At 37.8% G+C, this 114,892-nt stretch overlaps 4 protein-coding genes and 2 long non-coding RNA genes across 13 annotated transcripts in view; 5 read left to right on the plus strand and 1 right to left on the minus strand.

The window, feature by feature from the left end:
- LOC113076815 (kelch-like protein 13) overlaps positions 1-25,927 on the plus strand; it is a 41,946-nt gene extending 16,019 nt beyond the window's left edge. For 2 of the 3 annotated variants that reach the window (XM_026249485.1, XM_026249486.1), the window contains exons 3-8: positions 13,042-13,186; positions 15,013-15,145; positions 17,930-18,126; positions 18,210-19,005; positions 22,007-22,120; positions 24,599-25,092. In XM_026249485.1, the coding sequence (XP_026105270.1) occupies positions 13,042-13,186; positions 15,013-15,145; positions 17,930-18,126; positions 18,210-19,005; positions 22,007-22,120; positions 24,599-25,092 (1,879 nt within the window). Of the gene's footprint in view, positions 1-1,171; positions 1,270-13,041; positions 13,187-15,012; positions 15,146-17,929; positions 18,127-18,209; positions 19,006-22,006; positions 22,121-24,598 lie in introns of those variants that run through there. The other variant, XM_026249484.1, reaches the window with a different exon arrangement.
- Positions 25,928-54,491: 28,564 nt separating this feature from the next.
- On the plus strand, positions 54,492-59,476 carry LOC113077160 (leucine-rich repeat neuronal protein 4-like). 2 transcript variants are annotated; one of them, XM_026249619.1, is made up of 2 exons: positions 54,492-54,652; positions 55,830-59,476. In XM_026249619.1, exon 2 carries the CDS (start codon positions 55,838-55,840, stop codon positions 56,555-56,557), a length of 720 nt encoding a protein of 239 aa, XP_026105404.1. In that variant the 5' UTR covers positions 54,492-54,652; positions 55,830-55,837; the 3' UTR covers positions 56,558-59,476. The 2 variants fall into 2 exon arrangements, with proteins under 2 accessions (XP_026105404.1, XP_026105411.1); XM_026249626.1 differs by having other exon boundaries at positions 54,497-54,652; positions 55,833-59,476.
- A 3,913-nt stretch (positions 59,477-63,389) lies between these two features.
- On the plus strand, positions 63,390-69,157 carry LOC113076960 (zinc finger protein 572-like). Its single transcript, XM_026249553.1, has 2 exons — positions 63,390-64,852; positions 65,984-69,157. Exons 1-2 carry the CDS (start codon positions 64,147-64,149, stop codon positions 66,973-66,975), a joined length of 1,698 nt encoding a protein of 565 aa, XP_026105338.1. The 5' UTR covers positions 63,390-64,146; the 3' UTR covers positions 66,976-69,157.
- A 4,270-nt stretch (positions 69,158-73,427) lies between these two features.
- Positions 73,428-114,438, plus strand: LOC113076907 (latent-transforming growth factor beta-binding protein 3-like). 5 transcript variants are annotated; one of them, XM_026249519.1, is made up of 30 exons: positions 73,429-74,086; positions 86,364-86,512; positions 86,752-86,866; positions 87,361-87,527; positions 87,694-87,799; positions 89,471-89,557; positions 90,348-90,467; positions 90,541-90,720; positions 91,211-91,324; positions 91,427-91,440; positions 91,597-91,666; positions 92,269-92,355; positions 92,508-92,633; positions 95,216-95,341; positions 95,443-95,571; positions 95,737-95,856; positions 96,746-96,868; positions 97,045-97,167; positions 98,208-98,327; positions 98,411-98,539; positions 98,657-98,824; positions 98,904-98,984; positions 99,085-99,213; positions 100,145-100,282; positions 110,289-110,426; positions 110,711-110,869; positions 111,132-111,293; positions 112,917-113,006; positions 113,090-113,221; positions 113,368-114,438. In XM_026249519.1, exons 1-30 carry the CDS (start codon positions 73,846-73,848, stop codon positions 113,517-113,519), a joined length of 3,795 nt encoding a protein of 1,264 aa, XP_026105304.1. In that variant the 5' UTR covers positions 73,429-73,845; the 3' UTR covers positions 113,520-114,438. The 5 variants fall into 5 exon arrangements, with proteins under 5 accessions (XP_026105325.1, XP_026105304.1, XP_026105316.1 ...); XM_026249531.1 differs by having other exon boundaries at positions 110,741-110,869; XM_026249523.1 differs by having other exon boundaries at positions 90,559-90,720.
- Positions 105,675-107,714, minus strand: LOC113077211 (uncharacterized). Its single transcript, XR_003281277.1, has 2 exons — positions 107,552-107,714; positions 105,675-106,625 (listed from the first exon to the last, which is right to left on the minus strand). It is a non-coding gene; the product is annotated as an uncharacterized LOC113077211 (long non-coding RNA).
- On the plus strand, positions 106,757-109,325 carry LOC113077204 (uncharacterized). The gene is made up of 2 exons (XR_003281276.1): positions 106,757-107,302; positions 108,416-109,325. It is a non-coding gene; the product is annotated as an uncharacterized LOC113077204 (long non-coding RNA).
- Positions 114,439-114,892: the final 454 nt, after the last annotated feature.

Below are 114,892 nucleotides of genomic sequence, written 5' to 3' on the forward strand. Positions count from 1 at the left end.
ATTTTAATGATGACATTTTGAATGAAAAGAGATACCGTGACGAGATCCTGAGGCCCATTGTTGTGCCATCACCTGATGTTGCAGCATGACATTGCATGGCCCCATGTTGCAAGGATCTGTACACAATTCCTGGAAGCAGAAAACATCCCAGTTTTTGCATGGCCCGCATACTCACCGGACATGTCACCCCTTGAGCATGTATTGGATGCTCTGGATCGGCGTATACAACAGCGTTTTCCAGTTCCTGCCAGCAACTTTGCACAGCCGTTGAAGAGGAGTGGACCAACATTCCACAGACCACAATCGACAACCTGATCAACTCTATGTGAAGGAGATGTGTTGTTCTGCGTGAGGCAAATGGTGGTCACACCAGATACTGACCAGTTTTCGGACCCCCCAATACAGTGAAATGCACATTTTAGAGTGGCCTTTTATTGTGGCCAGCCTAAGGCACACCTGTGTAATAATCACAGACTTATCAGCATCTAGAAATGCTACATCTGTGAGATCGATGAATTATCTCGGCAAAAACAAAAATGTTGCATTTATAATTTTGTTCAGTGTATATACTAATTAGAAGTAGTTGGCGCAGAACCCCATATGTAACAAATATGTACTACAGGTTTACTGAATAGATATTACAGGGCTTTATTGGGTTTTTGTAGTTATTAAAAATAAGTACTATTAACCTACAATAGATAGTAGTTAAGTGATGAATGATACAGCGGCTTGCCATAGTCAGCCTGCATTCAAACAAGGTGGCACTATAGCTGAACATCCAGTGCTCCAACTGCGCATGCCTCTACCTTGCACTGACCGGACGCGACGGTGCCTATTTTTTTTTCTCCCTTCCATCATCATCATCATCCCTCTCTCTTTCTCAGGAGATGATGCACGGCTCAGGCACACCTGCTTTTCACCTCTCGGCTCAGGCTTAAGTGTCGTTCCTCCAGGTTTTCCGTCAACCTTTCCTGCGGTATTCAGACAGCTGCCTTAATCAGAGAAGCACTGCCTCCTGATCCTCCTCTTTATTTTCCTCTTCCTCCTCCCTGCTCTCGGTGAGGGCTGCCGGGGATGGAAGCCCGCGCTGGTCGCCTCTTCATGGACTCGCTCTCGACGGCTCTTCTCATCCTCGCTGTGTCTCAGAGGTGCTGACTGGAGAAAAAAAAACATGCCGTTGAAATGGAAAAGCGGTTCCCCCGTCAGCTGGAAATTTCCCGTGCCCGTGCTTAAAGCGTCCAGGTCCTCCCCACTCTCGCCAGCGTACATGTAAGTAGCTGTTTTAAAATGTCAGAATCACTAACTGAGGGCGCGTGAAGTGTGTTTATCTTCCGTCTTTAGTCGTTCATTAAGGATGCTGCTGCTGTGATTGTTTCGGGGTCTGTGTCGCCTGCCTTCGTTTCTCTGTAACCTAATTGTGAACGTTTAGAGAGGTCTTGAGACACATTTTATAACGTTTAGCGTGCATCCGCGCGCCGCCTATTTTTCTGAATCCACAGAGAATTTTCATGTGCTTTCTCTACTCTCTCCGAGTCTTTGTCACGGCTCTGTTTATATGAGCCCTAGTACTCACCGGGCCGAGATAACAGCCAGCGAAACGGGCTTTCGTCTTCGCGTGCTGTGCGCCCTGGATTCTTGCGCTTGTGGGGTGGGGGGCCGGTTGGCTGCTGGAGGTGCTGGATGATACACGGTACATGACCGCTGGCGCTGGGGCTTCCGCTCGGCGCGATTAGCACACCAGACCAGTGCACGACTAACTTCAAATGTGTGCTAGAGAAGCAGCAGTGTCTTTAACATGATCTTCTATGGATCAGCGCGCACTAGATGCTGTACATCAGTGCCCAGATGAAACAAACCCTTTAAGATAATCTTTTATTTCTTGAAAAGATAATTGCCAAAGCCCTTTTATTATTGTAGATAATACCATACCAGTGCATCACCAAGCCACTGAATTTAATGAGACATATTAATATAATTATTTTTAACCTTTTCTCAACAGCCATGTAGATAAAAGATTTAATGTATTATATGCTTTTTTTATATCGTGTTCAAGATTTTCATGTGTTCTATCATCTATTAATTTAATATAAAAAAATTCAGTTAAATTCACATTTACTTGTAAAGTGCTTTTCACATTACATATAATTTCAAATCAGAATCAGAAAATGAATGTTTTAGATGTTACAATCACAATGCCCGAGGTGACTGACTCATGTGAAGTGATTTTGAACTCATGAAGTCATGAAGGGGAGAAAGCTACCATCCATCCTCTGGCAACAAAGTAGAAGTTCATTTGGCAATAATATACAACTTTAAAATATTGCACATTATGTGGTTAAAGTCATGAAATAATGCTGTCCTTCTACACATTAAGACAATGATTATGCTTGTGATTTGTAATGTAATAATCTGGCAATTTTGAAAGTCTATCCTAATAGTGTGATCTATACACTGACTGTACTGCTATTTATCTTTTTTTTTTATTATTTGTTTTAGATCTTACTTTTCCTCCGGCACAACAAAGTTGAAACCATGACCAGCTGTTTGCATGAGTGATTTGATAGTTCACTGTGAAGCGAGAGTTTAAGGCAATGATCTGTCTTGATAATCATGGGTTATATCCATCTTCATTTGAAAGTGGTTTTGCTAGTTCAGTTCAATTCAAGTTAAAGGCTGGATCTGAGAAAATGCCTTTGTTGTCTCTTTTGTTTATTTAATACTTTGTCTGTCTTAGTTTCTCCAGCCATAACTGCATTGTGCATATACAGCCCTCATACATTTCCCCTTGAGAATCAATAAACTATGTTTACGTATACGTCTCTTCTCAGATTTAAGGTTTGGAGTTGTGGATTATAGTGTTGAGTTCCTGACCCTGCTGTCGCCCCTCCCAGTCCAATTTTGCCCAGTAAAAACAAAGTCTATTTTTACTGCTTTGGCTGTGTGTTGTGTGTGTGATTACAGGGTGAGCTGTGGTCTCTGTATTTCTTAATGGGAGGAGAGAGATGCCTCTTGGACACATGAATCATTCTCTTATTTGTGTGTGTTTTGAGACAGAAAATATTGAACAACAGGATGTTTTTGCCGGTTGCTAAAAAATAGAACTAGGGAGAGTTTGCACATTCACACCAAATATGAACTATAAAGTTTCAATAATCATTTAATTCTGTAAGAATAGAGAAGGCACACCACAACTATAACTAGTCCTCTAGTGAGGATTTGCATCCCCACAAAACACAAGCACAGAGTCCTTCTGACCCATTCAAGAATTCTTCTAGTTGTGACTCGAAGGATTCTTGGAATTCAGCTTAAAGGAGTGATGAGGAGTGACAGCCGGAGAGCTTCTGCCGCAGGGGGGAAGAGAATGACGCATGCATGGGTGTGAGTTTGTGTTGGCAGGTGAAGACTGTAGACAGTCATAACAGATCTAATGTCCTGCTCATCTGCTGCTAAAAAGACCTTGGCCTTGACCTTGGTTTACATTATGATGATGAAAGTTTAACCTGACAATTTCGGTAGCAGGGTCATCTAGGAAATTCAGGGTGTGTTTGTTTTGCTGCCAGCACTCGTTTAATGTGCTTTGGTCTCCTGTGAAGACCGTGTCAAATGCACCGAAATGTTGACAGGAACAGACAGCAGTTCATCCTTTTCACATTCACCTTTCACGATGGATTCTCTCTGTTTTGGCTTTTCTTTTCTGCCCTGTGATCTCAGATGAAAGGATGGGATGTGTCAGGCTTCCTGCTGCTGCAGATTGAGAGAAGGCTGCTTTAATAATTTTTATGGTTTTTTGATTTTTGTACAGTTAACTTTGTCAAAATTCAGTTTGGAGTCCACCAGCTGTTTTAAAAAAAAAATCTTTTCAAGATAAAAGCAAGATAGAATAAAAAAAATGACATTGAAGATCAGTTGCTTCCACACTGAACTGAAAGTAGGGACCTCGTCCTGCATGCTGAGTGTCATTGCTGTAAAATCAAATGTATTAATATTAAAAATTATTCTAGTAAATAAGATTATCATAGGATATTGCTTGTTTTATATCAAATATGTATTTGTTAAAATGTTTTTCCACACTTTGTTTGAATGTTAAAGAGCATCACAAAGTGTCAGTGTTTTTATTATTTGCTTTGCTCTGGGTGCGAGCTCACAGAAATTTAATTTTCATGTTGTAATTAAATAATTTAAGCACATGCCAAACACTTTCCCTTTTCTTTAAGTGAAAGTTTGTATTTTGATCGATGTTGAGGACTCTTGAGTATTAATGTAGTGGATTACAGACAGTTCCAGAGTATATTTATTACAGACAGACTGTGGGTGGCTGTTTAGATCATGTGACCTCACCAGCTCCCACGTGCCACACAGAATGACATGTGAGCAGGGTCCAAAATGTACAGCTCGTGAATATTTTTACAGGACATGAAACTCTATAAAGTATTATTTTAAGAAGTAGCAGTCATAACCGTGGCATTATATACACCTCCATTTAAAAGTTTGGGGTCAGTAATATTTTAATTTACTTTAATACTTCTGTTCAGCAAGGAAGCATTAATTTGATCAAAAGTGACCAGAAAGACATTTGTTACAAAGGATCCATAAGGATATAGGTTTCATATACATGCTGTTTTATTATTATTATTATTATTGATATAATTAATATAATTATATTTATATTTTTCTATTCATCAACTTTCTATTCATCAAAATTTTCTTTTGGAGAAAAAAAACAGCACAACTGTTTTAAATGTTTCTTGAGGACCAAATCTTCATATTAGAATAATTTCTGAAGGATCATGTGACACTGAAGACTGGAGTTATGATGCTGAAAATCAGCTTTGATCACAGGAATAACTTGCATTGTAAAATAATAAATGTAACCTTGGTGAGCGTAAGACATTTCTTCAAAAAATAAAATAAAATCATACTGGCTCCAGTCATGGGAAGAAAAAACATACCGTTTCATACCTTTTAGCTAATGTTTATGGCACACAATTGCAATTGCTTTTGGCCGGTGAGTTAAAATTCATTTCAGGCCGTGCGGTTCTTAATAAAGCTCTATACCAGCCAAATGTTGAGTAACTCCCAATCCCAAAGCCAATTTTAACTTTCATTTGGCACTTGGTAAGTGTTAATTTTGGACACTGCATGTGATTTGTATTAATGGGATTATATTGAATAAATCAGTTCTGCAGGAGTGTTGTTTGCTTTAAAGTGACTAGTGCTCTTGCCCGTCAGGAGACATGGTTTCTTTCCTTTTGATTTCTTCCATTAGTTGTACTCCCACTCCTTCACTGCTGCCTCTGAGCGCAATCCAAAAACAAACTGGAACCAATGTGACACGCACACAATACGTTACATTATCAAAACCATATTCATCTTCTAATGAGTCTGCACTTCCTCTGATAGGAGGCAGCCGATTTGTCACATTTTCTCTTTCTGACCTTCCATTCCTCTTTTTGTATCCATCTTTATTTATTCACTTCTGCTCAATCTTTATTCATCATAGAGGAAATGCAGGAATCCCGTGTTCACCTCAGATGGGGAGGAGGTTGGAGAAGAGTGTCAGAAGGAGAGGAAGAAATGGTATAGAAAAGGGAGATGAAGAGAATAAGACCAGAGAAGGATAGAGGAATAGGTGTTGTGAAGGTTGAGGATGTTTGGTAAGAAGAACATGTGTGAAGGTGAAGTGGCAGAAAGGAAATGGAAGAAATGCTGTGCAAAATGTGAAGGAGAAAAAGAAATGAAATGGAAAAAGAAAGCATGGTCCAATGTCTTGCTGCTTTTTAGCTTTAGTTTACTGTGATCAACTCAGATCCAGGAGCTTTTCTGCAGTTCAATTAGCATTGTATTTTTTGAGTAGTGTTTTTTATATATTATGTGTAAATGCAGTAATGCTGATATATTTGGCTGATGTGTGACCTTGGACCACAACACCAGTCTGAAGTGCCAATTGTTTGAAACTGAGATTTACACATCATCCGAAATATGCTTTCCATTGATGTATGGACAATATCTCGCCGAGATACAACAATTTGAATATCTGGAAATCTGAGGGTGCAAAAAAGTTCTTAGCAATGCATATTTCTGATCAAAAATTAAGTTTAGATATATTTACAGTAGAAAATTTACAAAATCTCTTCATGTAACCTGATCTTTACTCAATATCCTAATGATTTTTGGCATAGAAGAAAAATGTATAATTTTGACAGTTTTTTTGCAAAAAATATACACCAGCGACTTAAGACTTTAAGATTTGCTCCAGGGTCACAAATAAAACTTTGTTTATTTTGTAAGGTTATAGTATTTATAAATCCATTATTTATAACCTTGAGTCAGTCACTCCTTCACTTAAATTCACAAGAACTGAATAGATGATCATTTCTGATGCAGAACTTCTGCAGCAGATGGCTTGTGTTCATCTCCCTGCATGTGTGATTAAAAATAAGGCATAGCTCCTTTGAACCCAGTTTAAGGTCGGAACAATTCATAATTGCAGCAGCTGGACGTCCCTGAGTGGTCATGTGATGACGGATAAAAACAGCAGCACGTGTGATCTATTGAGTTACCAAAGCCATGCTGCAAATGCTGACTCGTTTCGCAATTAATAAGCATATTGTTTCACTGAAAAATGATTGAAGTGTTATAAACACAGATTTAGGTTCTGTTTAAATGTGAATCACATTGTTGAAGAAATGGTGAGCAGCCCTTGGTCAAGTACAGAGCGGATACTCTGAAGTTCGACTGTAATTGCTATCATATATTCATGTGTTTGAATCAAAGATTTCATGCTAACTTCAAAAAAAGAGGCAAAGAGATGAATGCTCAATAACTAATGGAAACAACTCAACCCATTACTTGACAACAGAAAGGTCTGTACAGCATTATGGGAGTGGAAACACAGGTACAAACAAATGCACTGGGCACACTTCAGCTCACACTTGTCCGTAAGGGGTCTTTATGCACAATGTAAAAGGGCAGCTGTGAGATCCTTGTTTATAGTTTGGGGAAATTAAGTGAAAAATGTCAAGCTGTGGGGATCTCAGTTTTTCCCACTTGGATGCATTGTTAGGTTGTTTTTGTTTATTGCATGAGGTTTGTGCTGTATGGTTCTGTTTAGTGACTGTGACTTCAGCCCTGTTTACACTGATCTGAAATCAACCTAACCGTTTGTTCACAAGTGTCAGAAATATTTCATAAGTGCTGATTTTTATTTATTAATGTACATTTTAGTTGAATTTAGTTTTCTAATGAATGCTTCAATAAATTAATACTGTAGATTGGATTTCTCCATTCAGTAAAAAAAAATTCTATATAATTAAATTCCTGCGTTTGTTTATGATGTTATATGCATTGTTAGGCCTGAATAGAATATTTGGAAAATACATCAGATATATTTGTTTAAAAACACTACAAAGAGCTTTATGAAGAAATAAATACTTTCAGTAAGGGTGCATTAAATTGATCAGAAATGGCTTTTTAATTTACCTTTATTAGATTTTTCTAACAATATAAGAACATTCATTGTATGGCAAAATTTTTCATTCAGGTTAAGTATCTATCAAATTAAATTGTGTCGTATTTTCACATTATTCTGTAATATGAATACCCTAGGGTTTTATAATGGGGGTCACTTATTTGTGGACTTTTTAAAATACTTATTCTCATTAATTTTGACATTCACCATTTTTGATGCTGATTCCAATGGAGAGCAATTTCTGAATTTGACTACAACAAAAAACACGGTCATTGGAAGTATTTTACTTTAAAAATGTGTATATTTTGCTGTTCTCTTCATGTGCATAATTTGGACTATTTTTTCCTCCCCAATAATGAAAAGAGTATTGTAGCCTGATGTGTTTGTTTGATCTTGTTGTTTGGTGTTTATCTGTCAGTATCTGAGTCTCTGTATCATCACCCTTTCAATCAACACTCCAATCTATAAAATCTGTTTGTGTGCATCACCGAGCAAATCTGAGTTGCCATGTGAGTCATGCACACCCTGGCATGAAATCGGGAGGATTCTTCTGGAATTTCAGTATGCATTAAAACAATCCAAAAAAAAAAGAAAACCTCCACATTTCTGCCCACAAATGACACACTCCTACATGCACTTTCACTCCAGTAGTGTGAAGCCACACACACTCTCCTACACTACATGATAAAATGAGTGGCAAATTAGTCATTATTCATCGACAAAATGATGTCAGAAATGTGTAATCAGATGTTCACTCACTGGAAGTACAGTACAGTGTGTAGAGTGTTGTACAGTAGTCCCACCACAGATGGACAACTTCAGCAAGGACACACTACATTGATCAAAAGTGACAGGAAATACTTTTACATTGTTACAAAAAATGAGATTCAAATAAATGCTGTTCTTTTGAACTCTCTATTCATTAAAAGAATGCAAAAAAAAAAAAAATTAATGTTTGCAAAATATTAAGCAACTATTGTTTTTAACTTTGAGCACCAAATCAACATATTAGAATGATTTCTGCAGGATCATGAAGACCGAAAGACTGGAGTAATGATTGTTAAAAATTCAGCTTTGCGGTCACCGTAATAAGTTGGATTTTAAATTGTAATAATATTACACATCATTTCTATTCTTTTTGTATTTGAACAAATAAATGCAGCCTTGTTGAGTATGAAATACTTCCTTGAAAATGTTTTTAAAAAGTCTTACTGGCCCCCCAATTTGACCAGTTGTGTAAGTGCCTCGGCAAAAATCTGAGCTTCACATTTTGGCCTTGAAACTCGTTTGCCTGCTAGGCCTCCAGTGTAAGTGCATTACTGCATTTCCTGTTCTTATAACCTGAGGGAAGAGTAGACGTGAAATCCCGATGTAATTGTCAACATGACATGGCTATATGCTGTCGAAAGAGCTTAAGCTGTTCCTGGAAAATTCCTGTAACCCTTTCCTCAAGAAATTGACACGTTGAGCTCACATTGCACCAGTTTGAACATCAAAAGTCAAAGTCTTGAATCTGCAGGTATATGTCTTCTCCCTCAAGCCTTTTGTCCTAGATTTAACATCGACCTTTACTATAATGTCTTTTTAGGAAGAACTCAGATCAATTGAAACTTCTCAATTGAATGTATACCCTCGTGATTTCTCCCTCTCTGTCAGTGCAGTACTTGGGTTTGACGATTGACACTTGTCACCTCATGCTGCGTGTGTTTGCATGTTTTATGGGAATGTGCGTGTATTTAGTGACGCGCTATCTCTCGTTGTTTTTGGCAGCCACCAGCACTCGTTTGTGGTGTGGACCACCCACTCTCTGCTTGCTGCATCTCCAGCCTATCACCTGACAGGGTAATGCACCAATCAGCTGCCTGTGCTTTGTGTCATGTGACTGTACCTGCCATTTTTGGCCTCCCCTCTTTTCATTTGACCTGCTCATAGTGACCCTGACCTACTTGACCCATCCTCTGCAGCTCAGTTGAACTGGAAATCCTCTTTGTTCCTTCTTCACAATTCTATGTTAACACTTGGGTCATGATACAGAAAGTATTATTGTTCTTGATTGGAAAAGAGTGCAACAGCGCCTGTCTAAATTTTCAGCAGTTTTGGTACAGACTTTTTACTGTATTATTCCCTTTCCTTTTTCCCATAGGTATTTTTAAAAAGTCTTTGTTAAAGATAAGCCATGAACCAAACCAAACAGCCACTTAATGAATCACAGCATTACAAATTTTATTTGAAGCAAAAAAGAAAATCTAAACAAAATAATAATTTTAATGAGGGACAGTACTACGATCCCATAAAGAACTGTGAATTACATAATTGAATTAAAAATTATGGAGAAATAGAAATCTGTTTATTTGAAGATGTTGATTATGTAGAAACAATTTATTTGATGTTTATTGCAATATATCCATGCACAGTATATGTGTGTGTGTGTGTGTGTGCGCGTGTGCGCAAATATTTAAGTCATTTGAAATCTTAGGGTTTGGGCACTTAAAGGTTTTTGGTTGTGAATTCTCTGATTGGTGGAGATTTCCTCACAGAATCATGGGTAATGTAGTTTTCCCTCAGGAATTCCAGTTAAATATGCTGTATACAAAACTGTCATTAAAAATTTAAGTTATTTAAAAAAGGTCAATGCCTTGAATTGGAAAATAAGTGCTACCAGTGTATTGATTCTGTATCGTGACATTAGTATCACAATACTGCAGTTTTAGTTTAGTTTTGTTCACCCATACCTCCAGAGTTTGTGCTAGCGCATGATTAATCCCAAAACCTCTGACCCACATTCCTTTCATCCAAGGCAGTGTATATCCAGATGAAATATATATCCAGATCTGGTTAGGTCTCATTGTTAAAACCATGAAGCTTGAAGCTGTGAGGGGAAGATCTGTGAAGTAAATATCATCGTGCTGTGTTGATCATTGAAGTCCTGTGCCGAGGCCTCGTTCATAAAACTTTTAGATTCCATGCTAGAAGTTTGAGTATGTAGACAGAATGAATAAAACCATTCACAGTACATGTGCTGTTGTCCTGCGCAGTAGTCTGAAAACACACAAGCTTTGGGAGCCATCTTTGTTTAGCCCCAGAGTAACCGTAAGTGCTTATTATGAGGCCTTTTTAATTATTCATCATTTTATATGCTTACAGGGTCCAGAATTAACACTCGCCAAGCACCAATTGCGAAAACAAATTAGCTTTAGTAAGTAAATAAAACGGAGCCAGTTGGCCAGGAACTTTATTAGAAACTGTAGCATTGGAAGGTTTCAATCAGATTGCAGAAACAATAGTATGACTGCTGACTGATGAAAGTGGCTTTGTCTTTGATTGGGTTTATGTAAGCGAAAACTTACCGTTGAACTTTATTTAGGATTTTGACATTTGCTGTTTTAACGCCATTATCTTTGCCTTGCTTTTGAGCTTGTTGTTTTCCTGAAGAATAAATCCTCCGTCACAGGTATCTTGCAGGCTCTGTCAGGTTTTCCTTCAGGATTGCTCTGTATTTTGCTGGATTCATCTTACCCTCTCAAGCCTTCTAGGTGTGCTGAGAATGTGCTCTTATGTATGATGCTGCAACCAAAGTGTGGGGTCGGTGGTTTTCTGACTTGATATGAGAGCCAAAAATCTATTTTAATCTCATCGGACAGAACCTTCTTCCAGCTGTCCTAAGTGTCTCTCGCATCCAGGAAACTGTAGCAGTCGTATGGCATTTTTGACCAGTGGCTTTCTCTTTGGTGCTCTCTGCTGAAGCACCAGGGTGACCACTGAAGCTTGTAGCTCTTTCAGACTTGTCATTGGTCTCTACTAGGTGGTCTCCCCCAACAGTCTCTTTCTTTCACTCATTTTTAACCATACTCCAGTGGATATTCACTGACCTGGAAATATTCTTGTCCATCTCTTGACTTGTGCTTTTTAGTTTACAGAGCTGCTGTTTTTGTTGTTGTAGTTGTTTTTTTCTGGCACAGTAGTAGTGACTCCCCAGAAGCTGGATTGTCCAGAAACTAGTTGGTTGCATTTATGTGTGTATTGCATTGAAGGTTGTGAATATTTATCAAGTCCATTTGTGTTTGTGTACAATACCATTCAAAGGTTTGGCCTCAGTAAAAAACAAAACAAAAGGCTTCGTTTGTTTGACCAATATACAGTAAAAACAGTACTGTGAAATATTATTATGACACTTTAACAATATAGTAACTGCTTTCTTTTTTAATTCATTTTAAAAATGTAATGTATTCCTGTGATGGCAAACCTGAGACATTAATTCAGTCTTCAGTGTCACTTGATCCTTCAGAAATCATTCTAATCTGCTGATGTTCTGAAACATTTCTTCTTATCAATATTGAAAACAGTTGCTCTGCTTAATATTTTTGTGGAAACCATGATTTTTTTTTTCAGGACGCTTTAAATATACGTTTCAGAAGAACAGCATTTATTTCAAATGGAAATCTTATCATACTGAGTGTTTTAAAATGCATGTGAAATGGTTCTCTCATGACACAAATGTGAGGAACACAATCCCAATGTGTCATTTTTGTGACCAGTGCCACTTTTCTGAGCAATTGAAACCATTGACACTGTCATGTGCTGATTTTCATAAATATATAAAATATATACTTCAGTGTGGCGAGTGGGGCGGGGCCGAGAGGCGTGGGAACGAGGAGTGAGGCCAGGTGTAGTGATTGAAGATGAGCTGCACCTGCGCCCCACCGCCGATATCGAGTCCCACGTAGGAGATGGAAGGATATAAGACTGGAGCGACGACCGTGAAGGACGAGAGGTGACCAGGCCTGGGACATTATTTTATGTTTGCTTTTTATTTTGAGCGCACCAGTCGTCCGTGAGGGGCTGGTGTGCTGTTTTGTGTTTATTTTTGAATTATTAAAATGTTTTGATTGTGCAACGGTTCCCGTCTCCTTCTTCCCGATGAGTATGGAGATAGTATCGTTACATTCAGTTATATCAGAAAGAGAAGGAAGAAATCAAAAGAGAGACATGTCTGTCTGGATTTATTCCACTGTTATTTGCAGCAGTGGTTGATCTTAAAATGTTCTGACTGTTTGCTCGTTCACAATTAGGCTTGGAAAAGACCAAGCAAGCTGACCGCAACATCTGAAAGAACATAGACCAGTTTAATTGGGTTTCTTTATGTATGTGCCCTAAAAAGTAAGGTCAACATGGTCATACAGAGAAAAAAGAAAAAAAAAGTAGTTTTTTTTTTTTTTTGTAAACTTGCAAAACAACATTTTTTATGAATATTAGTTTTAGGTTGTTTACAGTAAGAAGTCAATCGTGTCTGAGAACTTTGACCTCATGTTTGTTGTGTAACATTGTGTTAAACTTCTGCCATTCTTCATGTGTCTGTGCGACGTGTTTATCATTTGAGGAGCGTTTCTGTGCTGTACTCATGTTGAAGAATCAGGAGGCACCACATCTGTTTCACATCCTATGAATCCATATTGTGTTTACAGTCAAACATATTTGATCTTTTGACACAGTGCTGTCTGTACCACTCTCACACCCAACAGATGATAACTGCATTTGAACCTTTCTTCTCTCTTCTTTCTTTCTCTGATGGGCAGATCCCTGGTGGAAGATGATGATGCTCAGATGATGAAGGTGTCACTGGGATGCAGTGAAATGGGGCTCTCTTCCCACTTGCAGGCCTCAAAAACAGGAAACACACGCTTCTTTACCAGCAACACACACAGCTCCGTGGTTTTACAGGTAAGTGTGTGTGTGTGTGTGTGTGTGATTACATATGTCTCTTACTAAATGTTGAGGCGGGTGTGTGGGGTGTCACCATCTGCCATTCTGGCATCATGTCACACGTGTTTGTGTGTGTGTGTGTGTTCGAAAAAGACTGTGAAGGTCATCTCTGCTGTTACTGGCAGTCAGGCTTTAGTTCACACATAAAGATAATTACATTTCGGATCATCCTCATCGGCGGTGGGCTCAGTCCTGCCTCAGGTCCTTGAGAACATTCATTAGCACCCATCTGCGGGTCACCTGATAAGTGCCAGCATGTGCTTGTGTGGGAACAAAGGTGAGAATTTAATTGGAATTTGCCAGTGAGTCGTTGCAGACAGATCAATAAGTGAAGGTCACCTGATTCCCTCTGTCTGTGTGCATTGGATCAGATTTATTTGGCCACTGTTGCATGATGTGGTGATCCAGGAGGTGAATTGTGTTTATATGAACTTCATATTGCACTTTATTAGTTTGTTAAATCGAAATATCACAGATAAACAATATTTGAAAAAAGCTGAAGCTGATGACAGCCGCTCTCAGATGACATCATTTCAATTTAAATCGGTCACATGGCACATGTGTCCTAAAACACAGCAGCTCTCATCCCCCTACAGTATTACTATCTGCTGGAAAAATGATTTGATTCCAGTGATTTGATGGGAAACAGCGCTCCTTTCATTTGATTGGATGTTTATCCCCAGGCTCTGTGTGTCCTCACACACCAAACATACACAGAATAGTGTTTTAGCAGGTTTAGTGTGTCTTAGCATGTTTTGTGTTGTACATCCATTTATTTTGTTTAATAAAAAAAAAAAAAAGCTGCATACTTGTGCTGACAAAATAAACCCAAATATTTTTTTTAGACCTTTTCTTTTTTTTTCTATTCTATTTTAACATTCTCATAATAATAATAATATAAAAGTATTATTATTTTTAATATAGATTATTAATTCCATAGTGACACAATATACATAAAGCCCACAAACACCTTCAATGCAGTGTTTGTAAATGTGGTTGCCTCAACACAAAATTCTTTTACTGTCAAATTAGATGCAGCAAAAGCAAAGTGTTGTCATCTTTCACATTTTACATTTAGACATTTAGCAGATGCTTTTATCCAAAGTGTCTTATGAATGAGGCACATCACAAGCCAAGCTTTTAGTTTTAGATTTTGTTGTGTCAGACGCTCATGTTATGAGGTAGGTAAAGACAGCCAGTTGGCTTTTCCACGTTTATCCTCCAGCCCTGAGGGGTGTACTACAGTGTTTGGTGCTTAAAAAGCTGATGTGTAGTTTCAGTAAGTGTAGCACTGATTGGATTATGCCTTATTTCATGTCCTATCACATGCTTGGCATTTGCTTTTGCACATGCTGCTGGATTGAGCCTGACACAGCGACTGTGAGAGAGAGAGAGAGAGAGAGTGTGTGTGTGTGTGTGTGTGTGTGTGTGTGTGTGTGTGTGTGTGTGTGGACAATGGCTCTGTCCTTTTAATTATAGCTCGTCTCTGCCATGGGAGTCCATCTCTGCATCTGACCTCCTGTTCATTAATTAACCCCACAATCTTTTATTCAGAAATGACTCTCATGGGACGCATAGTAATGATACAGCTCCTTAATATTCACACTCTGTTTTCTTGGGTGATAACAACAGATTATATTGTGTTTTTGTTGACATTTTGTTCCTCAAGACCATTTCGTTCAGTCACTTTCCTCCTCCTCAGTGAATTCATTAAGTCCATTACAGACATGCCTGTCAGTTCTCCTACTTCCTCTGTGTTTTATTTTCTTCTCTCCGTCTCTCAGGGTTTTGATCAGTTGAGGATAGAGGGCCTGCTGTGTGATGTCACGTTGGTGGCAGGAGATGGGGATGAGGCGTTTCCTGTTCACCGAGCCATGATGGCCTCCTCCAGCGACTACTTTAAAGCCATGTTTACAGGTGAGCGAGGGAACAAGACATGGGATAACAAAGGATTAGGTGAGGTGAAGCCAAGTTTCCAGGTGAGGAAGGGATAAAGGAAGAACTAAAAAACAGAGGTGTTTTGGGACTGAAAGGTCAAAGTTTGACAGAAGAGAAAGAGAAAAGAGACTCCAGTTAATTTAATAATGTACAGACAATGCTGATGTACTGTGCAGTTCAAATTGGCTATACTGGATTGTTTTGGGTTTTGCTTAGTACTGTCCCTTTAAATCTTCTGTTGCTTTTTTTTTTTTTTTTTGTCCGTTAATCATGTAAATATCAGTGATATGTCAGTCTCATTTAGTCCCACCAGAGACTTTCTCTCAGAGCTCAGTGTTTCTGACTCTCTCTCCATTCACCCCCCCCCTCTCTCTCTCTCTCTCAGAAGCATACTCTTGTTTCTTGAGAAGAAAGAACAAAGCAATAGCGGTAAAAAAAACAAAGAGAGATAAGAAACTAGGGATTTGCTCTGGGTTATTTGGAAAAGCTTGTTAGAGATAATCAGTTCTATGGAAAGGACTTCATTTCATTGTTTGAATTGAGCGATTCCCTAAATAATTATGCCATTTATTACTGTATACTACCAAACCCTGGATTAGTTTGTAACGTAAAACTATTATGAGAGAGTCTAAAGAAGCAGTGTGTCCAGGGAATCCTCTTTCTGCAGGCTAACACCATTCCCTGACTAGAGCTGGGGTGAAATCAGTTTATGAATATATCGCAATTCTGAATCAGTCCACAAAAATTCAGAATTCAGTCAAGTTTACATTATTTAGTAAAGTGAGTTCCACTTTAATTACAAATATACAACAAACACGATTAATGTAACCATTTTAAAGAAAAAGGATGTTTTGCTATAGCTTTTGGAGCAAGGGTGCCACCATCATGCAACACCTCAGCGTGTGACGTCCCAGGATTGGTTTGCTCCGTTGGCCAATTAAGTAATATAAGCATTTCTTTACTTTTTGAACACACAAGTGCTATTTAAAAACAGAAATATTTTGGTTTTCACCATAATTTGGATGAATATTTAACATCAAACTGTCTACATCAGTAAGTTTTAATAATGCTATCCTAAACATTGTTTTCACGACGAGAGGTGCATTTTAAACAAACAATGCATAATATGTGGCACCTTTGTTCTGTCAGACATTTTAGACATATTTGCATTGCACGACATGATAGTGGTGCCCTTGCTTCAAACGCTATAACAAAACATCCTGGTTACATTAATCGTGTTTGTTTTATATATTTTTTCATTCAAGTGGCATTGGTTTACTAAATAATGTAAATTCAACCGACTGTTTCACTTCCAGTTTAATTTTTTAAGGAATTAATCCAAAGGGAGAGAAAAACATCAAGAGAAATTATAAAATGGCACAACTCCTTTTTTTTTTTTTTTTTTTTGACATTCTTTCATCTGAGCGCTCTCAAAGGACATCTGTACGCTGAATTATGGAGTTAGACCACTACACAGTTTTTCACCATTTTTATGTTCAAGATTTTTTGGGCGGGTCTAAATGACGCACTGGAGCCACTGAGCATAGCCCCTCCCTCCCCTCCCCTAACACGCATTAATAGAGCGTATTAGCCTCACTGGTTTGATCAGTCATGAGCGAGTTACTTTAATTACAGTACGTTAGTTAGTACAGTTTGCTAGCTGTGCCTCTGTCACGTTAAGGTATATTACCTGGTTGCGATAATTTACAAAACAGCTTGGTTTCCTTGTTTAAATTTCTTAAAAATTATGATATCAAGATGAGATTAATTTTGTGAAGAGCCACCTTGATGGAGAGCTGAGGATCACCTCCAACACCCGCCTCTGTAGTCAACATTTTACACCAGATAGTTTTACAGACTTTCATCAGAGACTGCTGGGATTCACTGATAATCCGATGTTACTGGTGAGTGGCGGCCCATCGCAGACAGCGGACATTTCCCGAGCCTTTGAGAACAATACTTGTTTTTTCAAGATTTTGATCACTTATTTTAAACTTATTTTATTTTCTTGCCAGTCTTTTATCATTAAAATTTGACTGGGTTAATAACACATTTTTCTGTTGTGTGACGGACTCGGAACACATGTAATATTGCTTTACACGGAGTTATTTCCATATATCTATACTTACTCTTCTGATTAACTGTGACTATGTCAGGTCGTGCACAAGCACACTAATCGTGTTCGGTTGTATATGGAATGTCTATAGCTAAGAAGTGTGCTGTATCTGTTTATAGGTCAGAGATGTTTGTAAGCCCATCAAAGTCCTGCTCACACTTGAGCATTTCAGCACAGCTCGACTTCTGTAAATGCTGTCTGTCACTTTCTTTCATTCTCCCCTTGTGTTCTACTTATCATTTTCTCTCTCTTTCCTTCTCTGTTTCTCCCTCTCTGTATAGTTGAGGAGTCACATCTGAATTAATGAAAGTGGTTTGATTGATTTCAAACGTGGCTCTTGAATAAGTGGCTAATTATCATGGCAAAGAGAATTGGTGACAGCTTGCAGTGAGACTCGCTTATCTTCTCCCTCTTTTCCTCTTTCTCTCATTCTCCTTATTGTTTTTTGTCACTCTTCCCTCTCTGCCTTTGATCTGCTCGTTTGCAACGTTTTTTGGCAATCCCTCCCCCATTCTTTTCTTCTGCGTTCTCTTCATCTGTTTTTGCCCTTTTATATCTGTTTTGCTTTTATATTTCTTTGCACTGATTCTCTCACTTTCACCCCCCTCCCATCATCTCTTCCTCTCTTTCTCTTTTTTTGTCCTCAGGTGGAATGAAAGAGCAGGATTTGATGTGTATAAAGCTGCATGGTGTAAATCGAATAGGGCTGAAGAAGATTATAGACTTCATTTACACCGCCAAACTCTCTCTCAACATGGAGAACCTACAGGACACCCTAGAGGCTGCTAGCTTCCTCCAGATCCTGCCTGTCCTTGACTTTTGCAAAGTCTTTCTCATTTCTGGGGTAGGACACTGTTCAAACTGTTTCAAATGAGCATGCTTTCATGTGTTTTGTAATGTTAAAACACAGTTCCTCCCTCCTCTTAGGTGTCGCTGGACAACTGCGTGGAGGTGGGGCGCATCGCCAACACCTACAACCTCACAGAGGTGGACAAATACGTCAACAACTTTATCCTGAAGAATTTCCCCTCGCTACTCGGCACCGGCGAGTTTGTCAAACTTCCTTTCGAGCGTCTAGCATTTGTGCTGTCCTCCAACAGTCTAAAACACTGCAGCGAGCTGGACCTGTTCAAATCTGCGTGCCGCTGGTTACGCTACGAAGAAGGCCGCATGGAATACGCCGCCAAGCTAATGCGCAATATCCGATTCCCCCTAATGAGTCCGACAGAGCTCATAAACCACGTACAAACTGTGGACTTCATGCGTACGGACAATACTTGTGTTAATCTGTTATTAGAAGCCAGCAACTACCAGATGATGCCATACATGCAGCCGGTGATGCAGTCGGACCGAACTGTGATCCGTTCAGACAATACCCATTTAGTGACTCTAGGGGGCGTGCTACGGCAACAGCTAGTTGTAAGTAAAGAGTTGCGACTTTTTGATGAAAAAGCACATGAATGGAAGGCACTGGCACCCATGGACGCCCCACGCTACCAGCATGGGATCGCAGTGATCGGGAACTTTTTGTATGTGGTCGGGGGACAGAGTAACTATGACACGAAAGGGAAAACAGCTGTAGATACCGTGTTTCGATACGACCCGAGGTATAACAAGTGGACTCAGGTGGCGTGTCTGAATGAGAAGAGGACCTTCTTTCATCTGAGCGCTCTCAAAGGACATCTGTACGCTGTGGGCGGGAGAAACGCTGCAGGAGAGCTGGGTGAGTCAGGAAGGGATTTTAGTCTCACAGCAGGGGACAGATTTCCAAGGGACACGCTGTGCTTCAATTGTTGACATGTTTTGTAAATATAACAGTAATAGGTGTCTTGTAGTGCTAATTATGTGTGGATGCAAAAAAAACAACAAAAACTGAAATGCTAAAAAGATCTTGGTATTTTTGGTAGGTCCTAATTTTAGAAAGATTTGACTTGATGCTGAAGGAGAGCTGGTTTGTCAGTAGTGCTGCCCCCTAAGGGGTGTTGCTAATCATGTCAGTGGTTCTCAACTGGTGCGCCGTGACTCAAAATGCTTTCATCACTTCTGTAGAAACTAGCATAATAAGGTAGATAGCAACAGAGAGAGGATACATGGCATCAACTCCACCTTCAGAACCATGGACAAAAATACACAAGATCAAAAATTACAACCTAGACTACATAAAATGTTGATTTACATGCAGTGAGGATAAACATGGCTTGTGCTGACACCATTGTGTTTTGTGATGCAACTTCATAAGTGTAGAGCACAGTCTTGGCTTCTATCCATCAGCTGTTCTTTGGTTTAACACTGATCTGAATGCAAGCTTGCAGTGGATCAGATCACAGAAGGCTGTCATATCACTGGAAGATTGAGCCATGACATTTAGATGAAACATTATTGCTTAAATTAAATAAATAAATGTATGCATGGATGAATTGTTCACAATAAGATCAGAAAGATACATTAAAAAAAATATATAGGCTGATTTTCCATGTTGCTGGAGGTCCATTTTTATATTGAGCCTTCATCATGATAATAACTTTACTGCATATCGTTTAGCATATGTGGTTAACTGTAATATTAATATATTTAATTTGTTTTGATTTTAAATCATTTAGGAAAATACATAAAAATGAAATCACAATTTATATTGGATCATTTCAGGCTACATACGTTTGGGTGCCCTGGAAACAACAGTGAGAAACTATCAAACTAATTGCCATTGCCAAAAAAAGCTTTCAGGTAAAAATATGAATAGTGTAGAGAATTTATGTCTGTTATATGGAGAGACGTTTCTCGCTTTTGGCACGGTTTGCTAGCAGCTGTGGTTGTATGACTGTATCAGGCAAAGGTGGAGTTAAACATGAGATGATCGTTCTCACAGGGTGAATGCCCCAGTGGAACGTGGGTAATTAAAACGCAGGGGCAGCTCCACACAGCAAAACACCAGAACATAGGACTACAAACACATCCTCACAACCAAAAATGACCTTCATCATCCACAGCAGTGCTCCTTATAACTACACACACAAACACACAGACCAGATATATACAGCTGTTCAAAATTGACAGGAAAGAGTCAAACACCTGTCACACAGAGGGAGAGACTTCCACAGGGAGAGAAAAACAAAACCTTCTTATTACGTACTATATTCAGTTTACATGGACTCTCACACACACACGGGCCCTTCTCATGTTTATCGGACAACACTCAAGCCCATTGTTTCTGTAGCGACCACCATCATGGCGTTCAAGTGGAATTTATTGCTTTGAGTTGAATTTAATCTTTTTACCCCGTACAGTTTGAGGACTTTGCCCACTGTCTAATATTACTACTGCACAGTGTGTTTGATTTGTCCCTCTCTGTACAAGATTTACAGGAACGGAAGTTAAATATCAATGACAAGTGATGGATTTTAAAAGCTACCTTACCCAGGAATTAGGAATTATTACATTGATGCAGAATGACAAATAATGCAGTTTTTTTTTTTTTTTTTTTTTTTTCATCTGTCAAGTGCAGACTGACAGATCCTGATGTGTGGGGTTGTGAAAAAAAAAAAGAAGTGATGTGACATTCAGCTAAGTATGGTGACCCACACTCAGAATCCGTGCTCTGCATTTAACCCATCCAAAGTGCACACACACACTGTGAACACACACACACACTGTGAACACACATCCGGAGCAGTGGGCGGCGCCCGGGGAGCAGTTGGGGGTTCGATGCCTTTTGTTTAAGGGCACCTCAGTCATGTTATTGCCGGCTCGAGATTCGAACCCACAACCATAGGGTTAGGAGTCAAACTCTAACCACTAGGCCACGACTTCCACGAATGAGTGAATGAAGAATGACTGAATGGACATTGTGCAGGTTATATTTATGATCGTAGTTTATGATCGTATGATCGTAGTTTATGATCGTATGATCGTAGTTTATGATCGTAGTTTACTGATTTGAAGCTCTGAGAGTTGTATTTTTGTTTTCAGTCAGAACAGACACAGACTCTCCTGGCTGTCTTTATTAAATTGTGTGCTGTATGTTACTGTAATGAACAATTTTAGCCCACACTGGCTGCTTTTTGGCAGTTCGATTGAAAAGTCAACCACATCAGTTTTAGAAAACCTTGAACTAATAGATAGAAACTATGTAGACAATGAACTTATGCTGTTGTGAAGTATGATGAACAAATGGGCAACCATCTTTACTTTAAATACCCATAATCACTGCACGAATGTGATTTTATTTATTTATTTATTTTCCACCGACACTTTGATTAAAATCCTATGGATATCAGTGTGAGTGTCATAAACCTCCACTGCTCTATTTCAGACCGCTCATTTTCCACCTGCAGTCGTTTAGGATTTTAAATGCAGTTGATTTAATAAACTGCTAGATGGAGAAGCTATATTTTATTACCCTTCTATCTTTTAGCCGGACGGCAGACTCCGCATGAAGTGCTTGTTCTGTGACTGGTTCATCTGTGAACCGATATGAATGGTCATCAGAATCTAACCTTGCATCTGTTCGGTGTGCTGTGAAAGTGCACTAGTTTGGTTGTGTATAATTGAGCACTAAATCATCCCTGTTCTCTGGGTTTGTGAGAGCATGACTAATGTACAAGAACTCATTTTCTGTCCCCTTTAGACCTCTTCCTGGATCCACTGAAGCTCGACTGTTAGTCTAGTCATCTTTATTGGCATTCAAGCTTCATCTCTAATTCTCACTGTCTCTCGTCTTTCTCCAGCTACCGTGGAGAGTTATAACCCCAGGACAAACGAATGGACGTATGTGGCCAAAATGAACGAGCCGCATTATGGACACGCAGGCACCGTTTACGGAGGATACATGTATATTTCAGGTACCTGTCACATATCTGTGTGTTTGTTAGTCTTGAGGACATTTGTTGTAATTTATTATTGTCAGTTTTCAGCAGTCATTCCTCCAGTCTTCAGTGTCACATGACCCTTCAGAAATCTTTCAACTATGATGATTTGCTGCTCAACAAACATTTGAACAATATTCAGGACATTTGTGCTGCTTAATATTTTTGTGGAAGAAATCTAACTGTTTTTACTTGTCATTTTTATTAATTTAATGTATTCTTCCTGACTAAAGGTATTCATTTCTTTCAACAAAAAAGAAATCTTACTGTAACTGAAACCAAACTTTTGATCGGTAGTATATATGTCATGTGAAAGAAAACAATCCTGATCTAAAGGAAAAATATTTTGAGCGTCAAGCTCTCGATTCGATTTGATTTATTTCAGTTTTAAAGTCAACAAGAACAGCTTAAAAACACACATTTCACCTTTTAATATGTGCACCAATTCAAGAAAAAAAGTCAAAGTTAGTCACGTACTCGTCCTCCTTCTCAAACACATTGTCACAGATCAGGTAGCTGGTAAGGTGTCGCTGACAGGAAGAGGAATATCTGGAGGGTGAGAATGAGATGTTCTCACCACACACACACAAACTGATCCTCCATAGATCAGTGTGTGTGTGTGTGTGTGTGTGTTCCCTCTGTCACACAGAAGCACTTTCAGATGGCAAGAAATGAGCTTCTCTAAACAGAGGAACACACAGACTCCCTCTCACAGGATGTTAACCTGCCCTGTGCAGGATTGTTCCCGTCGCATGCTCACTTTACACGATTGCAGGTCAAATGCTGCTTTATGGAGATGAGTCCTACTTTCACTGAGAATGATGAACGGAGAGAGAGATGGTTGGTTGGATAGGGTGGCGAGAGGAGGAGATGTAGTGATGACATGAATCAGAGAAGTGTGTTTCTGTGTGATAATGAACACTGAGGTATGTGGGAGGAGTGTGATCACACACACACACACGAAGGGAACTGTGATAACGCTGCTCAAGGCTTTCTGTCGTCTTCTCCCACACACACATTTACCTCTCCATAAGTTAGCTTTCGCTCTTACACAAGCATGAGACGGATGAGTCTCATTCAACCCTCCAGCAACTCCTAAACATGATGTGTGTGCGCTGTCACTGTAGCCAGAAATTAGTTTTTAGTATTATGAAGTATTTATTTTCTATCTTTTATATACATATACTATTATTTTTATTTTTTGTCATTTTTAAAATACGATTTATTTATCTGCCTCTAAAAAGTGTTTTCTATGGACGTACAAGGCCATGTGGACGGAGAAAATTAATGTTTACAGTATTATGTCATATTTAGAATCCAGTCGAATCCAAATGGATAAAATCCCGTCCCAATGTATCTTTTTTTCCAGGCTGAATACTCTTTCACTCAAAAATGTTGAATGCTTTCTGAATGGAGCTAATGAAAAATGTCAGCGTGACATTTCTGGAGAGTTAATAGCTGTTGTAAAAACAATCACTTTGAAACGGCACACAAAATATAAAACCTCCCTCACTCTCTCAAACTGCTCTGCCTCAAGCATTGTGTATTTATTCATGCAAGTCTTTTCTAGTGATGCACATACACACATTTACATTGATTCTCACACCTCTTTTCCTCCTTCCTCTCATCCACCTACGCTTTTTCTCTGGAGTATTTTGGGAATTGCTGATCCTTTTGTTTTTCATCTGGTGTCTGTGTCCTTACTGCACGTCCCTCTCTCTCTCTCTCTCTCTCTCTCTCTCTCTCTCTGTTATTTGGGTCATGAAGCTGTGCACTCAGATGAGCTGTAGTGTGCATGCATGAAACAGTCTGATGTTCTGTGCTGCCTCATGCTTTGTTCTGTCATCGTCTGTCCTTCTCCTTCTCCTTACCCTAATCTTACCTCATCCTCTCTCCTGTGCCTGGTTCCTCGTCATTTCACTTCAGACTTTCTTCTTTTTCTGCTTTATTTGTGTTTTGATTCATACAGATGCACTGGAGGCGGAGAGTGAGGAAAAAGTGTGTGTGTTTGTGAGTGAATCATTCTCATCTCTTAGTAAAGACAAGAATGGATTTATGGATAGATGGATAAAGAGTTAGAGGGCAAAAAAAGGAGGGATGGAGAGAGGAGGAAGAGAAGGGAGGGTCTGCTTGGCTGATGCCCAGGTGCCTGATGGGATGGTTCTCTTTATTTTCAGCCCTCCCTGTAGACATGTCCTGTTTTCTTTTTCCTCTTGTCTTTTTTCCTCCGCTTCCTTCTCTAGTTCATTTCGGTGAGTGTGTGGACCTGTTTGTGTGTGTGTTTTCAAAGATGCATTATTCAATCTTAACTCTTTCCTCCGCAGGCCTTGAGAGAGTTTCCGTGCACACATTCTGCATTATTCATGTCTTGTTGTGTATATCTAATGCTTTCAGGAGCGTGCACACACAAGGTGTGAGATGTGATGTGAATTCTCTCTGCGCTTTGTTGTGCAGGTGGAATAACCCACGACACCTTTCAGAAGGAGCTCATGTGCTTCGACCCCGACGCTGATAAGTGGTCTCAGAAGGCTCCCATGACCACGGTGCGTGGCCTGCACTGCATGTGCACGGTGGGCGACCGCCTCTACGTCATTGGAGGAAACCATTTCCGGGGGACAAGCGACTATGACGACGTGTTGAGCTGCGAGTACTACAGTCCCGCCCTGGACCTGTGGACGCCGATCGCCGCCATGCTCCGCGGGCAGAGCGATGTGGGCGTGGCTGTGTTTGAGAACAAGATCTACGTGGTGGGCGGCTACTCGTGGAACAACCGCTGCATGGTGGAGATTGTTCAGAAATACGACCCTGAGAAGGACGAATGGCACAAAGTGTTTGACTTGCCCGAGTCTCTCGGCGGCATCAGAGCCTGCACTCTGACCGTATTTCCGCCCGAGGACCTCTCGCTCTCCGGCTCACCAAACCGCGAGTCTCCTCTGTCGGCTCCTTGAGAATGGATGGAGGGAGAGGGAGAGAGACAAAGGAATAAATGGACGGATTGGTTGACAAGACATGCCAGATGGATGAGTGATTCCAACTCCCATCACTCTGCAGTCTCTCTTGTTCTCTCTCTCTCTCTCTCTCTCTCTCTTTCTCCCTCTATCTCTCTCTGTTCCCACAGGAAAAAGACAATGTTTGCACTCCCCACTGATCTACGTTTCAATGGTGTCTGTGGTGAAACCCCATCCCACCCCTCGAACGATTCCACTTCTCTTCCTCATCCATCCTTCAGTCCCCTCTTGATGATGAAGAAAAATGGAAGCTCTCCCAAGGTTGGGTGTAACTAATTGTGAACATTGCATTTGGGGGGTTTGTTTTGTCTCTTTTGGCAGGAATAACCGTAACTTGAACAACAAACGACTTTGCAATTCAACTTTTCTACCTGAGTCTCCAGAGTTTTGCTATGAAGACTGTGTTTCCCTGATCCTACCTACTCTGAGGTCGCCTACCCCCTCTCTCTCTCTCTCTCTCTCTCTCTCTCTCTCTCTCTCTCTCTCTCTCTCTCTCTCTCTCCATCATGCCTGCTCATTTTTCCCGTTTCTGTCCACTCTCACCCTTTGCCCAGTTTTTTTTACCCTCATTCTCTTGTCTCTCTCTCAGGGGGTTAGTTGACCTTTGACCACAGGATGAGGAAACGGTTTTAAACTCAGGGGTTGGCCTGCCCCCATCCCTCCCTGCCTAACTGATATTTCATTTCTCTACTCCTGCTGTTATTATGAACCATTAACAGAATTGTGTTTTCTAAATTTAATAAACAAGATTTTGAGGAAAATAAAATAAGTGTTGGTTTGATTTTCATTAAGCTTTTTCTATACAATGGCCTTCAACAACAACATATATTGTCTTTAAAATACAGAATTGGCTTGAGTGCTGTATTGCTTTTATTCAAGGTTCACTACACAACTGTATGTTTGAACATAGCCATTGTTGACCAGTCAGCATCTAGGATCAGAAGAATCCAATTTATAATCAGGAATCCACTTCAACAGTTATGTGAAGGGTCTGTTTAATATGGACTTGAATGGGCTATCATGGCCGAGACACCAAGGCGTTCTGAACAGTTGAGTACAGTCCACATCAACACATGCAAAAATAAGTGTGGACATGCAAGATAGTTTATAGACGGAATAAAGCTGTGTTGCTTTTAAAAGCAGGTTGTTATTTTCTGGTGTATTTGAATGGTTTGTGGTTTGTTTCATGGTGAAATCACCGTTTCATCTGGTTAGGGACCTGAGCATATTTTTTCACATTTTATTCTACAACATTAAAATACATGTATATTGCTTCAATTGAGAATTTTCTGGGCATGTCTTGAAAAGGTGGTTGATAACTGACTAAATAAGACTGCAAAGGTTGTCAAGAACATTAAAAGTCATTATGCTGAACAGAAATGAACTAGTTTGCTTTGACAGCATTGTTTTAACCCTTTAAACTGTTTTAACTTTCCAAATAGCAGAACACCAGAGTTGTCAGAAGTTTAATAGTTTATGACCTAACTCTAATGTATTGTTTTACCTTTGGCGATTGTTTTTACAGCTCCAAATATATAAGAATATTTCCTAAACTTGAAGTGCTCACAGAGCCTATTTTCTGCAATAATCCAAAATCACACAAAAATAAATAAAAACTACCTTCTGAGTTGAGGCAAAATAATTCTTACAAGTTTACTCAATGTCATTGATTACTTTAGTATTCAATTTGATGATAGCTCCACCTGTTGGTCAATAGCAATAGTGTTAAAAGTAATTCTGCAAATCGCTTTTAGGCTGCTTTTCCTAAAATCAACACTGGAGAAGGATTGTCCCATATAATCTACCATTCATGACATTTGTTGTGCTTGCTTCTCTCTGTCTCAGGCAGGTGTTCGGCTCAGCCCTTGTCCCGGTGGTCCCCAGGTGAACTACCATCTGTGTGAGTGTGTGTGGCCTCCAGACAAAACATATGGTCACTAATCTATTACAACTTAAATGGGGCACAGGGCTCGGCCCACACTTGCTCTAAGCCCTGTAGGGCACAATCAAGTACACATTTTACATTGGTTATTAACTCATTGTGCTCTAGTTACTCAATCATAATCAACTCCTCTGATTAGTTGTGTCAGTGTGTGTCACAGGCATTCGTTTATACATTTGATCGGCAGCTGGAGTGAGTGAGTGTATGTGTGCCTGGGGACTTTCTGGCCTCATTGGTGTTGTGGCCCTGAGCTGCATCAGTTGTTCTAAATTGCATTTAAGCCTCATGGGAAACCGTACTAAATGCACGGTCAAGGACAACCACAGATGAAAACAACAAGAGTGTGTGTGGACAGTAATGCTGTTACTATTAGAAAAAGGGCAGGTTTTAAAGCACTGCAATTCTCTGCTAAATGTAGCTCTACAGCGGACGCCTTGCACCCATAATCCCAGCTGTCCTCCATAAAAACAGGATTAGTCATCATATTATGTTTTTTGTTCCCCACCCCTGTTTAAAGGGGAACTCCACCCAAAAATAACAATTCTTTCATTATTTACTCACCTTCTTCATCCCATGTCAGATGTATATGACTTATTTTCTTGGGAAGAACACACAGAAAGATTTTTTTTTTAAATGATCCCTCTCTATGAGTATATAAAGTAAGTATATATGACCTTGAATATATGATATATGTTTAAAAACGTGATGAAAATCCATACAATGCCAGCTGATGAATCGATGTCTTCTGAGGTGAAATGATAGTTGTGTATGAAAAGTTTGTAATACTAGTATTTTTAACTATAAACCATCGATCAAGAGTCAAGAGTCAAAAGCCCCTGAGCAATGTCTTGAAACCTTTGTAAGAACTGTGCTTTAATGTGATTGTAAGAGAATGAATTCTCTGAATCAGACTGAAGTTAAAGTGCAGCTTTGCAGGATGAGCAATGTGATTGTCTCAGTCTCAGACTGCCACTCTTGACAACACATTTGTGTGTTTCTGTTTTTAATGAGTTGCTTTGTTTCCAAAAATACAATCCATGGAGGATACAAGTTTTCAAGACATATGAACCACTTTATGACCTTAGGCAGTCTCACTCTGTCTCTCCTCCTCTTTCAATCTGTCATCTTTCTAATGCAACTGTATCAGCAAGTGATTTAGAGTGATTGTCAACCGATGAATCACATTACTTTGGATGTCTCTGAAATGTGACTTGTGTTTTCTCCTTAAAAAAACCTCTATATCAACCATTGAACCAGATATGCATGTATGTGTTGCTTTGTTGTCTTCAAGGCCATTCATTTTCATTACATCTGCAAAAAAATAATATTTCTGAGATTATAAATTATTGTCTTTTATGTCTGAAGCACACCTGGACTGGAGAGATCCACAGCGAGCCTCTTGAGCTCTTAAAAAAAAAAAATATATATATATATATATCTTTTAAGGAAATGAAAACTTTTATATTTCAAGGACAAGTGAGAGAATGTTTGTTACAAAAGATTACTTTTTCAAATAAATGTTCTTTTGAACTTACATTAATGAATCCTGAAAATATGTATCATGCTTTCCACAAACGTTTTAAAGAACAGCTGTTTCAACATTGATCATATTAAGAAATGTTTTCTTGAGCAGCAAAACCGCGTATTAGACTGATTTCTGAAGGACACTGAAGACTGGAGGAATGATGCTGAATATTCAGCTTTGCATCACAGAAATACTGTAAATGACATTTTAAAGTATATTCAAATAGAAAAACAGGTCTTTTAGATTGTAGTATTAAACAATTTTACTGTTTTATTATGTATATTCAATTAGAAGCAGCTTTAGTGAGCATAAGAGACTACTACAAAAAACTACTTCATCCCAAATATTTGATTGATATTATTTCTACTTTTTGGCCTAAAGTGTCTAATCGAACCTTATGCATGCACGGTTTCTGTTCTCACACACAGTCTTGCTGCCAGGCTTCATGGGGATTGTTATATTTGTCATGTCTGAAAGCTTCACTGACAGAGACAAGACATTTGCACTGTGCTCATTTGTTATATTCATGTTTTTAATCTTTGAGCCTTCAGACACCAAAGCAAATCTTGATTAAAAACTTGTCAGCAGCAGTCATTTATAGCGTCACTCACTGACATGAAACCGTCTCAGCGACACAGTTTCTGTCTTCGCACTCCTCTGAACACTTTCTGTTCTCTCTCTCCATTTCCATCTTTGGGTGACCTGTGTGTGGAATGATTTGGAAGCCCTTGCGGAGTCAGTGAACTGCTGTGCTTGGTCCCATGGTCATGCGTCCCATAGCCTCTGGACAGAGCCAGACCGCGCTCAGGGTCATGCTCTCTGCTGATGTGATGGAGCCACTCAGGAGTGACACGGATGTCTTAAACTGCACAAAACTGCATCCTGTTTCAGATATTCTGTAGTTAATCTCATAGATACAAACAGCATAATCATGGCATTCTCATGGTCCTGTAACAAAAAAAAAGCTGATAACAGTAGGACTGCTTCCTGTTGGCATTTAAATTGAAGCTACTCGTTCAGTGTAAATAGAATATTTTGAACTTTTACACTAGTTGTACATATAATGTACCAGTAATACTATTGTGATCATTGACATATGGACGTGCTGAAACTAGGAACATTTTGATTCATATATTTGTACTATTTGTGCAAAAATTAACCAATCATCATATGACCTTATTTTTTATATAATCATCTTATTTATCAATAAAAAACAGGGTAAATGACATTAAACAAAGAAAATATGAACTACACTGACTAAAGAATAAATTTATATCTATAATAGACACAGATACATATAATACATATTATATAACTAGAAATAATATATATTAATGAAATATATATTTATAAGCTATTTCATTTATTATTAAAATAAAATCATATTTATTATGAATTTTTATGTCATTTTAAAATAATTGTAAGTCTCCTAATGCATTTTAGGAACCCTTGTATATGTCTTATTGGCTTTTTTTTTTCTTTCCAAAATGGATCCATTACTGACAGATAAAGGAAGAAATTAGTCCAGAGAAAAAAGTAGAAAAGTCCGTAGTCCAAACATATCAGGAGGACATCATTTTGATGTTATGGTTGCCTGTAATGTTATCCTTCTTGTCATCTGCTGTCACTGAAGAAGCAAAGCGAACTGAAGTGAAAATAGAAAGTCAGTCCTGGGTGTGTTGACTACACCAGCGTGATACAAACATGTTATGACATATGACATGACAGTTTATATCAGCTGACACCATGATAAAATCTGACATATAAAATGTTTTTCGAACTGAGGTTGATGTATCTGTTCTCCTGAACACCACACACCACAGGTCCTTGCATGTTGAAACTTTATTTATTCACTTTTAACAGATACACTGACAAGGCCTACAGGTGATCCTACAAATGTTTTTTTTTTCTGTAACTGTAATAAATTATGTTATTTGTATGATTTATATCCTGAAATAGGCACATTTCTGACGTGTGTGCGGTACAGAAGAGAGTAGCAGCTGCGCTCCAGATTAATGTGAGACCTGTCTGTGCAGAGGAGGCCTGAAAGAGGCGCTTCAGTCCAGCAGCATGTGACACAGAGTTCAGTGTCGGGCCAACTTCAGATGTGCTTTAGAAAGAAGCAAAAGATTTCTGCTTATTTAAAGTCATTTTAATGGCTGCAGTCATATTTTTGTTTGTTAGAAAATGTTTGATTTATGATTTAATAGATGAAAACTGGGTGACTGGAGTATGATTCAAAATATGACTGAATCAAAACTAGAAACAAAAAAAAGCCTTGTAAAATCTTTAAAAAAGAACAGAAATGCGTAAGTCGGGAAAATGAATTATTATTTACTTGAGCAGTTGGCACTTTTTGTGAAAATTAATAAAAATCAGGCTCCAACTGTTAAATTAAACGGGAGGTCTAATGCAATTTCATGCATTCTGAGTCATTTACACTGTTTAAAAGTTGTATTCTCATGCTAAAACATGGCCAAAGTTTAAAGAAAGGAGTTGGATGTATGACAGAGATTATTTCCAGCATTGCCAACTAATTTTCAGGGGAAGTTGCTAAATTCAGATCGATTTATTGCTAAAAGTTGCTAAATGACATTGTGATGTAATTGCATAACCATTACAAAAAAAACAGCTTTTTTACATAGAATACACAACGAGATTATTCAAATCTCAGCGAGAGATATTTTTTAATGTTATTTGCTCATAAAAATAATAAAGCATAAAATATTTACATTTGTAAAAGTAATGTAAGAAATATCTTTGGGATCCGATGTTTTTAAAAACATTTAATTATTGAACAGTTACACATGTATTTTCTTATTAACTAGTAAAACTGCAAATTCTTAACAATTACAGTTTTAAGCAGTACACAAACGTCTGTAAAAATACAATTCAATGTACTGTTAATATGAAGGGACAATCCATTTTTATATTTCACAGGTGTTTTACCTGTGTTTTAAATTCCGCACTGTATTTCGTGTTTTAAGGTTAAAGGGTTACAACTTAAAGGATAACATCCTGGCAGAAAATGACTAGTACCTTTTCAGTGTTTCTACATATTTTTTCTTACTGTGTACCTAACTGAACAACAATTATATATACAAGCTAATAACATGCTGTAACATAAAGGTGTGTATATTATTGACCAGTTGGAACTAGCAACTTAATGCATATTTGAGGTTTGTACTGCTCTTTCACCAGCTTTCTCCAGGTTGATGTGCTGCTGGGCTGGTTAGCTGTATGGTTTCTTTTTTGTGTAATTTAGTTGAAAATATTTGCCTTTTTATCATTTGAGTCACTTTACAAAAGTTCCTAAAAGTTGGCAATTTTTTTTAAATAGCTAAAATTATTGCTATGCTCTTGCAAAAAAAAAAAGTTGCTAGGGTAGTCTGGAAAGTTGCTCAATATAGTGCCATGTAGGCCTACACTCCTTTCATGACATCATGAAAGGTGGAATTCCTTATATGGTCACTTCTCACAGAAGACCGCGTACGTCAACCAGCGCAAGAGCATGAGCAGCCTATCAACATTACGTGCTTCATTCAGGTTATGGACGTCGTTAGCCACGCTGCACAGGACTTTCTCGAGAAGACTGTCTCCAAAGAAGTGTGTTTTTTGTTGTGAGGGAAAGATAACCCTGTTCAGCAAGAAATCCACGTTAAGGGAACAGTGGATGCAGTTTGTTTTTCTGGGAGATTAATGTTTTACAAACAAGACATTTTTACTTTTTGGTCTCTAATACTGAGAGGCTGTTTTAACTGCAGTTGTGTGATGACACTGAAGTTTCTTTTGATGGCTGAATATCCAGCTTCTTTTTCTCCTGTCCAGCCACAGTGTGGGATTTGTGGATCTGGGGCAGCTCTGCTTCTGTCTCTGATTGGCTGAGGGGGCTGTTGTCATGGTGCTGGCTGCTCAAACTGCCCTGGCCTAGCCGAGCTGGCAGCCGTCCCATCCCTGACAAAATGATTTTAAATTATTCATAGACTTACTGGGCACAGATTGAGGTAGTGTTTGTGACAAGGCCATGCCAGCCTACAGAGGAATAGATACAGACAGAGGATTGGGATTAAAATATAATCCATTGTTACTATAGGACTTATAAATAATAATTATTACTAACTTCTTACTTGTTATTTCTGATTATTAATTTGCAGACAAAAAAACACTCACACATTATATTGTTCAGCTCATGTTTCTATATCATTCATTTTTAAAATAATAAGATAAAGATGATTATGAAGTTGAAGAAGTCTGTAGTGGTGTAATGCTGCCCATTAACAAGTGGGAATCAATGAACTCTCACTGACTTTCCCGAACAATCTTTTAACAGTAAATGTCTGTGTTACTATGAATAGCATACAGAAAGAAAAGTATAAAAAAAAAAGAAGCTGCTCTGTCTCTGTTCTCTTGCAAGTGCATTTAACAAATTTGCAGTGCAGAGAGAAAGAGGCACTTTTTGTCGAAGACCTGAAAGATTAATTTGCATCTCATCTTGGCAATCCCTGAGGTTTTAGCAGGAAATTGGTAAGTAAGGACTATATTTTTTGAGAACATAAACTATAAATATAGAGTAATTGTATATTTTATACACCCATAATCTGCCAGTAAATGGAGTTTCATATTTCTGTAGTTAATTGTCTTTAGTTGGTTCCCTCCCTCTCTAATTTGAGAAATGTGTGCTGTGCTGTAATGAGAAACTTGGCCCTTACTGCATACCGTACAGTGAGTGTGCACTCTAATCAGGGTTACATCATTTGATTTTCTATATTGACTATGGCCTTATTCTGTCAGTTCATCCCATCAAAAAGATTTCCTATATATGGTTTTGCTGACTCAATTTAGATCGAATTGAATTTCACTGTTCATTTTCATTGCCATATATCAAAATGTGTTTTAGTTCCTAATATATTCATGATCTTTGAAATGTTTGTGGTCAGTAAGATTGTTTTCATTCAGCAAAGATTGCATTAAATTGATCAAAATAGGCAGTAAAGACATACATAATGTTGCCAAAAAATTATATTTCAAATAAATTATTTCCTTTTGATCTTGCTGTTCTTCAAAGAATGTAACAATATATTTCACAATGTAAAAAGTATCATTGCTTTATTTTAATCAAATCAATGCAGCTTTGATGAGCATAAGGGACTTGTTTAAAAAAAAAAAAAAAGTTATTTCTTCTACATGGGTTAAGAATATTTTGCAAATTGTTACCTTCAGTTTGTGGTGCTTTATCTAATACTTATATTTCTATATGAACCTATTAAATGATGCTTTTATTGGCAGATTACTTTTCTCCATTGGGATTTTTTTTTCCAGTAATAATTGCCTGAGGAATCTGGTGTTGGGTGTGTGAGTTTAGTTGGTCAAACTATTTTCCCAGAAGTCCTGTCTTTTCCGGGGTCTCAGACCTTGATGTGTTTGCAAGTGGGATGTTGATAATTAGCAGTGCTAATATCTAATGAAACAGAGAGCAGAATATTAAACAACCTCTTTACCTTATAACTAAATGCCATCTGGTGACCAAACATGGAACTACTTGATGGTATTCAGAAGGACAGCAGGAGGCACAAGAAGGCAACTATCCCTGGCCTTTGCATTAAAATTGGCATGTTAAAATGAATGCCCTCACAGCACAATGATATGATTTTCTTAATTTAACATTTCACTTGCTTCCATCCATGTCATTCTCATCTGTAACTTTCTCTCCATTTTTTTCTACATCCAATCTGTCACAAACACACGTTCCTCAACCTCTCTCTCCCCCTGTGTCTCTCTCCATCACATCTGGAGGTGATTTAGCTGGTGTGCTGAAAGCAGCTGGAAAGAAAAACAAGCACACTTGTCATGCATCCTGCCAGACCTAGGGTGTGTTTGTTGGGAGAATGATATATGTGTGTGTATTTCAGGGTGTAGCTTTTGTGTATATGTGCGTTTTCATCACAGTTTGTGTCTTTGAGCTGTATTATGTCTTATAAATTAGCAGTGTTGGGGGTAACGCATTACAAGTAACACAAGTTATGTAATCAGATTACTTTTTTTAAAGTAACTAGTAAAGTAACACATTATTTTTAATTTACAAGAAAATATAAAAGTTACTTTTTCGAATATGTAATGCCACTTACTTTTTTCCCATTAATGATTGAAAGCTCTCCTGTCCCCATGTTGAGTGAAATTGGGAGTAAGATGTTACTTTAGTTCTAGAATAAATGTGAGTAATTCATCTCACCCACTCAGAATATAATTAAATGTTAAATAATATAAATGGCTTTTTATGTATTTAATCCTATTTTATTTAACCAATTTGCTGTTGATAATGATCCTATTCAACCATACTAAGCAAAAATTACACAAGATAAACTAACATTTCTTCTTTTGTTTTATTGCTGACGTGTGTTGCACTTTCATATTCTGTGTTAGACGTGAATTTACATTTCCTTCAGCCCGAGGCTTTTGTTGTGAAAGAGCTTTTACATTTGCCAAAGATACAACTTTTTTTATTGTTAAATACAAACAAGCAAGCCCAGCCCAGATTTAAAAAGTAATAAAAAAATAACATTATGTGGCCGGGTTCACACCGCAAGCTGCAGCAGAGCGGAAGCAGCGCGCGCCTCTTTTGCTTTCACACAGTTTTCACTTTTGCAGTGCGCAACTGAACAGCGGATTTTGGACAGGGTACTCTATAATGGGTAAATTCGCATTGCTTTATTTCCATTTAAAATACATTTAAATACAAAGACTTGGCAAGAAGGTTTTTTAAATTAATAATTTCATTGTAACTTTTGTTGCATCTTTGTTTTGCTGTATTTGCTTTCCGTGCAGTTGATAGGCTACGTGTTGTTGATAGAAGGAAGGTCATATCGCGTTATATTTGTTACTTGTTTATTATATATGTATGTATCACCTGCTTTTGTTATTTGTGTGCTTGCTATGTGTAATTTAGAAATTGTAAATAAATGGTTCCAGCGAAAAGGACAATAATTCTAGAATTTCACACATTGGTTTTAGTAGGCTACACATGTTTTCTGCTGAACTTTCCAATGAGGAAAGTGGCAGGCTTTTGAGACTGTGGTGAACCTAGAACTGTACTTTGACAGATTTTGTAAATAAATAATAATAATAATAATAATAAAAGAAAAATATGTTAATTTAAATATAATACATTTTTAATGTCATTTCCTAAAAACAAAGTAGATATCATTAAAGCAAAATTTAAGGGAAATTACTTTTTCGTGTCAGTATATTTCGTGTATTTTGGCCATGATCATTGTCACTTTATCTTCTAGACATATTTTTTAATATAAATTTTATTTCCTAACATACTCCAGTTCTTGTTAAAGCACTTTTTGTGTGAAATCGTACTTATTTTGTCCATCAAAGGTGTACTTTCACTTTAACTGACCGTCAGGCAGTAGACCCAGCGCCGAAACGATTGCTGCCAACATCGCTGCAGCTTCTACTCTGAGTCTGCTCCTGCACCGCTCTGCCGCGGCGCGCAACCTCTGCGTGCGGTGTGAACGCTCTCATCTGTTAACATAGCACTGAAAAAAACACGCGCTGCTTCTGCTCTGCTGCCGCTTGCGCTGTGAACCCGGCGTTACTTTAAATAAAAAGTAACTAAGTAACGTAATTAGTTATTTTTTAGGAAGTAACCACTGATCTATATATGACTGGATCGCTCATAGCGATCTAAACTGCCAACCATACACAGTAAAAGAAATGGACACAGCGACCCCACTGGAACTCAACTGAGACAAGTGAAGCCCATTTTTAGCTATTTTTAGCACTTCCGTTTCTGATGCACAGACTCAAACTAAGCTTGATGATGTCAGCAACCTGTCTGACAGATGTAAATCTTCTAGTAGCTGTGCGTGCAAACTGCCATCGTTATCCTGCAGAGACGGTGAGCTTGAGCGGGGAGTTCTTTGGAGTGAGTGAGCAGGAGTAAGTATTCTGATTAATTATTTTGTATAGTATTTTAAAATGTAATGCCAGTACGCCATATTAAGTTAATTGCCTGCGAGCTTCTCCTCCTGTCTGTACCCTAAATTCTGCTACAAGATGGCGGCACGCGGCCAACTTCAATTTCCGGTTGACTTTCTTGCCGCCTGCTGCCAACAGACAGTGAAGCCACAGGAAGTGTTCGAGCCGCCATTTTACTAATCCCTACCAGCAGAGAGCACCATTGAGTCACATGCAAACCACGGACCTAAAATCACCCGATTTGAAGCAAATCAGTCAAACGGGATTCGTTTTTATGTTGTATGTAAATTAATTTTTACTTCAGGTGTTTTCGGCAATGTTTATGGTCTTCTGGGGCAGGATAAGAGATAAATTTAAACTGTTTAGGTGGTTGTGTCTGCTGCGCACTGATGAGACAGGTAACGTTAACGTTAACGATACAGCACAAAATATAGCCTATTTCTTTATGAACATAATTATTCAGGAATTATTCAACATAAACGTATTGGTATCAGAAATGGAATTGAATATATTACAATGAATAACACAATAACATCTGTTAATATTGCTATATACTGAAATGAAAAATAACTTACTTGGAAATACCTTTAAATGCCTTTAAATCCATGTATAGTAAGTTATTTCTTTGAATAAATTATGATATGTATATTTTTTATGTCCTGATTGAGCATGTATACTTCAGACTCTCCAAGATCGCGCAAATATGTTTACTTGCATTACCATTTGCATGTAAAATGTTGTAAGCTAAATTAATAATTAATAATTAATTTAGCCACCGTTTTAAATTATTATCTGCTTCCAAATGAATGCTGTTAATGAAATTGTTGATTTCCACTTAGCGCTGAATTACAAATAAAAACACTATAACAAAATTATACAAAGCATAAATCTTTGTTCAGATTTCAGAACGAGCAGTTTGTCGTTTGTTATATTAGGCTAGTGACAATGCCCCTGAATTTTCGAGATACCCCTACCGGAGGTAGAACTAAACCCAACAATGTTTTTCCTCATCTCTAAGGTCTCCCATATATGAAATGGATTCTTGGCTAAAAATATTTTACTGCTAAGATTGTTAAATTAACAGATATTGTTATACACCACAAAACCAATAAAGGACTAAAATATAGCCTGTCCGTATGGGAGTTAAGGCATATAAACTAATGCAGATCAATCACACAAGCTCTGAGAGCTTTGAAACTTGACATGTTTGTAGTCAGGAAGTTGATTTAACTACTAGAAAAGACTGGATGTGAATATCTTGATGTATGGAATAAATAGACACATGTAAACACATATCTAAAATAAGCGGACATGCACAAATTTAATATCTATGCAGAATGTTTTCATTTACTTTGTGCTTGCTTTGCCTGGCATTATCATAGAAACACATATGATGGCTTGTTGGAAAGGTGGGGTTGTGCTGAATCCAGCAATACCAAATATGTAAATATATGATGAAAGAGAAGTGTTCTGTCACTCAATGTATGATGTGTCCAAAATGAATGAAAATGGAACACTGACATAATTGAGTCCAAACCCATTCATTATCAGTGGTGAGAAGAATGTTGAGAAATTCAAATATAAGAGACATCAAAAAATATTTAATATGGCACCTTGTACTATATGGAAACAAAGATTGAAATCGAAAGATAACACCTTACCATAGCACAAACAGGAGACCAGGAGTTTTAACTTAATGAACTTTTTAATAAAACTATAACTTAACTTCACACAATACAACTTAAATTACTGTCTTAAATAAAACAAATGGCTATCTAACTAAAGAAACAAACACTCTTTGGGGAAATGAGCCCTGTCTTCTCAGGCTGTTTAGTTTATTTTCTAGCAACAACCATTTGGAACATCAACTGCTTTTGGGAACCGTTGGAGAAGGGTCTGGCTGCAGACTTGCACTTGCACTCTCAGACATTGCTTCTGCTAGCAAGGCCACTTGAAGTCTTTATTTTTTATTTTGTTCTATTTATTGATAACTTTTTGTTTGAATTTCCCAACATTTTATAACAGTTGCCATGTGGCAAAGACAAGAAAAAATAAACTAAATTACAATGTCAATTGCAATCGCTACTTGCACTCTCCGCTACCTGTGACTTCACTTGCAATCAACACAAATCGTGCATGTTGCCAATGGAGACGAGACGCTGTGGTTGTGATTAAACGATTAAAACTAATTTAGTACTATAACGTACAGGGTCCTGCAAGAAAAAGACAAGCACAGACCTTGGCCACAGAACAGCAGAATATGAACGCAATGCACAAAGTCTTTCGTTAAGCGTTTTCCTCCTGTATAAAAAAACTAACACTTAATATGGCATAATGTATTCAGACACATTAAGTTAAATTAAAAGATCAAATTCGATATATAGTTATTATTCAATGTATTGCAAGTCAAGCAGATGGCTATGAACACAATGTGCAAACTTTGTCCTCCCATACAATAACGCTTAATGTGGCCTAATAACAGACTAAGATGATAAAGACAATTTAGTAGGCCTAGGCTAGCCTATATGTCTTGTTGTTGACTCTAAGTATATACAGACCAGCAAATATGAACGGGCATTATGCATTAAGTGATTTTAAAGGATCAACTCCGTACAGGCAAGCAGACGAGTACAGAACGCAGTGCGTTAAATTGTACATTAAACATTTTCCTCCTATAGAAAATCATTATAAATAAAACACAATGTAGGTTAATGGACAAAGACAGTGATATAAACAAGTTGTAGACAGTTTATTCTATATGGAAAAATGCTTAATGTGAAACTTTGCGTGTTTCGTTTATTCTGGGCTCACATGCTTGCCTGTACATATTAGTTATGTATTTTAATAAAGTAGAGAAGCATGAGTTTGGCCTTTCTCATCTATGTCCATTATGCCACATTTTGCGGTATGTGAGGAAAATACTATATACATATTCCTTATATTAATGAACTGTACATTTAATTTGATATTTTAATAGCATCTTATTATATTAAGCCATGTTAAGTGTTTTTTTTTTCTATGCTTAGCTAGAGACTTTATGCAAATGTTCATATTCTGGTGTTCTGGCCATGGATTTGCCGATCTTGTCTTTTTCTTGCAGGACCCTGTACGTTATAGTACTACATTAGTTTTAATAATTTAATCACCACCACAGCGTCTTGTCTCCATTGGCAACATGCACGATTTGTGTTGATTGCAAGTGATGTCACAGGTAGCGGAGAGTTCAAGTAGCAATTGCAAGTGACATTGTAATTTTGTTTCTTTTTCTTGTCTTCACAACCTGGCTTTATAAAATGTTGGGAAATTCAAACGAAAAGTAATAAAAAAAAATAAAAAATAAAGACTGCAAGTGATGTCACTAGCGGAAGTGCAAATGTCTGAGTGTGCAAGTCTGAGAGTGCAAGTGAAAGCCTGCAGCCAGACCCTCTTGAAACATTTTGGGGTCAACCCCCCCATGATGTTACAACTGCAACACACCACTCATCCACATTGTCACCAGTGACAAAGTGGGTCATATTTGGACAGTCAGGGCAAGAGCAAAACCCTGTGCAGGTCAAGCCCACAGAAAGACACTGGCATTTGGTGGCATCGGTGCAGTTTCCATCTTTACAGTAGAGGTGGGTGAGGTCTCTAACTCCTTTAGGTGCTGGTGCCTTCTGGAACATCACAGATTAAATGCAGCCACCTTCTCTGAGCCTCCATCCTCTACCTACTGGGTTCCAGAGAAGAGGTTTAGCCAGGTGGCTGTGACGCCACACTGCTGTTTGGTACACGGCTCTCAGCACATGTTGCTGGAAGCCATCTTCTGTTGGGGGTAGATTTGCTGCTGACACCTCAGCTCATCCAGGTTGGTGCTAGGATGCCCATCTTGGTGCCTCTTCTTTGTCTTTCAAGATCTTTGATTGAGTGTTGGTGGTCATATCTATCAAAAACTATAACGACACAGCTGTGACCTTCCTTTCCCATTAAAATTGCGATCTTTTTCCAGACACACTCACCCAGGTCATTGAACGTTTGAAAGGCTGAATCATTGAGCATTTGAAGAAGATCCATGCCATCAATGATATATGCTGATGGTTCTTTTACACTTGGCAGCTGCTGTTGTCTTCTTTATGCTTCCATCATCAAAAAACAAAGAGGGTGGGACAAAATCATGTTTAATCTGAGATACGAGATTTTTATGACTTGGGAGCGGGGAGATACGAGGTTATGCACTCATTGATAAGAATGATACAGACACAGACGTCGCTGCTGCCAGCAGTGTTCATCAAAGTCTGCGGTCGTGTCGGGCCTTTTGACAAGAGATAAGGCTTTAAGGGGTAACTAAACCCCTGGTCAGAGCCTGACTCCACCCACTGGCAATATTTGAAAAATGCTGAAAAGTGGGCAGAGCACAGCGGAGATAGAGGGGACAAACCAAGGGCAGGGCTGAGCCGGTGGGGCGTGAACCTGAGACCCTCAGTGACAGATTAATTGACAGCTGCTGTTAGAGTCGCTAAAATGGAGAGTGACTCTAGTGACACAAGTAGTTTTGCTACAGAGCGTTCATTTGAAGTAGAGGACTTTTCTCCCCCACCTTCACCTGAAGTGGAGGATTTCGAGGTGTCTGAGGACACAGGGCCAGGGCCTGAGCCATATCAATTCAAGCCACTGGCTCAAACTGCGGTCTTAACTCCCGGATTCTGATAGGCATCCGATGATGCTAGCGAAGCAGCCGTGCAAGAGAGAATGGGCCAGTCTCCGAGTAAGGCACTGCGTCGCTTTTCAGCGTGAGCTGTGTGGAGCATTACAGCTGTGTGGAGCATTACCGAAGCATTACAGCTATGGATTTTTAACAAAACAAGCCTACTCAAATGTATCTAACCTAACGATTTTCATTCGTTATTGTAAGAAATGAAAAAGAGTTATGCAAAGATAGGCTTACTTGGCGCCAGTAGACAGACCTTTTTTCTCCCATAAATAAAACCTGTTAGCCTACTTGGGGCATTTTACATGCACAGTGCCAACTTTGAGTCAGTAAAATAATAATAAAAACAATAATTTAATGCTGGTATCCAAAACATTTAATTCAATACAAGTAGAATTAGAAATTAGATACATTTTAAAACTTCAATGCACATGTATAATAAGTCTAGTAATAATAACCCTAGTACTATCGATCATAACATACTTCTACAGAGACTGGAAAACTGGGTTGGGCTTTCTGGGATGGTACTCAAATGGTTCAGGTCATACTTAGAAGGGAGAGGCTATTATGTGAGTCTATTAGAGCATAAGTCTAAGTGGACGTCCATGACATGTGGAGTGCCACAAGGGTCAATTCTTGCACCGCTCTTGTTTAGCCTGTGTATGCTTCCACTAAGTCAAATAATGAGAAAGAACCAAATTGCCTATCACAGATATGCTGATGATACCCAGATTTACCTAGCCATATCTCCAAATTACTACAGCCCAATAGGAGGATCTTTGATGACATCTTTGTACGCATACGCGAGTGGTTGTGTGGCAACAAAACAAACAGTATGGCAGGCTGTAAAGACGCAACGAGCACTTTCAAGTGAGTTAAGGCCCGTTCACACCAAACACGATAACTATAAAGATAACTATAAAGATAACGATATTAGCGTCCACACCAGCGAACGATATTGTCTGTGTATTTGAAGCGGACGCGGCACGTCTGCTGCTTTAAATTCTCGAGCTCATTACAGCAGGATTGATTCTGATTGGTTGGCAATGTTTTATCGTTCATCAGGTGGAAAAATCGTTCTGAAAGTGATTCCAACGATATCGTTTCTTTATCGTTATAGTTATGGTGTGGACTCTGCTATTCTTTAATATTGAGAACGATTTTTAGAACTATATCTTTATCGTTATCTTTATAGTTATCGTGCTTGGTGTGAACGGGCCTTTAGCGGGCAAAATCCTCAATATATAAGCACTTTAACATCTGAAGACCGGAGGAGGTTTGGAGAGAAGCTCAAAATTTGTATTGGTGACAAAATCGAAGCTATTCCATATGAGATCTGGGATGACAAAAAACGTTGGTCCGACTCGCCCGTGTCTTGGCCACGAATCTGCTGGGGAGACATTTATTCTTATTTAATAGAAACCCCTGGACCCTTCACTCATGAAAGATTAAAGGCTTTCAAAAGTCTGAAGGCCTATGATTATTTTGTTTCTTGAAAAGTTGGGCCAGTCTTTTCTGCCAAGCAGAAAGCAGTGATCGTGCTAAAAGCAGAGGTTAGACCTGGCCAAGCAGAGTCACAGCATGATTCGCATCTCCCGTGGGTGTTCGACAAAGAGAACGGCGAAATAATCACTGCTCACTGCGACTGCAAATCCGGGTAAGTCTTCATTGATCAGTGTTCTTATTTACTTATTTATTTACTGAAAATGTAGTGACTGTTGTACCAATTCAATTGTTTTCAGTGTGAGACTTTCAATGGCGTCTGTACTAATGGTGAAAAATTGTATATCACAGCTTACACATTTCTCCTTCTTTCAAATCCAGTCTTGGAGAAACATGCAGTCGTGTAGCAGCTTTAATGTTTAAAGTAGAAGCAGCTGTCAGGATAGGACTTACAAATGCTGCATGTACTAGTGAGGCTTGCAGCAAAGCACAGCTACAGAATGATGTGAGGAACATAGTCTGGTTGCTGTGGATTGCGGTTTGGGACACCTGAATCAGAAAGCGAAAACATATGACTCGGTTGATTTGACTCAGTTTTATTTGTTTTTATTCAATCTTCTATAAATACATAGTCACTAAGACTTACCATGAACAAAATGTGCCTCACAAACTCGTTCAGAAGCTGCAGGCTTTCTTCGGAACGTCCAGGTTCAATCGCCTAATTGCACGCAACCATTTCTTTCATTTTTCGCTATCCTTTTCGGAGGGAATTCGAAAAAACTTTTTATCAGGCCCCCAACTAACCGTACAATCGACCACACAGCAAGAGTGAACCATCCTCTTCTCTAAATCCTCCTCCAAACATGCAAAACAATCAAATTACAGGTATCTAGCGGTGTTTCCTGCCACACGATTCCCATGATGCAACGCGACAAACATAAACAATGACGTCACAAAAGATCTGCCTATTGACTCCCTCTGCCAATGCATTGATAAAATTAATAGTTGGATGTGCCAGAGCTTTCTTCAGCTAAACAAGGAAAAAACTGAAGTCATTGCATTTGGAAACAAACATGAAGTGTTCAAGGTGAATGCATACCTTGACTCTAGGGGTCAAACAACTAAAAATCATGTCAGGAATCTTGGTGTGATTCTGGAGACCGGTCTGAGTTTCAGTAGTCATGTCAAAGCAGTAGCTAAATCAGCATACTATCATCTCAAAAACATTGCAAGAATTAGAGGTTTTGTTTCCAGCCAAGACATGGAGGAACTTGTTCATGCCTTTATCACCAGCAGGGTGGACTATTGTAATGGGCTCCTCACCGGCCTTCCCAAAAAGACCATTAGACAGCTGCAGCTCATCGAGAACGCTGCTGCCAGGATTCTGACTAGAACCAGAAAATCTGAGCATATCACACCAGTCCTCAGGTCCTTACACTGGCTTCCAGTTAAATATAGGATTGATTTTAAAGTACTTTTACTCGTATATAAGTCACTAAATGACCTAGGACTGAAACATATTGCAGATATGTTCACTGAATATAAACCTAACAGACCACTCTGATCATTAGGATCGAGTCAGCTGGAAATACCAAGGGTTCACACAAAACAAGGGGAGTCCTCCTTTAGTTACTATGCTGCCTGCAGTTGGAATCAGCTTCCAGAAGAGATCAGATGTGCTAAAACACTAGTCACATTTAAATCTAGACTCAAAACTCATCTGTTTAGCTGTGCATTTATTAAATGAGCACTGTGCAATGTCCGAACTGATTGCACTATATTTTCACTTTTTTTTATGTAAAATCATTTTCTAACTGTTTTTAAATTCATTTTAGTTAAGTAGTTTTTTTCATAATTTTAAAAGTTTTAAAATTGCTTGTCTTTATTTTTATTATTTTTCTTCATGATTATTTTACTTTATTTTATGTAAAGCACTTTGAATTACCATTGTGTATGAAATGTGCTATATAAATAAACTTGCCTTGCCTTACCTAGTAATAAGTAGACATTTAAAATACATCAATAACTGATATCATAGTTTAAAATAGATAAAATCTGAGTTAAGGCTTGCTTTATGTGTTGCTCGATGAGGATTTCTCAATCGTTGCGACTTTAAATCCTGAGGACACAAAATGCCGTGGAAGCTCCTGCCGTGGAGTGAAGAAGAGGTGGCGTTACGAGGATTCTCAGACAGTTGAAGTGTCCAATGGAGTTAAGAGATTTGCTCTCAATCTATTTTCAACACTTTAGATTGTTTACCACGAGGGGTTTGACCAATAGCATTGAATTGTGAAAAAATATGAAATAGACAAAATTTGGACATGCGAGGATTCTGCCTGTCAGTGACGATATTTAAATAAAGGTGTTCCATTCCAATGTTAACCTGATTCAATTGGATCTGTGGTTCATATGAATTGTATAGTATACTGTGCCTTATGAAATGTATTATTAGTAAATGTATCATAAATATAGATCAGCACTTACCTAATGTAAGTTACTTTGCAGTAACCATGAATTTGTCAACATTCTTCTCACCACTGATAATGTGATTTGGACTTGAGGCTATTTTGTCCAGTGTTCTTTCATTTTGGCCGCCTCATACATTGAGTTACAGAACACTTCTCTTTTATTATATATTTACATATTAATAATTTAATTTGTGTTGTGTGAAGTTAAGTTATAGTTTTATTAAAAAGTTCAAACTCCTGGTCTCCTGTTTGTGCTATGGTAAGGTGTTATCTTTCGATTTCCATATAGTACAAGGTGCCATATTAAATATTTTTTGATGTCTCTTATATTTGAATTTCTCAACATTCTTCTCACCACTGATAATGAATGGGTTTGGACTCAATTATGTCAGTGTTCCATTTTCATTCATTTTGGACACATCATACATTGAGTGACAGAACACTTCTCTTTTATCATATATTTACATATTTGGTATTGCTGGATTCAGCACAACCCCACCTTTCCAACAAGCCATCATATGTGTTTCTATGATAATGCCAGGCAAAGCAAGCACAAAGTAAATGAAAACATTCTGCATAGATATTAAATTTGTGCATGTCCGCTTATTTTAGATATGTGTTTACATGTGTCTATTTATTCCATACATCAAGATATTCACATCCAGTCTTTTCTAGTAGTTAAATCAACTTCCTGACTACAAACATGTCAAGTTTCAAAGCTCTCAGAGCTTGTGTGATTGATCTGCATTAGTTTATATGCCTTAACTCCCATACGGACAGGCTATATTTTAGTCCTTTATTGGTTTTGTGGTGTATAACAATATCTGTTAATTTAACAATCTTAGCAGTAAAATATTTTTAGCCAAGAATCCATTTCATATATGGGAGACCTTAGAGATGAAGAAAAACATTGTTGGGTTTAGTTCTACCTCCGGTAGGGGTATCTCGAAAACTAAAGCACTTTTTGACCATTTGTCACTAGCCTATATGTGTTGAGGTAGTGTCTGTCTGATGTTTATCATGTTCATGATGTTCACTACTGTAATAAACGTAACTTTTTAATAAGTAGGGGAAATTCCTGACATTAGAAAAATAACCGTTTACATGCCTAGGGTGTTTGCATTGTAAGAATGTACAGCGTTACTTAAGATTTTAAAACGCTGACTTGTTATGTGATGCTTTCTCATTAAAATCATACAATTTCCTATTAATTCAATGGAATGTTTACTCACACCCGGGATTACCAATATGGCGGCTCGGCCACTTCCCTATCATGACGTCATGAGCAACCCAGTTCCCTATTATAGATCAGTGGAAGTAACGCAATATTGTAATTCATTACTTTTAAAAATAACTTTCCTGAACACTGCTTATAAGTGACGCTGAGTAGAAATGGACATAACTTGGGGCAGTTTCTGAATGCCTGGATGTTTAGTTTTTAAAGGGTGTGTTTATGAAATGCCCTGTTGTTTTACACTTTATGTTTGGTTTATGAAGTGCATCCTGTCCCCATTACATAACACTTAATAGTGTTTAACTGGAACAGCGTTGTGTGTCATCAGTGGTCTGAAATACATTCTGCCCGCTACATTCTGTTCTTTAATTCTACAGCATAATTCAGTCTCACACAGAGTTCAGTAGTTATGGTACGGAAGTAAAAATGTTCTCCATAGCTCCCTAGTTCTGAAAGCTAGCAAGTCTCTGTAAACTTCACAGACTTCACAAGTGTCAGCACACATACAGTATGCGTGTCAAACAGACAGAGCACAACAGAATAGGGGCACAATAATTTTAATACACTTTGCTAAAACATTTCTTGTTGTAAGACATTAAACTTAGGTTTAGAATTCTACACGTACAGTAACACAAGTGATTGTAAGAGCAGCAACAGTAAAGAGAACTAAAGGGTGTTAATCGATGATGAAAAAAAAGGTTAAACAATATGTTCCGAAAATTTTTTCTTGTACCAGTTATATTTAATCTTTGATTTTGTTTTATTATTTTTAATTTTGTGAAGCAGTAAGCAAGCACTTTTAATATTTGTTTATTAATATTAATATTTCAGTTTTTTTTTTGCACATAATTTATAGCATGTCTCACATAATTATAATGAATATTATTTTCATACTCTTCAAATGGCACATTGTTCGGAGAATAACACTGGGCAGAATTTGGTTTAAAATGATAGAAAAATTAAAAGCATTGTAAATGGTGTAATAGTCTCCCTAGCCTCTCAAACTACTTACATATTTTTTTTATACTTCATTATTTTATTTTTTTTATGATGATGATGATGTCATTCACAATGCATCATTTTTTTGTCCCATTAAAAGCGGTTTAGTACGCAGTCTTGTCTCTTTCTCTTTTTGTTAGATTTTCCAATTCTTTTTTGCTTTAAATAGGTTGTTTGCAAATGATGTCACCGCTGTTGCGCAAAATGCAAATGGAAGTCAGGAAGTGATTTTTCTGTACAGGAATTGTGAGCAGAAACTCAAAATCCCTATGTTTTGCAATATTGATGATACTCAAATCAGTCAAACCAAGAAACCACAAGGAGCTTTTATCATGTATGAATATTTGCTGTTCATAAGGGGAAAAGGCAATAAATTGACTGAAAAATGAATAAAAACCAATGAAAAATTGGATGGGCACTGTTGTGCTCTATTACACTGACAGCATCTTGTATCTCAGTTATTGACTGTAGTGAAAATGACTTCAGTTCACAAGAGTTATTTTAACTGTACTTCTGCAGTGATCATCTTTTTGTTAGGCTGTTTTGTTTTGTACCACCATTTCACATCAGAAGCCTAATCGGGTAGATTTTGCGATAATGGCAATCCGTTAGCCGGTCATTACTTAAACTTTGAAACTTTCTTGTTTCAAGGCCACTTGGCTGGATTGTGTTTGCTCAGAAGGCTACATACTTGCTTCAACACAAATTGGAGGATGTGGCTGTGTAACATAATTGCAATAGTGTAACACAGTCAGTAAATTGAGCAATACAATTCCTGAAAGTTCACAGCATAGAAACTGTTATCTGATAAAACCGAAAGCATGTCCAGACTCTATTAAGGGGCTGGCAGACAGACTAGTTTCTGCAGGTCATGAAGAGTGTTCATGAGGTTAGTGCTATTTACTGCTCTTAGTAGACATTTCCTATGTCTAGTCATGTAAAAACCACTGGCAATTAAAGATGCACATTGATGGTGAAATACTTTAGCATTAATGCAATGCTGCTATTGTATGTACAGTACACAGTGTAATGTCACAATTTGAATGATAACAAAAATAGAAACACAATTAATTATGTAGTAATTATGTCCTCACTATCAACAGCTGTCTGTGGATGAACACCTTTAACAGCCAAATGCAGCAAGATAGGGAGTGAAAGGAAACCACTGAGGATGATACAGAATACTAGATAAGACAGTCTGAGGTTTGACTGGAACAGGTTTCACCACGCACCAAACACAAGCTGCACCAAGCAGAAATGATCTAATGTTCTTATCAATGCATTGAGTCTTAAGGGAATATGAGTCAGGAGAGGCTAATTATAAAAAATAGACAAGCGCCGTGGTTTGACTGGAGTGATAATCCAGATATTTTAGTCTGTTTAGCGAGTGCAAAGTGCAGACAAATGCTGGCACACACACAGCTCACAGACCCAGTTCAGTCAATCTCAATCATGCTTCAATGCTCTTTTAGCGCAGACAGAGTAAGAAAAAAAACTGACCCGAAGGAAAAGACTATAAAAATGGTGGATACAGGATTTAGCAATTATGTATTGCTACTTATTTCACATTTGAAACCGATTCTCTTCAGATGCTAATTTGGTGCCAGATATCGGTAAAAAATAAATAAATAAAAACCCCTTCCTAGTTTTGACTTTTAAAGGCATAGTTCACCTAAAAATTATTTTCTTGCCCTCAAGCCATCCGAGGTGTATATGAATTTCTTCTTTCAGACTAAAACAATCAGAAATATATATAAAATTTCCTTTTTCTTCTTAGCTTTATAATGGCAGTGAATGGTGGCTGAGATTTTGAAGCAAAATAAAGTTAATCCAACCTTAATAAAAGTTGCTCCACACGGCTCAAGGGGTTAATAAAGGCCTTCTGAAGAGAAACAATGAGTTTGTGTAAGTGAAATATTCAAAACTATAAAACATAATCTCTAGCTTCTGTACTCGAGAGAGTGGAGTTGCTGCAGATGACGCAGACATCGCGTAAGCTCCGGTTAGAATATGCTAGTCTCGCGAGAACCAAGTTTTGTTTACAGCAAAGGAAAACCCAATTTTCTCCCAGTTGGCTTATATTGAAATCCTCCCACATTTTTCTTTACAAATCCTTGTTTTATACTTCTTATTGACAGGTGTTTTGTTTTGCTCCTCTGTGTTTGTCGGTTGAGCTTATGCCTTCGTCATCCGCTGGATTGCCACTCTCTCTTAAACGTGCATACAACAGTTAGCGGTAACTAGAGATTACAGTTTAAGTAATTGGATATTTTTACACACGCATCGATTCACTTCAGAAGGCCTATATTAACCTCCTGGAGACAAGTGGAGTACATTTTATGATGGATGGATGAACTTTATTTCACTTTAAAATCTTGGCCACCATTCACTGCCATTTTTTAAATTGTTTAACTCCAATTGTATTTGTCTGAAAGAAGAAATTCATATATGCAGCTTGTATAGCTTGTCTTCATCCAGACTGCAGCATTTCTTAAAAACAAAAATAAAAAATGTACTCAGCCCCAGGTCTTCCGAGATGTAGATGAGTTTGTTTCTTCACTGGAACAGATTTGACATTAAATCACTTCCCGTTAGACGAATGGATTCTCTGCAGTGAGTGGGTGGTGTCAGAATGAGTGTTCAATCCACTTATAATATCATCACACTTATCCACATAACTCCAGTTCTTGTGAATTGAAAAGTAGTGTGTTTGTAAGAAACAAATCCATTAACAAGGCATTTTAACTTGAATCTTTTATTCTAGCCGAAAAATGAGTCCACAATCCATATTAACGTTTCCTCCAGCCTCTATTCTGATAGTCATTCTGATGATGTTTTATTTGAAAAATTCACAAAAATGTATCCTTTCATTGGATAATAAGAATTTAAAATGGGGGGAAATATCATTATGAAATAAATGTTTTTCTCTAATACACATTGGCCACAATTAAGGACACCCTTTTATTTAATTATTATTTAAACCTCCATTTGCCAGTTTAACAGCTCAAAACTGTCTCCTATAATGCCTGATGAGGTTAGAACACCTGACAAGAGATCAGAGACCATTCCTTCATCCAGAATCACTCCAGACCCTTCAGATTCCCAGCTTCTCCTCTTCAGTTCACTCTTCTCATTTTCTGTAGGGTTCAGGTCAGAGGACTGGAATGACCATAGCAGAAGCTTGGTTTTGTGCTCAGTGACCCATTTCAGTGTTGTTTTTGAGGTTTGTGTTTGGATTATTGTACGGTTGAATGATCCAAACATGGCCCATTATAAGATTTCTAACAGAGTCAGTCACTTTTTGATTTTTTATCTGTTGGTATTTAATAGAATACATGATGCCATGTGTCTAAACAAGATGACCAGGACCTCCAGCAGAAATATAGGCCCACCATATCAAAAATACAGCAGTATATTTCATTGTACACATGGGGTAATTGTTATCCCTGTTTTCACCAAACCCATCTTGAGTGTTTACTGCTAAAAAGTTCATTTTTAGTTTCATCTGATCATAGAAGCCAGTCCCATTTGAAGTTCCAGTCGTGTCTGGTAAATGAATATGCTGGAGTTTGTTTTTGGATGAGCTAGGAGAATTTTTCTTGAAACCCTCCCAAACAACATGTGTTGATGTAGGTTCTGTATGACTTTTTTTTTTAAAGGTTTTCTGAACCAGAAACTCAACTGTTTTCTGCAATTCTCCAGCTGTGATCCTTGGAGAGTTTTTAGCCACTCAAACTCTCCTCCTCACCGTGCATTAGGACGATATAGACACACGACCTCTTCCAGGCAGTTTTCTAACATTTTCTGTTGATTGGAAATCCTTAATTATTGTCCTGATAGTGGAAATGGGAATTGTCACTGCTCTAGCTCTTTTCTTAAAGCCACTTCACCAATTTGTGAAGCTCAATTATCTTTTGCTGCACATAAGAAATATATTCTTTGGTTTTTCTCATTGTGATGGATGATTAAGGGCATTTGGGCTTTGTTTTCCCCCCACTTTATATTTCTGTGAAACAGGAAGCAATGGCTGGATAATTTCATGTTTATAATCATGCTGGAGTGCTCAAAATTGTGAATATGAATGGGAATATACTTCAGAGATATTTTACTCATGAGAATTTCTAGGGGTGCCAATAATTGTGTCCAACAAGTATTTGAGAAAAACATTAATTTCATAATGATATTTCCCATCCGTTTTAAATTCTTATTATCCAATGAAAGGATACATTCTTGTGAATTTTTAAAATCAAAAATCAAAAGGATTAACAATGCAGATGAATTTTCACAGCCTTTTTTGATCATATTTGTCAAGGGTGCCAATATTTGTGGGCATGTTCGTCTAATTAGCATACCCATACCTTTCAGTTAAATTCTGTACATACATACATTAGAAAAAGGCATACTTAAACTAGACACTTTTTGGTGCATTATAAGCAAGCAGTCATGTAACTAATATTAAACAACATTACAGAAGCTTAAATTTATTTTAAAGAAAATAAGCAGTTAACTCAAGCAAGAATATTCCACGGTTGCCAGATAAGATGTTGCGGTAACCGACGAAGCGGTTTAATCAGGGATGTATTGATCTTATGAATTAGCTAATTTTACTATACCAATATTTTTTTAATTGGCTGTTAATGTTTATACGGGAATTTTACATGACACACTGATCCTTTAACAATGCATTGGTGCAAAAACGCACACCTTTTGGACAAATCTTGCAACATGATTTATCAATTGCCACAAATACTGCCCAAACAAAATGCTAATTTTGGATATTTTATTTACTGTAGCAATATTTTAAATTGACCTTTGAACTTAGCATAATTGCATGAAGAAAGAAAACTTGCAGAGCCCATTGATCTAATGGCTTCGAGTGTTCCAAATGCAAACTTTGCATGCAACAATCAGCCAGCAATTGACATCGCTCTGATCCAAAGGTATACAGGCATCATCAGTTTACCAGCAGTCTAGGCCAATGATGTTGGGAGAACCAGTCAGGGCTGCAATCATATTTCAGGGTGACCATGCCACTCTCTATCACAACCCTGCTAATATTTAGCGATTGTGTCAGTGTCAGTATGAGCGCTCACTGACGGCTCTTCAGATGGTGGCGCACTAGGCGACATTGTACTTTAGTGTGTAATATTTGAAAATGTTTCTCCCCCCTAAGTTGACTACCTAGATGCCAGTATGTGCATTTTTCCCACAGAAAAATATTACCAAATTCTCCCAGGAAAACACGTTCATTTTTAAAAACATGTATTTTTAGTATTTATGAAGACTATTCTGTGAATGCTATCAACAGCGATTTCATGTACAAAAACGGAATGAGACTTCGTATTTTATACTGGCATGTCAGTATATACAGTATGAGCTTCATGATCTGTGGTGTGCCCGCAGCTGAGTAGGGATCAGAATGTAATATGCTGTGGTTATGTACAGTAAATGTGATATGCTGTGGTTGTGCATGTGTGGACCTGACTGGTTTCATTCAGAAGGTATAGAGAAGAAAAGGACATGTTTGACTGCAGGAATTCCTTGATACTTGTTTAAACACTGTAGTTCTGAGAAAGCTTCAGCATTTCTTTATTTCTATAATTAAGTCAAGGAGGAATTTAGAGCTTGAGTTGAGACCTCTGTAGCCGCCCTGAATCTAGTACATCACTAGGATTCGTAACAAAAAACTGTTGCACCATCAGGTGTTTTTCAATGTACAGTACTTCATACTTGTAATCGGCTTGCATCCTGTGGTCAAGATTAGTCATAGATGACAGAAAAGATTTTTCGGTTTCCTAACTCTAGTATGAAAAGAGGAAAATCCTCCTTAAAAGGATACAAATGGATTTACCTTACCTTTAAACTCCACTGGGGATTGTGTGTGTTTGTCTCATAGGAAAATGATCCTGACAGAAGATGATCTGTTAATGCTCTGTTAAATATTAAATAGAGCACTCTTGTCATATGTGCAATTACTGTAAGTGACATAGAAATGAATGTGTGTTTTTACCTACAGGCACTAACAGTATGTTCTAGAGGTTTAATAAAACTAACAAGTTAACTATTAACTAACACGTGAAGGACACAACAGCCTTTGAAACCCCCTTCACCCTTTCCCTGACTCAGACCTTAAAGCAAATCATCATTCTATAACTTTTTATTAAAAATATATATTTTTTTCTTTTTTGTTTTTTTCAAAAGTTAGGGTAGCTACTTGTTTACAAATGTTGGTAACATGACATTTTAGATTTAGAATAACATTAACATTTTGGTGAACCTGCATCATCTGTCTGCTGAACCTTTTTCACAATTAAGACTATGACTCAACACAAAAAAGTATATCATGTCGAAATAGCTTTGACCACTGTATGACAGTGTCTTCATACACGTGTAAGTGTTAAGGCGGGTGCGCGGATGTGTGTGACTGTGCGTAAATTTCTGAATGATGATGTTAACTTTGACTCTTTCTGTCATCCAGAGTACAGAAAAACAGACTTCCCTTATGTGGTCAGAGCAGCTGCACCAAAAACAATCTCTGTCATACGCACCTGTTTCCGGGATATAGTAAATCTTTTCAGTGAAACACCAAATCCACAATTCTTTTGAATATAAACTGAGATTTTCATTTGAATGAACATCATGTGAAGCTTTTCAGGGAAGCGTGAATCATATGCTGACAAGCAGTCTCCAAATCTCTCTGTGAAATAAAGACCCTCTTGTTCGTTATCATACCTGCATGCCACAGGAAGACTATGACTGTGCCGTGTTCAATGAAAGTGGATGATTACCAGAACATGTTTTCTGCTGCTGTAAGGCCGTAAGAATGTGTTTCCAGCAGATACAAGTGCAGTTGTGTATGAAATACTATCTCTTTAGATTAATGGAAGTCAGTGAGTTGATCAACATGAACTCAGATGTGCATGTGTGTGTCGCGTCAGCATTCTGACCTGCTGTAATCGCTGTGATTCATTAGAGGCATGTGCACATTTCCCACACACTTGCTCTTGGCCAGAAAGCCTATTAAATGAGAAAAGGTGGAGCGATGAGGGAAAGAGGGAGAGAGGGGGATGGGGTTAGGAAGAAAAAGGAGGTGAGCGTTGCGGAGTTAAGAGAGTGTTGCTGCTGCAAGGGAATGAGAGCAGAGCAAAGAGCATACCAGAAAAATATTGTCTGATTTTAAGATTGTTAGAAAATCTTTCCTGGACTATCGATTAAACAGGTAAGAATTGAGAGTTTTGCATTTTTATTCATATCTTTGTTTGAGGTCTTTATTCAATACACTAACTTCACAACTAACTTCAGTTTTATCATAAAAAATAATCTAGAGACAGCAAACAGCAGATAAGCTCAATGCAAATGCCTTTTTCTGATTTATCAAAACCTTGAAAACCTGCATTCCTTTATCACATGGCTGTCTGGTGTTTTTCTCTCCAAAACTCTTACCACTGGCTGGTTTTAAATGACGTTTATCCATGCCAAAGAATGTTAATCAATATTCTAACCGAGAGCAGCTGTCACTGCGCACACACACACACACACCATCACATTTGCGTGGAAGCTTGCTAACTGGTGTGTTTAGCAATAGAGTGATTTGGATGGCTGGAATGTTGGTATTCAATCTGCTAAATGTGAATAGTTTTCTGCAGTAATCTGCTCTGAAGCTCTAGAATGTCACTTGAGAAATATGAAGCAAGTTCTGAAGCACCACTGGCTTGACATTCATTCCTTAGCCAGCTCAGGGGTGATTTTTCTTTCCGGTGTTTTGTTTTTTGTTTTTTTCAATTCAGGAAATTCTGCTTGATCCCTAACAGCCTAATATAGTCAGGTTGACATGTAGTCACTGTGTCAAAACATCAGAATGTGCAGCTATTAGGGATTCAAACTGCTGGTGTCTGTAGCAGGGTCATGTAAAGTATGATCTTTGCTGATAGAACAAAGGCCTTGACCTAAAATGCTAATATAGACACACAAAGCATTGTAACAAGTCAACATTGATAAACTAAGGAGTTATTTATGCTTGATTTAAATCTTAAAAATGAATTTTGTTGGTGCCTAATGCAATCAGTTTGATTCAGTGATCATATCTTTCACTTAAATTTGACTGTACTCCCATAAGTAAAGAATGGCTAATCAAATTTGATGAAATCTGTTAAGTATCTTAGTGAGTCTTGAACCATTTGATTTGAATCTGAAGTTACAATGTTACAAAAAAGCATTTAGCGCATTGCTAAAAACATTGAAACATTTTACTGGACATTCATGAACTGTAGATCATTAGTCAAGAACGGTTAATGAAATCAGTTAAAGATAACTGAATGACTGATCTGTTTCATCCACCTGAGGAATGAGTCGACTACTCTGATCTGAACCTCCATTCATATTCATATTTTGTTTAGCAGGAGTCATGTTAGGATGTGGATGTCCTGTCATCCTTCTCCTCCTCATCAAATTTCTGGACCTCTCCTTCGTGTCATCAGCATCATCATCATCATCATCATCATCATCATCTCAGAATGCCACTCTACTCCGTTTGTCGGCTCTCACAGATGATAACTATGAGGACTATACCACTGAGCCTCAAGGCCCATCCACCACTAACTCCGAAGGCCCAAATAACAACTGCAAATATGACCTGTGTGTGGAGCATCAGCAAACCTGCCAGGAGCTCGCAAGAGTCACAGGCTGCCGCTGCCCGGGGCTGAGCTCTGCTTTCACTCCCCCGAGCCCACCATACCTCTTGGATCTGATTCAACAGGACGGCAAAGGGGTTGTGGTGCGCTGGTGTGCTCCCACCTCCATTGTCACCCACTACATTGTCCGGGTGAAAGGGAGTGGAAAAGTGGAAAAAGTGGGGGAAAGCAAAAGGAGGGCAGTATTGGAGGATGTTGAGGCTGGTGCGTATGTATGTGTAGAAGCGGTAAATAAAAGTGGCGTCAGTGCAAAGGATGAGAAGTCATGTGCCGTATTTCAACCCCAAAATTCAGACTCTGGACTTGCGCTGAAGCTGGGTATTATTGGGGGTGTGGTGGGACTGATACTGCTGTTGATTCTGGCTCTGCTGCTGTGGAGACACAAAACACGGCAGATATCCACCGCACGGACTGAGACTGAGGGAGTTCTGTAACGTGTGCATGTGTGTGTGTGGGGGGGGGGGAGGGGGGGTCAAAAATGCACTTAATCTTGATATGAATGGTGGGATTAAATGAATGACTGTTGACTACTGTAAGCATGTTGGATAGAGAGAGTGTATGGATGACTTAATGAACATGAAGAGAAAAAGGGCCGCAGGGAAAGGGGATGAATGATTCGGCACATTCTTCTCATTTGCTCGTCAGTGTCTAACAATGTGATTTAGGAAAAATACACATTGCCTACTGCTGGTGTGCTGACGCCAATTATGGGCTATGTTTCAAGCCCACTTCCTGATCGCAATCACCTTTTAAACTTGTGTAGTCTATGTTTGTTTCTTCTGCCTGTATGTGCTTCCAAAGAAAAAGGCTGAATCACAGTTTCTCACATTTTCAGTACGATTTGATTGTATCAAATGATTTATACACATTTTCTGTCATTTTGTTAAAAGAGTTTGCTAAGAAAATGGGTGTAGCTAATTGTGGATCTTACAAGATAGAATATTTTTGTATTTTTTCCTGATAAAACAAAATGTTACTGTACCATACCATATGCTCCCAAATCATAGATGTGTCAAAACATAGTACTGAAAATATTCTTGTATCATATGTTTACCATATACCATAATCCACACTTAAATCTGAACAGCTTAAATCATTATATTATATTATATTATCATATGCTAAAAACATATGTAAATTGTTGAGTTTTTAGGGACAGTCACCTGACCCATAAAAGGGATGTGACTATTCACTCTAAAGCCCCAGTGAAATTATCATAATGTCATGATGACTAATGATTTGCTGTTGACCGCACAAGAACATGCACTGTCCCAAACCATTAGCTATGACATCAGAGGTAGGAAAAAACATGTCAATTTCACACTTTTAAGAGCTGTCTAAAAAAGAATCAGGCACTGGTAGAGCATCTACTATAATAAAATTAAACTTATTAAATATTAATATATATTCTTCTTGCAAAAAACATCAGTAAACTAAACAAACAAAATTAAATACATCAAAAAATTGACAAAACATCGAGGCCCTAAGCTCCTCCATGTTCAATAGCAAGTGAATGTGTGTAAAGACTTAAAGTTACCACAACTTCTAATCTCAAGAGGCAGATTAATCCAAAAATGAAGAGCAGCAACAGAGAAGGAACAAACCATTAGACTTGAGGTAAAATTTAGGAACAGTTAGCAACAATCTACAAGATGTCCATCAGTCTTGATGTCTGATAAATCGGAAGAAAGTCTTAAGTAAATTGAGGAGCTAAGATAATCAGAATCTTAAAAACAAATAAGAAAACCTTAAACCTCACCCTATAACAAACTGAGGCCAAAGAGGCCTGCACTGGAAAAACACAAACCTGTTATATTGTCCCATTCAGAAGCCTAGTTGTGTTTATGTTTGTGCGAGCAAGAAGCAGTAATAACATTAAGTGACATGGCATCTGACGCACGGAAACCATTGGTACATGCCACTTTGCTCAGTGGCACATCTTGTGACACTTCCAGTTTTCACTGACATGTCAGTGGAGAGTGGCATGTGCCACTGACACTTGTGACATGTGTCATGTGTCGATGGATTGTGTCAATGTGATTTAGATTTTGTGGAGTGTCACTGTATGTTGTGGCTTCTCCAGTGATGCTGCCGCTGTCAGCCAAAGTATAATGTAGACACATGCACTCAACAGCAGAACAAGTTTTAATCGATGATACGTTTCTGTCAAACATGTATTACTTGTTACTTTGAACAACAGCTTGGGCTTCTTCATGTTTTTAATATTAGTCTTCTTCCTGAATGTTTGGCCAATAGCCAACTTCAATAATAAATAAATAAATACATTGTTATAAAATAACTCAATTTCTTATTGCATAATTCTATTAAATATATTTAAAATATTAAAGCCATAGATGAGAAGGCTGCACTGGCCAGTGCTATATTGCTGATGCCGCCAGTACCAAAATCAGAGTTTACAGTAACAGATGTAACAATCTACATTTAGCAGATGCTTTTATCCAAAGCAACTTAGTGCATTCAGGCTATACATTTTTTTTTACCAGGATGTATGTTCCCTGGGAATTAAACCCACAACCTTTTGCACTGCTAACACAATGCTCTACCACTGAGCCACAATCTTTTTAGTGTACTTTTTGAGCCAAATGTTATGCAAAAATGTTACACATAGGGTTTACTAAACTGTACTAAACAGTGTAAAATGTTACATCCGTATTAAGACATCTATTTTCAATGGTTCATTATTATGTTTCAGAATTAGGTGATATTTAAAATGAATGATTTTGTTTTTAGAGTTGTCAACAAAGGTCCATGACACAAGGGAGTTACTGCTTCTGTACAAATAAAACTTAAAATGAAGGGTTGGTTTGGTATGTCCAGACTCTTTTTAGGGATTCCTCTGAAATTTCAAAATTGTAATTTACCACAGAATCACCAAAAATGTTATCAAGCAGCAGCACCTAGCCGCCAACTCCCTTAAGTGTTTTAGAGTGCAAATCTACCATCAACACAAGAGAGGCTGCAAAAACCGTTTTAGTAAAGACACAAGCAAAACAATCTGTCTCTGGGTGGAACACTTCTGTCATTCTAAGAGAACAAACAGATCCAGTCAGCCCTTTCAATACCAGTGCTTTGCATTATATGCAGTCTTTGTAATCATCTGTATTTTAGAAAGCTGGAAAATAACTATAATTTATGACAGAATTACCATAGCAGGCAGGAATAAATGAGGTCTACTGTGACACATTCAGTTTGCTGGTCTACTGGAAAGTTCCATTGTTTATTGTGGTGGGTGTGGCTTAAGAAAACCACATACTTTTCTCTGGATTTTGCATATAGAATTTTGTTTAGATTTCTGGCAACATGTCAGGTAAAAAAACAACACATGCACAGAATTTTTTTTTTTTAAAGGACTATGATATAATCTATATCATATAAAGAAACTATAACAATGTGTTTTCATTAAAATGGACATTTAAAAAGTACATCAGTTTACATCATTATGACAGATGCCAACGAAACCGAACAATTTATTTTCAGAACTGATTTTCAGAACTGACAAGCTGATTGGGATAAGATCTTCATCTTTTCAGCTCCCAATTTTTTAAAAATAAATATAAATAAATATGTGTACAGACTCAGAGCAGTGCTTGATAGAGACAGGTGTAACTAAAGCCAGATGTTCTGGTACAGCAGAACCTGATTTAACCACTGTTTAAAACTCTTGTGACTTCTTTGTCTTTTCTTCTGTAATATCAGTCACAAATTTTAATACATGCCTCTAAGCGATGCACAGCTGAGCCAGGAAGTGGGCCACACAATTCCAAAGAAAAGGAGTGCTGTCGCACTGCAGTTCAAAACTACCCCTGTAAAGCAGATCAGAACAAGTATTCACCGGGAGCTTCATAAAATGGGTTTCCATGGGTGTGTGCTACAGCCACACCAGATAACTGAAGCAAATGTCAAGTATGTGCTGGATTGTGTGAAGCTCAACACCACTTAACTCTGGAATAATGGATCACGGTATACCATCATCCTCTCTCATGGATGAGTTTGGGGGATGGCAATATAAAGCTACTTGACCAAATGTATATAACGACTATAATGTTGGTCAAGGAGGAACAAAAGGTCTCTGGCTGTTTTCCCTGCTTTTGTTTTGCTGAAGGGACACACTTTGTGGAGAAAACACAACCCTAGACACACACTTTGGACATATTCCTCATTTTTGTAAACCTATTAATGTGTTGTCATTTATTGCATTATATTTTGTATTCTATATGATATTGTCTCATAATGTAATTCACCAAACCATATTACTTTGTATCAGAGCTTCTGATTATTGGTTGGTGTCCACTGGTGAGATATAAAATGAAACTTAGACGTTTTGGCTGTTTATACATGTGCTTAAAAGGGCACATATACTGTGGTGTATATGTTTTGTACAACAGAAATGTGGTCGTTATTATTTCTGATTCCTGATATACTAAGATTTACCACCGGGTGGCGCTGCTGCACCAGCACAACATGAAGAACACAACCAGAGCCCGTCCATATTAGACATTCTCTCACTCTTGACACAACCAATCTCAATAGCCTTTCTGTTTCATCACAGGAAGTGCAAAGTTATACCAAGGACGAGCCAAACTAGAGCATTAATGATAATATTTAAAAAAGATGGTGGTGTAGAGCAGTGGTTTTTAACCTTTTTTACTTCAAGCCCTTCTATGGTTCTTCTACTGTAATAAAAAATTAACCCAAAAAATTTTATTTTAATTTTGTACATCTTAACATTTTAATATAACTATAATAAGATTTATTAGGCGCCCTAGGTTCCATAAAAGGGGATAGAGAAACACTGGAGCATGTATTTCTGTCCATCTGACTGTATATGTGTCTGAAGACCTTGAAAACCCTTTAAACTTCCAGGTTTTATTGAGACTGATGAGTCACGTGCCGATTTGGGTTGATTTGGGAGGGGTCTGAGTATGAAGTTATTTTTGATTCAAAACAACTGAACACCTGTGGCAGTGCGATTTGTAGTTGTAAAGAAAAGCCACACATGTGTATCAGTAAATTTGAAGTCACAGAGAGAAATGTTTTAAGAGTTGCAAACCTGTAGACTTTTTTTTCTCTCCCACAAACACAACACAACAGTTACACCTTCTCAAATTCTTCATTGCAGGTGCACAAATCCTATTCTACAAATCACACATTTAGAAACTCGTACGCTGACATTTTTGAAACAATTGCTGCAGTGAATGTGGTGCAAAACGCATTTACACACCCGCATCAAGAAATGTGAAGTCGTGGAGAAATGTTGAACATCCGCAAATCAGTACGTGAATTCATCAAATGAGAGTTGCACACTTGTAGAATATTTTCTCAGAAATGGGACAGGAGAGACCACCAAAGGCCATGGGCCCACCCTGCACATCACAGCACTGCTTAAAGTCAGAGAAACTGACTGAAAAGCATAGAACAGATATCTTCAACAATTTCTGGTCCATGCCTTTCTGGGAGACACGCAAGCTGTATATCCAGACTCTAGTCCAAAATGTGCACATAAAACAGAAGAAAGGTGGTGTTGCATCTAGGAGAACAACGTCCCTATTATACTACCTGCAACTGACAGATAGACGTAAACCTGTGTGTAAGAATCTTTTCTGTTCAACACTTTGACATTGCCCAACACATTGCCCCCAAAACCATCAGATCATGGTTAAAATCCAAAACTGATCCGTGTAAACCCAAGATCAACAAGACTGGCCCATGTGTGCCCATATCAGATGTTGACCAGACCTTCCTGAAAGAATGGCTCTCTGGACTGCCTACAGTCCCATCCCATTACTGCCGTCAGGACAAATTACACATCTTGGTTATGTTTAGGAGAATAAAAAAACTTTGGTTATGTTTGCACAGCACCTAAGTGGAACTTCAATTAAGGGTGGAAAAGGAAAACAGTGGTTAAGGTTAGACATTAATAAGAAATAACTTGATTAGGGTTCACAAGTTACACATCTTGGTTATATTTAGGAGAATATAAAAACTTTGGTTATATTATGTTTGCACAGCACCTAAGTGGAACTAAGTCATGGCATATTCTGCCTAAGTCACTTTTATTGGTTAGGCAATTGATGATGGATATTTTTCTTTTTGCATACTTGTTCACACATCTGGTTGAATGTACTGTTATAATATCATTAAAAAATAACAATGTGATTTCTAAAAAAAAAATGTTTTTTCTTTTTTACCAAAAACATTGAAATATAACTTAGGCAATTATGATATGAGGCTAACGATAATATATATTTTTATATATAAAAGAGTTAAATGCACAGTCAGAATTCCTCACTGTTCTCTTGTTCATTTTACTTAACAAACACATGCAACCACAACAGGCATAAGCTTATTTGAAGGCAAAATATAAAATCTTGCAACCTGGAGAAAAAAAAAAAGAAGAAGAAGAAAAAAAAACTAGATTTAACCTCAAGTCACAATTTTAAAAAAAGTTTAAGACTATTTGGCCTAATGTTTTCTATTTTACTAAACAACAAACACAATCATTCTATTATTGCATATCAATACTAAACACTGTAAATATTTAAAATTAATTTATACTCCTTAATATCAAGTTTGTCAAAAGGCTTTCATCTTAATTTTGCTTTAATGTGAACATGATTAATGTTACCTAAGTCTGTAAAATATTTCAGGATACTTTAGAACCACACTACAGGGCTTTTATTTTGAAACGCACTTTTGTAGTCGGGATATCTGCAATCTGTTTTGCATCTCATGAATAGGAGTTTCTACTAGTAATAATACAATTATAGAGCTCTGTAATTGCAATTGTTACTAGTAAGAATTGAATTAAAGAGCTCTCTAATTCAGTTTTTACTAGTAACAATTACAATCAGAGAGCTCTATAATTCAGTTTTTATTAGTAACAATTGAATTAGAGAGCTCTCTAGTGGAATTGTAGAGCTCTGCAATTGGATTATTACTAGTAACAACTGAATTACAGAGCTCTCTAATTGGAATTGTTACTAGTAAAAATTGAATTATAGCTCTTTAATTCAGTTGTTACTAGTAAGAATACAATTGCAGAGCTCTATAATTCAATTAGAGAGCTCTACAATCATAATTGTTACTAGTAAAAATTTAATTATAGAGCTCTATAATTGTAATTGTTACTAGTACAAATTAAATTATAGAGCTCTTTAACTGAATTGTTACTAGTAAAAATATAATTAAGACGAGTAACGCTGGAACGTTTTTTTGCTGAAACGGCCTCCCATAGATTCTGATTCCAACATGGCGGAGACCGTGATATCTAGGGTGGGGCTTTGTGCTATGACGACAACTTCTCATTCTCAATAGCTAATTAACAATCATAGTTTACCTTGGCGAACTTGGCTTTCGTTTTTCATTTCAAGGTTTACAGTAGGTAGATCTTTAATCACATGTTAAGGACTATGTTTTACATAAGATAATATTTGATGTGTAAACTAGATTTTTGTGAACGACATGACTAAGAACTAAACACCAAAGCATACTTCAAAGGACTTTGTAAACCAACGAACGTTAATCCGTTTCTCGCATTGACTATAAATTCTGATAGTCGTCATTTATGTGCGCTTTGTTTACGCGAGAGTATGTCATCAAGCCGCGACCCCATCTTTGACCAATCAGAAGTCATTATTGACCCCAGCGTTTGTACTGTGGAGTGAAGGAGTGAAGGCTCAGGCTCTGGAACGTAGAGAAGACAAATTTACTACGTTAAATGCAGATTAACGACAGTATTGCGTTATTTATCGTGCTTTCACCAAAACCAAGTCAGCGAAAAACTCAATTTTCAAGAGTAACGCTAGAGTGGGCTAGTTTCCTAATGGCAATGCTATAGTAGCTGATCTGGCTCATATCTAGTTTTTAATTTCGGAGTGGTTAGGAAACACAGTCGCAGCGAGACTCCAGAAGATGACCGTTTCCGTTTTATATAACATTAATATATCATAGCTACTAAAATAGGTTCCCTTCTTCGTTTGTGTGTAGAGCAGAGGAATTCGCTATGAACTCGAAGCGCAACAGTGGTGAAAACGGCGCGGGCAGAATCAACCCAGGGTCGGTACCAACAGCAACAAACAGCTCATCAGCGAGCGCCTCTCACCGTAAACAAACCATAATCGACTCGTCTCATAAGGGAGAGAAGGATGAGTGCATACAAAACACAGTCCGGGACAAACACCTGTCCATCTCCACACTCAGAACGCGCCTCGGACCGACCATCCGCTCCACTCTGTCCGCGGCGGTGGACACCCTTCTGGGCGAGATCGTGGCGGTGCTGTCCGAGACCCAGCGGGAGCTGCTGACCAAAGAGCAAGAGAACGAGAAGCTGAAGGTTCGACTCGAAGTCTCCGAGAGAGAGCTCAAGACGTTACAGGAGTGCCTGTGTAGCGCGCAGAAATTAATCGACCAGCTTCAGGGTCCATTTGGGAACCCGTCCATGCCGGGACCTCACGCCTACTCCACCGCCGGCCCCTTGACCTCGAGCCGCTTGACACATCGGAGTGCGACCGAGCCGGATCCGCGCTGTTTTACTGGAGCCGAGCCCGAGTTGAGTGGCGCTCTTGGGGATGCCATACACGGCTTTGACTCCAGGGAGGAATTCAAGAGCTGCCACCTCTCCATTCAGGCGGACGGGACGGTGACGAACAGTTTTTATGACCCTATATCCGTCCATTCCTCTAACATCTGTTCAGACATAAACAGACCCAGTAAGACAACACTCAGTTTATTACATGTAATGTGAATTGTTGATGTAATAACACCTAACACAAAAGCATGTAGGCAGAAGACAGTGTTGCAACAACACAAAGTGATTTATGATAGGGATGCACAATATATCAGTTATCTGCCGATATAGTACATTTTCCAACTTAATTGATATCTGTCTGTATTTAATTCTGCATAGACATGTCTCTCTCTCTCTCTCTCTCTCTCTCTCTCTCTCTCACACACACACACACACACACATTTTAATAAATAATATTAATGATAATTATTCAATAATTTACTAACATTAATTTTACCCTTTAGAAAATCGTAAAACGATTGGAATTACTGTATTTTGAATGCCTAAATCATATCATTTCATATTATTTGATTTAATATTTTAATATTAAATATTGTAAACACAAATAGTATTCTTTTAATATAGTCCGTTTATTGGTTATCAGCCATAATCTGGAAAAGTTTAATATTAGGGCCTTATTTTCTTAGCTAGAGATGGTTATTTGTGTCTAACTGATACAGATTATTTTTATGCTTGTGTGTCTGATATCCATACCAATATTTAACTGTTTTTGACATAATTAATAACCTAATTATTAATTTCAAATAATACATATCATAACAACAATAATAATAAAGGCGGTTATTAGTTCTTCACATAAACGTTTTGAGGAGTCTGAAGAACTTCTAATCCATTTTATTGTTATTCTTAAAGTACTGAAAGAATGTCTACCTTTGATGTACACAACAACTTCTGTTCTTAACTGAACAAATGAAAGAAAAACGCTTTTGGTCGGCTCTGTATAACAGTTTGATAATTGTTGGTAGTTTACAGCTGTAAAGACCAATTATGAAACTGTCTGGCATTTTACATTATAATAGTTTTTTTTCTGTGAAAAGTATAGATATCACATTATATGCAAGTAATCTAATATTCTTATGAAACACAATGACAAAAAAGTTTTACAAATCATGAAGTTGTCATGCCTCGGGTTGCAAAAGGGTGGAAACATTCTGGAAACTTTCCCAAATTTACTAGAAATTTTCCACCTATTTGCCAAAGTTGATATTTCTCGTAGGCCTACCTGTGTATAAATGTGTGATGTCTGTCACAGGTGAGATGGTGGATGACAGCAGAAGACTCACACACACCAGAGCCCAAAACCCACCCTTACACACTAGCTTCTCTGTTAAAGAGGAGCAGGTTCCTTCCTCTGGACAGGTGTGTGTGCGGGGAGGAGAGGCTCCCACAGAAGCCGAGCACTCAGCACAGAGTGTGTGTGATCTGGCATACGTCCATGTGGTTGAGGAAGAAGGAGGTTCCCGTTCACACCATCACCAATCCAAACCTACACCACCACCCCCCTCTAGGCCTCACAATGGTCCCTCCTCCAGTAGTTCACCATCACAAGGAACCTCCGGACTGAGATCAGCCCAGAGGGATGCTCCTGGTTTGGGTATAACCACCAGCAGAAGCCCTGGGGTGGGCGGCTCATCGCCAGAAGAGCCCATACGGCGCTCCATCTCTGAGCTGATGGGAGAGGCACCTGGGGAACGTCCTCACTTGTGTCTAGAGTGTGGCAAGACCTTCCGTCTGATCTCCAGCTTGAAAAAGCACCTGAGGATCCACACGGGAGAGAAACCATACCCATGCACTGTCTGTGGCCGCCGTTTCCGCGAGTCTGGGGCTCTTAAGACTCACCTTCGCATCCACACCGGTGAGAAACCATATTCCTGCTCAGATTGCGGAACGCAGTTTCGTCATCTCGATGGCCTGCGGAAGCACCGCCGCACACACACCGGTGAAAAACCATATGTGTGCAGCGTCTGCGGGAAAAGGCTCAGTAGGCTGCAGCATCTGAAACACCACCAGCGCATACACACGGGAGAGCGGCCATGCTGCTGCCCACTTTGCCACAGAGGCTTTAAAGATCCGGCCAGTCTGAGGAAACACCTCCGTGCACATCAGGGTGAGCCTGGAGTGGATGAAGCAATGGGAATGGCTGGTTTGGGAGAGGGAGGATCCATGGATGATGAGGATATGAGGTTCGGGATGTGGGGGGAAGAGGAAGGGAATGAAGGCGAGCCAGTGGAGGACTGTGTTTAGTCACAGAGTTATACTAAGGAAAACAAACGTTATTTTAATATTTAAAATAACACTGTCTTAAAGGGTTAGTTCACCCAAAAAAAAAAAATTAGCCCATAATTTACTCACCCTTGAGGCATCCTAGGTGTATATGACTTTCTTCTTTCAGACTAATCCAGTCGGATGTATATTACAACCCTCTATTTTGCAAGTAAATCACTTGTATATGCGACTAAATCTTCACTCTACAAAAAGGATAATTTACTCACCCTCAAAATGTTTCTTTCTTCTGTTAAACACAAATTAAGATATTTTGAAGAATGTTGAGTAAACAAAAAAAAATACTGTTTGTTTACCAACAATCTTTTGTGTTCAACAGAAAAATGAAACTAATATATTATGAAAACAAATTGAGAATTGAGTTAATATGACAGGAATTTTCATTTGTGGGTGAACTATTAAAATCTTTTGTTTTTTATTTTTACTCTAAATCAAAATGTGGCTAACTATACAACAGAGGTTACATCTTGTCCTGGACTTAAAAAAAGAACGGTCTGTGGCAACACTTTCTTGTAGAGATTAATTTTGAAACCTATAACAACAAGCTCATTATTTAACAATGGTTATGTAAATTGATCATAATGACTCAAAAAACCAATACCTTCAAGTAAATATTATATCCCATGACGTCTCGGATGTCACATCATATAGACCAGGGCATGTAGACTTGCAGCTTTTGTTTTCTCTGTGTACTGTCTGTTAGTGTAGGGGCTGTTGACTCTCCACTGGTGCTGCTAACAGGGTATCATAAGATCCATTACTCACACATTTTATGGGTGTCGTCATTGATCTGCTAATCATTTTAATGCGGCCTCTTTTAGAGAAAAAGCTACAATGAACACATTAAAGCCTTAACTGTGGTTATATTGCACAGGCTCCATCACAGATGTTCTTCAAGAGCTCTAGTGTTTTTTTATTTTATTTGGTTCTTCACCTTTATATCATTTAATGGCGTTCAGTGCATTATTAGATTAAAGTGTTCAGAGGGTTTTGTGTTCAAGGTGTAGTTTATTTCACAGGGTGCTGATCCAAAGAATGAGAATTGTGACTGCCAGGGTTAATTAATCTGAGTTCAGATGGCTCATCTGTAAAAATGTATTTACATATCCAACTACGTTATGTATCAAAATGCAGATTGTTTTGAAGAATGAAGGCTTCTCCTTGAGGTTGAGGTATAATGAGCCAGCACAGGATCAAGTTAACCTTAAAAGTGCTGCCCTCTACTGGATAAATGAGGAAAAGACTGTTACCGCCAAGTTTTTTTTTCTTGGTTTGGTTCTCCTCCAAAGATGGAGACAGATTTTTGTTGTGGCCATGGCGTCATGGCGTACTCTGTGACTTTGTGAATACAGTTTTATATATATATATATATATATATATATATATATATATTTCATGAAATGCCATTTTGTACACTTGACTTGTATATCCTGTACATTGAATTGAAATAGATTAGTCTTAAAAATCAAGCCAGAAACTGTATCTTAAAAAGATCCATGACAAGGGTTTTAATAACTCTGAACTATTTAAACCGTTTACTTTGTTACAATATTTCTTTTGTTTCTGTGGCCACATGTGATGTTGAGTTTAGCTATGTTGTTTCAGATGTTTGAAGGTTGTGGTCCATCTGTAGTTGATTCAACAAGAAGTTCAACAAAGATGACTAAGTAACACTCCAAAACATCTTCAGTGTAAACAATCATTGGCCTCTTCCTTAGTAAATCTGCAGAATGGAACTTTGATTACTACTAGACCAGTGTTTTGGGCTGGTCTGCAACCTTTTCAGTGTAATGCTGTAATACAAGCTGAGGGACAACAACTTCAGCCAAATGAAGGGGAAGAATCACATTTTCAATATATAGTATGATCAAATGTAATCTTTCATCTCTCCACAATTATAATTCACTGTAAGATAGAATACAGGTCAATTTTCTTTAAAAATAAATCAATTCTGCTATAACATGTGTACTTCCATAGTCTTCAGTATGTATTTTCTGTCATTATACTCTTTAATTAAGTATAATAAACCAGTATCTATAACAGTAAACTTCACTCATATTCAGAATGATGTACCAACAGACTATAAAAATGTAAATTAAAAAAATGCAAATGTAATGATTATTAAATCTGAATTTAAAATGTTCTTGCAGGATTCTTGTGATTTAGATGGTCACTGAATTTATTGGTCACTTCATCAGGTACATCTTGCTATAGGACCATGTTGGACCCCCTTTTGCCTTCATGACTGCTTTAATTCTTCATGGCATAGATTTAGCAAGGTGCTGGAAACATTCTTTGGTCCATATTGAAATACTATCATGCAATTGTTTGTCACTGACATGTTAAAAAAAACCAGTCTGAGCTTTTTGTACGCTGTGGGTACACTGTGGTCACAAAGGGATAGAAGTGGTCAACAACAACACTCATGTAGGTTGTGGCATTTAAACGATGCTCAGTTGGTACTAGGGGGCCCAAAATGTGCCAAGGATATATCCCCCACACCATCACACCGCCACCACAAGCCTGAACTGTTGAAAGAAGGCAGGATAGATCCATGCTTTCATGTTGTTTACTCCAAAATTTTATTATATCCAAATGACGAAGCAGAAATCAAGATTCATCAGACGCAAAACCTCTTCCAATCTTCGATTTTAAAATTTGGTGAGCCTTGTCTTCCTTTTCTTAGCTGACAGGAGTGACACCTGGTGTGATCTTCTGCTGCTGTAGCCCATCTGCTTTAAGGTTTTGTTTTCAGAAATGCCAAAAAACAAATAAAAAGACAAAAACATAAATCACAGTCCCACAATAAATTCAAGTCACGTCATCATAGTGTAACTTTTAAAAGTCATATCTTACAACCCAACATTAAGCCACCAATATTTTAGATAAAAGTGAACGGCAATCATGCATCATCTGTAAAACAAAGAAAATACAATTCATGATTGCCCCTTTAAAATATTAGAATTAAAAAGAGAATTAAAAACACAACACAATAAAAAAGCAAACTTCAAATACTCAATTAAAAATATTCAATTAAAATCAGTACCTGTGGTAATGAATGAATCTACTCAATTTCTGAGGCATCCACCAGTATATATCCTTTAAGCACACTATAAAACAAACAAACAAACAAACACACGTTAAAATGGACCGCGCTAACCATAACCAATGAGTCACAACCCTTACCTCCACAATTTACTTTAACAATGTTCACAAGGCAACAACTAGTTTCATTCCCACACAGCTTCTCCTACTTAGCACATGGTCCTACAAAGAGAAAGGCCAGAAGATTTGATTTCCCCCTCTATAGTACTTGGACTCATGGGATCTGTAGTCCAACACATTTGTAGTCCCAAGCAAGCCTAATATGGAGCCACTACTAATGCTACCTCCACCCCATTACATTTACAGTAGCAGACATACTACTCTAATGACTGCTAGTTGATATGTAGTTGCAGAGTGCACTTATCAACAGCTGTTGTAGGGTACTCTGCACGTTCAGTAAACAGTCCTCTATAAAATGTAACACATTTTGGGTTTGAAAACGGGGAGGTGGGCGGATTCGACGAAGGATACATACGCCTTCCCTGGGCTGACTTCGCATCATCCACTGTGAAAGCCAATCCAGCAATCCACAGCGAGAGGTTGATCTATTTCCTCCTGCACGGATCAGGTGGACAAACAGTAATTTCGCTATCACAACGAAACACACAGCATCTCCACAACATGACAGCGGTGGCAACAACAATACAAAAAGCAATAATCAAAGTTACGCCTTCTTTATTTGCATGAACATTTGGGCGGTGTTATGCAAAGTAGACATGTGGGGGCGTATTTAAACGAGGCGTTTCAGGGGTGTGTGGACAAGTCTTAACTTTTATAAAGACTATCTCTTTGGATTTGAGACTCTAGTCTTTGCAACTTTATAGATCTTCTTTATGCACCAAGAGCTTGTAACATTCCAAACCAGTCTACTAATACTCTACTAATACTCTAATGAGAGTTAGTAGACATGTAGGAGCAAAATACATATATTCAACAGAATGTGTTAAAGGGACCGCCAAAATAAAATGAAATTGAATTCTTTTGTAACTAAAAATGTTACTTTTTGAATAATTTATTGTGTCCTTAATGAAAAAGTGTTTTATTCTGAGGAAAATAACATACTGACCCCAAAACTTGTGTAACATCAGCTTTACACCAGCCAGTTCAGTTATTTTTAGAATTGTACCTTACACAGAATCTGCTTTATATCTGTTGTCAGGCTTGTTTTTCTACCGATCCCCATCAATCTCTTGAAACCCCAGAGATTTCCGTTGTTAAAATGCCACTGTGCTGTTTTGCCCCAGACGATGAGACATCGGTCAGCCACATTTAGTTGATGTTTGGCTAAAGCTCTCCTCCCTTCTTGATTCTGAAGTGACTCATGTGTCCGCTTAGGCGTTATTATAGTCTCTGTGACGTAAGTCAGGACCACTCTGCTCTTCGAGCCCACACCCTGCCTCCAGACCACAGTCCTTGCTCTCCATGCTGTGGTAAGCAGGTTTTAATGTCACATTGAGGGTAACTTTTGTTGGGCTGAGTGCTCGTCCCACTTCACTGTGACATCAGACTGTTATAGTGCTTATTCAATCACTGTTTTTCATTAACAGAGCTTGTCATGTACAGTAAGTGGTGTTGAGGTTATCTTCCTGTGAGAACTCTCCTTCACTCTTAGAAATAAAGGTTCTTGTTTTAAGAACTGTTCACTGAGAGATTTTTAGGAACTCTTCTATGTTGTGATTCCCCCCCTTTTGAAACCTTTATTTATTTATTTATTTATTTATTTTTAAGTGTTGGCATCCTGTTGCAGTTTTAGGATGCCTAATGTTGCATTAATTATTGCACTATAATTTTCATGTAGTATATTCATATCATGTTTTTACCAAATTATGGTAATTATGGTAATTTTTTCTGTAAAGACACTAAACATTTAACCCTGTTAGTGACAGTGAAATTATTATACTGGCAGTACAATATTTTATAAGGACTTTATAAGGAAATTTGCTTTTGGAATGCATTGTGTAAAAAAAAAAAGAGCCTGGCATGCAACAACTTGCTTTTTCTGTTTTGCTCTCTGTGTGTATTTTAGCATAACACTCTTATAATGTGTTTGAGCAACTTTGCATGTCTGTTTTGGGTTTTAGAGCTGCATGCCTATGTGTAGCCAAAAATGTAAGATCTGCCTGTGAACTTGATGTGTGTGTGTGAGAAAGAGAGAGAGGAGCTCTCATGCAGTCATTTCCTCAGTGAATGAAAGCAAACATTCTCACTTTTCTTAAAGGAAGTGACTCAACTCTCTAATGTTGCCTCTACATCATTCTACTATACTCTCGTTGTTTATTTTTGCCCATTTTCCCTCTCTCCCTTCTTGTTTTATACATGTCTCTATAAAATCACATTTTCTTAAGTTTCAAAAAAACTTGTCTGGTAACAAGAACACACTGAAAAAGTGTTTATGCAGGATTTACCTTCACATAATCAAATTTGTGTGAATTTACAAATATAAAGAATGTAAAACACTTAATAAAACATGATTTTTCTTTATAGAGACACTGAAACTGTACATGATACTCCAAAGAATGCTAGTTAATATTTAATTGTTTACATGTATAATAATACTTAATGGAATGTCATGACACTATTATCCCTGCTGAAAAAAAGAGAATGGTTTGTTTTTTTGAAGCAGGACCATAACCACCATGACCCCAATAATTAAAATGTAATTAAACCAATATTTGAAATTCTTGCACTGCTCTGATGCACTGCAAGAATGCGCAGTACTCTAGTTTGTTGTTATGGATGACAAAACAAGTTTTAATCGTTACATTTTAAGGTGTTCCTCTGGGTGCTCACAGCGCCCATCAATGTAAAAATGATTGAGATGGCCAATCAAATCAAAGTAGTTCACAGAAGCAGAGCATTCCAGCTCAGAAATCGTCAGTTCCGACGTTGAAAGAGAGCAAGGTGGAAGACCAATTAAGACCAATGAACCGCTTTTCAGCAGTTAGATTTTGTTTGTTTGTTTGGGGTTGGAGGCATCTTGCAAGATTTGGAAATCACGTGGTAAACTGCGCTCTTGCGCCGCTCAAATAGTAAACACTAGAAATTAGTGTTGCCCATGAAAAATTAGATGGTATTTCCACTGACATTTTAGTGTCATTTTCGTGTTTATTGACCCTGACTGCAGCGGAAAATCGCGCGCAGCACCCTCACCGGTCGCTTGATGAGTTCGAAACGAGGGGAAAAGGTGACGAGGAAAAGCACCGACGTCAAAACCGCTGTGAGTCCCGCTGCTGTGCTGCTCTGCTCTGGCCCTGCGCCAGCTCGGCTGCCCGTGGATTGGCTCTCGCTTTGCCTCTCCTCCTCCTAAACTTTCCCAAACTGCGATACGTACACACGCCATCCACGCAGAGACTGAGAACTATGCCTTAAGGAATGAGGAGTTTTTCATCTTATTCCACTGCCAGGTTGCCTTTTAAAACATGTAAGGATTTCAAAAAGCCTTTTAAAAATGTCGCAAACGGCCTCGATGCGGATAATCTGTATTTTTTATCTACCGAACCGGACGTGATTTGTCAAGTTTCTTACTTGAAACGAGGCAGGAAGGAATCGGGACAACTTTCTTCGCGAGGACTTTCATTGCCAGCGCTGCTTGGGAAAAGAGCGCGTGATTGTGTACATTTTCCAAACGGGGCTCCAGGAAGGACTTTCTGATCCGTGCAGGCTTTTCGGGGAGATACTGTGGGGTGGTAGCGTGAATGCCCTGTGTTGGCACTGAGGGATGCCAGCATGCCCTCGCTGATTCTCTCCCATCTGCTCCTCATCTGGCTCGCGCTCCAGCGGCTGGCTCTGTGCGGCGAGCGCGCGTCCACTCGCGAGCGCTTCAAAGTGGTCATCGCGCCACTCATCTGCAAACGGACGTGTCTGAAGGGCCAGTGTCAGGACACCTGCGAGCAGGGCAACAACACGACTCTCATCGGTGAAAACGGACAGTCGGCGGACACACTGACCGGGCCAGGCTTCAGAGTCGGTAAGTCGATTCAAACGAGTTTATAACGGTGATTATTCGGTTTGGTTTGTTGACAGGGCTGCTCACGAGCTCTATTGTTGAAGTTTTTGCCACACTTGGATGAAGGACCTTAAACCTTAAACCTTAAACAATTAAACGTTAGTTTACCCAAAAATAATCCTTTCACCTTGAATGACTTGAATCACATATTTCCTTACCCTAATGTTGTTCCAAACCTGCGTGACTTTATTTCTGAAGTAAAAACACAAAAGGAGATGTAGGCAGAATATTAGTGACTGAAACCGCCAGTCTCCATTCACTTTAACTGCGTCTTTTTTCCATACAATGAAAGTGAATGGTGACTGGGCCTGTCATTCTGCCTAATGTCTTTTTGTGTTTCATCTAAGAAAGTAAGTAATGCGAGTTTGGACGTGTGAATCAGTTATGACAGAATTTTTATTTTTGAGTGAGATGTCCCTTTAATGTACAAACTTTATGATTGAATATAGCCTATGGCATGTGAGTCTAGTCTGTGAGTGGAAATGCAATAATAACCCCCTCTCTCTTTCTCCATCTATTTCTCTCTCACTCATGTTTAATGGTTTCTGCATATTGTCTGGTTGGAAGTGTAGCTCTTACTCTGAGCTGTATCAGATTGGATGGGGTAAGGCATGGTGCCATAAAGTCTACGCAGCAAGATCTGCACTGCTCACACATTCTCTTCTCTTAAACACACACATACTGTACATGCACATTCTCTTTGTCCACATAAACACACACTTGCAGTCGACACAGTCTTAAAATAGTTTGTATGTTAGTAAGAGAAACCCCCTTCTGCAAGGGTTGCTGTACCAGTTTGTTATTTCAAGTCAAGAATGCCATGAGCTGATATGCTTAGAGAGTATATCTGCAAGTAAGTGTGGGTAAGTTTAGCCCAACATATTTGTCTGGGTTTTTCATTAGTATTGTGATGAAGTGATGGTTATTTTAGTTCTCCCTCTCAGCAGGTTCATTTGGTGTGTTGTCTCTCTTTCTCTCCCTCTTGCTCTCTCTAATTTTGTCTGCTGGATGCCTGTGTGTTTTTGAATGTGTTGAGTCCAAAAATAAATAAATGTGGTAAAAAATAGAGGAGGAAGCTGAGTCACTGTTGAGAGAAAGCTACATTTATGGAAGTCTGAAGAAGTCCCCACACATCAGTCTCTAAGACTCTGACCAAGAGCATCTGTGGTTCATGGTCTGTGTGAGTGTAGAAGGATGTGGGATATTTCTGAATAACAAACATCATAGCTGACCTATATTCTCTGATTTGTTAGAATCTGATTCTAAAACAAGCACAGCTTTATAATAAGACCTAGGCCAATAATTTGTCTGACAGATTAGTTATTTTTTGTAACAGTTATTAATTATTTTCAGTGATATTGTTTATTTATCTTTTGTCTACAGATAAATTACATTGTTTTGCTCGAAAAGGAAAAAGATTTGACTAAGTTGAAAGTCATTTGTAACTCTCTACAGTCATTTTCAAATTCTCCCAGACACTTCAGAATTTTCAGATTACAAAAACCTGACCTATCTAACCCTTACTCTACACAAAAATGATTTGTATTGTCTGTGACACATTCTCATACTCTTATTCTTTAACACAAGTCCTTTTGTTTGCATTACAATCTGAGGTGGTTTACAAGATTATGAGAATAGACAAGAAGCCCCCAAAAGCTCTTTAATAATGCTTCCCCACTGACAGGTTGAAGTTTTTGTTGTTTTTGTTTTATTTATTTAATTTCACCAGACTTGAATTTTTCCTTCACAAGGAATTTCAGTTGCTAGTTATCCTTGTCCAGAGTCCAGAGTTCATGGTGTTCAGTGGAAATAAGCACTGCAGCTACATTCAAACCTTTATTTTAATGTCAACAATGAGTTAGTCATGAAGTATTTTACCTTTTGCTTAAAGCCTGACTCATACATTTTACATTTTTCCCTGACTTAGACTTTGTGGTTTCAGTCATGGATTTCACATACCGTCTGGAAAATCAGGGACCATATGACATACTCGCATGTTGACTCATCTTATTTGATATGCATAGTCTCTACCTTTTCTTTTCGTTAAGTTAATTGTGGCCAAAAAATGAGAATTTGCTGAATTAAAGATGTAGATGAGTCCTTTTCTGTCCTTATTGGCCCCCTCATCTGAACGCTCTGTTTGAATAGGTGTGACGGATTGCCTACATCCTTGGACGCTTCTTTGATTTAGGTTCAAAACATAAATACTCAGTACATATCAAACGATCTGTAATAACAGACAAAGGAATAGTGACAACGTTTGTTTGTAAACACATTTGCGGTAAAATGAAGTGAACAAAGGACCTAATTCTTACTGACAATGACATTCACTCTTTCCTGGGATCAGAAGGAAGGCAATACAAAGTGTTTTTCCATTTTATGTTGTTGTCTTCTGAGCCATCTTTATTGTTTTTTTGTTAGTTTTTTATTCTGCATAGACCTGCGTTTGCCTCTCTCGTTATTTACATCACATGCGTGAATCGGTGGGCGGGACTAAACAGACAGTGATGTAGTGTTGATCATCTTCTGCGGAGGTGGGGTTTAGCCACACTATTACGTCATAAAGTAGCACATTCCACATCTGGTCGTTTTGGCAGATTGGCTTCAATTTAAGCTGTTTTAAGACTAACAAGAAACGTTTGAGTTCTGAAACTTACAGGATGTTTTCATAGTGCAGTGACCTCTTGTATGTCAAAAGAACAAAGAAATGTAAATGTCTCAGTTCACGACCCCTTTAAGTACTGAGAAAGCAGCCTCTTATTCTCTTTTTGTGTTCCTCTCTCTGTCTGTCAGTGCCAGGATCTGGGTTTTGTGGTGCGAGTTGTGTAAACCCCAAACCATCCTCCACTTCTGCAGAGTGCCCAGAATGATGCCAGCATGCCACAGAAGCCCTGCCCAATGACTATTTCAGTCCTCATTCACACACACACACTTGCTACTCTTTCACATGCAAGCCTCACATATTTTCTTGTATTTTGGGGACTTCTGTTAATTTCTTTATTTAACTCAGTTCTACTTACAGTACAGTCTGCGATCCCTCTTTATTTGACTACTGCAGTGCAGTGCTCAGTAAATTGTGATTAGATTGCACACAATTGTATGAGCCAGATTTATTACATAACTAGATACATGAAGTCTTTGGGGCTAATCAGTCTTTATTCCTCCCCTGCACTCATTTTGCTCAGGCTACGCATGGAAAATCCATGCAGCAAGCCACAAAGGAACAGTTTGAGAGTGGAAGATGTGTCAGAAATCCAGCCGAACATTCCAGAAGCGGGCCAATCCTTGTGTGTTTGTGAGTGTATGAGTCAGTGTGGTCATCTACCATTTGTCATAAGTATGAAGTGCAGTAGTTATTATTACCTTCTGTATCATCAACCTCTGGTTTCTCAGTCCTTTCCCCTTGCCATCCTTCTTTACCTTTGTTTTTTAGTTTTTTTCTTGTGTCATAATTGGTCTTGCCAGTCTAAGACTTTGAAACCATTATTCGAGGTTGTGTTGGAAAGTGATAAGAGAACACTATGTATAAGTGAGTATCTGTCTTTGAGGGAGAGGTGGCAGCTGTGGGCTTTTTAAAAGGGCAATATTGAAACTCAGGCCCTTAAACAAGCATTCTGGTTTACTCAGAGTAAACTCACTGCTTTTCACTGTGAGAATGAGGCCAGTTATTTAAAGCAGAGCAAAGGAATGTCTTCATATGTATGTGTATTTTTTATTTGGCCCCATACCCTGTGGTTATTCAGAAGTGAAATCGTGAAGATAGTAGACAGGGTTTTTGAGTGATACGACTAATTTAATTCTTTTAGGACATTTTAGACATCCCCTCCAATGTTCCTTTGTGATGCTCAGTATCTAAAGTTCAGCTAAAAAATACATTTCTGTTATATTCACATCGTTCCAAACCTGTATGATTTATTTTATTCTGAAGCACATAAAATAAGATATTTCAAAGAATGTCTTTTTTGGTCAATGCAATGAAAGTCAATAAGGTCCAGACAGAGTTGTTTTGGATCCCACTGACTTTTATTATATAGACAAAAACAGTTCTTCAAAAAATATTTGAACTGGTGAACTATATCCCTTAGTCAGGGCAGTCACCATTTAGAATTTTCCACGAATGAAAACGTTGCTGTGAGGGGTAGACTACAGTCTTTACAGTGGTACATACTGTATAAAGGTAATAGATCACGTAATGAAAAATATTTTAGTTTTTGAATTCTTTTTTTTTTTTTTTTTTTGGAAAGATGTTTAGTCATCTGATCAATTGACATGTTGTTAAACAATGGTACAATCCGTTAAGCACGCTGTACTTCAATCCCTCATAGCCTTGCTTTCATTCCTGTTAAAAGTTAAAAATGGCACTACCCTGACTTAGGAAAGGCCTAGACGTTTAAATATTACTGGTTAATAACATCTCAGAATAATCATAGATCAGTAAGAGGCAGTGATGTCCCCAGGGGCCCGGGACATCATGTCTGGTTTTCATTTTCATTGGTGCCATTGCAAACAGAGACACCAAAACATCAATATTTTCTCAGTCAGACTAAACCTTACAACTTCAGTTAAACACGGACAGATAAAGCACCACATCAAGACTCTTTTGACCATTCTGGATTCACAGTAGCATGCTCCAAGAAAAGGTATAAATAGCTTCCAAATACATATATTTTTCAACAACTCTCAAAAAAGAAATTTCCAAGGAGTCATTTCATCATGGTCTTAGTGTCTGGATTATTTTCCCTCTGCACATGAAATCTTCTGCAATATTCCATTCTAAATGTCCCTTTTCCTCTTCCTTTCTCTCCATAAATACACAAATACCCATCAAGCACTGTTGATGACATCACAGTCTGCTGTCAGCATTCCATCCTTCTATGCCATTTGACTTTCAGAATCTTGAACCTCTGCTGTTGCCAAGGTTACGACATGTTCTGGCCCCATAGATATATATACATAGATGCCTCATTAGCGACTGTTTCTATGGGCTGCTATATTTAAGCCGTCCGCCATATTGTAACGGTTAACTTGATGTCATTCACCATGGTAATAATCACTGAATATTCGAAAGATTCCACAGTCCTGCACAGAATGGCTCAATGGCTTGTTGAGAAACTACAGTATTGTGAATGACGTCAAGTTGACAGTTCCAAAATGGCAGCTGAACTTAGGAGCCATTGAATGGGGCATCTATACATATATATGCTGTCCCCCATGTGACTGTGTATAGATGGTTTCAATGGCAACAACATAAACAAACGTTTCTGTGCATGCTCGCATTTGTTGCCCTAACTTAACTTCCGGTAGACTTCCAAATAGAATCAATAACAACAGCTAAGTAGTCCCACTAGAGAAGATAATTTTTGATAAGTAAAAAATGTTTGCTGCGTAAATCTGAATTACTGTAAATGCTAATTCATTCTGTACCAGTAGGAGTTGCTTTAAATTGGGAGAAACAGAGGTTTCCCCAGTAACTGCTGTACACAAAGAAGCGCTGAGCTTACAAATGCTGCTTTATCAGGCATATAACATGCAAGATGAAATGAAAATGACATCGAAAATTTAATAGACTAATTAAAGATAGTCTTCCTTTAGAAATATAGTGATAGAAAAACACCTGTGCCTCGTTTGGATTTTTAATTGTGCAGTACGTGCTCATGTTTATTCAACGAAGCCTTATGGAAAATCAGTCAGTTTTGATACTGTATAGTGCCACAAATAAATAAATGTATGGGAAACACATCCCACAGCACAACCATCACCTGAACGTTAACTGCATTTGTAGACAGCACCATAGACAGACTGATAAACAAACACAGACCAGAAGTTAACTTTGGGCCAGGCGCATGTTCTTGATGAAAGTCTATAAGAAGCTTGCAAGACCTGTGTCATAGCAGGAAAATGTAAACATTGAGATGAAAGGGAGAGGTTGGCCCACACAGGTTTGATGTTTTATTTGATGTGTTTGTTTGTTTGTTTTTTTGTAAGATCTGTGGATGAAAGTTATTTTGAAAATTATTTTAAGCTAAGGCCAGACTCATGACAAAAGTAGAGGTGCTTTGAAGTAAGTTTCAAAGTTTTGGAGAGCAGATTTGTGTGTTTTGGAAGTCAAAAAGCTTTTATTGCTAAACCTGTCTAGTTCTCATGGAAAATGTTTGAAAGAAAATGCTTCTGTATTCACAAGAAAAAGGCATCCATACATGCTAGAATGTTAATATTTGTGTTTGTGTAATATTTGTATGGTGTGTTTATGTATGTTGAGATACAGTACAGTACATGTACATTCCGTTTCAGCAAACACTCACTCTTCTCTTTTCTAGACTTCTCTCTATGCATTTTTAAAGTCTTTCTGATGTTTTTATGCATGTCAGGTTTAACACACAGCTGATAATGATTATATACAGGTAGTATATTTTTGGGAAACTTGGGTTCAGAATTATAATGGGTGTGTGCTAGGGTTGGGCCGATAGACTATGCCATCGTCCATCGCCGATGGTTGACAGACATCACAATGTTAATCTGACATTGACGAACCCAGTAAGAGTTATATATAAAAAAATTGTCTTTGATCTTTCAAGCTGTTTAATTGCACTCAGTGGGCGTTGCATGCATCTGTCCAAAAGAAGTAACATAAAAAGCACCCAAACATAAAAAAAAAAAAATGTCTCGCATGGCTCCTGGGAGTGAACAAAGGCCTGTAGCGAATCGGTGCGTTTTTGTAATAAAAACATCCATATTCAAAACGTACTAATCACTTCAATATAGCTTGCGTTCACTATTGTGCATGGAAGCAGCTCTGGGCGAAGGACTTATGAGTTCGGCTTTGTGCGTGCGCCACTCAGAAGTGACGGACACGAAAGCACTGGGGACAAAACAAAACATTAAGATCCAGGGGGTGAAAACTTTTAGAATTTGAAGATCAAGGTAAATTGTAATTAATTTATTTTCCAGGACCATGGAAGTATCTTCTGTTGCTTCCGAAAGGCAGTACTAAATGGAAAAAATGTTTTCACCCCTGGCTCTTAATTCATCGTGTTTCCTTCTGGAGCATCAGTGAATGTTTGAACATTTTTTAATAGTTGTGTTTGAGCCCCTCAATTTTCGTCAGTGTGAAAAGATGGATCTCAAAAATCATACAGTCACTGCTGGAAAGGGTTCAAATATACAAAAGATGCTGGAAAACTGAAGATTCCACAGGAGATGGAGGATTTTTCTGAAGAATAGTTCCCAGTTTAACTGTTCAGAACAGACAAGGGACTCGTGAACAGCTATCACAAAACAAAAAACACTTGTGGATCATCCAGGTAACCACACAGTACTAAGATCCAACAAACTTTTGAATGGGGTTATTATATAATTTTAATAATTTCAGCTCTTTTAGTTGTCTTGTGGAATAAATGTAAACATTGTTTATGTAAAATATCTTACTCAGGACAGGGGCAGCTGTGGCCTTATGGTTAGAGAGCTGGACTAGTTACCTGAAGGTTGCTGTTTTGAGTCTTGGTGCTGGCAGGGGTTGTAGGTGGGAGGGAGTGAATGAACAGCGCTCTCTTCTGCCTTCAATACCCGTGGGCTGAAGTGCCCTTGAGCAAGGCTCTGAACCCCTAGTTGGTCCCCTCGGGTGCTGGATCTATAGCTGCCCACTGCTCCGGGTGTGTGTTCACTTCTCACTGCTGTGTGTGAGCAATTGGATGGGTTAAATGCAGAGCACCAATTCTGAGTATGGGCTACCACATTTGGCAAATGTCACGACTTTCACTTAAATTAAATATGCATTTTGAGAGATCTCTCGTATTAAATGACTTAAATTTCTATAATGCACCAGTGGCTGAGAAGGAACTAGAACATTAGGTGTGTGTGAGAGAGGAGTACAGTACCACTGATACAGTGGTGCAATATATATAAACACAAGTTTATATATTGTGGTTTTGTCATATGTCTCTCTGCCAGGGAGAGTCAGTGCTCTGTATGCATGTGTCTGAGCTTGCTGGCCTTTGTGCCAGGGTATCTGAAGAATGTGAGCATTTCTTTGCTTTTGCACCACTGTATCAGTGGTACTGTACTCCTCTCTCACACACACCTAATGTTCTAGTTCCTTCTCTGTCACTGGTGCATTATAGAAAAACAGCTTACACTTCTTTGTTTAAATATATTAAACAGTCTCACTTTCTTCTAAACCTCTGAAACAATTATACCTAGTTGTTTAATTTGTTTTGAAAAAACAGTTTATGGTCAGCGGTTTGCTGTGTAACTGTTTAAAAGTTTTATGTGCTCTAAAAATGCATGTGTGTGTGTGTGTGTGTGTGTGCATGTGATTTCAGAGAGAGTTCAGCACATAAATGTCTTCATACCTCTGCTTGTAAATTATATTTTGGGTTAAAGACATTTATTGAGCACAAGATGAGATAAACACTAACAGACAGAATGAGAGTCTACACTGAGGAACAGAGATATAGAGCTGACTGACAGTTTTGATGGATAGTGCTTTGGATTGATCAAAAGTGTTAAAAAATCCATTTCAAATAAATGCAGAAAAATGTTATAAAGAAATGTTTATTAAAAACCAAATCAGCATGTTGGAATAATTTCTAAAGGATCATGTAGCACGACTGAAGACTGGAGTAATGACTGAAGAACACAATCAGTAAAAGGTTATTTATATCCTTGCATATCTCAGATTAAGGCAGTTAGGGACCTGATGTGAACCCTGCTGAGGTGAAGTTGATTTATCCACTGCTGTGGCAGGTTTATGGATTTAACTGCAATGCTTTTTATACTGAAGTGTGAGAAAGCCGGTATGAATCTTTCAGTTTCTTACTGTAAATACATGGTGATTTTCAGACAGGCAATGGATTAGATGAGCACAGCAGACACACCCCTGACTAACCCGCAGAAAATCATCACACGGTCTGTCCTATCGTATACACCCCACCCATCAACACACACACACACACACACACACACACACACACTCTCTCTCACTCACTCACTGGGTCTGTTAAATCCATTAACAGGCTTTTTAGCTCAGACAAAGAGTAAGAAAGTATTTGACATTCCTCCAAAATCGTGAGCACACAATATGTTTTAAGATTTCTAAAGCTTTTGTCAGTGTTCTGGTCTTGCTGAGATTAAAGTAAGTATTTTATAAGCAAAACAAAGCTAGTGGAAGCAGATTTGACAGATCAAACTAAGATTTTGGTTGTAAGAGAGGGCAAGATATGGTGACTAAAGCTGTATTTTCGAAACCTTGAGTACTGCAATTAACTCAGCAGGCACAGACACACTGAAGCATTCACACACACACACACACACACACAAATCTACACACAGTTATGAATACATAGGCAAAAACACAAGCTTCCACACATAAAATCACACACACAGCCTCATATTCACACCCACATAGGCTTTAAAGCTTCACGGTACACATGCACACGCTGACAGAATGGCACTTTACATTCAGTATGTCTCTGCTATGAATACTGGACCATTAGACATGTAGAAAGAAAGCAATAAAGTAAGAAAGAAACCTTTTAACTGTTCATTTTCTACTCATAGGGCTGTTTGTTTTTGTTTCTGTTAGAAATGTGGTTGTTTGTTTGTGTCTGTCATATTTATTATCTTCTGGCTTGGTTTTGCTTCAGGTGTTTCCCCTTCTCTCTAGCTTTCTCTCTCTCCTTCTCTTGTAAGCACACTCTTATAAAGTCATCCTATTTTTATGTAAAGTAAGAATAGTGCTGGTGTGGGAGCTTGAATCAGTGTGAGCGTGTGTGTGTGGGTGGTAGTCATACTCATACGCATGCAGACAGACTCCGGCCAGCTGTAATTGTTTCCGTGTGTTGTCCTCATCAAGTTATAGGAGAGCCACAGTTTGCTACTGCCAGCCTGATCATATGTCTTTGTGCTCTTCAAAATTGTCTAGATTCAAGAATCTGGATTTTTTTTTAGTTGTTTTGCACATCTGTTCTCAAGATCTTTGCAGTCCACTGACTTCATGCTTGTTGTTTGAAATGCTTTTAAGATGTTTTGTTTTATGATTGTATATCAGTCGTATTCCTGACAACATTTTCTTCAATATTCTTAATTTAGCAAGGGCTAAATATGAAAATACTTGTTTACATCCAGTATTAACACATAAAATATTAAGGTTAAAACTATAAACTTGATGTGATGATAAATATGTTTAAATATGAATTCTTGCTGATTATGGGCTAGAAGTCTAAATCTGCATGTGACAGGAATTACAGGAATTGTTACAGGAATTTAAATACAGATATTTAATGGATATTTGTTTTTATCATGTATTTAAGTTGAGATTGGACTTTGAACATTCATTTTTTTGCTACTTAAAAGCAGTATTGTTAGTATTTTAGCACCATCTAGTACTACACTCCACTACAGCATAGATTTTTATTTTACAAAATAAAATAAGAAAAGTTTTTAGCATATAGTATATGTAGGGTTTTACTTTTTTCCTAATTGTAAATGTTTCAACTATAAAATCCATAATTTTGGTGACATTACACTCTGCTCTGAGTTTTATTTATTTTTATTTTTTTTGCCTTCTTGCTGATATTATTGTCTTATTTTTGTAACTTTTTTCTCTCAATGTTTTGACTCTTTAAATCACAGTGGATGATGTGGCTGTCATGTATTGACTCCTATGTATGTTTCTGATTTACATTATATAGTTACTTTTTATGCAGTGTTGTACAAGTTACTTCCAAACTGTAATATATTATAGATTACTTGTTACTGTAATTTAAAAGTAATTCCTTACTTTAAAATATTACTCAGATATTGTCTCAGAATTGTAATGCATTACATGACTCCTGTATTACTTTTGAGTTACTTTCACAAAATCTCTACAGAAGTAGAACTTAACATTCTGAAATGACAAAATGTACTGCAGAGCATTTTACCTCCAGTAGAGGATGATATGGTGTAGCATAATAATTGTGGGCTATCCAGGCTACTAACAATATAGCTGAAAAATTGGCAAAGTGAACACAATGCAACACAATGCAAGAAAGGATGAAAGGATCACAAACGATCCAAGTCTCATTAGCCGCTTTTCCACTGGCCAGTGCGAGCCAGGGCTAACAGCGAGCCGGGTGGAGCTAATAGCCTTGGACCTCGAGCACAAAGACAGAAATCGTGCCGCGTCATGCCAGTATCCTCGCAGCACTCCAGTAAAACCCGCCCTAAAAACGCCTTCACTGGACTACATCACACAATACAGCGAGAGGTAGATGAATAAAAATAAAAATAAATCGATAAACAAACATATCAGAAGCTGTTGTTTAGTCTTTATTTGCAAAGTTGGACACCACATGCAGCTATTGACTGACCACGAACAGGAAACAGAACTTATTTGCTGCATTTTTTGATTGCTGTGTTTTTATTTTTTAATACAATTTTGGGCTAAAAGTGTGTTGTGACGCAAGTGTTACTGAACATGTTACTGAAAGAAATATGTTACTGTAATGCGTTATTCCCAAACACTGTTTATATGTTAAAGGGATAGTTCCCCAAAATAAAAAAATTATGTCATTAATGACTCACCCTCATGTCGTTCCAAACCCGTGAGACCTCCGTTTATCTTCGGGACACAGTTTAAGATATTTTAGATTTAGTCCGAGAGCTCTCAGTCCCTCCACTGAAGCTGTGTGTACGGTATACTGTCCATGTCCAGAAAGGTAAGAAAAACATCATCAAAGTAGTCCATGTGACATCAGAGGGTCAGTTAGAATTTTTGTGTAGCATTGAAAATACATTTTGATCCAAAAATAGCAAAAACTACGACTTTATTCATCATTGTCTTCTCTTCCGTGTCTGTGTGAGAGAGTTCAAAACAAAGCAGTTTGTGATATCCGGTTTGCGAACGAATCATTCGATGTATGAACATTCGAACTGAATCGTTTGAAATGGTTCACATCTCCAATACGCATTTATCCACAAATGACTTAAGCTGTTAACTTTTTTAATGTGGCTGACACTCCTTCTGAGTTCAAACAAACCAATATCCCGGAGTAATTAATTTACTCAAACAGTACATTGACTGAACTGCTGTGAAGAGAGAACTGAAGATGAACACTGAGCCGAGCCAGATAATGACTCGTTCACTGTACAAGAAATTATAATATATAAACGACATGATGTAAATAATAATAACTATAGTATCTAAATATTCCCAAAGCTGATATGTCATTTCTAATCTGTAATCTGTCTGTGTTTGCAGTGGTGTGTCCTCTAACCTGTATGAATGGAGGAGTATGCAGTACCCGCACACACTGTCTCTGTCCACCAGGCTTCACGGGACGCCTCTGCCAGTTCCCACTTCGGACTCAAGCTTCTCGTGGCAACAAGCAGCCTTTATACACCCTGCAGGTGAGCATCTCCTTCAGACTGTGTGTTCCACAGACTTGTAAATGCATCCTTGGAAAACTTCTAATGTTGTTGCTTTTTTTTTTTTTTTGTCATATTGATTCCAAACAGACAAACGAATGAATCAAGACCAGTTGTGATTACACGAGAATATACTAAATATATCTGATGGCTTTTGAGGGTATTGTTAGATCTGGTTGTTTTAGATTGATAATTGACTGAGAATAAATGATTCTCCTCAGGTGATGCCTGAGACCAAGAGTCTGTTAGAGCCAGGTGGTACAGGTGGGCGGCAGCAGATGACACAGACACACTCTGTGTTCACTCTACAAGGCACTGGACATCACTCTTCTGAAGGTAATTTCATTCATTCGCACAGGACATTTTCACTTTTAATTTGACTGAACTGTGGTCTCATTTGCTTACATATGTACACATAAAAATAACAATGTGAGAATATTTCCATGCACAAATAATTATCAAAAGAATGACTAAAGCTCATTCTATTACATTTTGTGCTTTAGCTCAGTCTGGATTGGTTAGTCTGTTTAAGTATATGTATAGGCATATGAACAGCTGGCTAATAAGTGATCCCAAATATGACCATATGCTATCAAGGTCAATATAAATGTGTCTATACAGTGTTGTTATTGTATACTAAAATACTATTGCATACTATTTTAAATTGAAATAAAATGAAATACTGGAAGACAAAAAAAAACACCTTATTGCCTTTGAAACTACCTGAAATAAACATTCATTATTGAAATACACTTCATTTTTATTAAAAAGTTATTTAAAAATAACTGTATATTTCCTTCTTTTTGGTCTCTATTCATTCATCTTTCCAGTGCAGGTCAATGTTCGTGTTGTTCACACGCCGGACACTTCAGTTGTCATCCATTCTCTCGACCAATCAGAGAGCAAGCCTCACAGTGCCAAGACAGTGACCCGCCTCCCTCCACCAACACATAAGCCCAAGGGGAGGTGCTTCCAGGAAACCACACCCAAACAGGCTGTGAGTGACAGTAGATAAGATGACACGGACTATCTGATTTGCCTATGAATTTCTTTATATATATATATATATATATATATATATATATATATATATATATATATATATATATATATATATATATATATATAAAAGAGACTCTAATTCGTGCTCTCTCTCTTTGTAGTGTAGTAGTAACCCTCTCCCCGGCCTGACCAATCAGGAAGACTGCTGTGGCAGTGTGGGTAATTCATGGGGCCAAAATAAATGTTACAAATGCCCATCACTACCTTGTAAGTTCAAATAATTTGTTATATAATATAACTTTCCTTAGGAAGTTGCATTTTATTGTTTCTGTCCAAGATCAAAGTGTGTGTCAGGCCAAAAACAACAACTTCTCATTACTAATTCTTAAAAAGTAAGAGTTCATGCCACAGTCCCACTGCTCAAGTCTGTTTTTCCTTATAAATTCACCCTGCCATAGCTTGACGAGTGGGAATGTGTCATTGCAGTCTTGGAGTTAAGTTTCCTTGTGGGCTAGAAGAAAAATGCTTTTTTTTTTTCCACTCCCATTTTCTCTTTGTAACCCATTTGATGTCTCAGAGCTCAGTCAGATGGTAATCCTGGCCCGGTAAACGCTTCTGTGTGTGAGAGGATGTGTGTTAGTGTTTTCATTCGAGTGTGTGTGTGAATGTCTGCGAGTTTCTTCGTGCCTCAGCAACATCACCATATTTTCCAATGACACACCCTTTGCCGTAAAAGGAGACAAAAGTGAAGGCTGGAAAAAAAGAGGGAAAAAAAATGTTGGCTTTGGCAAAAGCCTTCTGGAAAGCCACTCTGTCTCTGTTCTCACATGTTCTTATAAAGAAGAGAAAATATCAGCTTCAGTGAAATGTTCCCATCGCGGCCCTATTCTCTCTTTCTCACACACACAGAAGTGAAGCACATCACACACAACACACTATGCTACCAGTAAATCACCTCTCAGATAGGGTTGTGCCCATAGACGATGGTAGTCCGAGATATCGACGATAGCAGATGTCTCTGTCAATAGTCAAGATGATATAAGGCTCATTCTCCTATTAATGTAACTATTATTATTTTTATTAGGCCGCCTAATTTATTATAATTCGGCTATCAAACTGGCCAGCTATTTCACTTCAGCACCGCATTTCACACACACACACACACACACACACGTGCGCGCGCCTGTAGTCAGTGAAGAAGTTGTAAAACTTTGACTGATAACTCATTAAATACATGAAATGAAAGAGACAGAAAATGAGGAGTTGGTGTCCCACACATTTGATGGCAGGTACACGGCAACACGATCTTCTGATTCATGAGAGATTAACTCTTTCTTGGTGTTACAAATAAAGACAAAATAATAACAAGGCGGCAGAGCAACTTATCCATATTGGTTCTCACATAGTCCTTCTACATCATCACCACATAATGTGCGTTATAAGTTAAGTGATATACCACACTATAATGTGATGCAAGCATGCAAAATACATAGTTTTGTCCCTTACAAAGTCTCAATCCACAAACAGACGTACATCGTCTGCAGATATAAGGAATTTCATTGCACTTGAACAAGTAATCTGAACGGCCTATATGTGTGGAATATTTTAAACGAGCCCTCACTAACTGAGTTTAATGCCACAGTTATGTTAGAATGCATCTAATTCCATGCTCAGATGCAGCAGATTTGTCACAGGACGCGTGATATGAACTAGCTCTTTTAAATACAGTATTTTTATATTTAACATGAGTTTATCAATATGTTTGAAAGTATATTTTTTTGATTATTGGGGATTCCTTAGGCTTTTATATTCCCTTCATTGATTTGTTGTTTCATAGTTTCATGTTCTGGTATATTTAAACAATCAAACAAGCTAGCCTAGTAGAGATGCTTTGGCAGTAGAAATGATTAATAGTTTGTCTGAATTTCTCTCATTCAGATGCTGGGAAACACCAGACTATAGTAGAGGACTTTGGCTCCACGTGCCCTCAGGGATACAAGAGACTCAACAACACTCACTGCCAAGGTAATGTGTATATACATGCTGGATAGTGTGTGTTGTATAGGTTTTACAAATTGTAGATATGTTACACATCAATAAGCATTAAATTAACACAGACAAGACGCCTGCCAAAACATTTTCTCTGATGCCATTTAGTAGAAATATCACAGCCAGCCACAGGCAGAAAAAATGGTTTCTATTTCTATTTGCTGCATAGCCAAATCAGAGGTTTTTTGTGTTTTATTCTTGAGATTCCACTGGATAAACCGCAGGTACCAATGTACAATAGATTACTATTATTATATATATATATTACTCCTGAATCTCAATTGAAAGAACTTACAAAAAATGAAAAGAAACAATTTCTGGCATCACTATTTTAATTGTTAGTAATTCAGGTTCAGAAATTCTTAGATGATGGAAAACCCATCAGCATCATCTCCGACTGCAATTGTAGTTACTTAACAGCCTTTACAGTGACAGCTGGAAAATCAGTTACAAAGCTATATTTGACAAAAAGAGTGCTTTCTTTTTGACATGAATTTTCTCAGCTGGTTTACCTTGATTTAATGGAATTCAAATTATTTTAAGGATAGTCTTTTGACCATTGTAGGCAATGTTAGGCAATCTTGAATCTTTACCCATGAGCATAATCTGAACACTCATCCTGACCCTAAGCCAATTTCCTCTTTTCTTTTACTCATGGCTTGTATAGGAACAAAAAATAAAAACTCAATTTACTTTGGACATATTTCATGAACTAATCACAAATACTAATGATTCTTTTGCATTTTTATTCTTTCTCTGCCTTTAGACATAAATGAATGTATGATGCAGGGGCTGTGTCAGAATGGAGAATGTTTAAACACACAGGGAAGTTTCCGCTGCACTTGCAATCCTGGTTATGTCCTGGCAGAAAGGACACGCTGTGTTGGTAAAACATAAATATGTGTGCACAACTCACATGTAACACAAATATACAGTATGCTCTACAAACCGTCATAAAGATCTTTTTACTCTCTTAGCATCAACAGCAACTGTCGAGCAGGGGCTCTGTTATCGGATGGTTACAGAAGCAGGGAAATGCGAGCATGCTTTTCCAACACACTTTACCCAGGAGCTATGTTGTTGCACTGTGGGTAAAGCATGGGGAAGCAATTGTGAGAGGTGCCCACAGGATGGGACAGGTGAGTGTGCCTTCTGAGGGGGGATGTGCACAATTCAGAATTGATTAGAGATTGCTTTTAATTTCTGAATTTTTAAATTCAGTCATTTTTAAATAGAAAAAGTATTTTTAAAAAGCCTTGTTTAGACGTTTTGGAAAATGTTTCAAAGTTTGATGTTTAAATATTTAAGAGCTGTTTGAAATGCTACCTATAGACATTTTGTATTAACATTTGTGGATCAGGGTGGAAGAACACGTAACTTCCAAGAATTCATTACCTGTGTCGAATTTCTTCTTATTTGAATCCAGTAAATTCCTCCTCTTGTCATTCCTATTCATATTCCTTTGTGCCAGTCGAATTAAAATCCAGTGTCAATTCTTCAATTATGAATTTTTCTCATCCTGTTGTGAACATGTTTCCGTGTCTTTAGAGAAGTTTTCGAATCTCTGACTAATTAATCTTTGGCTTCTCTCTCTCTAATGCTTCCTTCTTTCTCATTCTGTTTCTCTAGCTTCCTTTAATAAGATCTGTCCAGCGGGGAAGGGGATGTCTTTCCTGACCTATCATGGCACTCTGTCCATTCAGCCCCTTCTGACCAGTATTGAACACTTTAATCCTGACACTGGTACAGATATTTGTATAATTTCTCAGATCAAAATTATTGAAGCATGATTGCTATGTTTTTTATTGACTGATTGTTCATTGTATCTTTGTGTTTGTGTTCCAGAGGTCAAGCCTCCGGTAAGATTCTGGTTTTAAGCCTGAATTATCAATGGAGAGAAGAACAGAAATCAAAAGTCATCTTTGACAGAAATCTCAGTCAGAGTTTTGATAAGTATATGAAGGAAGATCAGTTGTAGACTGTTCACTTAATTGATTTTGGTCTCATGTCAACAGGAAGTCCCAATTCAGACAACCACGCCCATGCTGCCCTCTACAATCAGCACGCACGTGCCTCGCCACCCAGGTACACTTTAGAAAGTGTAGTGCTGTGTCTTTGTCACGTCTGGTCTGTGTTTCCCTGGGTGTCCACTAGTGGTCTCACTTCCCCATAGGCACCCCACTGCAGGCACTACATTTCCCACAAGGCTTGTCCCTTCATTACGGTTAATTGCACACCTTTTAATTGCACTCAGCTTTTCTCCACTTTCATCGTCTTCACCTATCTATATAACCGGTCTGTTTTCTATCTGTGTCGTGGAGTCCTTGTTTTCCCGCACCCGGTTTTCTCGTGGTCCCTTGTGTTTTCTTGTTTCTTGTGTTTCTTGTTTTTGGACTGCTTTCCCCGTTATTGACCTCTAGCCTGTTTTGGATTTGGATTTTGGATTACCCCATTAAACACACTGCATTTGGATCTCTCGTTTCCTGTGATCTATTGTTACTGTCTTTCTCCATAGCTCACATGCTAATGCAGATATCACCACAAAATTACAAATGTTGTGTCCTTAACATTAATTATCTGCATTTATTTTTCAGTCTCATTCTTTTTCATTTGCTCACAATCTTTTAAGTATTTCAAAATGTGTCTTTTTCTTACCTACCTCTCCATTTTTACTTCCATTTCTTCAGTCATTGTGGCCAGGCCAACAACTCCTCCCATAGTCCATGTGCCTCCAGAGAGTGATTCACATGAATTGGCCCAGACGCAGGTCTCACGTGAGTTTCGTGACAGCTTGTCAGTTAACTCTGCGGTATTGGTCTATGCAAGGTTCTTTTTTGGTAATTTAATGAGAAAAGTGTTATTAAATGTTCTTTTTTTTTCTTTTTTTTTCACAATTATGATTGTGTTTGGGGTTTTGGTATCACAGCAATGGATGACTGCAAGCTGAACAGGAATATATGTGGTCATGGAGAGTGTGTGAACACACAGAATGGTTACATGTGTCACTGTTACCCTGGATATCAACCACATGCACAAGGAAAGAGTTGTGTGGGTGAGTACATGTAACACATGTAAACACACACATACTGTGTGACAAATGCATGTATTCTGAAATAAAAATAACTGTACTTGTAGTGCATAAATGATACACTACTAGGGATGTCAACGATTAATCGATGATCGATTAATTGTCGATAAGAGATGCAATCGATTAAGGCTATCGATGGTCGGTTAACCGATTCAATGTTGGGCTGCGTGCGGCTCATGCGCACTCAACACGTGCGAGCGGCTGTGAGTGACGGTGACGATATATAAAAGCATCATCATTCATTCACAATGTACAAATTAAGCTTTTAATGTGATTTAAACTTTAAAGTACATTAAAATAGAAACAACATAAAAGTTCTTCAACATTAAATGCAATAGAAATGTAGTTACTAATCATTTCATCAGATAACTGTTTTATATCGTGCGCTTTGCAGGGCTGCGGGACACAGTGACAGGACAGGTAGTCTATTCATTCCTACAACTTGTCAATTCATTCCTACGAATTATTAATGTGGCAATTGTCCATGTTTCATTAATTTTGTTCCCTAAATAACCCATGATTTAAGTGAAATAAGGGAACAAATTAATAAATCGAACGAATTCTTAATTCATGAAATCTTTAATTTCCCTTCCCATTTTTACCACAGTAAGAGATGCGAAAACAGTTATTAAAAGCGAAAGATAATAAAATAAACCTGGGAAATTAGAGGGTTAGACTATGAAGATTTAGGAAAAGAAACAATGCCTAAATATACTGAATTTGTGGAAATTCGTGACCAACCGGCAAACCAGAACAAAGCCGCGTAAATGAAGACTATGGGGTCCAAAAGCATGGTCGCGATGTAACATTTTCCAGTTAACCTATTATTCCTCTAATAAACAAAGCTTTTATACCACACTTGTCATAATCAGATCTTATCATTTCTAAATAAATAATTGCTGGATTCAAAACAGCGATTAATAGGCGCTGTGACCGACACATTCCTGGAGCATTCAGTTTAAATAGACCGTAGTATACCGGTCCACTCTGCTGTTATGCCAAGGACGTTTTTGCTCATATGAAGAGGATCATCTTTTCCGTCTATATGCGAATGCGTGTTAAGTACAAGCCTAGTTTACATTATAAATAATAGTTTAACATTCAAATACATTGCGAATATGGAAACATTTCGATTTGTGCCGAATGAGACATGAGCAATAACCTCCAAATAAATCTAGCCAAATCCGCGCTCGCTCATCCTCGACTGCACGCATGCACTGTCACGATCTAATGCGCTGTATGCCGGATTTTAAAAAATCTGACATTTTCTAGGACAGAATCCAGCAGGATCAAATTAATGTGAGCAACTGTGTTTTGGTGCAGCAGCGCCGATGTAGTTCACTTAATGTGCAGCGCAGTCACACGCGCTCCACATTTCGGATAATTTTATACAATAATGTCCGTTGAAAACATCGCAATTGTGCTTTAAAATACAACAACGAGCACCACAAAACCATTTAAAGAGGCGCGTTCAGCGTTCTCCGTGCGGGACTGGAAACTGTCAACAAAGTAAAATGACCTCAAAAGTATGGCGCGCTCTCTTCATTTTATCAAATGATCATAATCGCATCTATTCATTTTATAATCCTGCTACTAGCATTTTATTCAGACTAAAACCTCTTTAATTCAAGTGAGAAAGCGTTTTGTGTGTGTGTGTGGCTTTTGCACATCCTGTCATACCGCTGACTGTGTGCCTGCAATAGACGCATTTTGCAGTATTATGGTTAACGATTAATCGATTAATTGATCGTTAATTTAAACGACGATCGATCATGGAAATAATCGAAATTTGACATCCCTATACACTACCAATCGTGAGTTTGGGGTTGGTATGATTTTCGATTCTTTTTGAAAGAAGTCTCTTATGCTCAGCATTTATTTAAGAAGTCTGCATTTATTTGATACAGTAAAACAGTATTATTGTGAAATATTACTACAGTTTAAAGTAACTGTTTTCTATTTGAATAGATTTTAAAATGTAATTTATTCCTGTGATGGCACAGCTGAATTTTCAGCAGCCTTTACTTCTGTCTTAAGTGTCACATGATCATTCAGAAATCGAAAAACAATTTTTTGGATTTGGTGCATATATTATCAACAAACAAAAGTTGTGCTGCTTAATATTTTTGTGGAAACTGTGATACATATTTAAAAAATTCTTTCACCAATAGAAAGTTCAAAATAACAACATTTATTTTAAATAAACGGTATGGTAATTGAATGGTAGTTTATAATATTTAATAGATGCAAAATGCAAAAGCCTCTTAACGCCATCTAAACTTTTCTTCCTAAAACTAGCATTTTTATCACTCTCCTATATTTGTTTAGTTATTTACTATAATGACATAGAAAAGGACTTGTGCATTTCCATTAAAGTAAAATTACTGAACCTAAACATAGGACACCGATAAAAATGCTGATTTAAAAAGAAAATTTCAGACGGCATTTAGAGGCTTTTACATCTGAACTCTTCATATATAAAAATGATTATATTACACAATAAAGAATTCTATAAAATATATAGAATGTTTTCACTCTTTCTGTAGATGAAAATGAATGTGACATGGAGCCATGTGGTAGAGGTACCTGCTTTAACACCGTGGGTTCCTACAGATGCAACTGTCACCCTGGCTACAAACTGGTGGTGCATCATGGGAAACGCAGATGTATTGGTGAGTGACTAGCATGGTCTATTCAAAGGCAGTGGACAGCTACTGTATGTATGAGCATATCAATAGAGGTGGCCAACACTTTTCTGCATGCATGTTTTCAGATATAAACGAGTGCTCTAAGCCCGATATCTGTGGAGTTGGAGGGCATTGCACAAATATACCTGGCTCCTATAAGTGTGAGTGTCTGCCGGGCTTCCGAAGCAAATCCCGCAGACAGCCTTTCTGTGAAGGTGAGGACACCCACGGTCCTGTTCAAAGACACAGTGCACTTAATGTTAATTGTAGACACCTATAAACCGTTCCTGTCTATCAAATATGGCTAATTTTGTCTTTAAATGTCGGTGAATGTTTTTGAGAGTCTCACCGTCTCTACTGTTGCCGTCTCTCAAATGCAGATATTAATGAATGTTCAGACCCAAGCACCTGTCCTAATGAACAGTGTGAGAATACTGTTGGATCCTATGAGTGTATACCCTGTCAACCTGGATACCAAGCACAGGGAGGAGTGTGTTATGGTCTGAATACTTGCACACACACACACTTGCCACTCACAAACAGTTTAGTTCACATTCTTAGAAATAAAGGGCTAAGCCCATTTCAACTACCATCAGCTCCTTGCACAGACTTCCAGACATTTCATGACTTAACCAAAATGACTCTCTTTTCATTCCCTTTTGTGCATGCCATTTTCTGTCATTAACTTGTATGATTATATTTATCTGTTGGCCACTCTGCTCTTTAGATGTTGGTCATTAAAGAAAACATGTACACTACTTTTCTTTTCTTTTTTTTCAGCAAGGGCGCAATAAATGGATTAAAATGACAGTACTGACATTCATAATGTTAAATAATATCTTTATTTCAAATAAACACTGTTCTTTCTATAAATTCCGGAATCCTGGAAGAAAATGAATCACAGTTTCCACAAAAATATTAAGCAACTGTTTTCATCATTGAGAATAATAAGAAATGTTTCTTGAGCATCAAATTAGCAAATAAGAATGATTTCTGAAGGATTTGTGATGCTGAAAACTGTGCTTTGCCATTACAGGAAAAAATTAGATTTGAAACTATATTAAAATAAAAAATAGTTTTTCTCTTTGTAATAATATTTCATAATACTACTTTTTATTATATTTTTTTATCAAATAAATGCAGCCTTTGTGAACATTAAATACTTCTTTCAAATACATTAACAGTCATACAAACTGATTTTTGCACACCAGATGAGGAGCACAGTGGCACATCGTGATGTAATGTGATGCAGTGCTTTGTGACCCCCTTAAGTCATACTAGACATGTTTACGCAGACTGAAGGAAAGGTGATGAATGTGGGGTGTTTTTGACAAATAAAATTGACAATTGCATAATCTTACAAGAGATGTCTGTCTCTCTCTCTATCAGATGTCAACGAGTGTCAGAAGCGTGGTGTGTGTCTGAACGGCCTTTGTGAGAACTTGATAGGATCTTATCGATGTTTGTGTAATGAAGGCTTCCTGCCTGAGGCTGACAGCAAAGGATGCAGAGGTCAGTGGCACACAGACAACAAAACTAAACAACATGCTGCTAAATAGAACACTTTCTGCAAAGTTCTTTCTAAAGAGAATAAATACACTGTGCAAAAATAATTCAACTTTTACATGAACAGAATTGAGCTTGTGTATGTGTTCTTAAAGGTTATCTGTCTGTTTGTGTCTCCACAGACATCAATGAGTGTCAGGATAACCGTCTGTGTGCTAATGGTCACTGCATCAACACTGAGGGGTCGTTCCGCTGCCAGTGTTACTCTGGTTACCAGCCTACACAAGAGGGAAGCCACTGTGAAGGTCAGCTAGTAATTGCACAATACTGCACACTATGCTGAAATATCTGTATACCACAGTACGAATACACTACACACACAAAAAAAACATGTAGTGTATGATTCCATCCAGTTGGAAGATATGAAGCATGTTTGATATTTTGAGCTGATTGTAGGAGACATATTGTTTTCATTTGTCATACATGTGTTTTCGCATTAGAGCTTGAAAGTCTGTGATCTGGTGGTGTGATCCTCAGTCGTTTAGTTTATAATGCCCAGTTTTACTCTGTTACCATTTACAAAGTCACCCATTGTATGATGCCTAGTGTTTTAAAATCTCTCTAGCTTTTAAAAGTTGTACTGTATAATGTATTCCAGTCTTTAGCATGGCCAGGAACACAGTACTGACCAATCAGCATTCAGGACCAGAAATATCCTTCTTTATAATATACATTTACAGTAGTTAAGCAATCATTACGTCAACAATATTAAATAATAAATAATAAATTCAAATAATATTAAAATAATCCCCTAATGTAAAAAGTCTTTTTTCAGTATTCGTTTGTTTGTTTGTTTGTTTTTTTAAGAAGTATCTTTTGCTCACCATGCTGCATTTATTTAAACAAGTAAAACAGTACATTTTGGAAGTATTATTATTATTATTTAAAATAACAGTTTTCTTTTTTAACATATTTTAAAATAAAATGTATTAGTGTAATGGAAAAGCTACATTTTCAGCAGCCATTACTCCAGTTTTTAGTGTCACATGATTCTTCAGAAATCATTCTGAAATGCTGATTCTGGTGCTTTAATTATTATTATTATTATTATTATTATTATTATTATCAATGCTGAAAAACAGTTGTGCTGTTAAAATATTTTGTGGAAACAGTGATGCATATTTTTCAGGATTGTTTGATGAAAGTTCAAGTTTTTAACATTATTAATGCATCCTTGCTCAATAATCTGATTGATTTTGTTGGAGAACTTACAGAACCTTTTGAAGGATACAGTATATATTTTGTAACCCTTCTAATACAGCTGAAATGTTTTTGATCTCTTTAGATATTGATGAGTGTGAGCGTGCTTCCAACTGCCAGCGAGGACAGTGTTTCAACACGATGGGCTCGTACCGCTGTGAGTGCCAGAAAGGATACAGGCTCTACGGTGGGCGCCGGTGCCAGGGTATGGGATTTCACTTTTACATCACCCAGTACCTCATCTTGGTCTTGGTCTTCTTGTTCAGCCTTTTACACTTTCTCTCTCAGATATAGATGAGTGTGCTGAGGAAAGGAGTCTGTGTCAGCCCCACGGCGTGTGTGAGAACAGACCGGGTGGATATGTGTGCGTGTGCAACGATGGTTTTAAACTGTCTGAAGATGAACACAGCTGTGAAGGTGAGAGTTGGTTTACTTCATACTTCATTTACTTCATCTGATCACATGAATTTGCTTTGCCTATTTTTTTTTTTTTTTTTGAAGTTCGGTTTATTTGTTTTTGTTTTTTCTACACAGAGGTTGAGATTAGGAACGATAAGAAGGAGTGCTACCTAAACCTGGATGACACGGTCTTCTGTGATAGCGTCCTGGCAACCAACGTGACTAAGCAGGAGTGCTGCTGCTCGATCGGTGTGGGATGGGGCGATCACTGTGAGATCTACCCCTGTCCCGTCTACCGCTCAGGTTAGATCACAGATTTGTTAATGGATGAAAGGTCAATTGTTCCATCAGAGTTTGATTGATATTGTCCGTTATTTTCCAGCGGAGTATCACTCTCTGTGTCCAGATGGCAGAGGATTTTACCATGAGGAGGGAAAGATGGAGTTTGGATTGCCTTTGCAAGGTATATGTTCATGTGTATTCACGCACACAAACACGCTCTCCATCACACAGAGATTTCTGTAATAATAACTTAAATCCACTCTTTCATGCTCTCTTTGTAGATATTGATGAGTGTGTATTGTTCTCTAATGAGATCTGTAAGGAGGGACGCTGTATGAACACACAGCCTGGCTTTGAATGCTACTGCCAACAGGGATTTTACTATGACAGCAATCTACTGGAATGTATCGGTAAAATCACACACAAATACACACATTTTACTGTCCATATAGACACTTACATGGACATATACACTACTGTTTAAAAGTTTTTGTTTTGTTCTTTGTTTTTTAAAGAATTGACGGCACAGCCTTTTTCATTGTTACATTCTTTTAACTTTAATAAGAAAAAAATGTTTTTTTTAAATCCTAAAAGAAATGGATCATGATTTTTACAAAAATATTAAGCAGCATAACTGTTTTCAACATTGATAATAATGATAAATGTCTCTTGAGGACAAAATCGTCAAATAAGAATGATTTCTGAAAGATTATATGACGCTGAAGACACATATATGTGTGTGTGTAGAAAATAGTTATTTGAAACAAGTTATTTAAATTGTAATAATATTTCACAATATTACTATTTTATTGTATAAATGCTGCCTTAGTGAGCAGGAGAGATTTATTTCAAAAATATTACCAGCCCCAAAACAGTCTATAAAGGCACAATGTTTTGTCCACAATTTGTTTACAAAAACAATAAAGGAATTATTTTTGTTAGTTTATTGTATAATAATTGTAAATCTTATGTGTAGTTATTTGTCATGCTGTGTAATGGGCTACATAGTTTAGAATTTTTCAGTGGTTCAAAAATATTTGTTGTTATATTAGATTATAAAAAAAAAAGAAGAAGAATAAAAGCAATTTTCATAAAACCAGTGTGATACTGATATTGCAAATCAAAGTTGTTCTGTGCTGTTGTACTGCTAGCTATTGGCAGAAAGAAGGATTTTTTGTGTGTGTATCAGTCAGTAGGGAGCAGTAGAAACACTCAGGTCCAGCATTTCTATTGGACAGACCAAACACATCAGTAAACCTTAAGTTTCATATTTATCAAACTCAAACGCATTGTAAAATCCCTTAACAGAAATAACTCTTAACTCTCTCTCTCCCCCTGTAGATGTGGATGAATGTCATGACGAGTCCCTGTGTAATAATGGACATTGTGTGAACACTCGTGGCTCGTTTTACTGCACTTGCAGCTCACCCTGGGTCCCTGATGCCTTACACAAGAAGTGTGTCTTTCCCACAGTTATAGGTATGTGTTTCTAATCAAGTGTGTCACACTTGGGAGTTAAGCCATCTTATTAAAAAGCGTCTGCCCTGTGTGAGGCTTGAACTCACAAACTTAATATGTCAGGCCAGCACCTGTGAGTAGTTTGCACCCCGCTCCGACCAGTGAGATGTTATGTATGTTTCGTTCATACCGCACACCGGAGGGTTCTCCTTTGCAGAAGGCTTTTCATTTGTTCTGTCTTTAGCCCCATTACAGCCTACTTTTCTCTATACCCTTTACCAAAAAAAAAGAAGCTCTAAGAGTGGTTCAAATGAATATAATTGGTGACATTTGTAGGGGCTTGAAAGGTCCCTCCTTCCGGAATGTGTTTTCAAAGGGGCCCACAGTAACAACCTGCATTGGGCACTGGATACCCCAGCTACAGCCCTGGTTATATAACAGTCAAATATTAACAGGAGTGCCAGAGAGCCCTCATAGGCCAAAAGGCTTGTTCAAGAAGCGTTATATAGGCTAAGGGACACATATATTCAAGCATAAATAAACATTTGTTTTCATTGGGTTTTTTCTTTTTTCTTTTGGACTGGATCACACAACATTAAAGCCCAGGGACCCTCTGGGCTCTTGGCAGTCTAGGGCCCCTGGGCACTACAAATGATTCAAAGCAGACCAATCTCAGTGCTGGCCGTCCGTGTAGAATTGACACGCTGTTAGATTTTTGGAAGAGGTGCACATCAGGCTACGGCATACTACACAATGACAACACTTAAACAAAAGTATACGATTTAAAAAAGAGAGAGAAATTAATCATTGTATTCATCATGCATGAAAGTGGCAAAAAGTGAGAAGACATTTAAAATGATTTCTATTAAATACATGAGTTAACTAATTTTATTAATATTGCATCGATGCAAATAAATAATGTTCATTACATTTTATATTTATTTAAAAATCCTGAAAAATAAAGTCATCATTTCTACACAAAATATGAAGCAGCAAAATTGTTTTCAACATTGATAATAATCAGAAATGTTTCTTGGGAGTCAAATAAATTGTAATGGTTTTCTAAAAGATCATGTGACACTGAAAATGTAGTAATGAAGAAAATTCTGTTTTGCATCGCAGGAATTACATTACATTTTATAATGTATTAAAAGTGAAAACTTTTTTTGTATTTGTAATAATATTTTGATAACATAACATTTATGAGCAGAAGATGATATGATATGGAAATCATTGCTATGGTAATGTTTCAAAACTTTTGGAAGGTACTTTAATGATGATAATAATTTGATATACTATCATTTATTATAGTACCTTATTATAATATATTATTATATTGTTGTCATGATTATTAAATGCTGATTTTATTTTTTTACAGAACAGTATGTATTTTTACAATATAAGGTATACTCTGCTAAAATATCTATTTTTAATAATGAGTGCTGGGGGATGTGACTTGTGGGCGTGGCTTGGGGCATGGTCAGATTTTCCTTCTTTTTTTCTGTCTTTAGCTGATCACATGCCTTGAACATGTTTAAAAAAAACAAGATGGATCACACACACAGTTATTATACATTTTAGAGACAGCTGTCATTGTTGGAGACTTAAAGTAAATTGCTCTATAAAGCAAACATTTACCAAATAAAGTTAACTGTAGAGTTAACTGACCTTTCACTGTAGAGGATGGTGCTCATGCACCTAACACTGTTGAAAGCTGCACAGATGGTAAAATGAAAGGGAGAGAGATGGTTAGTGCTGGTGCAATGACAGGAAGTCCTTGATGTGGTGTTGGAGCCTGGGAGATGGCCTGAAGTTGCGACCTCCCCTTGAGTTTTGCCTCCCCAGCAGTTTTGGAGGCAGGATAAAAAGGTGAAGAGTTGGTCCTTTTTGCATAGCCACAGGAAGCATCTCAGGTCCTGCCATGGGTGCATCAGGTAAGCAGCATACCCCAGGGCATTTTCAGCCACACACCTGAACTTCAGAGTAACCCAGCAGGTGCTTTCTTTTAACTAGATCTCCGTTGTGCTGACTTAAGCTTTTCTTGGCCTTGTCCAGCACTCCCTCCAGGGACGGGGGTCTTGTGTACTGCTTTCCTTTGTTGGCTTCCTTCACTTGTGCTGCTTCCACTGTATCAGTCAGATTCAGGCTCCTGAAGTGAGGCTCCATCTTAATAAAAACATTTATATAAGAAGACTATAGAGGAACAAACAAACACATTTTGTAACACATAACTTAATGTTGCGGTGTTTATTAGATTACTTTATTTACTCAAGATCACCTTGTGATGTTGATTTTATATTATGCTTTTCTGTGTATATTTTTCCTACAGGCACAAAATGTTGTCTAATATATCAGAATTATTCTAGAGTAAGAGGTTATTTTTTCAATAATTATTATACCATTAAATACAACTTTTATCCCACCTGAGACAGAGGATTTTTCAAGTAAGTAATGAGTAATTTGAAGTGGGACAGTTTAGTCTTTTCTGTGTGATCTCCTTTTGAAGGCACATTTTTTACTTCCATTCACTGAACCACCCCTGAAGCTATTTTCTTTGAAACCCTCTGCTCTATTACAAGTAAAGGTCATGCATTCAAAATGTTGCAGTGCTAAATCAAGTAAGTTTTTTTAGCATCAAAATATACTTAAAGCTCTAAAAGTAGAAGCATAATGTAGACTATATTTTTTGATTATAATTAGTGATGCATTAATGTGTGAAAATCGTTTTAATGTTGCAGCTGGTAAATAATAATGAGTTAGTTACTTTGCAAATATGGGTCAGAAGTAGGGGTGTAACGATACACCAATGGCACGGTTCGGTTCGGTTTACGATTTTGGAGCCACGGTTCGGTCCGGTTCGGTTCGGTTTGCTGTGGTGGCAGGGTTCATGTTCTTTAGCATTTCTGGTAAAAGGACAATAGATTCACTTAACTTAATTATAGCAACAAAATAACTTGTCTTTTTCTTTATTAACTTTGGCTTCACATTTTTAGTGCAGTCAGCATACCTGAGTAAACAAAATATTAATAAATACTTCCAATGTAGACTAGTCAGAATAAAACATTTATCTCTGTAGTGCAGTCAGCCTATCCGAGTAAACTAAAATTAAATATATTATAAATAAAATGTATATCTTTCACCATTGATATGGAGACATTTGATATGACAAACATTACAAGGTGCAGGAGTGCCTGGCTCCACTGGAACTAACTTTCCAAACAGTTCAGAGATCGGTGCCTGTTTTGCTGGAGGATCATCACTGCTGGATGCCACATCTAACTGCTCCTCTGAGACCAATTTTCACGTCAAAGTTCAGACGCGGGCCAGGCCTACCGCCTGTTTTATACTTCTCCTTACTTTTATATTTTAGACATCCATTAATAAGTGATAAAACAAAATTGCCGCGCTGGTGGAAACAACGCAAGACCGCGCTACTGCGACTGTGAAGAGCGACTCGACGGAGTTTAGTGTCCCGCAGCAGCAGCGCAGCTGAACAGTTCTGCGTTCAAATACACGCAATAGGCTCAAGCTTGCCGCAAAGCACCAGCAAAAGTAATTACCATAAATGTGACTGGTAAATATTAGGGAGATATTTGAATTATTTACTAATAAACTAGTGTTTTCTAAGTCTGTGTTGCAAGGATGAAGTTGCCTGTCTCGCGATTTCCTCATTAGATGCGCCGAGATCTTCACAGATTATGATTACAATGAGTTTTTGTTTTAGATTTGTTTTATTTCGTTAAGTAGTCATTTACAGCTTTCTATAGATATGTTTATTATGTCTGTGAGGCATGTTACGTTTTCACTGAGTGTCGGCTCATTTTTGTATGAGTTATGAATAAAATCCGTCATTCTAAACAGCGGAAAACGGCTGCATATCTAGTGCCATGAAAACACCTATTACCTATGTAATTGTTTGAGCACGGTCCGAGTTAGCTTGTAGCTTCATTCTGAAGGCAGTGGGAAAAGTTTCCTGTTTTTGAGGCTTCTTACGTGTGTCGCTAATATTAATGTTGGGGTGATGTCTCCGATGCGCTTGCATATTAGACGTGTTTCCTGTCGTATAAGTAAGTTTTGAGAAACAGTTACGACAGATTGTGTGTGCTTTGTCTACGACACAAATTCCATTCCTGTACTCCACTGGAAAACCAAAATGTTCCCACACAAAAGACTTAAATGTGTCTGTGGGATCTGCAATCTCAGGCGGAGCAGCCATCCTGCGTATGCAGTAGTAACCGAGTGTGACGCTCACTCCCAAGTCACGTGACATGACATGCACTTGGAAAACAGTAACTTTGGAATATAATATTTAGAACAGCGTTTAAAAAGCTCGTATTAGTTGTTACCAATGCAATTTAATCAAATGTATGGAAATAAAATTGAATAAATTAATAGATTAGTTAGTAAGAGATAAGTGACATTAACATCAACAATGGGCAGCAGGAGGCGTGAAAGTACCGCGGTACACCACGAGAGTTCCGCGATTCGTATCGTGGGTGGTGTATCGCGATCTTTCGGTTCGATTTGTGATATCGTTACACCCCTAGTCAGAAGTTAATCAATGAATGTTATCATCTTCTCCAGCCATAATGCACAAGTCTCCGGGGGCTCTTGAGGTTGATTGGTCAATTCTTGGTTATTAAGGGGAATCATTGTAGCGATACAAGCGCTGATTGGCCATACCTTTCAATTCATGGGAACATAATTGGCTGTCATAACAAAGAAAGACCAAGACCTACAGATGGCAGGTAGCACCAACAAGGCTTTGGCTCAGATGCACACAGGACACTTTATATAGTGACACAGCAGCATGTTTCTGTACAAAAGAAAATAATGTATGCTAGACTAGATTTTGAATGGATTTTGACTAATTTGGTCTTCTCAAGTGGTTCAGAAATGTTTCATACATCCGTCATCAGTGCCGGTGTGGTGAGAAATCCAGTCCCCCCGCGAAATCGAGTCCGCTTAGGACCAAGGCGGTAGCTGTTTTAAATGCCTGATCAAAAGTTGTTATCGCGATAACTTGTTGCATGGCTAATCGGAGCTGCGGTAGCTTGTTGTTTCAAGCTAAAATAATTTAATAAAAGCAACATACAGAATGTAATTGATCAAAATGTTTTTTTAAATGTCATAAAACTAGCAGCATCTCATAAATAATGCATTGTAATTAGTTTTAATATTCGGTTACTAGAACGCCTCAGCACAGCTTTTGAATATATTTTCCAGTTCTAAAATAATAATAATAATAATTCAGTTGTGATGACTAAAACACGTTTAGCCCACAAATTCAGAAGATTGTGGGATAGTTGAAAGATAATTATTAATAAAACGGACCTATATATATATATATATATATATATATATATATATATATATATATATATATATATATATATATAGACACACACACACACACACTTTGATTTTTATTTATTTTGACTTACTACCTAATTCATGTAATTTTTTACATTATTTTCAATATTGTAATAAGTATACTTATGTTGTTATATATGGTTTTGCTTACAAGCAGTTCATGTATTGCAATTGCTGATTGTATATTATTTAAGAAGCTATTGTTTTCAAAGAAAATCATACAGCAATTATCACATTATGATGACGAAATTACAATTGTAATTGACTTTAACTCATATAACACAGTACATAAAATAGTACAACAGTTACTTGTACTATTACAAATCAGTAATAGTAAGGCAATAATGGCTGTTTGTGCACTGAAAGTAACTAAAAATGCAGCTAGTTTATAATTGTTAATTATAACTTGCAATTATAATATAATTCCACACAATTTTTTTTACATATAAAGGTTCAAGCAATATGCACACTATCAATGTAAGACATTTATACATTTTTCAAAATGCATAACATTTTCAAATAATTTTTACAGAAAGACATACTATTGTGTCTATGTGGTCAAAAACACCCTCACTGTTTTAATAGTTGGTGTTAAATGCATTAGTCGTCATACATACAGCAAGCAAGCCAAAGGCAACAGGGGTTAATTAAGAAAAAACTGTAAGATGTCGATACTGGAGTAAAAAAAACCTTTGGAGAAACCAGACTAACCAAAAACACTGGGGACCAGTTCTCCTCTGTATATTCAGTCTGAACATTCAGCTGTAAGGTTAGAGGTTAAATGTGCCATGTACAGGCAGCAACATTGTTTTCTCTGTGGCCCAGGTGAGGCATGCAGTGGGAGTGAAGAGTGCTAAGGTGCAGTCATCCATTCATAAATTCTTGCTGTTTTGCTGAAACTGGAAACAGTTCATCCTATGTGAAGTCCATTGTGGAAGATTGGGGAATCCTCAGTCTCAACGTAACTCGAAAGCGTCTCGGGACAGAGCTTCTGTGGTAAAGAAAAATATAAAAATTGTTTAGGAACTGTAATATAATAACAATTTTTTTCCTCTCTGCCTTTGTAATATACAGTATGCTGGAAGACTTTCTTGACATCATACAGAATAGGTTAAGAATACAACAGAAGCAGGAAACATCAAAAATCACTGTTAACCGTAGAGCATCGGTTTACAATTCTTGCAAAAATCAAGTTATGATTTATGTGTATGTTGTTATAAAAACAATCAAACAGACATAAATGTAATCTGTTAAACTCAGTCTATTTTGCATTCAAACATTGCTTTAAATAAAGAGACAGGTGATTTATTTGAGCAGAGCTTGTTTTCTGCCTCCACTATTTGGAAAGTCTAATACGAAAATACTAATAAATATATATATACTATTTTATATTAAACAAAACAACTGCTGCAATCTCCTTATGATTTATTGTGCCTTAATTTACTATTAATTTCATTCATAATTATTCACTTACTGAACGCTATTATAAAAGTATATACGTTTGTTTATGTTAAATAAAAGATAAACATGAGAAAAGAGTCGTATCTTCCCTTAAAATGCATCTTGAACAATCGGGTCCCACCTAGCGAGGACCCCTAAGATGGCGGCCATCGCGATGCCTGTGCGCAAGTCGCAACGGATGCACTTGTCACGAAGGACACAAGACAGGTAGTAATTCACACTAAAAATCTTCGTGTGATTTGTGCACGAGTATGACAGAACTAGAGGTGTGCTTAAACCCGTCCTGCACACGCATGCATTTGGGTGTGGAGGGGAGGGGCGATTAATGATTTGAGCAGATTTTCTTATTAACTACCAGTATTATCCACTGTCCTTGTACAGTAATATGACACTGACAATACACACACAAATAATAGTAGTAACGTTAGTAGTGATAATAATAATTAATCATCTTACGGGTCCTCGCTAGGTGGGACCCGATTGTTCAAGCCTTTTTCTCGCGATCTTTGACGATGAGGTCTGTATTCATTGTTCAGGCGTTTTATCGACTCCATCTGCTATTTTTTCCACATATGAACGTATTTTGCTGGTAGTTAATACGATCTCAAATTTGACAAAGATTTTTAGTGTACATTAGTAACTGTCTCGTGTCCTTCGTTCGGGACAAGTGCCTCCGTTGCATCCTGCGCACAGGCATCGCGACGGCCGCCATCTTAGGGGTCCTCGCTAGGTGGGACCCGATTGTTCAAGATGCATTTCTATGATTTTAAGTGAAGATACGACTCTTTTCTCATGTTTATCTTTTATTTAACATAAACAAACACATATACTTTCATAATACCGTTCAGTAAGTGAATAATTATGAATGAAATTAATAGTAAATTAAGGCACAATAAATCAAAAGGAGATTTTCATTGCAGCAGTTTGTTTCATAGAAAATAGGATATATATATATATATTAGACTTTCCAAATAGTGGAGGCAGAAAACAAGCTCTGCTCAAATAAATCACCTGTCTCTTTATTTAAAGCAATGTTTGAATGCAAAATAGACTGAGTTTAACAGATTACATTTATGTCTGTTTGATTGTTTTTATAACAACATACACATAAATCATAACTTGATTTTTGCAAGAATTGTAAACCGATGCTCTACGGTTAACAGTGATTTTTGATGTTTCCTGCTTCTGTTGTATTCTGAACCCGTTCTGTATGATGTCAAGAAAGTCTTCCAGCATACTGTATATTACAAAGGCAGAGAGGAAAAAAATTGTTATTATATTACAGTTCCTAAACAATTTTTATATTTTTCTTTACCACAGAAGCTCTGTCCCGAGACGCTCTCGAGTTACGTTGAGACTGAGGATTCCCCAATCTTCCACAATGGACTTCACATAGGATGAACTGTTTCCAGTTTCAGCAAAACAGCAAGAATTTATGAATGGATGACTGCACCTTAGCACTCTTCACTCCCACTGCATGCCTCACCTGGGCCACAGAGAAAACAATGTTGCTGCCTGTACATGGCACATTTAACCTCTAACCTTACAGCTGAATGTTCAGACTGAATATACAGAGGAGAACTGGTCCCCAGTGTTTTTGGTTAGTCTGGTTTCTCCAAAGGTTTTTTTTACTCCAGTATCGACATCTTACAGTTTTTTCTTAATTAACCCCTGTTGCCTTTGGCTTGCTTGCTGTATGTATGACGACTAATGCATTTAACACCAACTATTAAAACAGTGAGGGTGTTTTTGACCACATAGACACAATAGTATGTCTTTCTGTAAAAATTATTTGAAAATGTTATGCATTTTGAAAAATGTATAAATGTCTTACATAGATAGTGTGCATATTGCTTGAACATTTATATGTAAAAACAAAAACAGAATCATTATATTATAATTGCAAATTATAATTATATAGCAATTATTGCTATCTATATAAACTATCTAGCTGTATTTTTAGTTACTTTCAGTGCACAAACAACCATTATTCACTTACTATACTTAATGGTAGAAATATAATAGGCATACTGACATACTTCATGTAAAATTAATATAACATTCATTTTACATAAAATAATAATATATCTGTATATAATACAACAATAACACGGTTCTGCACAAGCAATTGCGATATTATATCATTTAGATTAACAATATAAATTTACACACACACATCGAGTAGCTGTATGCTATGCTGATACGCGAGTAACAAAAAAAAAAAAAAAAACGAGAAATGTTTGATTTCACAACCTAAAGCGCGTCGGCTATATACTAGCATATGAAACATGTAATTTAAAGTACATAAATGGTAATTATACCAAAGTTCAAACGACAAAAATAAAAACGCTATTTAGCAGGAATTGTAATCAGGCGCTAAAAAAATAATACCCATTAATTGTTCGTTGAGCCAATGGGATCACTCGGGGTCCTAAGCGGACTCGATTTCTCGGGCGGACTCGATTTCTCATGACACCGGTCCTAGGCTTCTAGAGGCCCTAAGCCAATCTTTGTCAGGGGGCATCTGTCAGTGCATTCATAAAAACCCCAAAATGACCCCCAACCCCTGAATCTATTCTTTCAGAGCAGTTTCACTGTCAAACAACACGAAGTTGAAACAGTCAGTAATATGATAAAAACATTTTTTTAAATGCAAATAATAGGACAAATACAGTAGAAAAAAGATATAAATGTTATAAACAATTTAGTCTTCCAAACAATTATAGCCTACTGTACAGTAATTGTAAGTAATCAAAAGTGAATAAAACACTGCATAGTCTTCTTCACCATATGAATTCAATATATGTTGGTTCTTACAAGTTACTAAAGTTATTCAGTGAAGAGCACTGAATTATTCTCTTGGTTTAATTTTTTTGTTGAATCAATATTACAAGACAGAGACAGCAGCATGTTTATGCACAGATCTAATATACTGACAAGTGTTCAATTACTTTACAACTTTTCCGCGACATTCCAATTTATTGAGATGCACCTGTATATATATATATATGAATATATGCCTTGGTGAGCAAAAGACACCTCAAACCATTTTTTATTTATTTACCAAATGAAATATAAATGTAACACAAAGGATTGTGATTCTTTCATTATTATAAACTCAAGTATCCTTGTGGGGATTGTTCATTTCCCACCCTAACATAATGTTATGATGATGATAAATTTTTTGCTTCAGGTGTGGATGAATGTCAGGACCCTGCTAACTGCAAAAATGGCCACTGTGTAAACACCCAAGATTCCTATTATTGCATCTGCACTCCTCCCTGGATTCTGGCAACCGACCGCAACAGCTGTGTCACACCTGAGGAGCAGGGTGAGTATAGTCTTATGGGAACATCACAGTAGTGGCATACAAAAATGGCTTGGTTTCCTAAAATGTTGATGTTGAGAAGGTGGTTTAATTATGGCATAAAATGTGCTGGAATATTCCTTGCCTAAGAAATGCAACTGCTTTACTTGGAAAAGTAAAGATGATATAACTCCAGGCATTTATTGAAGTTCACACCCAAGAATGTGTGCTTCTGATGTCTCTCTCCTTGTCTTCCTCGCTCTTGCTTTTTTCTCTCTATCTGTCCTTCTCTCTGTACATCTCTTTAGTAACGGGTGTGTCTGTGGTGCACCTTTCAGATGTGAATGAGTGTGAGGATCCCTCCTACTGTAGGAACGGGAGATGTGTCAACACTCCCGGCTCCTTTCACTGCATTTGCAAGCAGCCACACACCTTCAGTGCAGCCCTCAAGCAATGCGTCTATGATGGTGGGTATCAGCATGCAGACTGCAGTGATTGGTGGATTGGGTCTTTCTTTCTTCATTGGCTTTCATGTGGCTTGGCACTCTACAAGTTATTGCTTTGAGCCTCGTTTCACCACAAGACTGCTGAGCATAGGCAATTATAGATGTTTAAGCAGTGTTAGCCTTTGAGTTGTATTTGTTTCCATCTACTTTTCCTTTTCTTTCTTCATCTGTGAACCTCCTGTATTTTTTTTTTCATGTCCTCCATCATCTCTGTCTTTCTCAGACCGCACGGCAGCACATAAGGACATATGTTTCCAGGAGGTTGATGAGGATCTTATGTGCACTATGCCGCGAAATGAGCTAACGGTGACGTACTCTGAGTGCTGCTGTCACTACGGTCGAGGCTGGGGACCAGAGTGCCGGACCTGTCCTAATAGAAATTCAGGTATTGCAAAAAGGCTCTGCTTAAAAGGCTGCATTTATTAGATCAAAAATACAGTAAAAACAGTAACATTGCCAAATACTCTTACAATTTTAAATGTGAGATATCCTTCAGAAAATATTCTAACGTGCTGGTTTGCTGCTCAGCAAAAATTTCTTATTAGTATTAATTTGAGAACAGTTAATATTTTGTTGAAACTGATACATTCTGTTTCTCTTTAAATGGGGGGTGAAATGCTCGTTTTCACTCAATATCCTGTTAATCTTGAGTACCTATAGAGTAGTACTGCATCCTTCATAACTCCAAAAAGTCTTTAGTTTTATTGTATTCATAAGAGAAAGATAGTCTGTACCGATTTTTCCCGGAAAAACACGACCGACTGGAGGCGTGGCGTGTGGGCGGAGCTAAAGAATCATGGGCGCGAGTAGGCTTTTGCGTTGAGAGCGTTTGGAAGCTGTGTCTCATTATCGTGAGGGAAAAACCATCATCCAAAACAAACCATGGCTAACAGTCAGATTCAGCCGTTTATTTATGATCCAGAATCAGATCCCGAGGCTGAAACTGAACGAGAGCAGCAGCAGCAGCAACAACTCGCTCCGAGCGGGGCTCGAACCCGGGTCTCTGGCATGGGAGGGGACGCACTAACAAGAAGGCAGAGATATTTTAAGCAGTTTTATTCACCGCCTGCGGTTCCAACACACAATCGTGACCCTTTTTCGTTGGGACTGCATTATCCTTAAGAAATAAACGATAGGCAAATCCGGCGTCAAACTGGGCCTTTTTTGTAAAACAAGCATCTTCGAAATGCAGGGAACAAACAAAACACTTGCACAACTTCGTTGATGCTCTGTAAAAATAAACTCCATCCACTGGTCCCTTAATGCTGTTTTTTTTGGTAATCTGTGCAGGGTTGTCTTGCCCTGGCAACCAAAAACACACTTCTTTTGTGACTTTTCGTGACGCTCTCACTCTGATCAGTGAAATGTTTGTGCTCAGCCTCGCTATACAGGAGCGCGCGCTCTTCCGGCAGAAGTGCCCTTAGGACCCATATAAGGAAATTCCGCTCCAACTTACGTCAAACAGAGCCATACTCAAAAAAAACTTCCCGAAACTTGTGACAAACAGGAAGAGGTATTTTTGGAACAAAAATACTCCTTCAAACGTACAACTTAATTTTTGAAACTTTGTCCATGTTTAGCATGGGAATCCAACTCTTTAACAGTGTAAAAAAACTCAGTATGCATGAAATAGCATTTCACCCCCCCTTTAAGATTCTTTGAATAGAAAGTAAACAAACAGCATTTATTTGAAATACAAAGTATTTACAGGTACCTTTGGTCAATTTTAAGCACCCTTGCTGAATAAAAGTATTAAATTCTTTTAAATAACGTACTTTCTCAAACATTTGCGTGAATGTAATAATCAGTAAAAACATTTGGCAGTGTTAAATTTTCTATTTTACATTTGCATGTATTCATGTGTAATATTTCCATAAAGCAGGCTACATCCATAAATGTATGTTTGGTAATTAGCAAGGCAGGTAGAAAAGAATGAATGTGTGATGTGCTAAGATGAAATCAAATTTCAAATGTTTAACTTTCCTTTATTCTGTTTTGCTGTGTGCAGTGCTTTTTAACAGGTTGTGTGAGATGCACTTGGAGACTGAATCTGATGGAGAGGGGGACTTCCTGGCAACTTTCTCCAGTTACAACCCAGGTGAGCTTGCCAGTCTCATTCACCCTGGGCTAAATGGAAAGACTTCAAAATGGCTCAGTTTTACATGACTCTTTGGTGTTCAGAGCGAGACAGTTCAGAGGAAGACTCAGACGAGTGTAGCTGTGCTAATGGACGGTGCGAGCGCTCCTATCTGGGTACGATGTGTGACTGCAATACTGGATTTGTACTGGACCACTCACGAACACGGTGTATAGGTGAGTGTGAATGCAGATCATCAAACACACCCACACTTAATCATGTTTCCTGAAATTGAAGTTATGTTTCTAAGTCGACATGTTTTTATCATTTCTAAGTGTACAGACAGCAGTATTTTGATGTTCCTTCTCTTTTCTTCCTCTAGATATTGATGAGTGTGCGGGCCGAGGGACAGGGCAGAGCCCCTGTAAGAATGCACGCTGTATTAACACCCCTGGTTCATTCAAATGTCACTGTAAGGTTGGGTTTGTAGCGGCACGCCGACCAAACGTGTGTATACGTGCCAGGGTTCAATAACAGCACTACGGCTGATCCTCACAGCTGAACATTTCTACAGGCCACACTCTCTCTCGTGTACATACAGAAATATGCATATGGCACCGCTAATACACATCATCAAATCAAGTATATCTGCAATTATGAACACTCACCCATAAACACTCAAAAAAGCATTTCATGTTTCACATTCTCAATTCCTGGTAATTATTCTATATTGGGAATTAATCATTAACGTCTTTGTTTTGCTTTTATTGTGTAGCCTGCTTTTATTCATATCTGTTTGCACCCATTTGACAATGTGTTTGTTGTTGGATGAGGGATTGTCATTGGATGCAATGTATCTTTTAACTTAAGTGGATTCATTTTTTTGTAATTATGTTGCTGCTTGGCACGTTTTATCATAGCTCACCATTTTGTTAAATATTGTGTTTTTGCTGTGTTCATTTTTTTTTTTTTTTTTTTTTTTTTTTTGATTTACGTTTGCAAGACTTTAAAGTGTTTTTTCTGCCTTCTTCCAGACAGTTTGACATCAATGATCATTTTTGTAATATTCCTTTGTTTGTATTGATGTCTGTTAATTGTTCACCATTGATAGTGTTTTGTTCTAATAATTTGCTTTGTACATTGTTTTCTTTATTTGATCATGCAACCGTTGTCATCTTTCTTTGGTTGCACTGAGCACATTTTTGTTTTTATATGAAGTTAGTCATCGACAGATGGCAGTGGTGATTTGGTTTTCTAAACCATTTAAATTGTGCAAAATGTTCTTCTGAAACAGAATGACTTTTTTTTCTTTAATACTTTTTGCTTTCTTGATGAGACAGAACTGTGAGGTTATTTTTCACAGAAAAAAATAGACCTAATAACTACATAAGTGCGTTTACCAAAGAAATGAAACATAAATTAATAAACGAGAATAAAAAGACGTCAAACTCTCGATGCTGAGTGCAGCTGACTGAATTTCTCTATGTATTTTGCCATATTATTTCATGAATTATGATTGGGCTGTAGCAGGGTGTTTTGGCGTAGAAAACTGGCGCCAATAATAGGCTACTTTGAAAATAGCACACAGATTAAATCTAGCAGCAGCTTCACAAAGAGGAAAAATCTTATTTGTCAGCTTGTTTTTTTATATAGATATTATCTCTAATTGAACACAAAATATGTCTGTTAGGTCTACTCTTAATCATGTCAACCACTTGATCAAAAGTTTTAATTTTGCTAGAATAATAATAGCTGCTTAGAAAATTGCATTATTACACTCATTCTTATATGAACTACCATCTGTAGTATCTGCTCAGACAAATCAGGTACCAGTAATAGAGCTACTACAGCACATAGTGCAAAGATGAACAAAGATCAGCTCTTAGATTTGTTACATCCTGATGTGA

This window comes from Carassius auratus, chromosome 5 (assembly GCF_003368295.1).
Source record: "Carassius auratus strain Wakin chromosome 5, ASM336829v1, whole genome shotgun sequence".
NCBI classification, from domain to species: Eukaryota; Metazoa; Chordata; class Actinopteri; order Cypriniformes; family Cyprinidae; genus Carassius; species Carassius auratus.

Excerpts from the sequence above, each read along its gene's own strand:
- LOC113077160 (XM_026249619.1), top strand. The coding sequence starts at position 55,838 with ATGTTAGGATGTGGATGTCCTGTCATCCTTCTCCTCCTCATCAAATTT.
- LOC113076960 (XM_026249553.1), top strand. The coding sequence starts at position 64,147 with ATGAACTCGAAGCGCAACAGTGGTGAAAACGGCGCGGGCAGAATCAAC. Across the intron at positions 64,853-65,983 it reads TTCAGACATAAACAGACCCA|GTGAGATGGTGGATGACAGC; the intron begins GTAAGACAACAC and ends TGTCTGTCACAG.
- LOC113076907 (XM_026249519.1), top strand. The coding sequence starts at position 73,846 with ATGCCCTCGCTGATTCTCTCCCATCTGCTCCTCATCTGGCTCGCGCTC. Across the intron at positions 95,342-95,442 it reads TGGGAAACGCAGATGTATTG|ATATAAACGAGTGCTCTAAG; the intron begins GTGAGTGACTAG and ends GCATGTTTTCAG. Across the intron at positions 98,985-99,084 it reads GTTTGGATTGCCTTTGCAAG|ATATTGATGAGTGTGTATTG; the intron begins GTATATGTTCAT and ends CTCTCTTTGTAG.